The sequence below is a fragment of the Onychomys torridus genome, chromosome 8 (assembly GCF_903995425.1).
Source record: "Onychomys torridus chromosome 8, mOncTor1.1, whole genome shotgun sequence".
Lineage (NCBI taxonomy): Eukaryota > Metazoa > Chordata > Mammalia > Rodentia > Cricetidae > Onychomys > Onychomys torridus.
The window spans coordinates 15,672,151-15,811,579 of record NC_050450.1 but is presented as its reverse complement, the minus strand read 5'-3'; the positions used below and the strand labels follow the sequence as shown (position 1 = coordinate 15,811,579).

At 50.6% G+C, this 139,429-nt stretch overlaps 5 protein-coding genes and 1 pseudogene across 10 annotated transcripts in view; 3 read left to right on the top strand and 3 right to left on the bottom strand.

Moving 5' to 3' along the window:
* Window positions 1-271: 271 nt before the first annotated feature.
* Window positions 272-1,957, bottom strand: LOC118588309 (annotated as a pseudogene).
* A 32,898-nt stretch (window positions 1,958-34,855) lies between these two features.
* Glis2 (GLIS family zinc finger 2) lies at window positions 34,856-62,310 on the top strand. 3 transcript variants are annotated; one of them, XM_036197705.1, is made up of 7 exons: window positions 34,856-34,937; window positions 48,334-48,555; window positions 49,554-49,726; window positions 50,565-50,741; window positions 50,824-50,957; window positions 51,037-51,158; window positions 61,523-62,310. In XM_036197705.1, exons 2-7 carry the CDS (start codon window positions 48,384-48,386, stop codon window positions 62,068-62,070), a joined length of 1,326 nt encoding a protein of 441 aa, XP_036053598.1. In that variant the 5' UTR covers window positions 34,856-34,937; window positions 48,334-48,383; the 3' UTR covers window positions 62,071-62,310. The 3 variants fall into 3 exon arrangements, with proteins under 3 accessions (XP_036053598.1, XP_036053597.1, XP_036053595.1); XM_036197704.1 differs by lacking the exon at window positions 61,523-62,310 and adding an exon at window positions 52,887-57,275 and having other exon boundaries at window positions 51,040-51,158; XM_036197702.1 differs by lacking the exon at window positions 61,523-62,310 and adding an exon at window positions 52,887-57,275.
* On the bottom strand, window positions 55,979-61,890 carry Pam16 (presequence translocase associated motor 16). Of its 2 annotated transcripts, XM_036197708.1 has the most exons (6): window positions 61,767-61,890; window positions 58,578-58,850; window positions 57,595-57,679; window positions 56,688-56,824; window positions 56,344-56,409; window positions 55,979-56,152 (listed from the first exon to the last, which is right to left on the bottom strand). In XM_036197708.1, the coding sequence occupies exons 2-6, from the start codon at window positions 58,584-58,586 to the stop codon at window positions 56,066-56,068; spliced, it is 384 nt and encodes a 127-aa protein (XP_036053601.1). In that variant the 5' UTR covers window positions 58,587-58,850; window positions 61,767-61,890; the 3' UTR covers window positions 55,979-56,065. The 2 variants fall into 2 exon arrangements, with proteins under 2 accessions (XP_036053601.1, XP_036053602.1); XM_036197709.1 differs by lacking the exon at window positions 58,578-58,850 and having other exon boundaries at window positions 61,767-61,888.
* A 1,483-nt stretch (window positions 62,311-63,793) lies between the features above and the next one.
* LOC118589973 (coronin-7) lies at window positions 63,794-121,389 on the bottom strand. 2 transcript variants are annotated; one of them, XM_036197699.1, is made up of 28 exons: window positions 121,215-121,389; window positions 118,522-118,618; window positions 115,434-115,508; window positions 110,451-110,521; window positions 109,823-110,006; window positions 109,115-109,191; window positions 99,803-99,853; window positions 92,915-93,001; window positions 92,391-92,473; window positions 72,441-72,495; window positions 72,041-72,098; window positions 71,812-71,957; window positions 71,644-71,736; window positions 71,354-71,485; window positions 70,595-70,721; window positions 70,121-70,296; window positions 69,537-69,645; window positions 69,343-69,429; window positions 69,120-69,262; window positions 68,942-69,046; window positions 68,580-68,665; window positions 67,352-67,493; window positions 67,178-67,267; window positions 66,160-66,276; window positions 65,792-65,927; window positions 65,101-65,192; window positions 64,523-64,609; window positions 63,794-64,404 (listed from the first exon to the last, which is right to left on the bottom strand). In XM_036197699.1, the coding sequence occupies exons 1-28, from the start codon at window positions 121,272-121,274 to the stop codon at window positions 64,399-64,401; spliced, it is 2,772 nt and encodes a 923-aa protein (XP_036053592.1). In that variant the 5' UTR covers window positions 121,275-121,389; the 3' UTR covers window positions 63,794-64,398. The 2 variants fall into 2 exon arrangements, with proteins under 2 accessions (XP_036053592.1, XP_036053593.1); XM_036197700.1 differs by lacking the exons at window positions 63,794-64,404; window positions 64,523-64,609 and having other exon boundaries at window positions 65,129-65,192; window positions 65,787-65,927.
* Window positions 77,325-87,929, top strand: Vasn (vasorin). The gene is made up of 2 exons (XM_036197701.1): window positions 77,325-77,517; window positions 85,289-87,929. Exon 2 carries the CDS (start codon window positions 85,298-85,300, stop codon window positions 87,317-87,319), a length of 2,022 nt encoding a protein of 673 aa, XP_036053594.1. The 5' UTR covers window positions 77,325-77,517; window positions 85,289-85,297; the 3' UTR covers window positions 87,320-87,929.
* A 3,602-nt stretch (window positions 121,390-124,991) lies between the features above and the next one.
* The window catches only part of Dnaja3 (DnaJ heat shock protein family (Hsp40) member A3), a 24,854-nt gene continuing 10,416 nt past the window's right edge, over window positions 124,992-139,429 (top strand). For both annotated transcript variants that reach the window (XM_036197707.1, XM_036197706.1), the window contains exons 1-7: window positions 124,992-125,270; window positions 127,490-127,623; window positions 129,080-129,163; window positions 133,126-133,326; window positions 135,164-135,316; window positions 137,663-137,810; window positions 138,223-138,287. In XM_036197707.1, coding sequence (XP_036053600.1) covers window positions 125,051-125,270; window positions 127,490-127,623; window positions 129,080-129,163; window positions 133,126-133,326; window positions 135,164-135,316; window positions 137,663-137,810; window positions 138,223-138,287 — 1,005 coding nt within the window. In that variant the 5' untranslated portion in view covers window positions 124,992-125,050. The remainder of the gene's footprint in view (window positions 125,271-127,489; window positions 127,624-129,079; window positions 129,164-133,125; window positions 133,327-135,163; window positions 135,317-137,662; window positions 137,811-138,222; window positions 138,288-139,429) is intronic.

The window sequence follows — 139,429 nt, the reverse complement described above, 5'->3', positions numbered from 1 at the left end:
GCCTAGGAATTACAGAGTGCGAAGGGTACAAATGGCACAAATGGCAAAGGCAGGTGTGCAGGACACCTCGGATGCTGGGGCTGCCCTAGGAAGGAAGACCAAGCGGGAAGGGAGGGAAGGGCGGAGGCAAGCCAAAACAGCAGCGGCCCCTGGGAGCAGGCTGCCAGCGCGGCCCGAAGATCCATTAGAGATCTGGTGGTGGCTGCCAGGTCCTGTCCTGGCTCCTTCACTACCTTACTTTACGGTTTCGCGCGCAGCGAGCTGCAGCTTCTCATTCATGAGTAAGGCGGGGTGGAACTTGCTCCACCGCCAGAGGGCGCTCTCTACTGTTGGGGGGCGTGATGGTCTGGGGAGGGGAGGAGACACTTTAGGGGTGAGCTTCCGTCCTCTAACACGCCCCCACCTTCCGGTCCCAGGCCCTCCCCAGGCTCCTGGAGGGCTTAGCCCCAGGCTCAGGAAGCCCACGCCTGCCTTGGAATGTCCTCACTCCTGCCCAGCGCCAGCCCCATCCGCCTTCCAAGGTTCCACCCAAATCGCGCCTCTTAGTTGAAATACTTCTATTAATAACAATTGTTAGTTATTATTAGGAAACATTGTTATTCGATATTGCCAACATCCAGGACATGTCTAGTTAGTTTTGAGTGCGTGCTTGTCAGTCTTCAGATCAACCTGTTCAACAATTTCTCTGTTTAGATCTCGGATCAGTTAGCATTTAATTCCCAGGGAGACTTAGGATGCAGCACATCCTAGCCGGCTGTGCACTGCACACCTGTAACCCAGCATTCTAGCACTTGCAGACCAAAGATGGATGATGTGCATCCAAGGATAGCTGTAGAGATTGTCTCTAAAAGAGACAGAAGGGAAGGGGAGAAAACAGGAGGGCAGGTGAAATGGCCCCATAGGTAAAGATGTTTGCCGTCAAGTCTGATGACTTATGTTCCAGTCCCAAAACCCCCATGGTACAAGGAGAGAACCAAATCCCACAAGTTGTCCCATGACCTGGACATGTGTGCCATGTCACAGATGAACATACCTAAAAAAATAATTTAAGAAAATTTAAAGCTGGGCGGTGGTGGCCCACGCCTTTAGTCCCAGCACTCGGGAGGCAGAACCAGGCGGATCTCTGTAAATTCAAGGCCAGCCTGGGCTACCAAGTAAGTTCCAGGAAAGGCGCAAAGCTACACAGAGAAACCCTGTCTTGAAAAAACAAAAAATAAGTAAATAAATAAAGGAAGGAAGGAAGGAAAGAAAGAATATAAAAAGGAGGCATCTTTGAATCCTTGGGAACCTTTTTTTTTTTTTAAATGTGTATGAATGTTTCATCTGCAAGTACCTGTGTGCATCTGGTGCCCTATGAGGCCAGAAGAGGGCATTGGAGCCTCTGGAACTGAAGTTGGAGATGGTTGTGAGCACCATATGGGTGCTGGGAATTGAACCCAGATCCTCTGGAAGACCAGCCAGGGCTAACTGCAGTGTCATCTCTGCAGGGCTTAGGGGGGTTTTTGTGGTGTTTGTTTGTTTGTTTGTTTGTGGGGGCAGGTTTTTTTTTTTCACTTGAAAAATGTTAGCATTTAATTAACCTCCCAGGGTGGCACCTCCAACACTCTATCTTCTCTTCTGCTGAAACATTTGGCTTTCACAATGACAGGCTGCTTAGGGAGCTGTCCCTTCCCCATCTCACAGCATCGATGATGAGAGAGGCGCAGCGTTGACCCGTGTCTGCTCACTGACCAGTGTCCACAATGTATCCAGGTTGGCAGTCAGGTAAAAGCTCTGGTTCCTCTTAAGTGGTAATGCCTCATACCAACTTTCCCAAATGATATTTGTTGAGGTTAATTCTGTGGTGATGCATGCCTCCAACATTCCCATGGCCTCCTAGGTGCTTACAGTGTTTACCAATACAGCAGTGGCTCACGTAGCCCTGGAGTTTCTGGGTCTTCCTCGGTCTGGATGGCATGGCGGCGGCAGCGGCGGCGGCGGCAGCAGAAAGGAAAGAGCTGTTTTTGTTTTTTGAAACAGGGTCTCCTATATTCCAGACTGACCTCAAACACCTTCTCCCAAGAGCTGGGATTAATAGGTATGCACCACCCAAGATTTTATATCCTCCACCACCACCTCCCCCACTCTATAATTAGGGCCTTATTTAGACTTTCAAGTACTCCTCTGAAAATGTACCTTCCTGTCACCCTTGATAAGGTGTGACCTAGGTTGATCCAGGTTTGTCTCTCAGAGAAGAGGGACTTTGGTCCCTTCTTTCCAAAAGAAGTGACACGATGGAGGGATAGTCTTTGTGGCAGACCCACAAAGACTCTAATTCTTGGAGTGCTTTGAGATGTCAAAATTTAAAGGCTGACATTCGGATGCTGGAGAGATAGCTTAGCAGTTAAGAGCATTTGCTGATGTGCCAGAGGACCAGAGTTCTGTGCTAGCCCGTCTCAGCTGGCTCACAGCTACCTGTAACTCCACCTGGAGGAAATTTAATGCCCTACTTCTGGCCTCCTCAGGTGCCACACACATGTGCAGATGCACACATACACATAATTAAAAATAAAAAAAATAATGCCAGAAGTCATGGTGGCTCACACTTTAACCCTGGCATTCCAGAAACAGAAGCAGGCTGATCTCTGAGTTTGAGGACAGCTTGAGCTATGTAACAAGTTCCAGGCCAGGCAGCATTACATAGTGAGAATTTGCCTCAAAAAGTGGGGGTCAGGGGAGTGGGTGCTGGAGAGATGGCTCAGTGGTTAAGAGCACTAGCTGCTCCTCCAGAGGACCCAGATTTGATTGAGAGCACCCACAGGGTGGCCCACAACCATCTATAACTCCAGTTCCAGGGGACCCAGTGCCCTCTTCTGGCCTCTTTGGGCACCAGGCATGTACCTGGTACACAGACACATGTGCAGGCAAAACATTCATACACTTAAAAAACAAAAACTTTAAAGATGGCAATATGACTCAGCAGGTAAAAAACATTTGCTGCAAAACTTGTCACCTGATTTCAGTCCCTGGACCCTCTGGGGGATTTCTACACATGCTCACACCATGGTGTATATGTATATTCATACGCACACAATAATACCAATAATAAGGTTTGTAGGGCATAACAGTACAGGTAGATCTCTGCAAGTTTAAGGCCAGCCTGGTCTACACAGCAAGTTCTATGCCAGCCAGAGTTACACAGTGAGACTCTGTCTCAAAAGAACAAAATCTTTAAATATAATAATGAAGTTAAAAAGACAAAAAGAAATTGGATTTGGTAGTGCACACCTTTAATCCCAGCATTTGAGAAGTAGAGAAGGCGGATTTCTGAGTTTGAGACCAGCCTGGTCTACAGAGCAAGTTCCAGGGCAGCCAGGGCTGTTACACAGTGAAACCCTGTCTTGAAAAAAAGAAAAGGCCAGTAGTGGTGGCCCAGCACTCAGGAGGCAGAGCCAGGCAGATCTCTATGAGTTCGAAGCCAGCCTAGTCTACAGAGTGAGATCCAGGACACAGAGAAACCCTGTCTCAAAAAACCAAAAAAAGAAAACCATAGGTGAGGAAAAGTGCATGTGAACTGCACCCAGTAAAGGACTAAAGCTACTTTGGGTGAACATGAGGTCATGCCAGGGATTCAACCCAGGTCTGCACATGCTTAACACTATATTCCCAGTCCACAAAAAACCTTATTTACCAAAGCACGTTTACTAACTCCAGAGATGATGAGAAGTCTAAGGAACCCTGGAAAGCAGTCTCCAAGAGTCCAGGTCATCTTTCCTCAAGCCCAAGCCCAATGATTCTGCCAATGCTGTCACCATCTTCCCAGGACAGACACTGCCCTCACCCAGGCTGCTGGAAAGCTGCTGATGGTACAGAAATGAAGTCACAAAAGCCGGGGCCCAAGCCAGGCGTGGTGGTACACACTTTTTAATCCCAGCTCTCGGAAGGCTGAGGCTGGCAGATATCTGTAAGTTTGAGGCCAGCCTGGTCTACATACTGAGATCCAGGGTAACAAAGTGAGATCCTGTTAAAAAAAACAAGAACAGTGTAGTTAGAGTTTTCCTGCCTGGCCCATAGTCAGGACAAATCTCTCTCACCCGCCAGTCCCACAGTCGCTCAGACCCAAACAAGTAAACACACAGAAACTTACATTGTTTACAAACTGTATGGCTATGGCAGGCTGCTTGTTATCTACCTTTTCTATCTTAAATTAACCCATTTCTGTTAATCTATACTTTGCCACATGGCTTGTGGCTTACCAGTGTCTTTACATGTTGCTTCTCATGGTGGCGACTGGCGGTGTCTCTCTCCAGTCTTCTACATCCTAGAATTCTCTTTCTTCTCTCTTGTCCCACCTATACTTCCTGCCTGGCCATTGGCCAATCAGAACTTTATTTACACAGAGCGAAATCCACAGCACTTCCCCTTTTCTTTTTTTTTTTTTTAAGGAAGGTTTTAACTTTTACATAGTACAATTATATAAAACAATTATCAAGCAAGAATTACAGTTACAATATTAAAGAAGATATCCTATCTACCTTATATTTGTGAGTCTAAGGTTTTATATCTAACTTATCTTGTATCATAACTGAGGAAATTATAACTATCTAGTCTTTAACCACATCAAAGACCTCAGAAGGATATAATATTACCTGAGAACCGGGAGAAGGATGCAAGCAACTTTCGGGAGTCTTGCAGGGTAGACAGAGACAGCTGGCAGCCTGAACAGTCACCTAATGTTCCTTTGTAAAGTTGGGGCATTTGTCTTCAGTCCACAGGGCTAGAGTCTCTCGGTCACTTCTCTCAGTGTCCCGTAGAATGTCTGTCAGTTTCCTCTGTGAAGCAGGAGCCTGAGGACCATTTTGTCAAGCAAAGTTCAGTGGTCACCTTTCTATGGGTCCTGCATGTCCAGTTGATCGAGCAGTCCAGGCAAGAACAGTTTCTTGCCCAAATGGCTATTTTTGCCAAGGTGAAGATAAACTCCATATGAAGTGTCTTCAATGCCCATCCTCCTCTCTGAAGTAAATCGGTGCTGCCAGGAGCAGACATGTCTCACTGTCCAGAAAGTCTAAATTTTAAAAATATTTTAAATGCCATATTCTGAAGGTCTTTGAAGTATTTGAAGATTACCTATCTATCTGAAATATCTCTATGTATACCCAGAAGACTTAACTAACATGGCTATGAGTATGATTATCACAGATGATTAATTATTAATCTATTTTTAGTTATCCATTACAATTTTAAATGAGCTATACAAACATAATACCTTAAACACAAGTAGAAATATATACATAGTATAACAAAATTAACTTTTTTAAGTTTGTATCAATAGACTAAAATCTATACCAATGTAAAACATTTTAAACAAGTTGTTGCTCTTTAGAAGTAAGTTCCTTAAACTACCCTTTTATCCTATTATATCTATATCATATCCCCTTTTCTTCTTTAGAAAGAGATCGTGTTTATAATCAATCTACTTTAAAGAAAAATATTGGTTTTTCTCTGTCCCACACCAGAGGGTTCTTCTGATTTGGGACACAAGAATCTCTTAACCTTTTCTTTTAGCAATATGTCTGGGTTTAGAGAAGGAGTGAGCCAATTCCATCTCCAAAGCCAGCTTGATACTTTTGGGAATGTGGGCGTAGTTTTTCTTACTACTTCCTGCTGTAGGGGGGCGCTGTATCTTATGGGGACACAAAGAAAATTTTAGGATTATGGAGTAGTCCATTAGGGTGAACCTCTGAGCCAGTTGCCTTGAAACCATTCTGGATGTCGGATCATCTGGGCCATTGTGTCATTGGAGACCTTTCAGGTGGTCTTGGCTGATCAAACCTGATGTATCTTAATCTGGAACAAATCTACAGCCTCTGGTTTTCTGTGGAAACAAAAGCAGAGACTCCTTTCCAAAGCAACATATCCTTATATCCAAATTTTGAAGTCAAGGTATCTTTAAAATTTACATATTTGTTTAACTCAACAGCTTTTACGATCAAGTCTTTTTCTGTAGTTAAAAATCCCAAAGACAACATAAACCAGATTCTCTGTGTAATATCCATCTTAGTAAGACTGAAACGCTGCTGTGGCTGCTGGCTCCATCCATCTCAGCTTCCCAACATGGTGGTGGTACAGTTTACTGCCAGCTCTGGGTCTGGAGCCATGTGTACCATCAACTATCAGAAGCACTTCTATCAAAGCAGTGCATAGCCCAGAAACTTTTTTTTTTTTTAACTAGCAAAGGCTAAATCCACCACGCAGCAGAGTAAAGTGCCGCTTGTAGATTCCTCATTCCCGCCACACTGCAGGTCAGACGAACACGCCAGGAACCCGCCATAGTAGCTCAAACCGGCAGGCTGCCGCTAACTTGTGAGAGACAATTAGGAAGCTGTTTTTACCTCTGTCTTAGAAGAATCTTTTTTTTCAGTTTTTAGGTGGAAATTCTTGCCAACACGTTGGGCGCCATTTGTAGTTAGAGTTTTCCTGCCTGGCCCATAGTCAGGACAAATCTCTCTCACCCGCCAGTCCCACAGTCGCTCAGACCCAAACAAGTAAACACACAGAAACTTACATTGTTTACAAACTGTATGGCTGTGGCAGGCTTCTTGTTATCTACCTTTTCTATCTTAAATTAACCCATTTCTGTTAATCTATACTTTGCCACATGGCTAGTGGCTTACCAGTGTCTTTACATGTTGCTTCTCATGGCGGCGGCTGGCGGTGTCTCTCCCCAGTCTTCTACTTCCCAGAATTCTCTTTCTTCTCTCTTGTCCCGCCTATACTTCCTGCCTGGCCACTGGCCACTCAGAACTTTATTTACACAGAGCGATATCCACAGCAGAACAGGGCTGGAGAGATGGCTCAGAGGTTAAGAGCGCTGGCTGCTCTTCCAAAGGTCCTGAGTTCAATTCCCAGCAACCACATGGTGGCTCACAACCATCTGTAATGAGATCTGGTGCTCTTTCCTGGCCTGCAGGCATACATGCATAGTAAAGACATCTTAAAAAATAAAAATAAAAACTACAGTCACACTTGCTGTAGTGGCTTAGGCCTGAAATTTGAGAAGTTGAGGCAGAAAGACTCTGAGTTCAAGGCCAGTCTGTGGTGCAGTGGGAGATCCTGTCTCTAAAAATAGAGTAAACAGCCAGGCGGTGGTGGCGCACGCCTGTAATCCCAGCACTCAGGAGACAGAGGCAGGCGGATCTCTGTGAGTTTGAGGCCAGCCTGGTCTACACAGCGAGATCCAGGACAGCCACCAAAACTACAAAGAGAAACCCTGTCTCCAAAAAAAAAAAAAGAAAGAAAGAAAGAAGAAAAAAAACATAACAGAACAAACAAAAATCCTATTCCTAAGGAAGAGCTTCAGAGCTGCTATGGTTTTCTTTCCAATCTTTTTTTTTCTTTTCTTTTCTTTTCTTTATTTTATTTTTTAAGCTAGGGTTTTTCTGTAGCTTTGGCTGTCCTGAAACTCACTCTGTAGACCAGACTGGCCTCAAACTCACAGAGATCCACCTGCATCTGCCTCCTGAAGGACTAAAGAGCGAGATCCAAGACAGGCACCAAAACTACATAGAGAAACCCTGTCTTGAAAAACCAAATGTATCAGGCCTTAGGATGTACCTCAGGACAGTGCTTATCTAACATGCATGAAGCCCTGGTTTTGATCTCTAGTGCCACACAAACCAATGTCCAAAGGTGCAGACAGGAAAATCAGAAATTCAAGGTCATCCTTTGCTTCAAGGCCTGTCTTAAAAACAAACAAAACCCTATAGCCACATATCAATTATAATAAACGAGCAGCTGTGTGCCAGTGTTATGTGACAAAACTTTCCTCAGGTAGACGCAACACACATCTACCCACCCCAGATAGGGAAGCCCATGACAGACCAAAGTATAGGTACCATGGTCCAGTTTGGTGAGCCAGTGAGTGTTATCGGACTTACAGGAATGTGGGTGAGGGGTCCTTACAGGAACCTGGGTGAGGGGTCCTTACAGGAACCTGGGTGAGGGGGACTCACAGGAACAGAAGTGACTTGAAGACAGACGGATGCATTACCAAGACCCACCCCAGCTCACCACATCCAGGAAACCCAGAGCATGCTGCACAGCCTGCAAACAGTTCAGCAGCTGGGAGAGCGTCTTTCCAAGCGGTTTTGGTCTAAGCCCCTTCCAGGCTGTTGGGCTGATTTCTGCTTCTCTCAGGCAACTGGTCTGGTCTTGAAGAGAGCAGGCAAAAGCACCTTGGCCTGAGTACTGCCATTTTGACTTCAGACTCCATTTTGCCTGTAGGGTGAAGTAAAGTTCAGATTCTCAAGTCCTAGGGGAGCTGAGAACTGACCAACCTCTTCCCTCAACCATCGAAATAGTGGTTAGGCATCTTTAGTGTTTTAGAAACATTGTGGCTGTTCCTCACAACAGAAGAAACAAATGAATCCGATTGGTTGGACTGAAAGGCTTACATTGTATATCCGTTGACAATGACCGAACATTCAAGGAAGCCCCTAATTTCTAAATCCTGAATGGTGAAAATTGTAACTGTAACTTGGCAACAAATGTTTGCAAATTTTATGCTTGTAAACCCCACTTCTGTCCCTGCTAAGAAAGAAACTGCTTAGGAGAAACAAGGCTCCCCAGTCCCTGTCTTGTAAAACCCTGATCAATCAATGACCCGCTTTGCTTATGTTGTGAACTATTAAAATCTTTGAAACCCATGAGTGTTGTTTCTCTCCTTCCTTGTGGAGCATAACCGGCTAGATATAACAGTCTCAAGAGTTTTCATTGCAAGTTTTCTGATCTTCGGAAAGGGATTCTCAGTTTTTATTACTCTGGCAGGGCAGATCATAGTGAATCTGATCAGTTTCAGGAACTTCCTGAAAGTGTTGGGTTTTTTTTTTTTGTTTTTTTGTTTTTGTTTGTTTGTTTTACTCATTTATTATGTTCACAGAAGAGGGTGCCAGATCTCATTACAGATGATTGTGAGCCACCATGTGGGTGCTGGGAATTGAACTCAGGACCTTTGGAAGAGCAGCCAGTGCTCTTAACCTCTGAGCCATCTCTCCAGCACCCCCTGAAACTATTTTGAGTTACTTGTGTTCCTGATTAAGGAGCTTGCCTACAGGGAATGTTTCAATCTAGGATTAAATTATTACACAACAATCAGTACCATAATTAGAGTTTCATCATTTTCATGTGCCAGAAAATATAATTTTTTTTTAATTATGCCACACTTTAGGTCATAAGTGTAGGCCATGTGACTAAGCCAGACTCTGTGTTTGGAGCCTTGGTGGATGAAATCAAAGTGTAGGCCTCTGAGACTTGGGATGCTCCTCCAAGCCCTCTGATTGTTGTTTGCAGAATTCTTCCTTTTGTCTGTAGAGCTGAGGTGCTCACTGTCTCAATGACTTGTCTAGGGACCACTCTTACCTCTTCTCTTCAGGTCCTTGTCCCATGGACCCCTCCATGTAAGCAACATTCCCTCACTGCAACCTCTCTTTTTCTGTGTCTCTGTCTCCACTCTCTTTAAGGTTGGATATTAAGTTGCCCAGGCATTACTCTTGAACTTCTGGACTCACGTGGTCCTCCTCCCTCTCCCCTAGTCACTGGGTCTACAGGTACCCACTCGTGTGCCTACTCAAACCTTCTCTTGCTTGGACTTGATAACGTCCCCATCTCCAAACAGCTGGAGAAAGCCCTGCTCATGGAGGGCTTGCAGACTAGACTAGGTCAAGCCCACCAAATGATTTTTCCAAGATCACCAACCACAGGAGTCAGATTCATAGCTCCACCCACATTGACCCAGGCAATTAAAACAAGATGAGAGGCTAGGTGTGGTAGTACATACCTGGGATACCTGCGAAGCTGAGACAGATGCACCCTGAGTTCTAGGATAACCTGGGCAATATAGGGAGTTTAAGACCAACCTGTACATACCGAGACCCTGTTTCAGAAAAGAAGAAGAAAGAAGAAAAGGAGAAGCAGCCATGAGGGTCACTGGGTATCTTAGGGTTTCTATTGCTGTGAAGAGACACCATGACCACGGCCACTCTTACAAAGGAAGACATTTAATTGGGGTGGCTTCCTTACAGTTCAGAATCTCAGTCCATTGTCATCATGGCAGGACGTAGTAGTGTGCAGGCAGACATGGTGCTGGAGAAGTAGCCCAGTGTCCTACATCTTGGCTTGCAGGAAGTGGTCTAAGACACTGGGCAGTATCTTGAGCATATATGAGACCTCAAAGCCCACCTCCACCCTGACACACTTCCTCCAACAAGGCCACACCTCCTCCAACAAGGCCACACCTCCTCCAACAAGGCCACACCTCCTCCAACAAGGCCACACCTCCTCCAACAAGGCCACACCTCCTCCAACAAGGCCACACCTCCTCCAACAAGGCCACACCTCCTAGTAGTGCCACTCCCTTTGGGGGCCATTTTCTTTCAAACCACCACACTGGGGATCATAGATATTCTGTTACATGTTACACGAAGGGGGACATGAAAAAGAAACAGCAAATTAAGAGACTTTCTAAGGGAATACAGAAAACTGAAGATGGTTCTGTAATGATTAATTTTAATTGTTAATCTGACACAATCTAGAATTACCTGGAAAGGGAGTCTCAGTGAGAAACTATCTAGATCACGTTGGCCAGTAGGTATGTCTGGGTGGCATTGTCTTGATTCCATTAATTGATGTGGGAAGATCCAGTCCCCTAGATAGCATTTGTTGCTGCCCAGGTATCTGAGGGAGACTCAGTTGGGAGATTGTCTTAATCAGATTGGTCTGTCAGCATGTTTGTGGGGGCATTTTCTCAATTGCTAATCGATGTAGGAGGAACCTCTCCACTATGGGCAGTATGTCCCTAGGCAGGCAGATCTGGGCTGTATAGAAAAGCTAGCTGAGGATCTCTGTGCCAGCCTGGTCTACAGAACGAATTCGAGAACAGCCAGAGCTACACAGAGAAACTCTGTCTCAAAAAAGGAAGAAAAAAGAAAAGCCAGCTGAGCATGAAAGAGGGAGTGGACCTGCCATCAGCCTTCCTGTATGGTTCCTGCCTCCTGCCCTGACTTCCCTCAGTGATGGTTTATGACCGGAAGTAGGCACAGAAATTAACCCAAGCTGATTTTGGTCAGGATGTTTGTTACAATGACAGAAAGCAACCAGAACACCCAGGGTAAGAGTAGGCGGCACTATCCCCTGTGTTTGAGTACTAGATTTTATATACATATGATATATGTATATGTTATATATAAAAGAGGATATGAGCTGAATATCGCATGTATGAGTCAATTCAGTTCTCTCTGCTCTGGACTGGGGATGCAGTGATTAGCACTTCACCTTGACTCCTGACTATAACCTAGAATTGTGATCGTAAATGAACCCTTACTCACTCACCTAACTTGCTTTTTTTTTTTTTTTTTTTTTTTTTTTTGGTTTTTCAAGATGGAGTTTCTCTGTATAACAGCCTGGCTGTCTTGGAACTCACTCTGTAGACCAGGCTGGCCTCGAACTCACAGAGATCCTCCTGCCACTGCCTCCTGAGTGCTGGAATTAAAGGCTTGCGCCACCACCACCCAGCCATCTATTTATTCAAAGCAAGAGGAAATGAAACTAAGATTGCACCAGCTGGATTGTCCCTAGCTTCAATGTGACCACTTTTCTTGTACCTATGTGCACTATATAGGGATGGGCATGGACTAGTTAAACCCTGGTATGCTCTGTGGGAAAACAGAGTCTGTTGCAGATAGAGTGGACACCAGCGGAGCCTGGTGGCACATGCCTTTAATCCCAGTACTCGGGAGGCAGAGGTAGGTAGATCTCTGTGAACACAAGGCCCCCTGGACTGCACAGTTAGTTCCAGGAAAGCCGGGGCTCTGTAGAGAGAACCTGTCTCAAAAGCATCAAAATAAAATTTTAAAAGGGACGCCAATTAATGGAGCAAGGATGAGACTTAAAGAATTAAAACATCAATGTCTGAGAAAGGACCCGACGACCTGGGTGGGACAAGGGTCGAATACCCCTGTTGGGATTAGGAGCAAATCCAGTATCCTCAATACCCCAGTCACTGGGCCCAACAAAGCTGGCACCCCAAACCACTAGAGGGCGCCTGGCACACACGCGCTTTGTGGACAACCACCCAGGAGTGTAGGGCAGACCAGAACGTTCATACTGGGGTGGCCCCTCTAGCATCCCCAAAGCCCTTCAGATCCAGGGAGTACCCAGCTTGACTAAAGGCCTTAAAAGCCCTGAGCTCTGTGTATTCACCTCCATCTAACTTTGGTCATAAACCAGACCTTGACACCAGCCACTCATCTGTGTCTCGCCCTCTGCCTTGGTTGACTAATGCCCCTTGTCTCTATCAGCCACACCCTGCCTATGCCTACCCTTCTTTTGAGCATTTAGCCCCTCCCCTTACACTCGGGTCCCTTAGTGATTTCTCCCCTTGGGACAGTCTCTACTTCTCAATGTACCAACACGCAATGCAACCAGGTTCTTGGGCTACAATCACCTGGGAGCAGCCCCTTTATAAACATTCGGTTTATAGCTGCATGCTAGACTGTTTCTGATTCAGTCAGAAACGGCTGTAACTGCTTCTTTCTCAGTAGATTCTCAGGAAGCAGTGGAGCAGTTACAATAGTTAGAATAATTCCACCAGGAGATATTGCATGTAGCCACATGCTTGTAAACGCAGCAAATTTGGGAAGCTGAGGCAAAAAGGTCTTGAGTTCAAGGTCAGCCTGAGCTACCTTAAGATCGTCACACACACACACACACACACACACACACACACACACACACGGAAAAGAAATGCCAAGAGGTAGACTAGGAACCCAAAGCATGTAAATATCAAAGACTTAAAATCAATATCAGTAGCGAAGATGGGGCCATGGGGCCAGTACTGAGGCACCTGACCACCCACCGGCCACCGTGAATGAAGCAGGAAGGTATCTGAGGTTACTAGTCATGTACAAGGAAGTTAGCCAAGGAGCCGGTGGGTGTGGCTGGAGAGGGCCAAGGAGCCCACAGGAAAACAGAAGGGTATGTGTTTTGAGTTCAAAAGAAAGGTAGGGAGCTGAGGCACACAGGAGAGAAATATTGGAGATACTGTTTCCAGTCTCATAGGCACCTGACTGTCCTCTCATGGAGTGGGCAAAGGTAGGGGACACAGTTAGAATACTGAGTCCTTTTTCTCTCTCTCTTTCTTTTTTTTCAGTGCTGAGGAGGGAACCCACAGCTTTGCTCATATTAAGCAAGTGCCTTACCACTGAGTGACAGCCCTGGCCTGTCATGTTCCTTTGGTGACTGGAATAGAATGACCAAAAACTGGTCAGGCTGGAAAGTGACAGCGGCTTCTGTCATGATGAGCCAGCCCTGGTCTTTAAAGTGGGGGAGAGAGCCAGAGAACCGGGCGGCACTTTCCTTGGGGAGGGACAGGCTCAACACCCCAAGGCATCCTGGGAAGCATATGGGTGTGGAGGCTGCAGCGTCTGAGCAACCACCTGTGAACCCAATACTGCTCTGGCCAGTTTTCAGACTTCACCTTTGAAACACATCCCAAGTCCTATACTAGATCCAAGCAACTTGCTGTCCATTGTTAGAGCTGATCAGTGCCAAAGCCAAGGTCCTTTCAGGTTCTTTCAGTGTGCTGTAAGGTACCCTGAAGAACACCTTCCACATTGACTCGTAAACTCAAGGGCTCCAGCCATGGCCAGAGATAGCCAGGTGCCAGAGGAGTGTCCAGCTGGGTGCAGTGAGGAATCTGGAAGGAAAGTCATCACCATGTGTGAAATAAAAGATAAAGTGCAAGGTGACACATAATTTATGTTCTGTAGTCCAAATGTCAAGGTCCTGGAGTTTTGGCCAATGAGGAAGAAGGAGGCAAAGTGAACCACCGAGTGGAGAACTGTGCAAAGGTAACACTGGTATTAGCACGGCTTTGTCCTCACTCTAGCCCTCCAGGCTCTGGGTCCCTGCTGCTTGTTCCTGGAGGAGCTGGCATTGCCACCAGGACATAAAGAGTTAACATCTGCCTGCTGCAGAGGCCAGGCAGAAGCAACAGCAGCAGTAGCCTTGTGCAGCCAGTAACTCAGGAGCTGAAATGTGAGAAGCTGGACGCCAGAGGCTGGCCTGGGAAAGGCTGAGAGCAGAGCTGGAGGAAGAGGGCTTCCCTGGCAGGAGCCAGAACTGGCTGCTCCAGCCTCTTTTCTTTGGCCCCGGCCCTACCACACAGCTGCCCCTCCTGCCTCAAACCAACTTCTCTAGCACCCACTCAGGGCAGTTCAGAGTCATGGCCAGTATCTAACCCTGTTGACCATGGGGCAACAGTTCTACACTGCAGATCTGTAACAGAGGCAATGGGCTGTGGTTCCTCCAAGACTGAAGAGGACAAGGATACCTCAAAGGTTCTGACCTCAGACCCAGCACTGAGGTCCCTGCATATGGTGTGGAACTGAGACAGGGAGATCTCCTGGGCAACCAAACCTCTTGCCACTCAAGAGGAACACCAGGATCGCAGGCCCGGGTGCTGGCATACCTTTGCACAAGGACACTAGACATGAAGCAAGAACCAAGGAGAAGCTCAAGGTGCTAGGCATAGTTGAGCAGTCGTCCCTATTCTCCCAGCTAATCCTGAAGCCAGTCCATGAACAGAGACTGTTGTTTATGACACCAGTTCACCAACAGAAAACAAAGGTTCAGAAACTGAACACCACAGTCAGACAGCTGGCAAAACTTACTTGAAATTGACCTTGTTTGACAGGTGAGCTCATATCACAGGGAAGCACAGGTATTTGTGCTGAATCCGAGAAGGCAAGGAATGGGGGCTGGAGAGGTGGCTCAGAGGTTAAGAGCACTGGCTGCTCTTCCAGAGGTCTTGAGTTCAATTTCCAGCAACTTCATGGTGGCTCACAGCCATTGATAATGGGATCTGATGCCCTCTTCTGGTGTGCAAGTGTACATGAAGACAGACAGAGCACTCATATGTTAAAAAGTAATAATAATAAACATTTTAAAAAGGCAGCAAGGAATGAAACACAGCAGTTCTGAAAGCCAGAAGTGGCCTGATATCTGTCCTTAAGAGCTGAGAACACGGCTGGAGAGATGGCTCAGCATTTAAGAACACTGGCTGCTCTTCCAGAGGACCTGGGTTCAATTCCCAGCACCTACAGGGCAGCTCACAATTATCTATAACTCCAGTTCCAAGGGATCCAATACCCTCACACAGAATATCTGTGGGCAAAACACCACTGCACATTAAATAAATAAATAATTTTTTTATATGAGAGAGGGAGAGAGAGAGAGAGAGAGAGAGAGAGAGAAAGAAAGAAAGAAAGAAAGAAAGAAAGAAAGAAAGAAAGAAAGAAAGAAAGAAGGAAGGAAGGAAAGAACAGACCTGGGACCAAGATGACTCCACACCAAGAAGGACCTCATGTATCCCCTGGGGCAACACATTCTTTAATTTTTATTCTTTTAGACAGGTTCTCACGGATCCCAGGTTGTCCTGAAACTCATTATGTAGCTGAGAATGACCTTGAATTTCTCATCTTCTGTCTCCACTTGGCAACAGTTTAGAGGTGTGGACCCTCACACCCAGTTTGTGCAATGCTGAGGATTGAACCCAAGGTTCTGTGCATGCTAAAAGTTTTTACTCTACCAGCTGAGCCACATCCCCAGCCCTACAGATCACTTCTGAGCAGGTGACAAGCATATATATAGAGATCATAGCTATTTTTGAAGTCTGGGGTTAGCATGGTCCTGTTTGAAAACTCGGGGACATTTGCTGTGGGGTAGCACTCTACCAGTGTTGGAAATGACAGGAAATGTCTTCCTAGGCCTCAAGGCCATCGTGAACCAGACAACCTCAGCTTCAGTGCTTACCTTGCTATGTGACCTGACTCACTCACAATAACATCACTTTCTTCCTTGTCTGTAGAATGCCAGCAGCTATACTGCAAGATGGCTGTGAACCTCTGCCTCCCAAGTGCTGGGATTAGAGGCCTGCACCACCACCACCACCAGGCTGGACAGACAGCTCAGTTAAGAGCACTGGCTGTTCTTTCCAAGGACTTGGGTTCAGTTCCCAGCAAGTGCATGGCAGCTCACTGCCTTCTGTGACTTCAGATCCCCCATTGGATCCAATGCCCTCTTCTGGCCTCCTCGGCATTACATGCATGTGGTGCACATACACATCAAACAAAAGTCAATTTAAAAATTACAAAAAGAAGATTATACACAGCCAGGTGGTAGTGGTGCACACTTTTAATCACATCACTCAGGAGACAGGTAGATCCCTGAGTTCAAGGCCAGCCTGGTCTATTGAGCGAGTTTCAGGATGGCCAGTGCTAACACAAAAAAATCTTATCTTGAAAAACCAAAACCAAAACCAAACCAAACCAAAAACTAAGCTGCAGCCAAAACTCTCTCAGTCCCCAACCTTCCTAGTCTGGTGAAGATTACTTGAATCAGGGTCTCCCTAGACAAGCCCAGCCTGACCTCAGCTTCCAACATAGTGTCATCATTCTCCCTCTCTTGGGGACTGAGCCTAGGAATTCTTGTTTGCTCTCCATTACTCTACCATTGAGCTATCTTTCCAACTCCTGACGCCTTTTAAAGTCGGGCTTTTGCTAAGTTATTCGGGTTGACTTTGAACTCACTGTGGAGCTCAGGAAGCCTTCAACCTGGCTCCTCCTTCCTCAGCTGACAGCGGGTCCTTCTAAGATCTACTTCTTTTTTTGTATCGTGTGTGTGTGTGTGTGTGTGTGTGTGTGTGTGTGTGTGTGTGTGTGTGGCGTGTGTGGCACATACACATGAGTGTGTGGGTGAATGTGCCCATGTGTAGGCCAGAGCAAGATATCAGGTATCTTTTCCTACTAACTTTCACCTCATTGCCTTAAGACAGGCTTTCTCTTTGAATTTGAAGGAAGCTTGAGGTTTTGCCTAGGTTGGCTGGCCATTAAGTATTTGGGATCCATCTGTCTCCGCCCCAGAATGCTGAGGTAACAGGGAACACTCAGCTATGCCCAACGTTATACTTAGGTGCTGGGGATTTGAACTCGGGTCCACATGCACCATATGTTAGTCACCATATGTTAGAGGAACAGAACCCATAGGATAAATGTTAAAAGGAGATTTATTAGATTGGCAGTTCACACACACTACTGTCTGGGTAATCCAACAATGGCGGTGTCTATACTGGAAAGGCCGAGAATCCCATGTTCAATACATGAGGCTGGATGCCTCGGTGGTCCAAACTTGGTGTTAAAAACCTGGAGGATTCGCCAGGTGATGGTGGTGCACACCTTTAATCCCAGCACTTGGGAGGCAGAGCCAGGCGGATCTCTGAGTTTGAGGCCAGCCTGGTCCACAGAGCGAGATCCAAGACAGGCACCAAAACTACACGGAGAAACCCTGTCTCGAAAAACAAAAAACAAAACAAAAAGCCTGGAGGATTCCTGGAGAGCCACTGGTTTTCAGTCCACAGTGGAAGCCTGAAGAAGCCAAGTTCTGGTGTCAGTGAAGGAATGTGGTAGTCATCGACAATGGAACAGATGGGCCCAGACACAACGGCAATGAAGCAAAAAGCTTTTCCCTTACACACCTCCTATGATCTGAACTGCAGTGGAAGACTCCATCCACAGTCAACCTACCTTATCAAACAGTCTCTCACAAGTGTGCGCGTCACTTATCTCTGAGTCGATTCCGGATCAGTTGGCAACCGAGATTAACAATTACACAGAGGAAGGGCTCTCATCCACGGAGCCGTCCTCCAAGTTCCCCTTTCTCCTTTGTTGTGCTTGTTTGCTTTTTGCTTTGCTGGGGATGGAACTCAGGGCTAGGCAAGCTAGAAGTCCAGCTTCCAGGTCAGTGTTTTAAAGATGTATTTATTTGCCCAGCAGTGGTGGTGCAAGCCTTTAATCTCAGCACTCAGGAGACAGGCAGGTGGATCTCTATGAGTTCGCGACCAGCTTGGTCTACAGAGCGAGTTCCAGGACAGCCAGGACTACACAGAGAACCCTGTCTCGAAAAACAACAACAACAAAAGATGTGTATGACATTTGCCTGCATGTATGTATGTGCACCATATGCATTCCTGGTGCCCTCAAAGGTCAGAGGGCACTGGGACCCTTTGGAGCTGGAGTCACAAATGGTTGTGAATGCAGGGACTGAACCATCTCTTAACCATCTCTCCAGGCCCCAGGCCAGTATTTAAAAAGCACTTTAAAAGCTTAGAAAATGTGGCTGTCATAACAATGTCCTCCAATGCCTAGGCAGTTTAAAGAACAGACCAGCTAAACACATAAACAAATATATATATATATATATATATATGAGCCAGGTGATTGTGGTACACACTGGGGAGGCGGAGACAAGCAGAGATCTCTATGAGTTTGAGGCCAGGCTGGTCTACAGAGCGAGTTCCCGCACATCCAGGGCCACACAGAGAAACCCTGTCTCAAAAAACAAAACAAAACAAAAAACAAACAAACAAACAAAAAAAAAAAACCAACAACTAAACAAATAAAATTGATACCCAGAAGAGGAATGAACAGAATGGATCTGGCAGAATGGATCTGGCAAACCCCAAAGAGACTAGTATCTAATGTCCACGCACTGGGGATGTGGCTGAGTGACCAAATGGCTGCTGTGTTGACTGCTCCAGTGTCCCCATTAAGGTCCGTCCGAACAGACAAACTGAACGCAGAGACAGCAATGGCGACAGTATGAAGCACAAGTGTGAATGGTTGTAGAAAGACTTTCCTGAGGAAGGAAGTGAGCACTGGGACTGGGAGGCCGTGGATGGGATGCTGGGATAGGCTAGCACCCTTGCACCTGAAGCATCCAGAGATGTGCCAAGGAAAAGCATTAGCAAAGGTGAAAATCACTGAGGCAGGGGCTGAGAGTACTATTTGTTGGTTTGTTTGTTTTTATTTTTTGTTGTGTTTTGAGACAGGGTCTCTCTGTGTAGCCCTGGCTGTTCTGGAACTCACTCTGTAGACCAGGCTGGCCTCAGACTCACAGTCTACCTCTGTTTCCCAAGTGCTGGGATTAAAGGCGTGTGCTCCCACCTCCCAGCATGAGCACTGCTCTTACAGAGGACCCATCTCAGATGACTCACGACTGCCTGTAACTTCAGTTCTGGGTGATCCAATGCCTTTGGCTTCTTTGGACTCCTGTACTCATGTGTACACACATACCCACAGACATACTCATAATTTAAAATAAAATTTAAAAGATTGATTCCTTTTGTTTTATGTGTATGAGTGTTTTTTCTTCATGTATGTATATGCACCATGTGTATGCCTGGTACCTTTGGAGGTCAAAAGAGGGCATCAGAGCCCCTAGAATTGAACTTAATGAGAGTTGTGAGCCATCCTGTGGGTGCTGGGAACTGACAGGGTCTCTTCAAGGGCAGTAGGTGCTAAGCCTTAGCCAATGAACCATCTCTCCAGCCCCTTAGGGAAAAAAATGTTGCTGAGCTCAGAGACAGCATGCTTCTTCTAACACTTTTCCTACCTTCAGCAAATTCTAGGAGGTGCTCTGCTTCAGGATTTCAAAATAGCAAAACCAGAAAGCCCACTATTTTGTAATTAAAACAGAAATACAAATAAAACAAGACTCAAAAGAAGCTTGTCCTTTTTACTCCTTGAAGCTTAAGACCAGTGGTTCTCAACCTGAGTTGCAACCCTAAGGGGTCGCATATCAGATATTTACATTACAATTCATAACAGTAGCAAAATTAAGATTATGAAGTAAGTAGCAACAAACATAATTTTATGGTTGGGGGTCATCACAACATGAGGGACTGTATTAAGGAGTCGCAACATTAGGAAGGTTGAGAAACATTGCTTTAGACTCCTTACTGGGCATCCAAGAGGTTCCGCTTGGACACTGAGTCTCCTCTTTGGAGAAGTCCCAGGCACTGGAGCATCTTCCCCTTTCTGACCTACCACCAGCCTCAGGTGACTAGGAGGGAAGGCCGAGATGGCCTTCAGCGACCACACATGCACCTGAGGTAGAAGGGGCTTGAGGGCAGCAACTCCCGAGGACCCCAGGTGGAGCCTTGGGTGCAGAAGGGCCCTCCCAAGGGCAGACCCCAGCCTGCAGGCTCTGCAGCTGAAGTGCACAAGCTGTGATGCTCTTCTTCTCCCAGCCATTTCCTGCCCCACTGCTTCCATCAGCTCTCCTCCTGGGGAGTCAGACAATACAAAACTGGTGGGATAGTAAAAAGGAAGCTGAGCTGGGCCTGGTGATGCATGCCATGTGCCACGCCGCCACCTGAAGCATGAGGACCTCAAGATCACGGCCTGTCTGGGCTGCACAGCAAGTCCAAGCCAGCTTAGGCTACTTATTGAGGCCTTGTTTCAGAATAAAAAGTAAAAAGAGGAGTGTGTGGGGTCTGGAGATAGAGCTCGGTTGGTAGAATGCTTGCTGTTGGGAGAATTCCCACTGAGCTACACCTGGTTTGATCCCTAGCGTTAGCACTTAGCTTTAATCTGCCTTTTGTGATTGCCGCCTTCAGTTTTCCGGTACGTTCTATGTGAAGCTTGTCTGAGAGTTTCCTGAAGGTGCAAAGCCTATGCAAATTTGGTTGAGGAAGAGCCTGGAACACTGTAGGCATTCTTCGGCTTAGAATTTGCATTTGGCATTGTCTCTTTGGGGAGGTGCTGGGTACGAAGATTAACTCGGTAAAAGATGTAAATTGAGAACAAAAGGGCCCTTTGCTAAGCTACAGTGGACCAGTCTGTAGAGACGGATCCCCCCTGCAGCTAGGAAAGGCTAAAATCACTCTTGGGGTGCCTCTGTCTCTTGATTCCACGGACCCATGTGAATACTCACACCCGATATACCACAGCTTGCCTAGCAAGCATGAAGGCCTGGGTCTGATCCTGAACACAGCATGAACTGGGTATGACAGCACACACTTACCATCCCAGGCTTCACTTTTCATGGCTGTACAGTGAATTTGAGGCCAGCCTAGGCGACACGAAACCCTGCCTTAATTTTCAAAAGGAGATGGGGGCTAGGGAATACCACTCAGTGGTAGAGTACCTGTCTTTAAGGCACAAGACCCCTGGGTTCAATGTCCAGTATTGAAAAAGAAAAAAAAAAGTAGGGCTAGAAAGATGGTTCGGTGGTTAAGGGAGCTTGCTGCTCTTGCAGAGGACATTAGTTTAGTTCCCAGAACCTACTCTGAGCAATTTACAACTGCCTGTAACTCCAGCTCCAGATCTAATGCCCTCCTCTGGCCTCTTTGGACAACTAGACTTATACATATACACCCCCTCCCATATACATAACTAAAAATTAACTAAAATCTTAGAAAAAAGCATAGGGGCCGGAGAGCTGGCTCTGTAGGTAAGAGCACTGGCTGCTATTGCAGAGGACCCAGGTTCAAGTCTCAGCACTCACACAGCAGTTTAAAACCATCAGTAACTCCATTTCCAGGGGAATCCAACACCTGTCTTCCTAGGACAATCAGCACACATATGATACAAAGACATGCATGCAGACAGAATATCATACACATTAGAAAGATTAAAAAACAACAGAAAGAGGTCTGCCACTGGTGTGCACATGCACTCCAGAACAGAAGCACATCCTTGCAGACTGTATACAATCCAGATGTAAGTCAGGGAGAGAAAGCCGAACATTAGTTTTCACTGTGTTGCCTCTGGCCAAGCATGTGCCAAGAAATCTGGATGCACTGTCTCATTCAATCCTTAAGAGAATCCCAGGAAATATCATGGACAAAGAAAGTGAGCTAAGATCTTAAGTCAGGGACTTAGCTGAAGGCACAGCAGTGTGGTAGAAAAAAAAGCTCATAGTTGGGTACAGTGCTGGGTACAGGCTCCTGTCGCCAGTCCCATGGCAGCACGAACAGATTTGGGTGTCACTCATTGAGGCCCTACTCCACTTCCTTGCTGTCATTCTCGAGGTTTTACCCTAGAGTGACCTTCTGATGCCCACAACAGTCCAATCACCTGCTTGGAGAACCTTTCAGGGATGAGTTAGGGGCTGGCTCAAGCTAAGGAGAGGCCAGCCTGGGATCTTGCTGGCAGCCATTGAAATCTGCAGACCTGGTACATCACGGCCTCCCCTTCAGTAGTGCTGGATTGAGAGCAAAGCAAACTCCAGAAACTAGCCCGTCTCCGGCTCTCCTAATCTCTTGTCCCCTCCCGAGGCTGTCCCAGTAGACTCTAGTGGTAGCTCTGTGGCTGGGACAAGGTCTTTCTCCCATCCCTTGGTGGGGGCCGCAGCCTAGGATTCTTCTTCTAGAGCAGTTCCAGTGTTCTGTTGACCTTCACAGCTCCCATCACTTGCAGAGATCCTTTATCCTCCTGGAATTCAGCTTCCAGATGTCAGATCCAAGGCAGTGGACAGCAACAGAGGCCCATGTTCTCCCCACAAGAGTGAATTAGCCACATTCCGGAGGTGCAAAGGCAGAGGACAGGCCTGAGCAGCCTGGGGCTACAGTCTTCCTCTGCAAACCTGCAGCCTCAATGCCCTCCCTCTTGCCTCTTTGGGTTTGCATTCTGCTGGCACTGGAACACACAGAGAGCCACTGAGCTGTGAGACTCCTTGATCTATTTGTATGACCCATCTCCAACAATGTCAATATACGTGAGCTTGAAGATGTTTTTCAACATGTACTAACTGAGCATCTACTATTCGGAGAACACACTAAACATAAAGTCGTGTGATGCATAGTGTGGACAGTGGGACCTCAACCTGGGTCCTCTGAAAGAGCAATATGTATTCTTACAGAGTTACTTCACCGGCCAATATGAATTTAATTTTAAGGTTTATTTATGTATTTCATGTAGCGTGCTCTGCATGTGAACCTACACACCAGAAGAGGGCATCAGAGCCCATTATGGATGGCTGTGAGCCACCTGTGGGTGCTGAGAATTGAACTCAGGACCTCTGGAAGAGCAGCCGAGGCACTTTTTTAATTTTTGTTTTTGGAGTTAGGGTTTCTCTGTGCAGCCCTGACAGAACTGAAACTCGCTCTGTAGATTAGGCTGGCCTTGAACTCAGAGATCCACCTGCCTCTGCTGGGATTAAAGGTGTGCACCACACCTGACAGCCATGGCTCTGAACTGCTGAGTCATCCCACCAGCCCCCTGAATCATTTTCTTTAGGTTTCAGTGAGACAATTCCTAAGCCGTGGAATGCACACTTTGCAATTGTAACACTGTAGGGGGCCCGTGGTTTTCAGCGCCCTCACAGCATTTGTGTCCACAATCTAGTTTGGAGCATTTTTTCATCATCCCCAAGAGATAGATAGCCTAGACTCCACCTGCAATCCTAGCACTAAAGAGGCAGAGGCAGGATGTTACTTTGAGTCTAACTAATTTAACTAGTTACTTTGAGTGTGACTAATATTAACTAACAATAATTGTGTTAGAATACAATGAAACCAAACTCATATTCTAGGCAGATCTCTTAGTTCGAGGCCAGCCTGGTCTACAGAGTGAGTTCCAGGACAGCCAGGGCTACACAGAGAAACCCTGTCTCAAAACAAAACAGAAACCACCACAAACAAACAAGAAAGTACTGTCTGCTCTTCCAGAGGACTTGGGGTTCAATTCCCCGTACCTACATGGCAGCTGACAACACTCTGCAACTCCAGTTCCAGGAAATCCGATGTCTCCTCAGGCACTGCATTCGGGTGGTACATAGCCACACATGCAGCAAAGTTTCCATATACCCAAAACAAACAAAGCCAAGCCGGGCATGGTGGCCTAGATTTTATGCACGTGTGTTTAATATTTATTATCTTTATGTGTATGGGTGATTTGCCTGCATGTGTGTGACTACTTGAGTTTCAGCTCAGACACGATGTAGAAAGAGAGGTAAAGACTCTGGGGACACGAGGGGTGACGTACTAGGGACTGTTTCCACGGTTTCTGTGTGTGTTTACTTGTGTGGAGGTCAGAGGTCAGCCTCAGGTGTTCTCCAGGTACCATCCACATCTACCTCATTTTATTTTATACATGTATTTATCACATATATGGTGTGCATGTGTGCATACTGTAGCGCGGGTATAGAGATCGGAGAACTGGGTGTGGGACTCAGTTCTCTCCTGCTGCCACTTAGGGTCCAGATACTGAACTCAGACTTTCTGGCTCAGCAGCTAGCACGCTTACCTTACCACCCAGCTGGCCCCATATTGTTTTTTGGTCTTTGATTGGCTAGCCAGCAAGCCCCTGGGACCTGTCTGTCTTTACCTCCCCGGTGTAAAGATTCTAAGTACTGTCATTTTTCGGACTCATCCATCTCACCAACCCTCCCATAGCATACCCCATTCCACTGTTCTCTCCAAGGAGGCCATGACTCCTCTGTGAGCCTTGAACCCCTCAGTGGCTACCAAGGGATCCCTGCCTCCACCATTTCTAGTATTACAATCTTAAAAAAAAAAAAAAATAAAAAAATTAAGCAGGCAGTGGTGGCGCACGCCTTCAACCCCAGCACTCAGGAGGCAGAGGCAGACAGATCTCTTTGGGTTTGAGGCCAGCCTGGGCTACAGAGTGAGTTCTAGGACAACCAGGGCTACACAGAGAAATACTGTCTCAAAACACAACAGCAAAAACTTCTTAATTTGTTTTTATTTTATTGTATGGGTACTATGCCTGCATGTATGTCTGTGTACCACATGCATGCCTGCTACCCTCAGAGGCTAGACGGTGTTAGATCCCCTTAAACTGGAATTGCAGACAGCTGTGAGCTGCCACATAGGTGCTGGGAATCATCCATGTGGATGAAGTTCTTATAAAGACTAGCCAATGGAGTTGGAGATTTAGCTCAGTGGTAGAGCAGCAAGTGCAAGGCCCTGGGTTTGGTACTCAGCTCCGGGGGAGCGGGGGGGGGGGGGGAGAAGCCAAAACTCTTATCCATTTAGCCATCCTTCTAGCCCCTAGTATCCCATTCTTTTTTTAGTTGCCCCCCCCCCCCCTCCGAAGCAGGGTTTCTGTATATAACAGCTCTGGCTATCCTGGAACATGCTTTGTAGACCAGGTTGGCCTCCAGGTTAGTTGGTGTTTTGAGACAGGGTGCTTTGTGGTTTTTGTTTGCTTTTTGTTTGTTTGTTTGTTTTTCCTATGAGTTTCTCTGTGTAGCTTTGGCCATCCTGGAACTTGATCTATAGACCAGGCTGGCCTTGAACTCAGAGATCTGCCTGCCTCTGTCCCTCCCACCCCCATCCAGTGCTGTGACTAACTAAAGGTGTGTGCCATCACTGCCTAGCATGCCTAGTATTCCATTCTGTGTGTGTGTGTGTGTGTGTGTGTGTGTGTGTGTGTGTGTGTGTGCAGGTGCACACATTGGTGTTTTGCCTGCATGTATGTCTGTGTGAGGGTGTTGGATCCTAGAGTTACAGATAGTTGTGAGCTGCCATGTGGGTGCTGGAAACTGAACCCAGGTCCTCTTGAAGAGCAGTCAGTGTTCTTAACCACTGAGCCATCTCTCCAACCCCAAGTATCCCATTCTTGATGCCTACCTAGTCAGTGATGACCCATACAGTGGCTCCAGTAATTCAAAACCTGGGTAAGAGAAAGTGTCCCAAGAGCCCAATATGCCCAGCTAAGACAGAGCCCCAGACCTAACCTGACTAGATGACACTACCAGCTGCCCCCTAAGGGGCCCCTGACCCCACCTCTATCTGTGCCACCCTAAGAAAGGTTGGCTGACTCATTCAGACACAAAAGCCTGGGGACAAGGAGCAGGAACTGAGAATAGAAAGTGTCTTCCTTCCCCTTGGTCATTATGCCTCATCTATCATCTGGTCTACCCTTAGTGTGTTTTGGAGAAAGGGTATTTTTGTTTGTTTGTTTGATTTTTTTTTTTAAAGTATCCTACTTAGGCTCTAGTGTCAAATTTGGACTTGAATACCATCCCTGTCTTTTTAATAGTTGTGTACTCTTGTGAGAATCATAAACCACCTCAGTCTCCTTATCAAATGGGCCTGATAAAGAATTCCATTATTATGATCCTTTCCCGCCAGTATCTCAAGTTTCTTTTCTTTCTTTCTTTCTTTCTTTCTTTCTTTTCTTTCTTTCTTTCTTTCTTTCTTTCTTTTTCTTCCTTTCTTCCTTCCTTCCTTCCTTCCTTCCTTCCTTCTTTTGTTTTGTTTTGTTTTTGTTTTTGGAGACAGGGTTTCTCTGTGTAGCTTTGCACCTTTCCTGGAACTTGCTTTGGAGACCAGGCTGGCCTCAAACTCACAGAGATCCGCCTGCCCCTGCCTCCTGAGTGCTGGGATTAAAGGCGTGTGCCACCACTGCCCGGCATCTCAGGTTTCTTAGAGGTGCCAAGCAGAGGTGTATGTAGCAAGCCAAACTCTTCCAATGGAGGGCTAGCCTGGGCTCCCAAGTTAGCCACATTTCACAGGAGCTCCTAAGGGGCCAGGATAGACAGCTGCACCAAGCTGAGGAAGGGGTGAGCTAGACAAGTCCCTGGATGGGGCACAGCAGGAAATTGCTTCTTTCCTACTTCCCATTGTAAGGGGCTGTCAGCAACGCAGGCCTTTCCCACCCCCATGAGCAGCCAGCACTGAGTCTCAGGTTTTGTAAGGGATTTAACCTCTCCAGGCTGTGAGGGATGTCTGGGTGATGCCATCAGTTCTTCAGCTGGTGGTGTAAGACACAGCCTGCCTGCTGACACTGTCAATGCTTCAAAGCATTCAGCCATACAGGCTCTTCCACCCACACCCTCTACCCTCACCAACTCTACCCTTCCCTATCTCACCCGGTGACCAACCAGCCCCCACTTTTACGACCCAGGGTACTCTTGAGTAGGGAGAAGTGAGAAATACCAGCTAGAGGGAGGTACCTAGTTGACAAGAGGAAAGACAGAAACACAAGATAGCCTCGGGAGGGCCTGGGTCCAAACCCACCAGCCCAGAACTTTATTCCAAAGGGCTTTTTATCACAATGCCCAGGGGAGAAGCAAAGACCTCCCCCTTGTGAGATACAGCCAAATGTTTAGACCCTTCCAAACACCTGATACTCAGGCCCGTGGTCCAATCATTCTCTTTATGCAGACCTGCTGGGCAAAGGCACCAGGAAACCCAGGTCCACCACCACCCTTCTGCCCTCCCTCTCCAAAGCTACTTGTAACTGACTGCCTAGGCTGGAGAGGTGACACACGATTTCCAAACAAAAGCATCTCTCAGAAGAAGACATCCATGATGGCTTAGCATACCCTTGTTCTATGCAGGGTGCCCATTACAGCTGGCTGGTTCATAGAAGCAAAGGTCCTGCCTGCCCATCCTTCACCTCTGGAGGTCAGTCTTGGCCCCCAACCCTAGCAATGAGGGTGGAAAGGAAGGACCAACCCTGAGGATCTCTCTCTGGTCAAGGTCATCCACAGCTGGTCTTCACAATCGTTTCAGATAGTGACAACAGCCATCAGTCTCTGTTCCCAACGCCTATCTGCCAAGCTGGGTGACCTTGACAAAGTATGGTAACCTCCCTGGGCCCGATTTCCTGCAGCTAACAGGAGACCACCCATTTCCAGCTGTCCTGATATATATAACCACTTAACATGTCACCTGCTCAAAACTATGAGCCATTACCATCCTAACTCCATTCTTTTTCTCCACTCCAGCCACACCAGGCAGCATCCTCGACCAAATGCATTCAGATGGCCTGTTCCTCTGCTTCCTTCGGGTGTTTGAGACAGGATTTCTTGTAGCCCACGTTGCCCTCAAAATCGCTATGTAGGCTGAGACTGACCTTGAATCTTGAGGCTCCTGCCTCCACCTTCTAGAGTGACAGGATTGCTGGTACGCACTGCCAAGCCCGGTTTTATGTGGTGCTGGGTACTTGACCACTGAGCTACATCTCTAAGCCCCTTCCTTCAGGTCTTCAGTCGTCTTTTCAGCTACTTTCTCCATTTTATGTCTATTCCTTGTACTCATCAGACAGCCTACAGGTTCGACTTTGTTGAGTGTTTCATTGCAGCTGGTACTAAAGCCCCAGGAAGACAGGCTGTTCTACTTTTCGGTAAAGGAATGCCTACGGCCTCTCCCGCAAGCCTGCCTCCGGAGACTTGGGGGAACCTCGGATAGCGGGACAAAGCTCCGCCACACCTCCCGGCGGCCGCGAGCTCCTCCCCGCGCTAGGCAGTGCGGCACACCGGAGAGGTCACCTCTCGGGCGCGCCGGGCCGGAAGGAGGCCCCGCACAGCGGGAGGGGCGGGGCGTGCAAGGCTAGCCACGCCTCCAGCCGCCCGGTCCCGCGGTGTGGGCAGAGCTGGGGTCCGCTCGCACTTCCGCCCCCAGTCGCCTCATTCATGGTCATCATTATTCATGAAGCGACGGGGGCGGGGCCTGGGATCCCGCCCCGGCCGAGGCTCAGGCCCCAGTGGGGCGCCCCCGGCTTCCGCTCTGGGGAGGGAGTTTCCACTTGGTCACGACTCAAAAATGTGTCGCGGCCGCTCCTCCCTGCCCCAGGGTGTGTCTGTGGGGTCTCCTCCCTGCGAGGGAAGGAGCAGAGGCCGGGGAAAGGACTGCTCCTCTCCCCTGGGAAAGAAAGGAGGGCACCCGCTGCTAGCTCCCTCTTGGTGCCAGTAAATAGATTTTTTCTCTTTTTTCAGGGCATGGGTTGCAAACCCAGTACCTCAAGCATGCTAGGCAAGCGTTCTTTGCCTGAGCTAGACCCTTGGCCACGTGCTTCAAAAGGAGACTATGATAGTTGTGATTTTCTGAGCAGGTGGGGTCCTCGTCAGGCCCTGTGCCTTTTAAACCTCCCAACAAGAAGTCAAGATTTAAATTTAACAACTTCTCCACTATTTCACTGATGTACAGTGTCAGGGCACAAACTCAAGAACTGAGATTTGATGGGATGACACAGCGGACCTGCCAGGTGGCTGGTCTTCTTCTACCACGCCCTTCAGCAACCCAGCAACGGGGCTTTCGACGTGTGAGGGAGAAGTTAAGGCCCAGGGGAACCCAAGTTCCAACGCAGGACAGACTTCTTCGGCAAAATAAAACGCAGGCCCTGGGGACAGCCAGACATTCCAACCACTCTGTCCCTTCAGTGCGCCAGTTCAGTGTAACTGCAGGGTTGCATGTCCATGAAGCCAGACGGCTGAAAGAATGCAGTCAGGGGCTTTTCTAAGGGTGGGGTCGCCAGTATGGATATCCCCACTTACAGTGTTCTTCTGCCCCTGGAGCATCCAGGGCCTAGTCCCAACTTCTGAAACATGAGCGCTTGAGGCTCTGTAGAACGGATCTTCCAGTGTGTCCTCAAACTGCCAGACCTAGCCAGGTTTTAGGAGCGTGTGTCCTGGACATTTTCCCCTTGGCCCTGTAGGCAGGTGCTACTGCGGTGTATAGCCAGGCCCAGGGTGGGCCTTAATTCTTACTCTAGGCCTGCTTTTTCTCCTGGAGAAGGGTGTAAGGAACGACCAGGACCACTTCCAGAATAAACACCCCGCCCATAGGCAGCCCCAGCTCTGCAGGCTCAGGCTCAGCAAGGCCGGCACTACTCAACAGATTGTTGGATTGTTGCTCACTGCTCACAGTGCCCACAGCCCAAGGTTAATAAGTCACCCTGCTCTCATCACTCCCTTTACCCAGCCCTTGCTCACCGTGGGCTGTAGCTTCAAGAGCAATAACGTTACCATTTCTTTCCTATTCTTTTCCAGCCACACTGGAAGCCTTTTCCATGAGCCTCATGGAGCCCCATAAAGGATCCTGCAGACCACGGTCTGGTTCTACAGGTAAGGAGTGAGGCTTGGAAAGCCTGCGTGGGTACAGGCAGCAGTGGTTTGAGACCTGTTTACTCATCCTCAGTCCTATGGTCTCTTCAGCTTTTCAACATAAAGTCTCAAACTTACAGAGATCTACCTGCTTCTGAGTGCTGATATTAAAGGTCCATGTTATCACACCTGGCTTGGCAACATAAGCCAAAAGGCTCATTTTATTTTAGCTCATGTTTATTCGTATTTTCCCTGCTTGTATGCATGTGTACCATGTGCATGCTTGGTGCCTCTAGAACTGGAGTTATGGGTAGTTCTGACCCACCATGTGGGAGTAGAACCCAGAACCTCTGCAAGAGCAACAAGAGCTTTTAGCTGCTGGGCATCTCTTCAGCACCTATTTAATTCTCTGGTTTTGTTATTTTAATATCCTACCAAAGTTTCCCTTCCCTCCCAGTTCTTCCTCCCATCCCCATTTAATTATTATTATTATTTGTTTGTTTTTCAAGACAGGGTTTCTGTGTAGCTTTGTGCCTTTTCCTGGAACTTGCTTTGGAGACCAGGCTGGCCTCAAACTCACAAAGATCCGCCTGCCTCTGCCTCCTGAGTGCTGGCATTAAAGGCATGTGCCACCAACACCCGGCCCATTTAATTATTTTTTAAAAGATTTATTTATTCATTATGCGTACAGTGTTCTGCCTGCATGTGTGCCTGCAGGCCAGAAGAGGACACCAGATCTCATTATAGATGGATGTGAGCCACAATGTAGTTGCTGGGAATGAACTCAGGACCTCTGGAAAAAACAACCAGTGCCCTTAACCTTTGAGCCATCTTTCCAGGCCCCCCCCCCCCCACTACACCACCACATTTAATTCTTTTTTTTTGTTTTTGTTTTTGTTGTTGTTTTTTTGTTTTTCGAGACAGGGTTTCTCTGTGTGGTTTTGGTGCCTGTTCTGGAACTCACTCTGTAGACCAGGCTGGCCTCAAACTCAGATTCTGCTTCCCAAGTGCTGGGATTAAAGGTGCGAGCCACTGCTGCCCAGCACACATTTAATTCTTAAGGTAAGATTTATATATACCAGGCTGGCCCAAAATTATTGTGTTGCCGAAGATGACCTTGAACTCTGATCTTCTTGCCTCTACACCAACTTTTCAATTCTTTTTGGTGGTGCTAGGGCTGGAACTGGGCCTTGCCAATGCTAGGGAAATGCATTACCACTGAGCTCCATCCTTAGTTCAAGACTCATTTCTTTATGTTGTTTTGCATCTTTTACACTTTACCTCAGACCCCAAAAAGACAGAAATCTTTTCTATGCCTCTGGTTTCTTTATAGACCTAACCCCTTGTGTTAATTGAAGAGCCAGAAACTCCTATATTGTACATGGCACTCATGTACGTGATGAGCATGAGCAGCGATGCTTTGGGGGTATGACAGGTCAGAGGTCCCCCTAGAGTGAGTGATCTCCTTAAAGGCATGGGTGGTATTGCCTAGCCCAGAACAGACAACTTCCAACAAACAACAAATTGACCCATAAAAGCTTAATAATCAGCTAGGTATACTATCACAAGCCTTCGATCTCAGCACTCAGGAGGAGAGGCAGGCAGATCTTAAGAGTTTTTCTTTTTTAAAGGATATTTTTTTATGTGCATGTATTTTACCTGCATGTATGTATGTATACCACAAATGCAGGTATGTGTATGTGTCTGGTGACAGTGGGGGTCAGCAGAGGACATCTGATCCCCTGCCACTGAAGTTGCAGATGTTTGTGAGCCACCATGTGGCTGCTGGGAACTAAACCTGGGTCCTCCTGAAGAGCAGAGAGTACTCTTGACTGCTGAGCCATCTCTCCAGACCTCTCCAAGTTCAAGACCAGCCTGGTCTACAAAATGAGTTCAGTTCAGCTAGGGTCACACAGTGAGACCCTGTTTCAAAAAACTAAGTAACAAACAAACAAAAAAAAGATCTTAGTAAGTATCTATTGAATGGATGTGAACTGAAGACATGTTCAATACATGTTTTATTTTTGTTTTTCATTTTTGGCTTTGTATTGTTTTTGGTCGTACTCACAAATGTTGCACCACCTCACTACACCCCAGTTCAATACATGTGTACTAGTAAAGGCTTCGGACACCAAACTCAAATATATCAACCAGTCATTCTTAGAGAGCTTTTACTCCCCCGAAAGGGAAAACTCAGAGCATCGTCAGTGAGTCCAGCCTTGAGGGGGTGGCTACCATCTGCAGGGAAAACTACCTTCCTTTCTGTTCCGGGCACATGGGGAAGAATGCCTGCTCAGAGAGGGCTCTCAGGGAGCGGAGAACCCCCACCAGAGACTTAAGACCAGAGAGGAATGGTCCCCTTTACCCACTGTTTACCATGAAGAATCCCAAGAAAACCCTCTGGTCTCCTACCTTTTCAGATATCTGATGTCCTAGGAGGCAGTGGGTTCAAGTACAGAGTTTGGAATCAAGCCTCAGATCCATTGAGATTGCAACCTGAATTATGCCTCCCACTAGTTTATAAAACTTTGGCTATCACTAGGCGGCGGTGGCACACGCCTTTAATCCCAGGACTCAGGAGGCAGAGGCAGGTGCATCTCGAGTTCCAGTATAGCCAGGGCTACACAGAGAAACCCTGTCTCAAAAGACAAAAACAACAAAAAAACTTTGGCTATGTGAATGTCCTTTTGCCTTGGTTTCTACCTCTGTACAATGAGAATAATGGGCCCACTCTTGAAGTTGTTGAGAACATAGTGAAAATGTATAAAGAAAACGGTACGGAGAAGGAATTGGTCTAGTTGAGGATTGGGGTTTTGAGATGGAATCTTGGCCCCAAAGCCAGCCTTAAAATCCAGGTTCTGATTGCGGCCTGGGCCACCACACCTAGTTTAGCAATCTGCCTTCACTCTTACTGTTTTATTTTGAGACAGCATTGTCCTGTGTAGCCCTGGCTGTCCTGGGACCTGCTATATGAACAGGGCTGGCTTCAAACACTTCGGCCAGGCTTGCCCTTTAACGGTGGTATTAGCCTATATAACGTAAGTGTACCTCCATGTTCCCAGACACTCAGGATTCTGGGTCTGAGTTCTTCCTGGGAGCAAAACGAAGAAAAATAAAGTTTGAAGGGGAAGCTGCTTAGGGCCAAGTCTCTCCCAGCTGGGGTTGTTGGCCTTTTGTCCTACAATTACATAGTGCCTGGTGTCCTACAAGCGCTGGGTACTTTATACTCCCAGCTCCTCAATAAGCATTTTTTTTTCTAAGTTAAGATTTATACTAGCCAGCCCGTTTAGTACTGCCGATGCATCTCAGGACCGCAGTTAGCCCGGCTGAGATACCGCGCTGGGATTAAGCTAAGAGAAAAGCTTGAATCAAAGACGCCGGGAGGGGGCGCTCTGCAGCCCTTCGCCCTGACTCTTGTGATGTCCCGCTAGTGGAAGGATCCTGAGAGTCGGCCCTTAACAGCCCCCTCCTGGAAGCTTTAGGTCCCAGAGCTGGCCTTCCCCAGGTCCATCTGCCAGCTAATGTTTAACCGGGCAGCACTGTGACATTATCTACATATGAGAAATAGGGATGGGGAGAGCAACCTTATCCCTGCTCCTAGTGAACCGTCCTTCCTAAATCCCTTTCATGTACTGAAAGATCATAAGCACCTAATATGTGTCTTCGTTCCAAATGTAAGGAGCACGCATCATGGCTACATAATCAGTTAAGAGTACTGACTACCTGTGCATTTGTTCACCACATCAGGAGCACCAATTATGTGCCTACCTGCGCACCAGATCAGGAGCGTGTGCCAAGGGCAGTGCCTGGTGATGGGGATGCCCTGTGATCAAGACCCACGTCTTGATGTGGCTCTGGCGCAGACCGCGGTATCAAGTGCCGGAATGAAAACAGAATTCCAAACCGGAGTCAGTACTTCACCTAGTGGGGGTGCTGATCTGAAGTGCCTTTTCGTTTCCTGTGCTCAAAGTCTAGCTTCAAATCAGGGCTGTCTTTTTGAACCCAGATTTGTCACCAGACAGAAGACAGGTAAGAAAATCCTAGGCGCGGCGGACTCAGGAATCGCCCAAAGAAAACACTAAAGAACGCAGGCCCGCGCTTCCCAGGAAAAGGTGGAAAACAGCTTAGCTGCCGTGCGCAAGCGTCACTGACTTGCATCCATGTCTCAGTGACCAACTCATTGAACTTACTGACCCCGTGTGGTGAGCCCTGCGGCGCTAGGGCGGGGGGACCCAGGCTGTCTCGGCTGCAAGATACCGGAATCCTGGATTTGTTGGGGCCAGGCCTTGTGCTTATTTCACCAGGAGGGGAACTGAGGCTGAAGACAAGGCAGAGCTGGAATTGCGGAGCGTGGCCTCGAACCTGTCAGAATCAGAAAGGGCCTCTGCCTGCCCATTCCTGGAACTGGGCTGGGCGGGGAAATCAGGGCCTTGTGAGAAGCATTCCTACCGCCTTCCCTGCTGCCCAGGGCTGCGGGGGGCCCTGGCCAAGGTGACCCTGCAGGAGGAGGCGAGGGTCCCCACCCCTCGGCCGCTGCAGCCTCCTCCATCTTCCCGGTCCTTGGGGCTTTTCCTCCGGGCCCGCGCGCCCGCCCCTCTCCCAGGCTTCCCCAGGGGCGGGATATCTCGTTCTTTCCCCCCCACCCCTCCACCCCCGCCTCCCAGGCCACCTCCGGGCCGTGTCCTAGCGCTGCCCTCGGGCCGGGGGCGGGACCGCGGCAGGCGAGGGGGGTGTCGAGGAGAACTCACGCCTCGGCCACGGCGGGGCTCCCTCCCTCCTTCCCGGTGCCCGCTCCCGCTGCTGTCCGCCCTTCCTCCCCTCCCCCGGCCCAGCCGGCCGCCCCCTCCCCCCGACGCGCACGCTCCGCCTGGCAGCTGGCGCCCCGGGCCTGGGGCCGCGGTGGCGAGAGGGGTTTGCAGGGAGGGCGGGAGCGAGTGAGCCGCGAGGGAGGGAGGCCGCCCCCCGCGCCCCTCCTCCTCGCCCTCCTCCACGGCCCACGGTCCCTCCTCCCGCCCCCTCCCTCCTCCTCTCTCCTCCCTCCCTCGCAAAGACATCCCCGCACGGCCGGGCCGCCGCGGCCACCTTCCCTGCCCCGAGCTGCAGATGTGGCGGAGCGGCCGGGCGCCGGGCGGCCGCGCCAGGGGAGCCCGCGCCCCGTGAGCCTAGCGCCCGGGCCCCCGCCCGCCCCGGCCCTCCCCCTCGCCCGTCCCCCGCTGTCCCCCGACCGCCGGAACCCGCAGCCGGAGCCAGTCAGCCCGGCCGCCGAGGTAGGAAGCCCCCCGGGGTCGCGCCCGGAGGACGCGGACCGGGCCGGGGACTTGCCTGCTGTGCGGGGCCGCGGGGCCCGAGGGTCGCCTCCCCCTCCCGGTCCACGCCTCGCCCCGGGCCATTGTGAGCCCTCGCTGAGGCCCCTGCGTTCGCTGGTTTGCGCGCTCCCTCCCTCGCCTGCTCCCTGGCTGGGTCCTTCGATCTCCCAGTCTTTTCTCCTCCCTTCCCTCCTTCTGTCGGGAGGCCCAGCCGAACTGCGGCCGGGCTCGGGGCCGGCGCAAACTTCAGTGGGGAAGTTGGGCGGTCTTGGTGGGGGTGCGCTGCGAGGTGAGAGGGGGGCACCCGGAGCCTGGGCATGAAGTTGTAAGGGGCACCGGGCAGCCCCTTTTGCTCACCGGTGCGCTCAGGTTGCTTGGAAGGTGCCCTCCCTGTCTGGGGAAAGTCTTCTTGCTGCCCTTAGCAAGCCCTGGGAAAGGCAGGGAGTGGGGCGTCCCTTGTTTCAGCACTGGGAGCTGGAGAACTGTGTAGCGTTTGGTCCACTCCTGCGAGGTGGAGGGAAGCAGGTGAGGGACCTGGCAGGATGGGGTGAGGGATTGTATCTTAAGGGTGGGCCTGGAGGAGGGGGCTAGGCAGGTGCATAGATTCCTATGTCTTCCTGCAGGCCCCCTGGGATGGGGCTGGAGTCCAGGCTGGCACCTGGACGCCTTGGCACACTGCCCTGCCCAGTAGGGTACTCAGGCCACAACAGGGCAGCATGCTGCCTGTCTGCCTATCCTGGAGGGCCCACCCAGCCCAGCCAGAGGGTGGCCGGGAAGCACTGGTTACAGGGAGTTGCCCAGCCCTGCCCTGGGGCCTGGGAAGCTGGAAGGGATGCTGGGAGGAGCCCTGGGCCCCCAGCCATCACAGCCCAAGATCTTGGCTCTGGAGGGAATGTTTGACACCAAGGGGGCAGCCAGGCCAGCCAATGGCCCTACCGAGGCCTGAGCTCCCATGGGTCTTCGTCTGGGACAGGGTTAAGGCCTGAGTCTTGGTCGTCTGTGGCAGGTACCCTGCACAGCAGCCTTCCAGCTGTCCTGGCACCCGGGAAGGAAGGTGGGGCTGAACCAGTGGCTGGGGAGACAATTGCTACCTTTGCCAGCTTTCTGAAGCCCCTTGGATTAGGGAGTGTAAAGTGGGGACCACTTCAGTGTGCCCACATCTCCCCAGGCCCCACTCTGGTGGCACAGTACCACAGCTCTCTCATCCCAGCCCACACATCCTTCTCCAGTGACCTCCCTCTCCCCTCCTTTTTTCTTCCCTCTGGGCTCAGGCTGGGCCTCACAGCTGGCCCTGGACTGTACTGGGGGAGGGGCTGCACCTGGGGGGGTCTCCTAGGACACCCCTTGCTGAGCTGCAGTCTAGCCCATTCCTAGCTCAGTGTGTCCTGTGTGCTGCCCATCGTCAAGCAGGAGGCCGTGCCAGCATTGGTTTTGTGGGGTGGGGACCCCTTGGAAGCAGCCCTGGCCCTGTTTTTTTAGTCTTTCCCCCTCCCCCCTCTTTCCGGAGCTACCATTAGTGCTGACCCCCTGACCCCCTATGCCTGCCTGCCCTTCCCTGTCTGTGACCCCTGACCTTTGGTGTTAAATCCCTCCAGCTGGGGCTCTCCGTCCCCAGAGTGACCCTAGCCCTGGCCCCCTGGGGCAACTCTCCGGCTCTTGGCTCTCTCTATACAGGGACACCTGCCAGCCCTCCCTCACAGATGGGGGGGCTGGGAAGCCAGACAATGAGTCACCCCACTTCCAGGCACTACTGCTTTTGGGGTCAGTGGCTTTTGGGGACTTGCTGGAGCCAGGACACAATCTATGTAGGGTGAATGGGAAAAAGCTTCTGGCCAAAACACACTTTTGTGTCTTGGGTTCAAATCTTGGCATAGCCATCAGCTTTTGGGTGTTCTTTGGCCTGGCTCTTCCTCTGTCCGGGCCTCAGTTTCCTCATCTGTAAACTCTAGGGTCAGGCAAGGTGAGCTTTCTGGGTCCTAAGACTAGGTTGGCCTGTCAGTGGGGGCAGGGAGAAAAGATACGTCCAACAAAAGCCAACTCTCAATTATCCGTGGGTGGAGCCAGTATGAATAACTGGATGCCACAGACATCCCAAAACCTCATTTTAAACAATCGTGTAAACCTCGTCCCCACAAAGCTTTTGTTTCTAAAAAGCTCAGCTGCAGAAGGGTAGTCAGCCATTTCTTCTCTAGCCCTCTTTCCTTAGTGGGAGTACCAGTGAGGGGCTAGAGAGTAAACTGGACACCAGGCAGACAGTGGTCTGCCAGGGCCCCTCCTTAGGGCCTGGAGGGAAGCTGGACCTCACCTCTGCGTCTTAGGCTCCCCTCCAAGGCTGGCCCAGCCTTGGCCCTGTGCAGTGGGAGGGTCCACTGGCCACCTAAATTGTTCCAGGGTCTGTGCTGGCTCCGGTGTAAAGAATGTGTTTTTCCTTGCGACATTTTCCCATGCACATTTCCGACTCCCCAGCTGGATTCTCCTGGAATCTGAATTTCCCACTTATGGGAGAGGGTGGTGCCAGTGCTGGGCAGGGTTTGGGGCAATCCCAGGATGAAGGAGGAGGGGTAACAGCTGTGGCTGGGGGACCAGATGTTGAGGCTGGGGCCTGCAGTTCTGCTTTTTGAGAGGCATTTGGGGCTCTTTAGCAGAGAAGGAGGGCTGGGGTGTGCCCGTGCTATGCTCCTGGCTTGATCCCCCAGCTTCATGTGCCTCTCTGCAAGATCTACTGAAGATTCCTGCATCCCAGGGGAAAGTGAGGGGCTGCCCCTGAATCCCTTCTCTGTTCACTTACAGCTCTTATTATAAAGTACTGAGTGGGGAGGCCCTTTTCAAGGATGGGGGGGACCCTGTGGCTGACATGGGTCTGTGCTAAGCAATGAGGGACCCTTTCTTAGCTGTTGCAAGGGTCTCTGGGTCTAGCCAGAGCATTGAGGCTCTCCATCCTGCTTAGAAGCCATCCTTCAGGAGTTGTGGAATACCCCCACCTGAGTTAGAATCCAAGCATGCATATGGAGATTCACCTCTCAGAGGACACCAGAGCCAAGTGACTGGCCAGTCATCGGCTCTGTCTCAGTTCTGGGAGGATGGACTGTAGTCCTCATAAGGCTTGGGACGCAGCTGCTGACCCAGTGTTTTTCTTAGGTGGCTATACTCAGCCCTACCTTGGTGAATTTTAATACAAGTGTGGCCAGGTTGGGAACTGGGCATTTTTAGCAAGCACCTCTACTGCTGATTGGGCAGATTGAACCATTGCTCTGATCTTAGGAACCGGATGGAGCCTGCTGGTGCTAGTGGTCGAGGGGAGTGTTTGCAGGGAAAAGCCTGAATGTCTGCCCCATATCTTCCCCCTTAGCAGAGACATCCCTCCTACTCTGGCTAATAAAAAATGGCAGCAGTCCCCAGGTGGGGTGGGGTGGGACAGCAATGGACCGGTGTTGTTGGGGGATGGGGCGCTAATCCCTCCTGAGTACCCATTGGAAAAATCCAGCCAGCATACATGCTTTCCACTTGCCTGGCCAACTTGACAGAGACTGCGCCCTCACCTCACTTGTTAATTCCAGTTTGATAAAAAGAGGAGACTACTGAGGCTCGGGATGGAAAAGGGCCAGTGTGCATCTAGATCTATGGGAAGGGGCGTGTCAGCCAGTTTCCTAGTCTGGATATAGCTGGGGCCTTTTCCTCTGGCAGCTGGGTGCCCTGAGACCCTTGCTGGCCTGCTGCTCACCCCACCTCTCCATGGGAGAAGTGTGTGTTAGGCCTGGCTCTCCTCCCCATTCCTGCCCTGGAGTGGATGCTCACAGGTCTTCCTAAGAAGGCCTCTAGAAACCTCCTTTATAGCTGGTTGATCTCCTGGGAGTCCAGAGGTCCAGCCTGGGTGACCCTGATGGCATTGCAGCTGGGACACCTTCCTCTAGGCATCTCCAGGCTGGGCAGGCACAGTCCTTGACTGTGGCTGTTCACTCCCCATCCCCCAGATGGGAGGGGAGGCCCTCGTTAGCTGGTGGCTGGGCTGGGAGAGGAATGAGTCTGCTTCAGGAGCAGGGGTTTCCCATCTGCTCCAGATGCCCTTGGTGGGGGATGGGCAAGGGGCTGAAAATCTTCCAGTGCCAGGACCGTTGCGCAGCAAGGGCTCCTCAAGTCCTTTGTCTTGGATGCCTGAGAGGCCAGGTAGTTCCCACCACAGGGAGGGGCTGGGGCCTTCCAGTTGTGAAATGTGTGTGCCTTAGCAGATGGCTAGGAGAGGGCACTCACATCGGGTGGGTGGAAACCCAGCAGAGGGCCCTGGAGGCTGCTGAGCCTCCTGAATCAGCCTGGGTCCCAGGGAGTCTAAGGGACAACAGTCCCTCCCACCAGACAGGGTCTCTATGGTTTCACCATGCTCACCAATCAGCATCTCTTGAAATCTCAGTAGTAAAAAGGGTTTGGGGAGGCTAGTGGGGGAAACTGAGGCTCTGAGAGATTTGGTGACTTGTACTGTGGTCTCTCAGAGTGAGGGGAGAACAGAAGTCATCCTTTTCTGCCTAGCTTACCCACTCAGCTCTACAAAGCAAATCCAGAAGCCAGGGAAGCCTGCAGGCCCTTCTTTACCCTGCCAGACCCAACCTGATCAAGTCTCTGAGGGCCCAGGGTCTGTGGAACCGAGCAGGGTAAGGTATCCTGACATCTGGCACTGTCTGGGCCATGAAATGCCACTTCAACCTGGAACCTGCTCAGTTCCAGTCCTAATTCCCAAGTCTACGCTGTATCCAAGGAAGCCTGTCATCTTTGCCCCCACTGCCCTCTGTATCCGACTGGCATATTCCAGCCTGCCTGGGCTAGTACTCCCTTGAGTCACACTTGTCTTCATTCAGAGTCCACACTGCCATTTACGGGAGCCCCGGCCCCCAGCTGTGATGCCCCTCCTGAGAAGGCTCTTCCTTCCTGTTCAGAAGTCCTTCCCTCCTTCCTGTGTGCTGGGAGCCATATCACAAGGATACCACAGACCCTGGATCAGGTTGGGTCTGGCAGGCCCCTTCTGATGGGCATTTCCTTGTGAGTGAGGATGGATTTGAAGGCTTGTGGGTTTGCTTTGTAGAGCTAGACAGAAAGAGATGACTCTGAGGAAGGGTGAAGAGTAGAGGCCAGCGATTGTACAATGCAGCTACTGGTATGGGCTGCGGTAGGTGGGAGTCCCAGGGGTGAAGCTGAGGAGTTGGGTCCTTTTAGTCCTCTCTGCTGACCAGTAATGGCAATACCATTTCTCCCCTCTCAACCCTTGTTCAAATCTGTACCTGGTCCCAGTGTGTGCCCCAGACAGGAGGAAAAGACTACTGGGTCCTGGGTCCTGCTTCCAACATTGACCTTGGAAGACACTTCCATTTGTAGGTCTTAAGGCACCTGAAACCTACCACCTCACCTGATAATAGACATGCAATTGAATTCACTTACACACTCACTCAACAAACATCCACCCAAGACCAAATGTTTGGGAGAAGTGAAGCTTGGGTGCAACAAAACCATGTGAGGAGACCAGTCTGGGTGTTCTAGGGTGTCCCAGCTCCTAGGTGTCCAGACCACCCCATTTTACAGTGGGGAAGCTAAGACCCAGGGTCTTGCCTTATATCAAATCAAGGCATAACTGCTTTTTCCACCCCATAGCTCAAGGACTTCACCTCTCTGCTCAGTTCATTAAGGGAAGAGGATTGGGCTCTGGGTCAGCAGGAGCAGGGCAAGGGTCTGCTGGTACGAGCTTCCCTTGGGGTGTGTGTGTGTGTGTGTGTGTTGTGTATATAGAGGCCAGAAGCTGATCTTGGGTGTCATTCCTCAGAAGCTGTCCATCTGTTTTTTTGAGATAGCTCTCTGATAGCCCTGGACTCACCTCAACTCGGCTGAGTTCCAGAGATCTGTCTGTCTGCTTTCCCAATATTGGTATTGTAAGTATGGGTCATTGTGCCTGGCCTTTGTCTCATGGCTTCTGAGGCCTGAACTTGGGTGCTTATGCTTACATGGCAAGATTTTACCAACTGAGCTGTCTTGTCTAGTCCTGGTCATCCCCCTTTCCTTCCTCAGTGGGCTCGGAGCTGCCCGGGAGCCCTAGTCCCTCCCCACTTCAGGTCTTTCTTCTTGGAAGGAGACTTCTTATGCCTGGAGAATGCCTGAGGCCGAAGGTCAGGTGGCAGTACCCAGGACTCTGCAAGGGCCAGGCACACTTGGCATGCTTGGGGGTTGGCGACACTGTGGTCTTAGTGATGCATTAGCCAGAACTTGGACCCAGGGCTGTTGTGGCAGGCCTCGTAGCATTGCTGTTGGGCTTGGTGAATCACCTGGCCTTCAGCAGCAGGGTCAAGGTGAACCAAGAGGCTGAGGCTGGAGAGGGTATGTCACAGAGGAGGGGTCAGGGAACTCATAGCTGCAGGGGAGTCTGGGTAGCTGTCCACTTGATAAGTAAGCCTCAGGCTTTTACGGAGGCAAGGATTCTAAGGAGAGGCTAAGGGTAGGAGGCTTGGAGCTGAAGGCGCAGAACAGGCTATGGCTCCCCAGTGCTCCTCAGCTCCTGGTCCAGTCCCTCTGACAGACCTCTTCCTCTGCTGCCTTGACCTATCCTCAGTGACAGCCAGACTTACTGTGGGCTTTTAAGGGGGCATTCCTTTGGTGCTTTGGTGCAACCTTGGGCCAGGAAGACTGCTTTGAATCCTAGCCTCTCGTTGTTTGCAAGCTGTGACCTTGACAGTTTACTTTAACTTGAAGAAGGGAGGATAGCACCTCATTCCTAGGGTGGCAGAATAAACCAGGACAGTACAGGGAGGCTGCTGGCTTGTCCCTGGCCAGGGAGTACTTGGTCCCTTTGTCCCCAGACTTTCTGCTCTTTTTTCCAGTACTAGCATGAAACCCAGGGTCTCCTATACACCAGGCAAGCGCTCTACCCCTGAGCCACGTGTACTTTTTAGAGCAAATGCAGACTTAAGGAAAAGTGAGAAAGAACTCCCCGGAGTGGGAGGGTCTCCATAGGAGGGTCTCTCCTCTTTTTACTTTTTGAGACAGGATCTTATTGTGTTGCCCACACTGGCCTTGGACGCACTCTGTAGTCCAGAATCTGCCTCAGCCTCCCAAGTAGCTGGAAGTATAGGCAGGTGACACCAGCTCTAGCTCCCAGGTTTGTTTGTGTCCTCCCGGCCTTACAGATCTGCCCCCCCCCCCCATGGCCCCCCTGCAGAGCTGTGTACCTCCGACACTGTTTTACCTGCCTCCGTAGCCCAGCGACCTTCAGGTCTTGTTCCATCTGATTTATCCTGGACCCCAGCAGAGAGCCTGGTGTTGGAATGCATAAATGAAGTGGGGAGGGAAGGGCCAAAGTCCAGAGCCTGCCTTCCCCCTCCCGCCCTGGAGTTGGCAGGTGCGCTTGCTCACAGTGGCCTGGTGTCTGCCCCAGGGGAGTGGGAGGAGTGGCCTCAGGTATGGACCTCCCCATGTGTTTATGGGCTTTGCTGGCCTTGGGAAGTAGTTTGCTTGCCTTTGTGGATTGGTCACCCATACCTATCTGGTCCCTGAAGCAGTGGCACCTGCCGTTGAAACCGAGGCTTCAGTGCTGTTGTGCACAGGGGTGACACGTGCTTGCTCACCTACTGCCCATCTGTGGAATACTGGCCGCTACCTGTGCGGCTCAGCACTCCAGTGAGTGCACACGGGCTATCCCCCTCGATGACTTCCCTCCCCAACAGCAGTATAGCGGTTTTGTTTTTTTGTTTTGTGAGACAGGGTGTTACTATGTTGCCCATGCTGACCTGAACGCTGGATTACAGGCCTTTGCCACCACACCTGGTCTGTGCAGTGCTGGAAGCAGAACCCTGCCCTGACGGAGCCTTGTGTATGCCAGGCAAAAGCTCCATCTCCAGTATCCGAATGGTAGTTCTGCCTATGCTTGGCCTCGCTGGGTGTGTGCCCCTGTCTGGCTCCCTGCTGCCCACCCCTCCCAGGGATTTTGGTGGCCTTGCCCAGCCCTGTGTCCTTCCCTTCCAGCCTGGCAGGCGGTGTGGGGGCTGCTTGGCTGGCTTGCCTCTGGCTGAGGCCCAGGTGCAGGCTTGCTCATGGCCCCATACCCCCCCAGCTGGGCAGACAGGAAAATACCAGACATAGTTGTGTAAAGGTGGCCGCAGGCGGGCAGCAGCGGGAGGTGGGGGCCAGGGAAAGGGCCCAGAGTCACCAGAACATTTGGAGGCTTCTTGGCCGGACAGACCTTGCAGCTGGAGGGCCACATGTTTGCTTGAGTGTAGGTGGATGTTGAGGCTCTCAGGCCTTGTCACCTTTCCTGTTGGTGCAGGACAGGGAAGCGCCTCTGGGAGGGCTGATGAGGGGCACACCTGCTGGCTTTTTGTTTCTCTGGGTGACCTTGGGAGACCCACTGTGTGGGTCACCCTCAGCTTGGGGCAGAAATGGGAACCCTTAGGGCTTGTGACTAGCCCCAGTTACCAGCATCTACCATGGGGCAGGCACTAGGCCAAGGCTTGTCCTATAGGATGTCCTGGGATCATTATTGTAGTGCTTGAGTTACCAGCGAGGAAACTGTCTTAGGGAGGCTCAGAGAGTGACAGTGACCTGGTCTGAGGCCACACAGCCAGAGGAGGCTACAGCCAGGTAGTTGGATGCAAGCTTTGCTCTGTGAACTTGCCATAGCCAAATTCTCTACAAACTGTGTGCTCAGATGCTGCTCAGCCAGTCCCCAGTGCCCTCTAGCGAGAAGAGTTTTGATCCAGACTGGTTGTCTGGGGACATTTGAGTTTCTACTGCGGTGGTATATGCAGGCTAGGACTGGCATGGGGCTATACCTAATCATGGGTTTCCAAGGAAGGCAAACCCCAAACCCTTCCAGGAAGTGCCTCTGGCCACTGCACCCACCATCCAGGGCCACTTAGTGCTCAGTCAGGCTCCACATGGAGGGCTCCCTGCTGGAGGGTGCCCCCAACTCTGTGGTCACTCCACAGGACAGTAGAGGTCCAAGGTTCTTCCAAGGGGTACAGGCCAGCCAAAGTTCTGGTCTGGAATGAGATTTTAATGTTTGCGGGTACACAGGAGGGCCAGTCCCTCCTCAGGATTGTCCTTATAGACTAGGGACTTCAGTGGTGACACTTAGAATGAATTTTACTTAAGTGCTTACTGTGTGTCTAACTCTGTTCTGTGTGTTGAATGTTATATCCCACCTTAGGAAAGAAGGGAGGGGAGTCTGGACATGGCAGGAAGCAACCGAGCAGATCATGCTGTCTGACCCGTGTTTGGAACCTTGCCTGCTGCCTGGTTGAGAAGGGGGCCCTGAGAGGGCCTGTTCCTACCATTGCTTCCAGGCTCCCTCACTGGGCGGCCAAGGCGGGTGGAGCTCTTGGCCAGAGCAGGGAGCACAGCGGTTCCCAGGAATGTGGGGTTACGGGCAGTTTGCTTTGGCAGTGTTTCTGCCTCAGCTCTCCCAGCCTTCTGGTGGCCCCCGACCCTGTCATCCCCTCCAGTGCCCACCCACTGCCTGCTCGCTGCCTTTCCTGGTTCTGCACCGAGCTCTGTAAGCCCTCGGGATGAGGAGGTGGTGACCAACCTTAGCAGCCCTGTGACCCCGGGCTGGCCATCTTCCCGAGCCTCCATTTCCGCATCTGTAAAGTGACATGAGGTCACCTGCTGTAACTGATGCTGGCATGTTGTACCATCAGCCACTGGCTGGGGCAATCACTGTGATAGGCACCATGGCTTTGGTCTTGCCACCCATGATTGCAGCCTGGGGTAGGAACTTCCCCCGACCTTCAGAGTCCCAGTCTGTAAGACCAGAGTGCTAAAGTGATGGTCCAGGTCCCCAGATTTGGAGACGCCCACACAGCAGGGACAACTTGGTTTTAACTTTGGTTCAGTAAGACTGTGACGTGTGTGTGTCTTTGTGAGCCCAGACTGACCTTAGCCTTGAATTACTGATCTAATTGTCTCCATTTCCCAAGTGCTGGCATTATAGGCATGTGCCACCATCACTGACTCCATGGAGAGGTGCATCTTGGGCCCTTGTCTGTAAGTTCTAGGCTGGGTTTGCTGTAGTTTACCCAATGGATGGTTTCAAGACTACTCCTGGCGAAATGGGGTGTTCTTCATAGCATTAGCTACACTGCTGTGGGGTAGATGGGCAAGGATACAGTCCCCACCTTGCTGAGGTCCGTGTTCTTACACGTTTGCCAGGGACCAAGGGACTACGTAGCATAGGGATCCCTCCCTCTCTAGCCCCTCAAGTCTCAAGGCTAACCAAATACCCTCCCTTGGGCTCAGAAGGAAGGACGTCATCCTGAGCAGGAGCCTGGTCCCTTCTATTAGCTTGGTGACTTTGAAGCTCGGTTTCCCCAAGAGGGAGGGATGGTGTCAGATAGGTCTATAGGGGCCGGGTGCCCTGCAGGAGCTGCAGCTGGGGGCTGTCTGCGCAGGGTCTGCAGAGGGCGCACAATGGCAGTCATTGTCTTGGCATAGCTGGCGGGGGGGCGGGGGCGCCCGGCCCACCCTCAGGGTGACCCCCGCTCTAGGTTGTGGGAGGGCTGTCCCCACCCCTGCCGCCCCGGTGGTCCCTGCCCAGCCAGCCCCTCTTGCACTGCCTCCCTTACGGCGCCTCCTCCAGCCCACTCTGTTCTAATTAGTTCCTTTTGCAGCTGGAGGAGCCTCGTGGGGCCTGGGCCATGCAACCACCTCGATGTGGGCTCCCCTCTCGGGCCCATGCAGGTAGGTGTGTCGCAGGGTGCACCCAGCCTACGGCGAGTGAGCTCTCCCACAGCTAGAACAGGGTGTGAGGCACTTGACCATCCCGACCAGTAGGGAAACTGAGGCCCTTGTGGTTTCCCCAGCAAGGTCAGGGTTGTAGCAGACTGGTGTGTCCCTGCCACTTAGCACCCGTGAACACCTGACTGGGATAGGTGGGGTCCCTGCCCCTGTGGACTACTAGCTTCTACCTACTGATCTTCAGAACTCTAAAGGCAAGCAGCCAGGTCTTGGCTAGGGAGGCAGCTTCACCTTTTCTGGGTCACAGTCGTGTCCCCCCCCCCCTTCTAAGCATTTAAGTCTGGCTGGTGCTGACAGGCCCGGCTCTGGAGAGGCTGAGCTCCAAAGGCTGTTTAGAAGGGTGGGGGACCTGCCTCTCGCTTGCGCTTTTCACCTAGCTCTGTAACAAAGAGCAAAGCTGAGCCCAGACTGGCTGCTGCTGGCTGGGAATGGGAGAAGGGTGAGGATTTTGAGGTTGGCCAAGGTCATAGGCCATCTGCTCCCTGGGGGGCTGTGGGTAGGAAAAGGAGAGAGACTCATTGGGGCGGTTCCTTCTTCCTTTCCCAGGAGGGGCTGCGGCGCCTGGGCTGAGTTCTGGCTTCCAAAATGAACCCCTACCTCCCAGGGCAGAACCCAGGGACAGGAAGTGAGGGGGTGTCCCTGGAGACTGGGTCCACTGATGGTGGGAGGGCAGTCATTGGAGTCCCCTTTCCTGCTGTGGGTGTTCCACCCAGGGAGATGGGCTCCTGCTGGGGCCTTCTCAGCCCTAGGTGAACACTTCACCCTGAGGTCCTCAGAAGCAGGTGACAGACTAGAGGCTCCTCCCAGGCTCCCTCTGGTGGGAGGACCACGTGAGACAGGAGCAGGTGCCAAAGGCTACTGCTCAGTTGGCACTGTGACGGGCAGTCAGCACTTGGTTCTTCTAGCTCAGGCACCTTGCCAATGATCTTCTTTTCTCCATGGTGGGTGTTGGGGGCAGGGAGGCCTGTGGCCTTGGGCCAGAAGAGGGACTAGGGCCACCAGCCCTTCCTGGCTCCTGAATTCTTAATCAGCATAAATATTTACTTCCTTCCTCCCCTTCCAGGCTCCCAGCATAGAGCAGCTTCAGGGAGGTTGGACTAGGTCTGTGTCTAAAAATAAACAGGTAGAGAGACAGACAGACAGACATAATGGGCTGCAGGTCAAGCAGAGGGCAGCCTTTGCCTAGACAGGCCACCCATCACTGTCACCTGCCCACCTACCTGGGATTGGGACTCCTAAGAGGGTCACCAGCGTGTCAACGAGGGTCTCTAGTCCAGGCCTGGCCTGAGCCTTAACAAGTGCATCCGACAGCTTCAGTGCGGACAAGTTGCAGACCTGAATCTCACAGTCAAGAAGGGTTTCCTGTACTCCAGTGATGCAGCCTTGTGTGCCCAGATCCCATGTAGCCACATGTAGTGGGAGCTGGAGATATGTCCTCACTAGCACTATCTCAGGCCTAGGAAGGGATTACCCTGTGTACCTAGGGAATGCTCTGAAAGTTGGAGCTTGTGGGAAATTAGTAGGAAGCATGTGCAAGCTGGGGTGCAAGCGAGGACCATGTAGGTGAAGCTGCCCTGGAGGAGAGATGGGCTTGGGTACAGCGCTGTCCCCTCTGGCTTGCTCACCCCTGTCAGGGCACTTGGGCAGCTCTGGTTCCACATGGATGCCCACTTTTTGTATTAAATACAGTGGTAAAGTCTCATAGTATGGGTGTCTAGTAAAAAGATTTTGAAGGTGTGACAGTCTGTGAGAACAAAGGCCGGAGAAACAAGTAGGAGGTTTCTTGTGGGTGGAGAGTCTGCTGCTTCTGGAAAGATAAAGTTTGGTGGGGAAGAGCTGGCCTTGTTCTTAGGTCAGGGGAGCTTGTGAGTCCATTTACATATGTGAAGATTACACCAGTGAGGAATTGTGCAAACAGGAGGGATATCACAGAATGAAATTATAAGGATATTATTACCAGCTTTTTCTTTTTAAATAGTATCTACTGTCCTTTGCTGGTCCAACAGACCCTGCAGAGCTGGCCTGACCATAGTCCCCATCTGCCCCCTGGTGGCTTGTGAAGGCCTTACTCTCATGGCCAAGCTTTGCACATCCTGCCAGGGACAGGCCCTCAGCCTGCTTCCCTTGGAGGTGACATGGTTCCCTGCCTTGAACAGGCACTTTTGGCACATGGGTGCTTAATTGGCCCCTGAGGAATGCTACCTACATCTTGGAGGATGCTTGTTGCTCCCTAGCCTGCTTTTAGGTCTCTGAATTCAGACTGGCAGGCTTCCCTATTCTATTTTCCTATTCTATCAGAAGTGACAGTTGGGACTTGGCCAGCTAGTTCCTGGGAGATGTAGCTTTAAGTGTGGCTGTTCTACCGGATTGTAAGTACCGTCACTGGAGTCAGTTTCTAACATTAAATGGAGATCATAAACTTGGCCAGTCCCAAAAGGCCAAGGGACTGGCAGTAGATTCTTGTACTGGGTAGACCTGTGAGCCAGGCCATCCATGGTGTTGTCTCTGCTACTCTGCTTCTTCAAGTTTTAGTGGGTATAGCTGAAGGAGAAACCTACGGTTACAATGTCACTATACAGCCTGTGTCCTTCCCCAGGTTCCTGCCTGAAGACCAGCTGGGTACTCTCTCTGACCCTCCCCATCACCATGCACTCCTTGGACGAGCCGCTTGACCTAAAGCTGAGCATCACCAAGCTCCGGGCGGCGAGAGAGAAGCGGGAAAGGACACTGGGTGTGGTTCGGCATCACGCTTTGCATAGGGAGTTGGGTCTGGTGGATGATAGCCCCACACCTGGTTCCCCAGGCTCCCCCCCACCAGGTACTGTGCTTGAAAGTTCCACCTCCATGCTTGTCCATTCATCCTATGAGACCTGCCCAATTTACTCAGTGGGCATATAAAACTAGCTCCTAGCCGGGTGGTGGTGGCGCACACCTTTAATACCAGCACTCAGGAGTTAAAGGCAGGTGGATCTGTGAGTTTGAGGCCAGCCTGGGCTACAGAGTAAGTTCTAGGAAGGGCACAAAGCTACACAGAGAAACCCTGTCTTGAAAAAACAAAAAACAAAACAAAACAAAACAAAAACCAACCAAAACTAGCTCCAACCAGGACCTGTGGAAGGATCTGGAAAGAGGTGGGGGGGGGGGAGCAGCAGCAAAAGTCCCAGGATTTTCTCTGGACTCTGAGATTGTATGGCTGGTTAAACTGGGCGGTGACTGGGGACAGAGCCAGGCAGATGTGTCTTAAAGATGCTTTGTGCTCCCCCCCAGTGTGGTGGTACTCAACTCATCTGCTGTACCTTCATCTGGACTTAAGGACCAGTTTTACCACGTGCTTGAGATAAATGTCAGCCCATTCCAATTTTCCCACTTTACAGAAAGGAACACTAAGGCAGAACATGACAGGGAGTGAAGTAGTCTTGTGTTCCAGTTCCATGTGTCAGCTAAGTCTCATCCGTAAGATGGGTACTTGTAACTTTGTTTTTTGTTGTTGAGATGGTCTGGTGTAGTCCAGGCTGGCATTGAACTCACTATGTAGCCCAGGATGGCCTTGAATTCTTGATGATCCTTCTGTCTCAGTCTTCTGAGTGTTGTGATTACAGGTATGAACCACCATGCCAGCCCCATTTCCTGTTTCTGACAGCTGGCTCTCCTGGCGAAGGTCAGACAAAATGATGATGTCATGACTGTAACTGTCCTGGCTGCGCTTTGGATATCTGGGGTCCCAGAATAGTTGAAAATGGTGGTAGGGATCCCCAAGTGGTGGGACTTGGTCTGACAGGACTCTAGCTGGTGTCCCTAAAACATGATCTTCTTCAGGTTTCCTGCTGAACCCCAAGTTCCCTGAGAAGGTGGATGGACGCTTTTCCACTGCCCCCCTGGGGGACCTCAGCTTGTCACCACCATCTGGACTGGACTCCCCAAGTGGTAGCAGCTCCCTGTCCCCTGAGCGCCAGGGCAGTGGGGACCTGCCTCCACTGCCTACTGCTGTGGTAAGGAAGGGGAGGTTCTAGAGAGACAGAGGGTGTGTCTGTCGGTTTCCTGGTGCTCCTAGGCAGGTGCCCCCAAATTGGGTAGTTTGAAACAAGAAAAAGGGCTTCTCGTTCCCAGGCTGGTAACCACACCTTTCTCTAGGTGACATCTTCATCAGCTGGCCCTTTCCCCTGGATGTGTATGTCTGTGTCTAGGCCTTCCTCTGTCATAAAGACATAAGATGCTGGATTTAGGGTCACCGTACTGCAGTAGGACCTCACCTTAACTAACTACTCCTGAAAAGACTATTTCCAAACTAGGTCATATACACAGGTGCCTTGGATTAGTACTCAGGGTGTCTTTTGGATTGATATCTTTTTTTTTTTTTGAGACAGGGTCTCTACATAGCCCTTGCTGTCCTGTAACTCCTTATATAGACCAGACTGTCCTTAAACTTACAGAGATCTCCCTGCCTCTGCCTCCCAAGTTCTGGGATAAAAGGTGCGTTACACCTGGCTCTATTGATACAATTTAACACTGTCCACACAGGGGTAAAAGTGAGAGGTCTGGCCTGGCAGTGATGGCACACATCTTTCTTTTAATACCAGCACTTGGGAAGCAGAGGCAGGTGGATCTCTGGGTGACATCCAGGGCTATGCAGAGAACGTCTGTGTGGAAAAACAAAACAAAGTGGCAGCTGTGTGTGTGTGTGTGTGTGTGTGTGTGTGTGTGTGTGTGTGTGTGTCTGTGTGTGTGTGTCTGTGTGTGTCTGTGTGTGTGTGTCTGTGTGTGTGTGTGTGTGTGTCTGTGTGTGTGTCTGGACCTGCCAGTGGGGTACACTAACTTCTTAATCTTTAGGATTTCCAGCCACTTCGCTATTTGGATGGTGTCCCCAGCTCCTTCCAGTTCTTCTTGCCCCTGGGCTCTGGGGGAGCTCTGCACCTACCTGCTTCCTCCTTCCTCACACCCCCAAAGGACAAGTGCCTGTCACCGGAGCTGCCCCTGGCCAAGCAGCTGGTGTGTCGATGGGCCAAGGTGAGTTGGGAGCTGGGAAGAGTAGTGAGGGCTGGGCCAGCACCCTACTTGGGATCAGAACCCTGCCTGCCTGGCCTTACAGTGTAACCAGCTTTTTGAGCTCCTCCAAGACCTGGTTGACCATGTCAATGACCATCATGTCAAGCCGGAACAGGATGCTCGGTACTGCTGCCATTGGGAGGGCTGTGCCCGCCACGGCCGTGGCTTCAATGCCAGGTGAGGGAGCAGGGTGAGGGCAGGAGGGGAGGGGCTGGGTGCCCATTGAGCTGAGTGTGCCCCCGGGCCCTCCCTGGAGCAGGTACAAGATGCTCATCCACATCCGGACTCACACCAATGAGAAGCCTCATCGATGCCCCACCTGCAACAAGAGTTTCTCCCGCCTGGAGAACCTGAAGATTCACAACCGCTCCCACACAGGTAGGTTTCTCATGGAGCTGGGGGCTCCAGGGAAAGGCTGGGAAGAGGGACAAATCTCATTGTTCATACCCTGCTCCCCTTGATTGAGACAGGGTCTTATGTAACCCAGGCTGGTTTCTAACTGTGTAGCCAAGGATGACCATGGGCTCCTAATCTTCCTGCCTTCATCTTCCAAGTGCTGGGACATTAGCTAGGGAGCCCTTATATGGGTATGATCATCTGATACCACCTTAGGGCTGGCAGACTCGGTCTGCCTCTCCTCATTGTGCCCCAAGCCCCACAGAACCGTGCACCTCATTTTAAGTTACTCCATTAAAGAGAGCATGGCTGGGCATGGTAGTGCACACCTTTAATCTCAGTACTTGGGAGGCAAGAGGATCTCTGTGAGTCCGAGGCCTTCCTGGTCTACAGAGCGAGTTCCAGGCCAGCCAGAATTATATGAGACCATGTCTTAAAAAAACCCAAAATTGAAAGAAAAAGGAAATGGGTAAAATTAATTGTAATTATGTGTCCTATGAAACCCAATATATAAATGTGTGTGTGCAGGTTTTGTGTGTGTGTGTGTGTGTGTGTGTGTGTGTGCGCGCGCGTGCGTGCCTGCATGCCTGCATGCATGCATGCGTGTATAGTTATTTTAATATTTTTAAAACGTGTCAGCAAACCTGGGTATGGTGATGAATGTCTGTATTCCCAAATAATTATCTTGAAGGGGCAAAGTTGTTGGGTTTTTTGTTTTGTTTTGTTTTTTTGGTTTTTTGAGACAAGGTCTCTGTGTAGCCTTGGCTGTCCTGGAACTCACTCTGTAGCCCAGGCTGGCCTTGAACTCAGAGATCCACCTGCCTCTGCCTCCGAGTGCTGGGATCAAAGGCGTGCGCCACCACCGTCCTGCAGACTTAGAAGGTCAAGGCTATCTTGACCAACACAGTGAGATCCCATTTCAAAAACAAAACAGTGGGGCTGGAGAGATGGCTCAGCGGTTAAGAGCACTGGCTGCTCTTCCGAGGTCCTGAGTTCAATTCCCAGCAACCACATGGTGGCTTCCAACCACCTGTAGTGAGATCTGGTGCCCTCTTCTGGCCTGTAGGCAGAACATTGTATACGTAATAAATAAATTTTTTTAAAAAAGAAAGAAACAATGACCGAAGCAAAACAGCAGAACATTGAACTCGCTCCTTTCACACAAAGCCTTTGGGATCTAGCCTGTCTTAGCCTCACAGCACACCTCCTTTTGGACCCAGCTTCATTTCAAAGGCTGAGTGGCTACAGGTGGCCCCTGTCCTGGTCAGCATAGTGACTTTGAGATTCAAGCCAGGTAAGGTGGTGCATGCCTTTAATCCCAGCACTCAGGAGGCAGGCAGATCTCTGAATCCAGCCTGGTCTACTGAGCTAGTTCTAGAACAGCCAGGGCTACACAGAGAAACCTGGAACAAGGCCACATGAAAGACTAAGGCAGCACTGTTAGTGCTTATCAGGGGCCAGTTCTGCATGGGCGTATATGTCAAGGTTGAGTTCTGCCCAGTCCTGTTCACAAGGTCTATAGCAAAGGAATCTGATGGGTACACGGCAATTCCACCTGCTGCCCTCAGCTGGGTCAGCCTCATGACGGGTACAGGGATTGTCTCCCAAATCAGTCAGAATGCTTCAGGAGCTTTGGGCCTGGGAGAGGCAAGGGGATAGGTGGAAAGATGTGGCAGAATTGAGACCCCTCAATGCAGCCCACCCCTACAGGTGAGAAGCCCTACGTCTGCCCCTATGAGGGCTGCAACAAGCGTTACTCCAACTCGAGTGACCGATTCAAGCATACCCGTACCCACTACGTAGACAAGCCCTACTACTGCAAGATGCCTGGCTGCCACAAGCGCTACACCGACCCCAGCTCACTGCGCAAGCACATCAAAGCCCACGGCCACTTTGTGTCTCATGAACAGCAGGAGCTCCTGCAGCTACGCCCACCCCCGAAACCACCATTGCCCGCTCCCGACAGTGGCTCCTATGCCAGTGGGGCTCAGATCATCATCCCAAACCCTGCTGCCCTTTTTGGAGGCCCCAGTCTGCCTGGCCTGCCCTTACCCCTGGCTCCTGGCCCCCTTGACCTCAGTGCTCTGGCCTGTGGCAGTGGTGGAGGTGGAAGTGGGGGCATGGGCCCTGGGCTGCCCAGCTCTGTTCTACCCCTCAATCTGGCCAAGAACCCACTGTTGCCCTCACCCTTTGGGGCTAGTGGACTAGGCCTGCCTGTGGTGTCTCTCCTGGGTGGTTCTGCTGGTAGCAAGGCTGAGGGGGAGAAAGGGTCAGTGCCTGCCAGGGTCCTGGGCCTGGAGGACCACAAGACTCCCCTGGAAAGGACGGAGCGCAGCCGCTCCCGGCCAAGCCCTGATGGACTCCCCTTGCTACCGGGCACTGTACTGGACCTGTCCACGGGAAACTCGGCAGCCAGCAGTCCAGAGGCGCTAACTCCTGGCTGGGTGGTCATCCCACCAGGGTCTGTGCTGCTCAAACCAGCTGTGGTAAACTGAACCTGGGTTACCCACCTACCAGCTGTGACAGGCCAGCTACCTGCTGTGGGCTCATCCCCTGACGAACAGAAACTCTTCTGCGAAATAGCAATAATATCCTACTGCTTCAGGGGCCCAAGTGTCTGCTTCCTGGGAGGCTGCAGCCCCAGACATCTGGGTAGCAAGGATGGTGCTAGGTCTTTGGCAGCTTCCTGGCTCCAGAGTGGACTTGGCTTGGACCTGTCCAAGGAGGCCATGCTCTTGGGTGCTAAGGCCTCACTCACCTCCGCTTCCCCAGCCCATAGTTTGGGTGAGGCCTTCCTCTGCCAGTCCTCCAAGGACTCTCAGTTCTGCCTCTTGCTCTGGTGCATTCCTCTCCACGAGCAGTCTGGGCAGGTTGCCACTCCCCCCTGCCTTTCCTGCTTGTCAGCTGTGGAGCCCCCAGTGATCCCCAGCCCATGCTTGGGAACTCCTTAGACCCCTTTCCCTCGGGCCCACCCCTGGAGGGAGAGCAAGACAGACACAGGCCATGGCTAGGCCTGGCACAGGAGGAAGCTGCCTTCCTGCCTACTGCTATGACAAGGTGCTTCCCTGCTTGCTTGGCAGAGAAGCCTGCTGTCAGTGGCCTTCTGCCCGAGTCAGTACTGCCAGAGGGCTGGCCACATGTGTTTCTAAAGAGGAGGGTGGCTGAGCACTCCTTTCCCTTGGGAGTGTGCAGTCAGGTTCAAAGGATCATTGTATGGGTCCGATCTAGCTTGGCTTGGCCTGGCCCTGTTATCCCGCAGAAGTCTGCAAAGCATCAGTCTATACCAGGTGGACTACTAGGCTTGGGAAGCAGCTCCAGGTTTGGGGGTTACAAAGTCATGGAATGCAGGGAAGGGCTGACTCATCAGAAAGGAGCTTTCTAGAAGCCACGAACTTAAGCCCCTGGGTGTGAGGGAGGCAAGGCAGCCAAGCACAGCATTTGGAGGACCAACCGTCCGTCTGCTTGGGAAAAGCTGGCTAGAGAATGGACTGCACATGTGACAAGGTTGCTTCCTCTGACTTTCCAGTCGAGCCCTTTTCTTGGTGGTGCCTCTCCTTGGCCCACAGGCTCTCCCCAAGCCAGCTCCCCCAGGGCCCTGTACTACTCAGAATAAGGTCAGCACTTATGTAGGGCTAGACTAAGCCAAGGACATTGGAGGACTGCTCCACAGCTCCAAAAGGCTGGGTGTGCCAACTCGGGCCTCTTGCTGTCTGTCCTCTGCTGCAGAGCGGCTAAGCCCCTCACCTCCCCGTCCTTAGAACAGAAGCTGCTGGGATGGTAGGGGCCTCAGTAGCTCTGCCTCTTCTGAGCAGCTCTGCCTATTCTTTTTCCCAGACTGCCCTTCTGTTTCAGAAGGGTCACCCAGACCTGACCTGCCCAACTGCTGGGCTTAGGACCCCAGCCCTGACAGGGCTCGGCTGTGCTGGCTCTACCCCTTGAAGGGGCTGTGAGCAAGTTAAGGAGCTGGGCTCCTGTCTTCGGGTCTACCCATGATCCAAGTAACCTCCTGGCTTGTTAGGGCCCTAGGCCTTAAGTCCCTGGCTGGGGGATTGGGTTTCAGACTCAAGCCCAAGAGCAGAGCACGGGCACTGGAAGGGACATTAGCTCAGCATGTGATTCCGTGATAGACCAGGCTTGGAAGGGCCGGTGTACTTGTCAGTCCGCTGCTGCACATCCCAGACATCAGTATTTTAACAGGTTCTAAGTGCCTTTCTATTGTAGCTTGTGTTTTCCTCCTTTTGGCTCCATTGCTGTTAGCATAGAGTTAAAACAAAAAGATAAGCTAATGACTATAACAATATATTCCTCCATGGGAGAGGAAGTTTATAAAGAAACAATAAAAGTGAGTTGCAAAATGGTTTCTGCATAGTAGATGTGCCAGGAACTGGGTCACTTGCTCTATCCTGGTTGTGGGCGTTCCAACTAGACACCTGAAGGCCTGGCCTGGACCTCTCCTCTCAACCTGCCACCGGCTACCTTCACTCTAGAAAGGGTAGGCAGTAAAGGACAGGAGGGTACAAATTATTCTCAACTACAAGGCCTGCTGAGAATGGTTGACACCTGGCCAAAGCTCCTTCCCAGCTATACATGAACATCTTGCCCAAGTCACTGAGCAGTATGCAACCCCAGCTGGAAGTTCTGGGGCCGGGAGTCCTTTATCTTGAGGGAAGGCACAGACAGACCCTTTGGTTTCTTCAGGACCCTGTGGTAGGCCACACCAGAGGAACAAAAACCTTTGTGACGCCTCCCGACTCTTTGACAGCCCCAATAGGCAGGAAGTGAACAAATCTTCTCAAATAGGGGTAGGTGCACTGGAGAAACATGGAAAGGACATTTATTACCAAGCTATAAATTATGAGGCAGTGGGTGGGGTGGGGAGTGGCCGGCAGTCACGTTTTGGGCATCTGCCCTTTCTCTCTGTCTTCCTGGGCTTGTATTCGGAGTTCCTCATCTAGACGTTCCTTCGCACGGACAACCTAGGAGGAGGAGGAAGGTCAGGCTCTGGCAGTCTCTGTCTGAATGGAGGACCTTTCCCCTTCCTGTCCCAGGCCCTAACAACCTCCCTGGAGGACAGCAGACTGCCAAGATTCAAACAACTTAAGGAGCACTCCAAGGTACAAGGGGAAGCCCATGGCTTCCTTTCCTCCTACAGTTAAAGAGCACTCACCTTTGACTGCAAGTAGAAAGAGCCTCCCACGGACTTATCGTTCACCTTAAATAGGTGTTCGTAATTCTGCCAAGATGAGAAGTGGACATTAGTCTCTGGGTGACACTAGGGAAGGCTGACGACAAGAGATGTTAGCGGACCTGACCTCTGTCATGCAGGAAGCTGCTGTGACCAAAGGGTAAGAGAGACAAGTAGCCCTGTGGGGATGGCTCAGCTGCTGCAGCTAGCTGCCATGTCTCTGTACGTTATGTTGCCTGGGGCTTCTCAAGCTCCCGCTGGCTGTGGTCAGGGCTACACCCATCCTCTTCTGTGCAACACCACCCAGGACAGATCAGGGGCCTCACCTTCTGGACCTGCTCAGGATTCAGCTTGGAGATGTTGAGAATCTGCTGGGCCTCTTGAAGGCTGAGGCCAGAGAGGTTGGATGCAGCTGCAGACTGGTGCCCAGCACGACCCCGAGCATCAGCCGCTGCCTGGCTTGCTGTGGACACATTGGTGACTGCTTAGTCCCCTTGGTGGCCCAGAGCTTCCCCTAGGTCTTCTAAGTGACACAAAAGAAACAATTTGCCCAGGAGTAGCTTTTCTTTAGTATGGCCTCTTTTTGGAGGGGAGGGGCAAATAGTCCACACTGAAGGATGGGACAGGGTCAAACTAGGCTCTTGGTCCGCCAGTCTAGACCACAAGATGACTTTGACCCTCTTGCTCCCCTCGTTCTAGGTCCCAGAGGCCTAGCAAATTGGGAGCTTTAAGCTACTTTGGGGACTAGGGGAAGAGCAGCAGTGTTAGAGCCTCCGCAACTGGCCCAGCCAGTGCCCAGACTGTCACAGCAGACCGACCACCCGGGACTGCTTTCCTTTGGTGACATTACAATCAAAAGCCGGCAAACTTTCTCTTAAAGTGCCAGATAATAAACACTTGAACTTTACAGTCAATTAGTCTATGTTGGAATTACTCAGCTCTCCTTCAAAGCAGCCAGAAGATGTGACTCTCTTACTTTATTTACCAAAATGGACTGTCAGAGGGGCCCGTTTGCCCTGGACGCTTGTGCTAACCAGCCCTAACTGAAAACAAACCTTTCCTGTATGTAGGAATGTCTCAAAGTCTGGCACTGCCTCCTATCATGGCAACGTACTCCAGGCCATCTAAACCACAGAATTCTACCCAAAAGAGATCCCTTCATCCACAACTGACAACTCACAGGAAAATCTAAACTGGGCAGGGCTCCCAGAATGAAAAGAGATAGAGGCTTACCTGCAAACTCCTGCCTCAGGGCCCGGGCAAAGGCTCTGCCCACCACCTGCACACCCATCACGATGATCTGGGCCAGGTACTTGGCCTGTGGGCAAAACGGACACCTCAGAAATGTGGGGATGATCTAAGGGCTAACTCTAAATTTCCTTTGGTAGCTCTAAATATATTGGAGTTCCCAGATGGAGATTGGAAAGGCTGTAGGGGGATAAAATTGAGACTGAATTGTGGGAAGAAACTGGCTTGAGAGCCAAGACACAATACAGTCCCAGACTGCCACCAGTTTAATACACTCCAAGGTCACTGATGGCTCTGTGCTTCTGAGACCGTCTGGCCCAGCCTTCACATTGCCAGGGGAAACAGATCCATCCTAACTCTCCCAAGACTTCAAGTCCAATGACTTGGAATCTGTCCATAAATACAGCAACAAAATCACTGAAGGTCTGGGTGTGGTGGTGCATGGCTATAATCCTGGCATTGGGGAGGCCGAGGAAGGGTGACCATGAGCCTGGATCTCATAGTAAACCCTTGTCTCAAAAAAACCAAACAAATGGGAGCCAAGAAGATGGTTTGGCAGGTAAGAGTGCTTGCTCTTGCAACCACAAGGACCCAAGTTCAGATCCCACCATCCATGGCCAGGCATGGTCCTGTCCTGTGTATACCTGTTATCCAAATTTTGAGTGGGGTGGAGAAAAATCCACTAGGGTTTTCTGGCTACCACTTAGCCAGAAAAAAAGTGTTCCAGGTTCAGAGAGAGACCCTGCCTCAAAGGAATAAGGTACCAAGTGATAGCAAAGGAAACCTAAAATCCTCTTACCATGGTGAGTAACATACACACACCATGTAAATGAACAAAAGGGGGTAGGCTCTAAGAGTCTTCTTAGAACGTAATACTCAGTCTACAAAGGGAATTCAGAAAACACCCTAAGGTTTGAACCCAGCAACTGAAGAGTACAGTCACTTGTTAAACTACTGGGTTCACACACCTGTTCCATCAATTCCACACAGGACTCAATCCTGCTCTCAGAGCAGGTTGCACAGCCACTGTCCAAGCAGGGAAGTCATCTCCAGGAGAGCAAGGATACCCAGATCCACTACTAATAAACAGGGGAGCCTCAGTAGGAATAATAAGGAACGGGAGAGAGGTTCTGGGGGAAGACAGTATTTCTCCTAAGCTGGGTCCTAAGGTGCAGGTGGAGCCATGAGAATGAGCCATAAGTGAAGGAGTCTAAGGTCAGACACACCGGGAGCATCCTCGGCTGGAAAAAGACCAGAGGTTGGATTAATGGAGAAACATTAAGATTTCATTGTGAAACAAATGATGTATAAAGAGCATGTATAAAACTAGACCCCATGTCTTTGAAATGATATCAAGAAGCATGCAGAGCACTCCTGGTGAGTGCTCACTGCAAGCTTGTAGCACTCACATGGTGCACCACAGAACTGGACCTGTCCCCCTTGTACTTTCCTGTGGCTAATCTCCGTCAACAAGCACTGACTAAAGCTGTGTACCAGACACTGTGTCAGACACATTATAGTGTTTTGCCATTTCATCCCAAGAACTCAAGGTTTAGTGACTCACTGATGCTCAGGAGAAGGGGTGGGGGAAGCAGGAGTCTGCTTACCCATAGGACCCTACTCCAAAGGGAAGATGATGGCAAGATGACCAGTGTCAGGAACTCGGACTCCAGAACTGGCCTTTCTGGCTTCAATGCCCTGCCCTTCCCTAACAGATCTGATTATGGTGCCCTCAGAGGTAAAAGTATACAAAACACAGTCTTCTCGTAGGAACTAGGAAGCGGGCAGCAGGGGAAAGGAGCAAGAAGGAGCCTGACCTCCACCCGAATTCTACCTCTGCTTCTCACCAGCTGTGTAGCCTTCGACAAAGTAACTTTTCTCAACCACTGCTTTTTAAACCGCAAGATGAAGAGAATGATATATCTCCTTACAGGGGGGATGTGAGGCCCTGGGAGGCGGTATACACAAAACTGAGTGGACAGACAGGAGGGTCCTGGAAACAGCTCAACGGCTGGCTTTGCTCCCAGTCCAGACCCTGCTTGGTGTTAATGACCTGGCAATCAGGCGATGCTCACAGCTGAAGACTTCTGGGGTGCAAAGCTCTGCCAGCTACAGTCCACTTCAAGGGTATTCAAACAACCACCACAAGGCCCCACTAAGAAGCACCCAAACTCTAACTCACCGACAGGCCTCAAGATACCAGGCCAAGAACAGCTAGCTCACAGCTCCCTTCAGGCAGGAGTCACAACCACAGGACCCCAACCCTGAAATCTACCATTAGCAACACACTTCCTTTCCCAACTGGGAAGCAATATGCACAAGAGGACCTCAGACAAGGCTGGTGGGGAGGGGGTCCCCAAATGAGGTGTAAGTCATGGAAGCACACCAGGAAGGGCCCATCTTTTAGGCCTGCGTACAGCATTCCTCCAATACAGAGCAGCAGGCCCCGGGAGTGGGTCGGACTGGCCTGGGACTTGGGCTAGGCCCTGCCTCACAGCTAGGCAGGAGCAAGGCCAGGACTACTACCTGGGGCCACTTGTGACAGTGTTTCTGGGCCCCTAGTGGCCTGCACAGCAGGTGCCCAATTTGAAAGAGCATGACTGTCCATGAGCCAGCACTTTAATCACGCCAGTCTCGACGCCCATCCCTCAGGCTGGGTTTCCAACACCGCCAACGCTGAGTTAAGGGTCTACTGTGCAAATTCAGGCCATCCTCAGCTTGGCACTGGCATCTCCCACCTCTGATCTCAACTCGGTCCTCTGGATTTTCTGCCCCTTACCTTTCCTCTCATTGCGGCTGCACCCTTACTTCTGGTAAGCTCTCATACTTCCTTATGCTTAATGTCTCCACTGCTCTGGGTTCCTTCACTATAAATACACTCCTTCCTATCCAGATACTGTCAAGATTCAACATTGCCAAGGCGTGGTGGTGGCGCATGCCTGTAATCCCAGCACTTGGGAAGCTCGGGCAGGAGGACCCCTAGACTTTGAGGCCAGCCTGAGTTACAAAGCAAGACAATGCCCCAAACCAAAAACCTTTGCACCCTTCAGGGCTTGGCAAAATACGCAATTACCTGACGCCCAGGTGAAGATTTCCTAGGCTCCTCCCACTTATACCTTCCCATAGTACTTTTCTTTTCCTATTTTGGAGGCGTACTGGGGATTGAACCCAAGGCCTCTCCTGTGGTGGGCAAGCGTTAAAACACTGTGCTATATACTCTCAGACCTCTTTACTAAAGTGCGCAGGCTGCCCTGGAACTCATGAAGTCCACACTAGTTCCGACTCCTGATCTTCCTGCCTCAGCCTCCCAAGTGCTGGGTATGCAAGTGTAAGTTGCCATGACTACGTGAGAGAAGTTCAAAGTTAAATGTGGAGAATGCATGGTAAAGACCCAATCCCACAAGGAATCAACACAGGTCCTCATTAGATGTCGGTGATCCAATTACAAGGCAGGAATAATATGATGGCAAATGTGTAGTCTCAGAACATGAACACAACTGGGCCCAAACCAGCCTCTGGCTCTTGTGTGAAAGAAGAGCCTGGCAAAGTCAAATTCTCACAGCTTCAGGTCTTACTGAGGCAGACTGAATGACAATCTACATGAAGCCTCAGCTCCAGGCACCGACGACCGTAAGCAGTTAACTGCCACGTTCCGATTACTCAAGAGCAGGCTCCCCAGCCGGTGTGGCGGCGCACACCTTTAATGCCAGCACTGGAGGCAGAGGCAGGTGGATCTCAGTGAGTTTTAGGCCGGCCTGGCCTATTACTTACGACGTTACAATGAGTAAATAAATAGGCTCCCCCAACCAACCGCTTCCAATCACTCAGGGGCGAACCTCAAGAACCTGCCCTTTAAAGGTAGCGCAGGCGACCTGCAGGGTTTCCCGCACTCAGCCTCCCTGTCTCATTCCAGCTCAGGTCCCAGGTCTACCAATGCCTCGGACGAGCCAACTGTCCAGCGCGGTACCGCCGAGTCCGCCACTCAGGAGCCGGCCGCCCAACAACCACCTCCTCCCACCGCCAGAACGGCTCGCTCGCGCCGAGGCAGGCCTTGGCCGGGGGCTTCCTGCCGGTCCTGGGGGTCCGCGGGCGGATCGCGGCAGCAGGGCTGGAGCCGGCCGCCCGACTCCGACTCGCCCTCCCTTCCCGAGCCTCACCATGGCGGCCGCTGCGCCCCAGGAGCACGGACGCCGCGTCCCGACCCGGGCACCAGCTCGGGGGCCGCCGGTGGGTCACAAGTCAAGGGAGACCGCAGGGCGCGTGCGCCACGACGCGGCGACGCACTTCCAGGGGCGTGGCTCTTGCGGCCCCGTGAACGTAGGCGGAGCCTGCCTCGGGATGGGAGGCCGACTGGGCGAGCTCTGCGCCGCTGCAGACCCTCGGTGGCCTTGGAACTGGTGCATCATTTTCCCGAAATATTTAGGAAGAAGCCGTCATATAAAACGAGCCAAAGTAATGTAGGGATGGACGTCAAATTTTCTGGAATACTTAAGAAAATTAGGTACTTCAAAGTAGGTTTAATTCCAGAGTCCTCCTGCTTGTGCAACTCTTTCCTAGGTACCGGACCGCCCCGTTTCCACCCACCTCAAGGTCAGATCCTGTAATCTAAAGACATCTTCTCAGTGAGGCCCATCAGCTTCCCCTGTTACACGCAGTTCTGCTTTGGAGGGGCTGGGGTGTGCTTTAAACACAATGTTTTATTTTCTGATGGTTCTGGAACCCTTGGGGGGGGGGGGTGTCCGAGATAGGGTTGCTCTGTGTAGCCCTGACTGTCCTGGAACTCTAGACCAGGCTGGCGTTGAACTCAGCGATCAGTCTGCCTCTGCCTCCTTGAGTGCTGGGATTAAAGGCGTGAGCCACCACCGCCCATCTGGTTATGGAATCTTTACATCAAAGATGTGGTGCCAGGTTTGTTTTTATTTAAGCTTCTCTGATTGGCTTGCAGAGTGTTCTCTCTTCCGTCCAAGTCCTCATAAGCTCTTCTTGTGGTCCTCTGTGTGTATGCGTTCCTGACAGTTCTATCAAGACACCCATAATTCACACACCAAACAGTCCCACCGTCACCACCATCTATCTAGTGGAGACCATTTCCACCAGGCAGTCACTTCCCTACTCTGGAAACTACTCATTTGCATTGTGTCTATCGTTTGCTCTGGACATCCCATAGATTCAGAATCAGAACCACATGTGCTCTTTTGTGACTAGTTTATTCCTTCACGCTCCATTTGTTCTACTTTTTCCCGAGTTCTCCTCTTCTACAACAGCAGTTCTCAACCTGTGGGTAGAAACCCCTTTGGCAAACCTCTATCTCCAAAGAATTTACATTGGGATTCATAACAGTAACAAAATTACAGCTATGAAGCAGCAACGAAAATAATTTTATGGGTTAGAATCACCACAACATGAGGAGCTGTATTAAAGAGCATAATTCCTCTATTTTTACTTTCATTACTTATTGCCCTGCCTTCCCACTAGAGTGTGCACTCTCGGCGGGCAGAACACTTATGTCTTTACTCTTAGCTGCCAAGCACCCGGAAGGCTGTCTGACATTCACTGGACACTCACAGTTATTTGGTGAATGGATTTAAGTCAACTTCCTCCAGAGCAGTGTTCTCCACCTTCCCAATGCTTCGGACCCTTTAATACAGTTCCTCATGTTGTGGTGATCCACAACTATAAGATTATTTTGTTCCTACTTTGTAACTGTAATCTTGCTACTGTGTAAACCATAATGTAAACATCTGTGTTTTCCAGTGGTCAGAGTGACCTGTGAAAGGGTCATTCGATGTCCCAGGTTGAGAACCTCTGCTCTGGACCTCTGCCTATCCTTCCTTCCTCTGGCTCTCCGAATCCTCTCCTACCCTGGTACACTGCTGAACTTGCCCCTCATTGGCTCTTGGCTCCTCCAGGCCTTAGTCTCCAGTTTCAAAGAACATAAGCAACTCCTACACAGCCCCTGACACCCTGCTCCCAGGTCAGTTCTCAGTTTCCCATTCTGCTTTCCTGTGTGTGGTCTGGTTCCCTAGGACAAAGCTATAATCAGCTGAAGCTCCATCTTCCCTGTTCACTACAAAGTAAATGTGGCAAAGTAAAACCAGCCTGAAGAAGCTCAGAACCAAAGTTCGCTCGTTCATATTCTGTCGCCTTCTTTTAGACTCCCAGAGACCAGAGCAGCAAAGAGGCAGCCAGCTTAGAAAAGTTTAATTGCTGAAAACATCCAAAGCATGTATAGGCTGGTTGTTGTGGGGTTCACACCACTGTAATGAGGCTGTTAGCTCCATGAGACCCTTCCTCCTGGCCTCTAGCCAAGGGAAGCAGGGCAAATGGTCCCAGGCCCCTGAGGATAAAGCTGCTCCCAACAGCCTGGTGGGGGACCAGCCCCCAATGTCCTTGACTGGAGCTGGAGTAGGCAAGAGAGGTTGGCATGTAGTAATTGAAGACGTTAGGTTAAGCCAGCAGAGGACTAGGAGAGACAAGGATCCAGGGTTGGCCCAGAGACATGCTACTGACATCTGCTGCCCACCCATTGGGGGCACATGCTAAGAGGCGGCTGAAGACAGACAGCTGGCCCCAGAGGGGAGAGGAGCAGAAAGTCCCTGGAGCTGCAGTGGGCCAGCAGCAGTGGAGAGCCTGAGGCCTGCAGGAAACCCAGGGCTCCCGGGCTGGGTGTGCCTGCCAGGGCCAGAGCAGCACTGTCCAGTTTGCAGAGATGTAAGCTGTGGAGGGGCAGCAGCAGGTGGTTCTAGGAGGTGGCAGTGGCAGCTGAGGCCGGGGTGCCTGGTGTGCAGGCTAGTCCTGGGGTGAGGAACCAGGAGGCAGGGGTTAAGAGGGCCTAGGAAGGGAACTGTGTGCACAGTGTTGAGAGGACCAACCTGTGGGCTAAGGAAGCTGGGCGGGTCCAACTGTCACTCACCCACTCGTCTTCGTCCACCCCTTCAAAGGAGTCCTGGGGCAGTGGGTCTTCTAGGTTGCCCAGTTTTGCCACCATGGCATTAAGCAGCTGTGAAGGGAGATGGGGAGGCACTGAGAGAACGCCTCTCTGACCTCAATAACTTAAAACCCTAGTGTTAACACCAGTAATGCTGAAAGAGAGCCATCTCAGTTGGAACCTGGCGAGGTTGATGGGTTCATGGTAAGATGGTAAGAAGGTGTCAGAGACAGGAGACTGCAGTGGGGACAGACACAGGGGCTGCCATCTCAGTGCACCGCCTCCAAGGCTCATCTGCACACCAGGATCACCATGGGCTCGCGTCTCCAGTCTTCCACTTTGGCTGGGCCAGGCCTGGCTACAATGTGTGTGTCCCTCCCTGGCTTCCTATGCCCTGAGGGCGGCAGCAGGTCCCTGGGTGTGGCCCCTCCCCAAAGTCTGGTGTGGAGACAAGTGTGATACACGGCTCATCCTGCCATCTGGTGGGGCTGGTGACCTGGCAGATAACCAAGCACATGGAGGATACTGTTTGCTCAGCACAGCCAACCCTCTCCCATGCCCACCTCTTCCTTTTTCTGTTGGTCCGACTTCTCTTCCAAGTACTGTGCTGAGGACGGGGCTCTTGGGGCAGGGGCCTCCCGGGGGGCTTGGCTCACTAGGGTGGAGCAAGAGTAAGCGTCAAAGAAGGCCCTGTTTACAACCAACCCCCAGGAGATTCTCTGGCATTAACAAGTACCGAAGATCGGTTCACCAGGCCTGCCCAAAGCACCAGGGTATATATTTGTAAGAGTATGTATGTGAGCTGTGCAGTAGCGGCACATTCCTTTAATCCCAGCACTGGGGAGGCAGAGGCAGGAGGACCTCTGTGAGTTTGAGGCCAGCCTGGTTTATAGAGTGAATTCCAGGACAGCTAGAGTCACACAGAGGAGCCCTGTCTCCAAAAAACAAACAAAAAAAGAATAAACATGTTGTGTATGTAATACATGCATGTGTGTGTGTGTGTGTGTGTGTGTGTGTGTGTGTGTGTGTGTATGTGTGTGTGTATGCACGCTAGGATAGAACACAGGCCACAGAACTTGCCCTCCAGGGGTTCATAGACTGGGTCTGGAGACATGTCCAGCCATCCTTAGGTGAGCCAGAGGTGTCTCTCTGTGGCAGCAGAAATGGAGAACTGTACTTGGACCTTCTGCTCCTTCCTCCCACTCCTGTCCAGGTTCCCCCTCTCCCGCTATCTCCCCATTTCCCTTACTCAACCTGGGGTCATGCCAGCAGGCTGCAAACTCAGTAGCTGAGGCTGTCCATTAGCACCCCCCAGCCAGGCTTTGGCATTGAGTACTGGCTCCCAGCTCACAGCTGTGTCCGGGAACACATCATCCTGGAAGAACTCTTTCTGTAGAGGAGAAAGGGGCTATCATGAGACACTGACCAGGGGCCCAGGATACATAAGCCCTGAGACCTGGCCCCACTCACACCAGCAGTCACATGCTTTGCTGAATTTCAGTAGAATATAGAGGTAGATGTTTCCAAAAAGTAGACAGCAGGGAGGTTTGGAAAAGAACCTAAGTCCCTGGGTCCCCGGCCAGCCAAAAAAGGAAGAGATTGAGTCCTTGACACAAACTCACCCTGACTCGGGGCAGCCGGAAAGCAATAGGCTCCAGGGAGGTCTGGCGTAGCCGAAGGCATCGGGCAAACTCCACTTCCCGAATGTCACACTCAGTCTTGGGCAGAAGAACAAAGCCCTAGGAGGAATGAGGAAGTAGACGCTAGAGCCAAGAGCTCCTGGTTGGACACAGGAACGGTCCCCATAGGCTCAGATATTTGAATGCTTGGTCCTTAGATGGTAGAACTATTTGGGAAGGATTCGGTGTGTCACTAGAGATGGGCTTTAAGGTCCCAAACACCCATGCCATTCCGCAGTTAGCTCTCCCTCTCTCTGCCTGCTGCCATGCTCCCTGCCACGGTCGTGGGTTCACCCTCTGACATCATAAGCAAGCCCCCAATTAAACGCTTTCTTTTATAAGTTGCCTTGGTCATAGTGTCTCTTCCCAGCAATTGAACAGAAACCAAGACAGTAGTGGTGTGCTGTCAGTGGGAACAACTAGCTTTTAAGGGGGAAAGACCAGGCATGTAGCATTGGCCTATTTCCACAGAGAACGGAGTCCCACCATGTCCCACTCTAAGAAGTTGAAAGAGATGAAGAGTATGCCACATGCCATTGTGGGACAGATCCGGCATGAGTTTAATTCATGTGCATACCACATTAAGGTAAGCAAGGAACTAAACAATTTGTTTCCTTGGATTTCTTTGTTTGAGGCAGAGTTTCACTACAGCACCCAGGTTGGTCTCAGCTCATGACCCTCCTACCTTAGCCCCCAGAGTGCTGGGATGACAGGTATGTGCCACCATGCCTGGTTCCTATAACAGCCTTATATGGTTTAATTTTTAGTAATGGCTGAATATAAGTCGGCTCTCAAAATTCCTAGATTATTCCAGTCAGCATACCTGCACAGCTCTAGACAGGACCTTGACTCCCTTGACCACCCCCTTGGCTTCTGCACTTCCACACATGGCCACAAGGGGGCACGGGAGCCTTGCAGTCCAACTTGGAGACAGAAAGTTCAGTGGTAAAAGTGACATCACCTTGTGAGGGTCAGATGATGTGAAGCTGTTGCACTCCAAGAAGAAAGGGGCCTCCGGGAGCACCTCATACAAGAACACACGGGTATCACCCTGGGGACAAAGGTGGAGTACGAAAGTGAAGCAGCCAGCTACACTAGGCCCTGCCCCACACCCAGGCAGTCCATTCCAGCCAACCTTGCCAGTGAGAAGCACCAGGCCGGTATCAGGGTCATAGCTTGGAAGCAGGGTGGAGGGAGCCACATCGAGGCCCAACACTGCGGAGGGGCCGTCTGCCAGGGCATCAGCCATATATAACTGCAGCTGGCGTTCACTTCGGCTGTCATAGAGTAAGGGGTAGGGCAGATCCTTAGGGCTGAAGAGGCCTGGGGTAGGCAAAGGTTGCCACAGGGACCCTGCTCCTTTCTGGGCTGGAAAGCCAGCAGTAAAGGAGATGAGTCTAGGCCTTACAAGCTGCCTGGCTGGGGAACCCTGTCCATCCCACTGCTTGGCCTCCACTCGCCTCCCAGTTTGTCCTCTATCCAAGCCTGACCTCGGTGCCTATCCTGGTCTCTGACAGCCTCCTGTCTGCCCTTTCCCCTCACATTATGCTTTGTCTCTCAGCTCCAGCAATCCGGCCTTCCTTCTCAAGCTTGAATGACTCAGTTCACATGATACCTCTTTTTTTTTTTTTTTGAAGACAGGGTAGCTTTGCGTCTTTCCTGGATCTCGCTCTGTAGACCAGGGTAGCCTCGAACTCACAAAGATCCGCCTGGTCTGCCTCCCAAGTGCTGGGATTAAAGGCGTGAGCCACCACCGCCCGGCATACCTCTCTTTAGAGGTCCTCCCCAGTCCATCATCTGAAGTGTCCGTGTGTCCCGTGCCGCCCCCATGGTCTCCCCGGCAGGCTTGGTTCTGTCCCCTGTGCTTTACCTTGTCTTCTGTCTTCATCAGGTATGGGATCCCGGGCCTGGCCTTACCCTCTGAATCCCATTAATACACATTCCCTCCCCAACACTTTCTCCCAACCAACTGCTGACCTGCCTATCTATCTGTCTTTCTAATCACTCACCAAGTCATCTTTTATGATGTTTATCCATCATTCCATACATCTATTTATCTCTATCTCTACCAACCCCTTATTCTTCCACTCTTCATTTAACCACCTATCGTCCAGGAACTGATGGGTGGGAACAGTTTTTGTTGTTTTATTTTGAGACAGGGTTTCTCTGTTATGTAGTCCTGGTTGTCCTTGAACTCCTTATGTAGTCCCCAAATTCACAGAGATCCGTGCTGGGATTTAAAGCATGCTCCATCATGCCTGGCTGTGAGAACAGCTTTGGCAAGCCTGACAGATGTGACCTTGGAGAAAGGGAAATCAGGTATAGCTGACAGAGCCTGGGGATGGTGGTCCCTAAGTCCTCACCTGTCAAAGCCAGATACCAGCAGACAACGACCACCACACACCCAAACAATGCGGGCTCCTCGGCTACCTTCAGGTCCTGGACCTTTCTGTAGAGATACATCACATGAAGCTCAGTCAAAGCCCCCTCCAAATAGATAAAAGGGACACTTTCAGCCCAAAGGTGCTCACTTATAGGGGTACAGGGCTACTCCAGGGCTCATAGGCCTGGACGGAGCCTTTCTCCTCAGCTCCTACATGCTTACTTGCAGGTAAGCATGACCCCAAGATCCCCCCAACCCCCACACCAGGCATATGCACCTGCAGGGTTGTTCAAAGGATTATAAACTTTGCGTTTGTCCCTGTCCCAGCCCACGCATGCTCACCTGTAGGGGTACAGGGCTGCTCCGGGGTTCGTAGACCCGAACATGCCCATCCTTACATACAGTGGCCAGCTGCTGTCCATCTGGACTCCAGGCCAAGCTAAAGATCTGGGGACAGACAAGGACATAAGAGGTGGCCTCACTTTTCATGGCTGGACCTCTGCCTCTGCAGCTACCCTACCTGGTCCTGATGGCCCTGCAGCCTCAGCTGCTCAGCTCCAGCCTGAAGGTCCCAGATGCGAATGGTCAGGTCGTAGGAAGTGGAAGCCAGTATGTCAGCAGCCAGGGGATGGAAGCGCAGAGAGTAGATCTTTTCTGTGTGGCCTGGAAAGGACCAGAAGGTGAAGGCTGAGTCAGTGCCTAGGAAGCCATCACCCCACCTGGCTTTATCAGGGCCCTCTAACCTGTGAGCACAGTCTCAGGTGTGGTGAGAACATTCTTGAGGCCTCCAGGGGGTACCCGCCATAGTCGGATCCGGGCGTCCTCTCCAGCTATGGAAAGAGGAGTGTATCTTCACTGCAGGGCTGGAGATACCTGGCTTCCCTGCCCACTCAGGGCTTGGAACCTTCTCTCAACCCTGGGCACCCAGACTCCTTACCCACAGCAAGACGATGTGGGTCAAAGGGGTCCCAGGCCAGATCCATTACAGCTGTCCCATTCTGCAGTGTGGGCAATGCCATGTCAGGCAGGCGGCCTGGCTTCTGCAGCTGTGGGAGAAACCCCACCCCAAGGCACATCAGAACCAGGCAAGAGAGCAGTTCCAGGAAATCAGGTGCCTGGGCCCCACCTTCTACAACAGAACCACAGATACCCCCACTGCTGGGTGGCCCAACTTGTGCTGAGCCCCAAGTGCCCACTGTGAGGCCCCAGAAAGTGAGGGCGCAGCAGCGTGGAAGGGCGGAAGGGCTTGCGGCTCAGGTTGCTTGGGTTTGAATCCTGCTCCACTCACGAAGCTGTGTGACTAGGTCAGGTCACTACACCTCTCTGAACTTCTTCACTCTCCTCTGAAAAATGGGACAAGAACGGCACCTACCACACGAGACAGCTGGGCTGGTTAGAGGGTATGTTGGGCAGGTGCCTGACACATGGTCTGTGCTCGTTGAGTTGGGGTAGACCCTTAGTGTCCTGTTCTTGCCCACTGTAGGGACCTGGAGGGTAACCCTGGTGGGGCAGGGCTCTTACCTCAAGCACAGCTACCTGGCCGCCACTGCTGAGCAGGGGCACAGCCACACGCAGCCGGTTCACACAGAAGCCATCGCTTTCTCCAGGTGTTGTGAGGCTGAGTCCCTTAAGGTTGGTGATATGGCTGTCTCGGTGGAGGATGGTCCCCTGAGCATGGCGGAATTTAGAACTGGGGCCTAGTGGGTAGTGGGGATACAATCACATGTGAGGACTGCACCTGTGCATCCTGCACCTAGTCTTGGCCACCTGCTACCCTCATCACTGGAAGGAGCCTGGTGTGGGCCCAGGTAGGCCTCTGTGGGGTTGGCATACACAACTTGTCCAATAAAACTTGCCCACGCTCCTCTCCAGCCCGAAAAGCAGTGGTCCTTGCAGCAGGAGCCTGGGTTAGTCTATGGAAGGTCTGTCCCCAGGGTTGGCAGACAGAGGATCGGGCCTAGGAGGACAGACAGGGTCTTGCCCTGAGCAGCTTACCCAGCAGACTCTGAAGTGACCGCTGGCTGGGGCTGGTACCAATGCCACTGGTGCTGGAGAGTGAAGGCCCCAGACTGGATGGCGTGGAGGGTGAGATCAGTGAGCTGGGAGGGGAAGAGAAGCCCTCCTGGAGAGAAGGACCTGGTCAGCCAACAGTCCCTGGGTGTACTAACCAAGTAGAAAGGGGACAGCTGGCCAGTTTCTGGGCCATTGCTGCAGGCTTTTCTGGGCTTCAGGACAATGGGCTGAGCCTGAGCCTGCTGAAACATGAGTCAGGTGGTAGTCAAAAGAAGAGGGCAAGCTTCAGGCCAAGGGGACAGAGGTGGCTACTCTTGCCTCCCAGTTTGTGGGGGACTATGTCAGGAGTTACAGCTGCCAGCATTTCAAGAACAACCCTGCTGTTTTCTGTTTGTTTGCTTGTTTGTTTTTTCAAGACAGGCTTTCTCTGTGTAGCCCTCTGGCTGTCCTAGAACTCACTCTATAATACAGGCTGGCCTCGAACCCTGAGATCCACCTGCCTCTGCCTCCTGAGTGCTTGGATTAAAGGTGTGTACCGCCACTGCCCAGCCAGCCCTGTTCCTTTAACCCCTGCTCTGCTTAGAACACAATGCTAAATTCTTTACTATGCTGCAGCATCCCTCCATCTCTGTTATGACAGCTAAAGAAGACCAGAAAGGCCATCTGGCAGGTGACTAGAACCACTTCACTACCCTACTGTGGTGTCTTATTAGCTGTAGGAGGGGGTGACCTGGTACTTACACTTGGGTCTGTGTCAGCTCTAGGCATCTCTTCAGGCTGGGCCATGTCTGGGGGTGGTTCCATAGTGGGCACCAGGGAAGAAATAAAGCTGGGGTGCGGCTTGTAGGCTGGGTTGAGGCTGACCTTCTGTACCTGTGGGTAGGCAGTCCACTGAGGGAGGCACATGCTGCCAGGTGTGAAGGAGACCCTTGGAGGGGTGGACATGAGGTTGAGAACCAAATGTGATTGATCTCCAGGGACTGCTGGGACCAGGGGATAAGAGGAAGAGTATAAGCCAAGCTTGGCCCTACCTGCTGGTTGTCCCCAGCCCACCAGGCATGGGCATCAGAAGCAGGCACAGAGCCAGCTGTATCAGGAAACAGGTCCTCATGGAACTCCACAGCCTAGTGAGGGACAGGTGGTCAGTTAGTGAAGCCCAAATCTCTAAGTCCCCAGTCCCTTGTCCAGGTCCCTCTCACTTTTCGGGGCACATGGTGGCTGATGGGTATGATGGCTGTGTCACTCAGCTGCAGGACTTGGAGCACCTCACAATTCATGACAGCCAGTGCTCGCCGGGGGACAAGGGCTCCCCCTCGCAGTACATTCTCCAGAATGCATTGGGTCACTGCCAAGGACACCAAAGGGGAGAGTCAGCGAGGGAAGAAAACCAGTGGAGGTGGGGGGGGGGCAGGGAGAGCAGGGACTCACCTGGGCTCAGCGCAGGCTGCTGCGGGGTCACCTCGTAGCAGTACAGCTGGTTCTCACCCTGAAACACACATAGCCTGAGTTCCATCTGATCCAGGCTGTAGACCTGCAGTGGCACCTAGAAGCCTGGATGGTGCTGAGCTGCACCTTTGACGGGCTTTTCCCTCACTTGCTGATTACATTGTGGGGTGAGCACCAAGGATATTATACACCAACATTTATGGCATGCCAACACTGTGGTCTTGTCCTCCTGAGGACCATCTAGAGGTCATATCATCTTGGCTGCCGAGGTGAAGCTGGCACAGGACTGGCCACACTGGTTTCCATTGCTCTTTCGCGGACAGAAGGAAGAAACCAGCACAGAGCCAAGGACAGTGGGTGGGGGGTCCAGCTTTTAGCTCACCTTTCCTGCCAAGACCAATAGCCCAGAGTCTGGATCCAGCAGGGGTATCAGAGACCTGGGGAGAGAGGGCCAGTGGCCAGTAAGTGAGGGCAGGAAGGCTACAGACCTGTGACATCAGATCAGGGACCTAAAAGGTACCAGTAAGCCAGGCGGTGGTGGTACACGCCTTTAATCCCAGTACTCGGGAGGCAGAGCCAGGCGGATCTCTGTGGGTTCAAGGCCAGCCTGGTCTACCAAGTGAGCTCCAGGAAAGGCGCAAAGCTACACAGAGAAACCCTGTCTCGAAAAACAAACAAACAAACAAACAAACAAACAAATAAATTTAAAAGGTACCAGTAACTTGGGCCTTTTGGCTACATCTGGCTGGCTCCCTGGCTCCTCAGTCTCTTCTCCTGGCACTGCCCATATGCTAAGCGCCCTCCCCACCACACCCAGCTGTTCTGCTTCCCGGTGGTGCTTACAATGGCCCTGGGCATTGGGAACTCAGGCCTGACCTCTACCCCACGCACTCAGGAGAAACTAATTCGTATATAATGTCTTACAATGCTTTAGCCAGCCTATGAGACCAGCACAGCCAAGGAGATTAAGAGGGTAGATGCTCCAACCAGGGACCTTCCAACCTCCAGTGCAACCTAGGCACAGTAGGGCCCACTCTAACTACTCCAGAATAGGGTGGTACCATCTACTCCATCACCCTACATCTTAGAGGCTTAGATGGCCCTCCATGCAGACTCCAACTCCCTGTGCCCAGCTGAGCCAGGCAATGAGAGAAGGGTCCCTGAAGCTGCTGGGCTTCCCTGGAATCCCGGAAGCTCCAGCTCAGGCCAGTAGGAAGGACATTCCTGACGTGAGGTCATGGTGGGAAGGAGTGGTATCTGGGAATACAGAGGGTTGGAGTGGGCTGGGAGCCCTGACACTACGCCAGCTTCAGCCCAGGGCCAACTTTTTCACTGGCCATGAACTCCTGTCTCCCTCTCTGGGCCCTGGAGGTCCTTCACATGAAGGTCTCAGGCCCAAGAGCACCACCTTGCAGTGGCCTCGTATTAGGGGAGAAGCATCCAGGAAAAGAGAACTTGAGAGACTTCTTTTTGGTTTGTTTCCTTTTTTTTTTTTTTTTTTTTAAATTCTTGAGACAGGGTTTCTCTGTGTAGCCCTGGCTGTCCTGGAACTCACTCTGTAGACCAGGTTGGCCTCAAACTCAGAGATGCTCCTGCCTCTGCCTCCTGAGAGCTGGGATTAAAGGTGTGCGCCACCACCGCCCGACTGTGAGAGTCTACCACTTGCTCTTGTCTCTGACACACTCCAAGCATAGTTCCATCCCTTTGTGGTCCCACTGTGTCAGCTGTCCAGTCCCTCCTCCCGTGCCTACTAGTGTTCTTCCAGGAGCCTCAGAGTGGGTGGAGAGCTGGGTGGGGCCCCCCAGTGTCTCCACACTTTCTTGGAGGGCCCTAAGTTGGTAACCTGTGAGTAACACAGGCTCTAATTACCTCAGGATGGCAGGGTGAGTTGGCCTCACTGATGCCCTTCTCCACTCGGCCTGACCTGTCTACCACAGCAGAAGGCAGGAAGAGATGAGGTGGTATGTGGCTTAGGGTCACCCTACAAGACTGGGGTTGACATTAGAGCCCCTGCACCTTCCATGTGGCTTTACTCATTCATTCATTTATAATCATTTCTTCATTCCCTTGATGGACTGACCCGTGCTCGGCCTGCTGGCAGAAATTAAGGAGGGTGCTCCGGGCCCCACACTACTCCTCAAGGCAGACAGTCTCATAATTAAACACGTGAAAGAAGGGCTCCCTGGGGTTGTGGACTGGTAGACAGGACACTGGGGAGGGGTGTTTCTTCAATTCCAGTGTTGGAGAGAAGTCAAACACCTCAGGGATAGGGGTCCAGACACGGAGAACGTTATGTGCAAAAGGCTGGTAGCAGGTATTGGAGTAAGGCCTTTGGAGGGATAGCCAAGGCTGCATGTGGTGGCCTGGGCAGTGCAGGTGCTGGCTGAGACTCAAGTAGGCAGAACCAGATGAAACAGGGCTTGGTGAATCAGATCTGCAGCAGGTGCCAAACAATTAGAAGACAGTGACTACTTTCTGTTTGTTTTGTGAAACTGGGGACAGGACTCGGGGCCTTACACATGCTAGGCCCATTGTTCTACCATGCCCAGCAGTGTGGTGTCAGATAAAGAGGGGCAGGAGCAGGATGGGACCAACAGGGCTCACACGGACTACTGAGAAAGGGAAGGTTGGGAAAATTGGGAACCAAAGGAGCATAGGACTGGAGCAGAGTGGGGAGCAATGACCTGGTGGCGGGGCGGGGGGCTCTATGACCTCTGCTGTACTGCACAGGAAAGAACAGGAGAAGAACCCTGTGAATCCCGCTGGGGCACTCTAGTTACCAGCTCTCTAAAACTACTTCCTGAAGGAGGCTGGCTGGGCCTCCCTCATTCTGCCCCTTCAGCTCCTGCCCACTGACTCAGGTGTTGGGTGGCAGGAGCAGGAAGTCACAGAGGGCAGGGATGGCTCCTCTGACAGGTCAGGCCAGTCAGTCCTCCTTGCCCCAGGCACAGCCATCTGGACATCTCTGCTAGGCAGGAGCAGCCTGCTGCCCACTGCTCAGGATGGTCAGGGAAATGGGGTCAGAGCACCCAGAACTAACAGCCAACAGGTGGCACGGGCCTGACTCCAGGCCTTGTGAAGAGAGCCAGGTTGTATCTGGGTCTGGAATGCAGAAGGCACACTGTGACTTGACAGAAGGCCAAATGGGGACAGGGAGATCGCCAGGGCCCTTCCTGCTGCTGTGGGCTCTAGGCTTACCACCTTGAAGGGCTCTCACCTTGACATCAGTCCAGAGTCTACCCCAAATCTAAAGTCAGAGAGGGTCCAAGGCCTGAACTATCCCTAACCAGAAGACAGGAAAATGGTGTCACTCACTAGATGGTGAGAGGTGGCTTTGGTCTGATAATGCCCTAAGCTCTGCCAAGTACCTGTGAAAGGACAGGGGTGGGCTTGCTGCAGGGAAACAACTCTGAATTCCTCTGGTATCCCTTCCATCCATGACCTCAGACAGTGTGGCAATGCCCCTTATCAAAAGCGGTCCAGGTTCCATGGATCTGTCACTGTTACCAAGGCTAGGTCAAAAGTATCCCACACTCTCTTCCTTTGTGGGGGCTCTGAGGGGTGGGATCCGGAGAGCAACAATGACAGGTTAGATAAATTGGGGTACACTGGAGGCTGCCTGAGTTCCGGAGGATGGGGCCTCAAGAGGGTGGTCTATGGTTCATGGGGAGAGGCTTGAGGACAGTTGACTAGAAGTCACATAGCACATATGTGTTCCTGCTGGTACCAGGTATTGAATCTAGGGCCTTATTTATCCTAAGTGCTTTACTACTGAGATATACCCCCAGACTTCTATTTTGAGAAAGGTCTTGTGGAGTTAGTTATTCAGGCTGGCCTTGAATTTGTGATCTTCCTACCTCAGTCTTCAGAGAGCCAGATGACAGAGCTGACTCCAAACACTCAGTGATCAAGGAGCCTAGTGGACATAGGATTTGGGCCTAGGGTAATTGGTGAACCCAAGCCCTGGCCAGAGGGGACAGTGCCACTCAGCCTCAGAAGACTTCCTGTTCAAGACAAGCTAGGACACCCCATTCTAATGTGAAACCACCTGATTTTTCAATTCTGACAATGGCTTCAAAGTTTCAAACCTGCCACACAGACCAAATGAACACCTGGAGTCAGTTCTACACGAGTGGTGTGTGTGTGTGTGTGTGTGTGTGTGTGTGTGTGTGTGTGTGTGTGTGTGTGCTGATGCTCTACACTTACAATACAAACACCCTGCTTAGCTCCTGATAACTAGACCCAGACCACCTTCATTTCTGGTGATGGAGTCCTACAGAGGCCAGAAAAGTCTCCAGCTAATGTGACTCAGCCAAAGGCTGTGGCTACAGGCCAGGCACAAAGGGGGTACAGCAGTGAAATCTGGGAGCTGAGCTGAGTCCCCAAAGGCTCTGAGGCATGATTTCAACCACAAACCATGGAGGGGGAGGGGAGGGGAATGTTCATTTTCCTGGAATCCTACAAGGCAGGGGATTTTTCTGAGCCAGCCCCTGGCACCCCCCCTACCGCTCAATCAAGGGCCACTGTCAACAAACACCTAGGTCCCTCCTATGGTTGAAGTCCCCAGCCCCACCTCCCATCCCAAGCATGTCTTGAAGCTTAACTTCCAGTAACTGTTTGAGCAGACATCTGTTTCTAGGTCTCAGTCTTGCATTTAAAACTGGGAAGGTGACCAGGGATGCTGTCATGAACACAAAGATCCCAAATCCAGCATAAGAGATTTTATGTAAGAGGCTCTTGGAAACACTTTGTGTGGCCTTTCTAGCTTTTGAAATTGGGATTAGCTACCAACAATAGCACATTGAGAGATTACACCTAAAAATCTAGATTTGTATGAAAAATCCTAAGCTTTGGCAGACTGGGCTGGTCATGGGGACTAAGCCCTTACCCCAGCTGGCCTTACTATCCTATCCTAGCCTCTGCTTCTCCAGATCTTCGTTGACCCTAATGATTACCCCTTGAAAATTTATGTCGCTATTTGTTTTTCAATTGAAAAGGAGGAATGTGTCCAATGTCACACAGCAAACTAAGGATTGACTTAAACCAGCCTAATAAAAATCTCTCCTCACTGGGGTTCAGAGGTGTCTAGGTACAGACTAGGCCTGCTCTGAGCAATGACCCGCTCAGCAGAGGTGTGTGTGTGTGTGTGTGTGTGTGTGTGTGTGTTGTGTGTGTGTGTGTGTGTGTGTGTGTGTGTGTGTGTGTGTGTAGGCTCGGCCAAACCCCGCCTCGGCCAATGGGGAGGAGCCCCGCCCTCAGCAGAGATGGTCCCACCCCCCACATCTTAAGGAAAGATCAGCCTCCTACGAGCCAACTTCGGAGCTGGAGCCCAGGGCTGGCAGACGCGGACGCCGCAGCCTCCGGATCCCGGACCCCTCGGGACCGGCCGGAGGCGAAGGACCGAGGCCCCACTGAGGCGGTGGGCCGCACGGCCCGGCTCCCTCGGCCGCCGCCTCCCGGTGAGTGTCTAGGGACGAGGGCGGGGGCGCCTGGCAGGGCTGATCACACTCGCCCTGCACACCAGCACACGCATTCTCCAGTGGGACTGCGATTGGGGGAGCGAAGCGCTAACTCTGGCCTCGGCGGTTACCTGGGCAGGCACGGCCAGTTGTCCCCCGCCCTCCAAGTGGGGCCAGGGGCCTCCCCTGACCCTCGGGAGAGCCAGGGTATGCAGGGCGTGCATTTGTACATGGCTCACCTACCCTTGAGGCTCTGAGTAGACAAAATAAACACCTCCCTCCCTTGCTTCCTCCTCCCACGGCTGGGCCCTCTGGCGTGACCAGCTTTATGAATCAAACCTCTTTTAGGGGGATGACCCGGCCGAAGTCTGGTTACTTTTCCCTCATGAGGTCAGACAGACTGGTGCCCTTGTGCAGACTGGTCGCCTGGGACCCTCTGGGCCTTGTCAACATGGGGCCCACAAATATTCAGGCAGCCCTAGAGAGGGATGGGGGTGGGGAGGCTGATAGGTGTGTCCCCAGGTGAGGGATGGACTTTGACCAGAACCTTCAGTGCTCCAGTGTCAGTATCTTCTCTCTCCCAGTGAAGGGGCCTGGCTTGGGCTGCAAACCCAATGGCCTATAGCCAGTCTAGTCCTTTGTGTCCCTGGGCTCGAAGCTCTGGGGCCAGAAGACTGCTGAGGTCCCCTGTGGCCACTGGCAGGCCAGCTGATTGGTGCCGGCCACACTACCTCACCCCCAGTTAGTTAATGATTACCACACTAGGGTTGCTGACTGCTTCCATTGGCTCCCAGGAGTGGAGCCTGCAGGGTGGGAGAAACCTGAGGGTCTAGAAATCCCCTTGCTTGCTTTATGAATTAATGGTAGGTGAGAGGAAGAGGCACCGAGAGCCTTCTTCCCTGTCTGGGCCAAGAGCCCTTAGGGAAGAGGAGTGGCCAAAATGTAAAAGGTCCCTTCCCCGAGGCTGGATTTTGGGTGCTAGGCAAACAGAGATGTGGGTGGGCTGGAGCCTTGTCAGGGGGTGCGTTGGTATGGGCAGTGAAGGCCAGTATGGACCCAGCTGTTAGCATAGCCCCTTAGAGCTGGGGAAGGCAGGTGGGGGATGGGAGGGCAGTCTCTAGAGTTTACTGTCCTCTCCCAGGGGAATCAGCCCCTGAGGAACTTCTGTAAACAGTGTGTCAGAAGCAGGAAGAGGGCTCTGGTAATGAGCAGCCCAGCTGGACTCCCTCCAGACCATTATCTAGCATCTCCCATCCAGAGAGGAAAGGACCTAGCCAGCCTAGGGAGGGGACGAGCACTGGATGTCCCCAAGCTTTGGAGTTGCACATCGCAACAGCTGCCTGAGATCTGTGGGTGCAGAGTCAGAGAGTATGGGGTGGAGGGCTGGTGTCCCAGGTGTGTGGATGCCACCGTCTGGAAGTGGCATAAGAGAAGGTGAGCTCCCCTAGACTTAGGCTTTCCTGGGCCAGTCCCCTCTGGCAGATAACCCTCAGTTCTCACTTCCATCCTAGATTCCCTAGCCCTGGGTTAGTTGGGCTAAGTCCTAGAGAAGAGCCAGGGTTTTTGTGGCTCCTAAGTGAGCCCTCATGGTGCTACACAGCTTCTAAGAACAGGAAAGTGGGGCTCCAGCTGGCACCAGGAAGCAGTTCCCCCCTCACCACCCCAGGCAGACAGTTCTCTTGGGTAAGTGCCTAAAGTCATTCTTGACCACTGGCAGGTCCTAATCTTGTGTGAAGGGAATCAGCCCTACCTCTCAGAGCTCCCCTTCAGCACCCCTCAGAGCCTCTCCCAGAGCTGTGGAGCCCAAGGCCCTTGTGTTGCCAAGAAAACCAGCTCCCCTCACTGCTGTGGAATTTGTGTGTGTTCTTGGAGAAGGAGGGAGAGGTGTGTGTGAACACACACACTCAGGCACACAGGAGTGTGGCCCAGAGGGTGTGTGTCTGCACGTGACTGCAGCAGGGCCTGTAGGGGTGCTTTGGTGTCTGGCGTGCGCTCGCAGGGGAGGACTGGACCTCCTTCCTTTTATCAGTTTCCACATTCCAGAGTCAGCCAGGGCTGCTTTCTCCAAGCCCTCAGCCTGCTGTCGGCTGGCCGGCCGCAGGCCTCCCCCGCTTTTCCTCATTCCAGTCTCCCTGGGTGTGAGGAGTCTTCAGGCCACCTCAAGTTTGGGGGGATGGGGGAGGCAAGAGGCCAGTTCTTCTTCAGGGTTGGGGACAGACAGACACACACACACACACACACACACACACACACACACACGCCAGCTCCTCCTGGGGAATGCAATAAGGCTCTGGCATTCCTGGAGGCTGCCTGAGAGATCTCATTAAGGAGGGCGCTGGCTTGCACTGAGGGAGCTGGGGTAGGCTGGGAACCTTGTTGGCCCTCAGCCACAGCCACTGGTCACTAGTGACAACTGTGGGGGTAGAATTGTGGTTCAATGACCAGTTCATAGACCCTAGAAGAGGCCTCTTGTACCATACAATGGCTGAGGGTTCATCTAAGATTGCTGAGTGACTTGGAGAACAATGCGTGGTGAATTTGAGTAGGAGAAGACCCCTTCTGAGGTCACTCCCTTCCCATCTCCTGTGCTTGGGAGGCTGGGGGTGGATGGCCTTCTGCAGTGACTAAGGTGTTTTGGTAGATTCGGGGTTAATTGCAGGGTTACAGCTTATTCAATGGGTGCCAAGCCCTGGGCAGGGACAGGGCAGTAGGAGGCCGAGCCTCAGTGGCATCACCTGCCGCGTGCTGACAGTGGCATTCTACTACCTACTTCTGGCTGGGCCACAGGTGTTCTTGCTCTACAAGTGGCCCGGCTCCTAGGTGGCACACCTGGCACCCAAGGGTTCACTTGAGCCAGAGACTGATCTTAGTCACTGATTTATCTGCCCTGGCTGACAGGTCTGACAGCAGCCAGGTCACTCACAGGGCCACTTAAGACACCCACCTTAAGACACTTGGGTGGGGACAGGCCACCCTGGCCACAGATATTCCAAGGCCCAGAATCCTTTCCTGGACAGACACAGCAGTTAAGCTGATGTCCTCACTGTCCTGTTTACGGTTTCCCTAGCTGTGCAGAAGAAGGCCCACCAGAGGACTTTCCTTGGAATAGAGCTGCTTGGATCTCCCCAACAGGAACACTCATTTAACTGACTTTTTAAAAGGATGAACACAGCCCAAAGAGTTGAGGTCTTAAGGGAGCTTCCTAGGTAACCCTAACCTGTGGCTCAAATGCAAAAGCCCTTTGAGTTATAAGCAGAGATGGGAGCCAACAGAGGGCAGGGAGTCGGGGTGAGGTCACAAAGCAGACTGAACAGAACTGGCTTGGGATCCCCTGACTTAATCGCCAGCCTGGGCTATGCCCCTCGCCCCTACTTTCTGTGCAAGAACTTATGATAGAGACCCTCGACCCATCTTCTCTGTTGGGCTAGGATTGCTGTGTTCTAGAGACGGGGAGACAGGATGGACCCAACCAGGGCCCAGAACTGCCTCGGACACGTCAGCGAAACTGGAGCCAGCCATTCTGGCCGCCGGCACAGTCCCGCCTGCGGGAGGAGGTTGTGGGGGTGTTGGCAGCCTCCTAGGGCTGGGCTGCTGCCAGGCCTGGCGAGCAGAGTAGAGCCCATTCAGGCCAGCACCAGGAGGCAGAGGCTGGGAGCCCAGAGCTGAGAGTCAGACCTACAGAGCTTATCTGTAACCACCCTGAAGAAGTGTGCAAAAAGGGGGGGGGGGGATTCTATCTGAATTGTCTCCACCCCACTGGGCACACGGCCTGCCTTAGCCTCAGGGAGATGCACCAGCTCCAGGGCTGATGTGCTCACCAAATGCCTGGGTTCTACCCCACCCACTCTCCCGTCCCTGCCTGACCTCAGGCATGTGTATGGGTGGGTGCCTACAGTGTGTCACACACTTGGGTGTGGAGGGCATTCTGGGCCCTTGAGAGCTAGATGACCAATGCCCTTAGTTGTCCTTACTCACAGAGCCCCTCCTGGGGGTCATGTGCTTCAGGAGGTTGAGCCAAAGGACAGCTTACCCCTATATTCCTTTACAGAACTAAGGACCCCCACCCCCACTTTCCCATTGCCTTGAGAGTGGAGGGATGCCTGGTCATGTGGCCTTGACCTGGGCCCAGGGGTCTCTAATTAGCATGAAGGTGATACAGTGGGTCCTGCTAATGAGGAAACAGGACTCCTGGAGTACAGGTAGCTACCCTTAGTGGCTAATAATGTTCACTGGCCTTTTGGCAAGTGTTTTGGGAAGCAGGTGCTGTGACCAGCTCCAATGGATGCTAAGGTGGTGGGATGTGTGGTCTGGCTCCTAAACATTTCATCCTGGCTCCTAGAGGCTTGAGAGCCATGCCTTCCTGCCTCTGTCTACCAGGCTGTGGTAGAATCAGGCTAATGTAGTGAGGAATCCAGGAGGAGGAGGAGGAGGAGGAGGAGGCCTAACCCTTCATCACTGTTGCCCTTCTGCCCCAGGGCTGCTCTAGAATTCTTCCCACAACTTTTAGCTCCACAAGGATCAGCTATCAAACAAAGGCGGTGTACTGTCAGAGCTACCATAACCAGCTGAAAGAACGGGCGGTAGCAACACTAGTGAAGCCACCCATCCCCACGTGTACATACACCAGGCACTAGGACCCAGATCCAGACAAGCCAAATGTCCTCAGAACTTATTAAAAGAACTCCCTGTTGGAGGCTGGAGAGATGGCTTAGTAGTTGAGAGCACAGACTGCTCTTGGAAGAGGGCCCTGATTTGACTCCCAGCACCCACAAGGTGACTCACAACCGCCTGTAACTCCAGCCTCTTCTGGCCTCCTTAGGTACCGCACATACATACATACAGGCAAAACAACCTTACATACTAAAAAAAAGAAAAGAACTCCCTGTGTAAAATCAGCATCAAGAGCCAGGCGTGGTGGCGCATGCCTTTATAATCCCAGGACTCAGGAGGCAGAGACAGGAGAATCTCTATGAGTTTGAGGCCAGCTGGTCTACAAACAGAGTTCCAGGACAGCCAGGGCTGTTACACAAAGAAAACCTGTCTCAAAAAGCCAAAATAAATAAAAATAAAATCAACATCCAAAAAAGGAAGCCCACAGGGCTGCCCGTGAACAGCTCTGTGGGTGAAAGATAGAACTCAACCAGGAAGGGACTCAGGCTGGGTGTGGTGGCACACCTCTTTACTCCCAGTAGGTGGGAGGTAGAGGCAGGAGCATCTCTGTTAGTTCAAGGCCAGCCTGGTCTACATAGTGAGTTCCAGGACAGCCAGGGCTACATAATAAGTTGCCTTGAAAAACCAACCAACTAATCAACCAACCAACCAAACAAACAAATAATAAATAAGAAAAGGACTCAGGAATGTTTTCGGCAGAATTGGGCCTCAAGTTAGGCCTGTCTCCTGCCTCTCTAAACTGTCTCACCTTTTTCCCAGCATGCTCAGCTTTTGCCCTATCCAGATTCCCTTCAAGGACTGCCCACACTGTTCTCTCCAGCCAATAGACAGTAGCTTGCAAACTGGAATTTTCCAAAGCTCTAGCACCATCTTCTGCCTCAGTCTCCCCTTGCTGGGAGGGTGGAGCCGGGGTCAGACAAAGAAACTTAGTATGATTCTTGGAGGAATGGGAATTGGACCTGTATGGTCTTCTTGGCACAGGACCTGGTCCCTCCTGATTTAACTCCGTTCCCTTGCCTACCAACTTGTATGGGCATTCCCCAGCTTACACCCTGCTGGCCAAGTGGCCATCCCATGATTAGAACAAGTGAGGTGCTAAGTACCCAGCTGCTAACCGAGGCCTCACAGCTTGGACAACTGAATGTAGGACCACCTGTCTGGACCCACAGGGAGACGAATCAACAGAGTGGCCAGGCTAGCCATGTGTAGGGTCTCCTCCTGCCTGACCTTGGCCTGGCCCCACTGAGAAGAGTGATTGAGGAGAAGGCCCCTCGCACCCTACATGGATGCAAGGTGTGGATGGAGGTCATTTTGAAGCCCATATCTGGAAGCCGGGCCAAACCAACCATCCTCCAAGTTAAGAGGGTGGGACAGATCCTGTGGGGTAAAGGAGCTGGGGGTGCAGCTGACAGCGTTTTAGGTCATTAAAGCAGAGCCCCACGGTGCTGGTAGGATCCTCAGGCCCTTATGGTTCTGGTACTTGTCTCAGTTAATTCTTAGTGTGAGCCCCTACCTAAATGCTCCCAACATTGAAGGTAGACAGGGGCCTGTGGGCTTAACCAGGGCAACAAGGCTTTTTCTTTCACTTAGAGCTAGCATAGGGCCCCAGGCATCTAACTCACCTGTCCTGGGACCCAGTCTGTCTTCTTCCCTTTCACATACAAGGGGCCCTTGTGCTTTGGAAAAGGGGAACCCACAGATGGGGTAGTGGTAAAGGCAGGCAGGCAGGCAGGGTGGGTGGGGGTCTTGTTACCTGCTGTGGCCACACGTGGGGAAAGGGAGGCCCCAGCTATAGCACAAAAGGCCGTTGTGTGAGCAGCAGGTGCCTGGAATGGAAGGGAACTGCCAGCCATTAAGCAGGACTGCCTGCCTGGGGACATCCTGGCATCCCACGCAAGGTTCAGGGCTCTGGGACACCCAGGGTGGGGACTGCCTGGGTGTGGCCCTCAGGCTCTCCTAGGAGCCTGAGTGAAATGAGCAAGCTGTTGACCTCTCTCATCCCAGGATAAGAGTAGGAGCCCCACCTTTGATGGGCTAAGACACGGTGCTCTGGAGGGGCAGACACTGTCACACTCAAGCCCTGGGCTCTAGCCCTTTCCCGTCTGTGACTCTGGGGTGACAAAAGAAGCTGCCGTCTAAATTGGCTGCCGAGGGAGCCGAGGCAGCAGTGTGCTGAGCAGGTACGGGCATGTGGGAAGGATGGGCCACTGTCACTTCTGGGGGACAGTGCCGTTCTTCATTCTGAGGGTCTGGCCCAGAGCAGAATCCCCAAGAACTAGCTGAAGAGTTCGCCTGATGTACTGTCACGGGTCACGATATAACACTGTCCCTCACCTGAACCACGGGTTCCTCATCTCCAGTTCATGTTTTGATGATAGGGGCTGAAAAAGAGTTTCAGTTCATCTCGCCACCCTCTCCCCTAGACAAGGACACCTGCCAAGCAAGGGCTGCCAGCCAGCCTCTACCCCCTCCTCTAGGAACCTCATCACTGGCCACATCCTGGCGGCCCACAGCCCCCATCCTGGGCAGGTCTGACAGCACAAGTGGAAAAACACGGATCCCATAGTTTCCATGTGAAGTTTTCCTGCTGCGGTCTCTCCTCACTCAGAGAAGGGCGGGACACAAGAGTGGTCTGCAGCGGCCCCAACAGCCAGCTTCTCTGCTTACGCGCCCGGGCCGACTGCCATCCTGCCTCTCCAGACTCTACAAGGAGGGGCTTCAGGACCCACAATTCTCCTCCTTCCCTGACCATGCAGCCAGCTAGAGGGACTGGTTTCAGCTGGGGCAAGAAGGCCTGGGTTCAGAAAGAGGAAACTGTTGTCACTGGGCTGTCGCCAGTAGCCGATGGTTCTAGTACTAGCTAGCTAGCCTCTCTACATGTATGAGCTTTTTGGATGCTCATTCATGACAACAACATCATAATGATATGATCACATAGAGAAGGATGACAGAGATGGGCCAGAAACTGGCCAGGGGCACTGGGGACCTGACTCACAAGTTCTGGGATCTGCTGCATCTGAGGGTGGGGAGTGGAGACTTCCCCTCTGGCTTTCCTCATGTGGCGGCCCTTAGCCCTGACTCATAAACGCTTTGCTCTTAGGGACAGAAGATGCACTCCAGGAGCCGCCTGCCATCTCTCCTGCTGTTGTTCCTGCTGCTCCCGGAGTCTGGAGTCCAGGGCTGCCCGTCAGGCTGTCAGTGCAACCAGCCACAGACAGTGTTCTGTACTGCCCGCCAGGGAACCACAGTGCCCCGAGACGTACCCCCTGACACAGTGGGCCTGTACATCTTTGAGAACGGCATCACCACACTTGATGTGGGCAGTTTTGCTGGCCTACCAGGCCTGCAGCTCCTGGACTTGTCACAGAACCAGATCACTAGCCTGCCTGGTGGCATCTTTCAGCCACTTGTTAACCTCAGTAACCTGGACCTGACTGCCAACAAACTGCATGAGATCTCCAATGAGACCTTCCGAGGCCTGCGACGCCTTGAGCGCCTCTACCTGGGCAAGAACCGCATTCGCCACATCCAGCCTGGTGCCTTTGATGCCCTGGACCACCTCCTGGAGCTTAAACTGCAGGACAATGAGCTTCGGGTGCTGCCTCCATTGCACCTGCCTCGCCTGCTGCTGCTTGACCTTAGCTACAACAATATCCCAGCCCTGGAATCCGGAGTGCTGGACACTGCCAACGTGGAAGCGTTGAGGTTGGCTGGTCTGGGGCTGCAGCAGCTGGATGAGGGGCTTTTTGGCCGACTGCGTAACCTCCATGACCTGGATGTTTCTGACAACCAGTTGGAGCACATGCCATCTGTGATCCAAGGCCTGCGTGGCCTGACGCGCCTTCGACTAGCTGGCAATACCCGCATTGCCCACTTACGGCCGGAGGACCTGGCTGGCCTGACCACCCTGCAGGAATTGGATGTGAGCAACCTGAGCCTGCAGGCCCTGCCCAGTGACCTCTCGAATCTCTTTCCCCGCCTGCGCCTCCTAGCGGCTGCCCGAAACCCCTTCAATTGCTTGTGTTCCTTGAGCTGGTTTGGGCCATGGGTGCGTGAGAGCCGTGTTGTGCTGGCCAGCCCTGAGGAGACACGCTGTCACTTCCCACCCAAGAATGCTGGCCGACTGCTCCTGGATCTGGATTATGCAGATTTTGGCTGCCCAGCCACCACTACCACAGCCACAGCACCGACTGTAAGGCCTACCATCAGGGTATCCACACCCTCACCTTCTAGCCGAGTTCCCACATGGCCCAGCCTCACAGAACCAACTACCCAGGCCTCCGTCTCACCATCCACTGCCCCACCAACCATGAGGCCTGCTCCTCAGCCCCAGGACTGCCCGGCATCCACCTGCCTGAACGGTGGTACCTGCCGCGTGGGGGCGAGACACCACCTGGAGTGCCTGTGCCCCGAGGGCTTTCTTGGCCTGTACTGTGAGAGACCGGTGGGGCAAGGGATGAAGCCCAGCTCCAAACCAGACACTCCCAGGCCCCCTCGGCCCCTGCCTCTCAGCATTGAGCCAGTGAGCCCCACCTCCCTGCGTGTGGGGCTGCAGCGCTATTTACAGGGTAACACCGTACAGCTCCGGAGCCTCCGCCTCACCTACCGGAACTTGTCCGGCCCTGACAAGCGGCTGGTGACCTTACGGCTGCCTGCTTCACTTGCAGAGTACACAGTCACCCAGCTGCGGCCCAATGCCACCTACTCCATCTGTGTCACACCCTTGGGAGCTGGGCGGGCACCTGAAGGCGAGGAAGCCTGTGGGGAGGCCAGCACGCCCCAGGCTGTCCGCTCCAATCATGCCCCAGTGACCCAGGCCCGCGAGGGCAATCTGCCACTGCTTATCGCGCCGGCCCTGGCTGCCGTACTTCTAGCTGTGCTGGCTGCCGCAGGAGCTGCCTACTGTGTGCGGCGGGGGAGGGCCACGGCTACGGCTGAGGACAAAGGGCAGGTGGGACCAGGGACTGGGCCCCTGGAACTAGAGGGGGTGAAAGCCCCCTTGGAGCCAAGCTCTAGGGCAACAGAGGGAGGTGGAGAGGTCCTGTCAGGTGGTCCTGAATGTGAGGTGCCCCTTATGGGCTACCCAGGGCCCAGCCTTCAGGGGGCCCTCCCTGCTAAGCACTACATCTAAGCCAGGAGAGAGAGAGAGCGAGAGCGCAGCCAGGAGGCCAGGCTTCAGTCACCAGCCTCCTGCTGCCACACAAGCAAGTTCTCAATGCACCCACCACAGGGCATCTGCATGATGGCGCTGTGGGACAGCAGCCCGTCCCTGCCCCCCTCTGAGCTGGATCTCATTTGTGAGCTGCTACAGCCCAGATGAACTGTCATTGCCATCAGTATGTCCAATATAGGTGCCCGCTGTCTTCTGCAGTGTGCAATCCCGGGGTGAGCCCTGCTATGTGCTGGTAACATGGCTAACAGCGTGTTGGGCTCCCCAAGCCATGGAGTCTGGTGACCGGTGAAGGAAGCCCCAGAAGTAGTGGGTGGGGAAGGCACTGTGGCCGTGGCCTCGGCCCCAAAAGTGCAGGAACACTTGAAACTGGAAAGGAAGGTGCTCTGGGCACACATGGATTTGCTTCTATTGTTTTGTCCTTTTTTAAATGTATTTATAAAAGATCTTTTCCCGTTTATGCTGGGAAAGTGTTTTTCAAACTCAGTGACAAGGACTTTGGTTTTTGTAAGACTATTGATGATATGAAGGCCTTTTGTAAGAAAATAAAAAATAAAATGAATCGACTGTCTCTCTGGTTGGGCTTGGGGTACATGAGCTTTGTGTTCTGTGGACACCCATGGTCGCTAGCCACAGGTCAGGCATGGGCTTGGCAGGGCTGCTGCTGAGAGCTCCCCCATTAGAAAGCTCCAACCTTGGGCCCTGACCCATTTTAAGTACCTTCACCTGGGTGAGGCAGAAAATGGACTGGTTAGGGCAACTACCCTAGCTAGTCCCAGTCTTGAGCCAGCAGGAGCCACGGTGCCTGTGTAGAAGGTTGGAAGGGGCTCATAGTAAACACTGGATACAGAGGTACTCCAAGGAAGGTCACATCCTCCTTGTGTGTTCTGAAGGGCAGTCTACCCCTGCCTACAATAGAGATGACAGCCTGGAGCTTCTTCATTCTAGGGCCTAATAATAAAATAATTCTAGGACAGGTGGCTTCCAGACTTTACTGTAGAATCCTAGGCTGGCCAAGTATGTGTGGCCCCGGCTCCTTCCTGGTGTCTACACTGCCTGGCACAAGCCCCGCTGTAAAGAAGGACACTGGTGGGGTTAACATGGATCACCAAGGCAAGAAGTTTGATGGACAAAAAGGGGCGGCCAGAACAGAACATTAGCAGCAAGGACAGGGTCAAAAGACTGTCAAGCTTGCAGATGGTGCCAAATTTGGTGGCCCCGGGGATGTGTCCAGCAATTCTGGAACCCCAGGGAAGGAATATTTTCTAGGAAGACTATGGGCTGTGGGGGCAGCAAGACTACATTCAAGGACAGCTGGAGCCTGGACTGGGTGTGAGTAGCTCTAAAAACTGGTGGCCACACATCATATTTACCTTTACCCTCACTCAGGACTGAGAGAGGACTTGGGCCCTGGGGAGTGGACAGACTCAGCAAAGGCAGAAGCGAGTCCTTCACAGGTCCCAGTGCCAATCAGTGTCCTGTGGGCCATGGCCCTAGTACCAAGACACCCCTGAGGGAAGGAGGAGGCCCAGCGAGGCCTGAGGAACAGGCCCTGTGGTTTGGGGTGTCGATGCCAGCATCCAGTCAGCCTCAGCCACAAGAAGCTCTGGATTCAATTAGTGGCTGCTGAGGGCTCTGGCAGAGGGAGGAGGTGGACGGTGGGGCATGTGGGGCAGTAGGTGGGAGCATAGGGCCTGGGTGGGGCCCCTTTCTGCTGAGGCTGCAGTGGCGGCAGCAGCCCAGGTGGATTTCCTGTAGGCCTGGGTTCTATTAGGACAGCAGGCATGGTGAGGCCTGCCTCTCTCGGCAGCCCCATCAAAGGGGCCTTTGTGGCCCTGTGGGCCTGTGGGCCACTGCTGAAGAGCAGCGACTGCTGAGTCAATGTTTTTGCTGCAAAGCAAACCTGGTCTAGAGGGATGGCAGCAGGGTAGGGTGGGGAGGCCTAGAGAAAGGAAAGAGCCCCTCAGGAAAGGTCTCCAGATCATCCCATCCTTGGTGGGGACCAGGCCAAGATGCAGCCTCCACGGAAGGTAATTCTACCAAAGTCAGGCTAGATGGGTGTGAAGTGTGGGCTCTTCTCATCAGAAGCACTGTTAGAGCTTCATAAACTCACATTCCAAGACTAACAACCTCAGTCGGGTGGCGGTGGCGCACACCTTTAATCCCAACACCCAGGAGGCAGAGCCAAGCAGATCTCTGTGAATTCGAGGCCAGCCTAGTCTACAGAGTGAGTTCCAGGACAGGCACCAAAACTACACAGAGAAACCCTGTCTCGAAAAACAAGAACAAAAAAAGACTAACGACCTCCTTTAGAGGAAAGGCACCCGTGTGAAACAGCAGTAACATCTCACAGTGGCAAGACGGACGGGACCCCACACCTGCTTCCTGGTCTAGAGAGGTGACAAGCCACAGGGAAGGGCTTTCACCCTGTTGCCACCAAGGGTAGGGCTGCAGTTCCCCCCTTTGTGCCATCTTCACAGGAGAAGGACTGGCTTGGCTGGGCAGAACCTTCTGTTGGCTTGCACCTCCTCCCTGTGTTGAACCTGGATCTGGCACACAAGACCTGCTGGAAAGCCCTCTGGGTGGCAGCCTGAGCACGCCACATGGCCTGAGGGTGACCGGCAACATTCTGCTACTCTGCACTGTGGCAAGCATCCTTACAGACTCCAAAACGGCAAGGGGAGGACAGAGATGGGAACCGTGACAAAGGTCCCTGGGAGGGAAGGGAGGGGAAGGGCATGTGCCTGACCCTTGGGTCCTGTGGCTCTTGTGAGCACACACTGTCCTGCCTAAACCAAGATGGAAAATCTGTAACAGAGACATCAAGGGTGGCGAGTAGACACAGCTGCCAACCTCCCCCACGGCTGTGCCCAGAGTTGGCATTCTGTACACTTTCCATCTTCAATCATGGGGTGGGGGGTTCTGCTTTCCAGTATGCCTGCAAGGCCGCGGGGACCTGCCACCTCTCTGAACAGCCTAGATACTGGCATGCATCGATGTCCACCAGCTTTGTGGAGACTGGAGAGTCCTAGCTGCCAAGGGTGTCAGCTTGCCAGGGCGTAGGCCAGGGCTGGGGGACTGAGAGGAGGAATGCACAGGGCTGGACGCCCATCTGGGAGTGATTTGACAAATTCCAGCCCTCCTTGGTCCTTCGAGGCTATTCTTAACTGCTGTAATTACAGGGTCAGCCCTGGCCAGTGGCACCATGGGGTCTGGGCATGGTTAACTCTTCCAGGGGCCATCTTAACGCTAGGCAGGAGATGCCCAGCAGGGGAAAGGGGATACTTAGCATCACTACACTACCATTGAGAGTGGAGTCTGATTGGCTAGAAGTGCTAGGTGAAAAGTACCTGATTGGTGGTGCCCTTCACACCCACAGCAACTCTGCTGGAGGCCTGCAGGGACAGGTCATCTGGCTTGAGTAGGTCTGGAGATAAGGTGCTAAGACAATGCCAGGCCTGGGGACACAAGATAAATGCTAGCTGTGTAGTTCCAAGACCCAGCACCTCTGTCTCCTCCAGAGCAGTGCCGCCCACTCTTGAGACCCAGCCTCTGACCCTGAATATGCCTCAGCTTTGCCTTCCTCATCTATAAAATAGATATTGCCAGCTGGGCGGTGGTGGCGCACGCCTGTAATCCCAGCACTCGGGAGGCAGAGGCAGGCGGATCTCTGTGAGTTTGAGGCCAGCCTGGTCTACAGAGTGAGTTCCAGGAAAGGTGCAAAGCTACACAGAGAAACCCTGTCTTGAAAAACCAAAAAAAAAAAAAAAAAAAAAAAGATATTGCCAAGTCGGGCATGGTGGCGCACACCTTTAATCCCAGTACTTGGAAGGCAGAGACAGGCAGATCTCTGAGTTCTAGGACAGCCAGGGCTATACAGAGAAACCCTGTCTCGAAAAAAACAAACCAACAAAGCCAGCATCTCAGACTCTCCCTGTACATTAAAGGGTAGGATATAGGTCTATCTCTCTGACCACACCTCACCCTCTGAGGGCCTAAAGAATACGACTCCGCCAGCATTCCCTGACCCCTGACATGATGCTCTTGTCTCTGGACCTTTGATAAGCCCTTGTCCCACTGTGATTCAGATTCTTCAGTTCTGATATATTCTAGAACGGATAGGCTGGATGATAGCCAAGGACCTTTCCTGTCTCTAGTCTCCCCAGTCAACCCACCCAGAGGGTTCCCGATCAGCCCTTCCATCAGTCATAGCTAAGCTGCAGAGCAGGGACTGAGTCTCCCTCCTCCCCTACAGCCATGCCTGGCAAAGTCTCTGATCCTCCTGGAGCCTCCATTGCCTTAGCTATTCATGATGGCTGTGCAGATTCAACAGACCGCTTATCCTAAGTGCCAGCTGGCTAGTGACTGGTTTGTATGCCATTACAGACCAAGGAGATCTCTACAAAGAGCTGCTTGGCCTGGCAAGGGATCCCACCAGGCATAGCCATAAACTTTCTTCCACATACTCCTGTGCTATCTAAGAATATTTGTGAAGCAAGTCCCAAGCAAACTTCTTACATAAACCTCAGTGGACTCCAAGCCCACCTGTACCTGCCAACGCACACCTCCAAACATAGCCATCTGCCCCATGAACTCACATTATCACTGCCTACCTTTCTACCACTACCTCAAGTGTCCTTGGGTCCTCAGCTCCATGAAAATATCCACAGCAAAAGCAAGCCCATTCCTGCCACCTGTACCCCAATGACACATTTTCAAAGTCATAGCCCCTACCCTAAATTCAAAAACACACTTGAATGGACCTTTAAACAGTGAAAGGTACCCCATAACTAGGGGCCTACTTTTCTGACAGGGCCCCAAGAGGACAGGACAAGTTCATTCACTGGCCCATTTAAGACTGCCTCAGTATCCCCTGCTGGCAAAGCTAGGGATCCTGGAGTGCTGGGCCCAGGTGCAGCCCAGGTTCAGCATCTGGCACACTTGAGTGATCAGCCAGCGACCATCACCAATGGCCAGTTTGGACACCTTCTAGACTCTTGGCTCCCAGCTCCCAGTATGTCAAAGGTCCTACCCAGGTGAGGTGTCCAGGGTGACGGAGGCCAGGGCGCTGCTGAAGAGGCGGGTGTCCCAGAGCTTTACCTCTCTCTCACGAATCTGGGAGGAAGGCAGAGAAAGGCTCAGAGGAGTCTACCTGCTCCTGGAACCCAGTGTCTGAGGGTGCAGCCTGGCATGGTCACCTGCCTCAGAGCAGCAAGGCATCATGACAGGAGGGAGAGTTTGGGTTTTCGTGTCCCTTTATGAGCCTCTGGGTGGCAAGGGAGAAGGGCTTTTCTCCCCATGGATTCTGGTCCCTCTGGGGCCACCATGGCTCCTGGGGTCAAGCTGAGCTACTGCAAATGGAATCTGCCAGTTTTCTAACGTCCTCAATTCCCTGGGGCCCCGAGACCCAGCTGCACGGCCCGTATATGGACAGGCCTGGAACTGGCTGTCTGCACCCCACCTCCCAGTGGCCTCACCCAACCTTCTTGAAGCAGGCTCCTAAAGGACTAGACAAGTCCCTGGCTGGCACTGCTGTGAATGCTGGAGGAAACACACCTGGTTGAACCCTGTGGATACAAGATGCTCCGGAACGCCTGTCCATGCCAGCCGCGTGTCTCTGTTGTTCTCATGGGCCTGCGTGCTCTGAGGGAGACAAGAGATAGCACTGAGCCATTAGGGCCCCTGTTGGGGATAAGGACCTCCTGAATGGCTGGGAACTGGGACCGGTTGTGCCTACTCGTCAGAGTACCCACAGAGAACAGGAGAGGTCCTGAAGGCCACATGTGCCATAGGAAGAGTCCTGCCTCCACCTCTGAAGGCATCTCTGTACCCAGAGGCCACCAGGCTCAGGTTCATCCTCCCCTCCTCCTCAGAGTGCTGGTGCTCCAGCGCCAGAGGCAGCAGCACTTTCTCACCTGTAGGTGCCCTGAGATGGCTGACAGCTGAGGGTCCTTATTCAAGAGCTGTATGAACTTGGGGAATGCACACCCTCTGCACAGCTCATTCTTCTCACTCATAAACGAGGCTTACAGTGCCCATGCCACCCACTCTTCGGAGCTGCCTGGAGGATCAACCATGAGTGCACAGGGAAGGACCAGGCCTTGAGGAAAGCCCCGTGCAAATCACAGGATTAGAGGGTTACTGCTGCCTGCCGTCACTGCCAGCAGGCCAGAGGAGGGCCTGGAGCCAAGCTCTGGATAACGTCCTGGAGAGGGGAAAGCAGTGCCCCTGCTGGCCCTTCAGGGGTGTTGGAACATCTGACAAACAGGAAGGCTGAGGCTCCCCCACCCCAAAGGAAAAAGAAGTTCACACAGCAGGCAGAGCAAATGGCCCTGTCCCCCTTGGGCCCTGGCAGGAGGGAGTCCAGGGGCCAGAGGAAATGCAAACAGCTCTCTCCCAGTCACCCTGGCCCCTGGAGCCTGAGACAAGGACCCTGTTACCAAAAATAGCTCACCCCAAATGTGGCCAGCCTCCTCCAAACTTCCCACGATCTCCTCCTTGGGAATGAATGAGGCAGGGAAGCAGCTTGGGGAAGCTGGCCCAGGGCCCCCTCCCCAGCACACAGAGGCTGACCCCAGCGTGGGAGACCACTGGAAATGCTCCGCCTGTCCTTCAAGGGGCTTTTCTCACTGTTCCTTTCCCACCCAGCCACAGTGGCACAGGAAATTGGAGTTGGAGCCTGAGAACTTAGGTCCCATACTTCTCTCCCCACGTAAAAGGGGCAGTGGGGTCGGGACAAGGGTCAAGCCATTGGCTGGCCTCTGACACACTACTATGGGTCATCAGTGTCATTTGAGCTGTTCCTCCTTCACCGGTGTGCAGTGTCCCTCCTGAAGGCAGAAGACTGGATGGCTCGTAACTGGTCTACATGTCACTCACTCATTCACATTCAACAAACCCGTGAGGCTCCCGTGGGCCAAGAACTGTGCTAGGAGCCAACAGTGGGGCAGGCCAGGTTTCAAAGAGCAGGAATGGGAGTGAAGTCAAGCATTCTTTCTTTCACAGTGTGAATATGCTGTGCTAGGAGACCAGAGCAGACGAGGCCCCTGAGCCTGTGGGACAGTCCCACATCAGGCCAGCCGGACTGAACAGAGGAACTCCACTGCAGTCACTACCAAGTGCCACAGAGGAGCAAACCAAGGTTAGGAGAGGAAGCCCTGAACCAGACCCACCCTTGTCCCCACTGCCCTGCCCTGGATGAGTTAGTTCGGTGCCTCAGCTTCTTCATCTCTGAAAAGCACAATGACATCTTCCCTGGACAGCTACTGTAAGGAATAGGTGTTAAAATCTGCTAAATGTTCAGCACTGTGCCTGGGTTTTCCTGTTTAATTTTTTTTGGAGGGGAGCAGGGCATGGTTTTCTGAGACAGAGCCATGCCATGTAGTCCAGGTTAGTCTTGAACACTTGCTTTTCTGCCTCAGCCTCCCAAGTGCTGGGTTTATGTGTTTACAGATGTGCACCATCACATCCAGCTGCAAATGTGTATTTTACAAGGTAACAGGGCACAGAATGTAACTAAAGTACCTTTTTGTTTGAGCTAGAATGGAATAATCCATACAGAGCTAGCTCTGCATAGAGACTGGGCCCAAGAAGCAGCAGGTAGGGAGAAGGAAGCAGATCATCTGTGCACCTACCATGGCCAGTAGAGCAATGAGCCACGGGAGCCAAGGAGGTAATTCGGTGCAACATGATCAGTGGTTGGTGTTGGTTCAAACTTTGGGAATCTGACCCCAAGTAGACTATTTTAGACATATTTAAGAACAGCATAATTTGGTGAAAAATTTCCTGGTAATAATCAAATCAATATCGTGTACATAATAAAGTTTAAGACATGACTACATCATAAAGATGGGTTCTAGAGATTGACAAGCTCATGATAAGGGTCTGGGGGAGGATCTGGTGGTCTTAGCCACACAGATAGCTCAAAGGTCATCAGGCTATTAACCACATCCTCTCCCAGACTTCTGGTTGGATAAACAGGTCATGCATCCCTCCCTTTGATGGGACAACTCTGTGTGTTTAACATTCCTGGTTCCCTTAGTGCTTATTTGTGAGCACAGAACCTCTATAGCTCCCATAGGCTTGGGGCGGCTGCCACTGGCAGCTTTCCATGCAGAAATACAGACTAGTGTAGAATGTACCTTGGTCCACATCTTCCATCTTCCCATTCACATATGGAGAAACCAGGGGCCTAGACACAGGAGGCGGTCTGCCTTATTACCTATAATGCAGCTGTGGGATCCTTAAGTCCCTAAGCCTTGTGAGCTAGGACCCATTATCATGAGGAGGTTCTGTGATTCATAGGTGGCAGAGGTGGGACCACCACCAGTCCAGATGCCTCTGGTTTCCAGCAAACTTCCAAGGCTGGCCTAAACTGTAGGGTCATGAAGCATACTGATGCTCATGGAGGTCTTTTCTGCCACTCAGTCCTCTAACAAGTCTCCCCATATCTGGTCTGAAGAAAAGAACGGGAATGGCGGTAGTCCAGCTGCCCCAGCCAAACACAACCAGGGGACAGTGGCATGTTCACATTCCAACTGAGGAGCAGTCACATCCCCCCTCTAATGCCATGGCAACATTCTCAGTGGAGGGCAGGGAACTCTAAACTCTTTTCTAAGGAAAAGGGAACTTCTCCAGGAGGTGTGCAATCTCCTAGGCAACTACAACTACCAGCAGATACCTACAAAGTAAGGGTATAAAATACAGTAGGGGGCCACCCAAGGGTCGCTTGCTCCAAGATCAAGTGCCTAGAGACACAGGCCAAAGTGGAGAGAGGACAACTTTGGAGGCATGTGCAGCCTCTGGTCTCTGAGGACCATGGGGTCCAGATGAGGAGAGGCCCAGAACAGGCAAAGGTAGGATCAGGGTGGTACATTCCACCCCACCCCCACTTTGACTCCTGTTAGACAGGAAGGCGGAACTCAGAGAAAGCACTTTCAGAAGGAGTCTCTCTGAGCTGGCCCCTCAGCTCACACCACCCTGGCCGCCAGCAGTGGTTTTCCTAATAGAAGCCAGGTGTGGGCCAGATGCCCTGGGCGGAAGTTGGGGGGCAGGGCGGGTTGGAGGGCAGCATTCCAGGCTTGCTGCTGCCCCCGCATCGCATACAGCCTCAGAGCCAAACGCAGGCACCATCCCAGCGGCCAGGGGAGCTGCCCACGCTCTTCCCAGAGCTCCTGGCTGAAGCCCCTCCAGCCACATCCTCAACGCCTGCTTGTGCTCTTCCACAGCGTGCAGCCTCTTGGCTAGCAGCCACACCGGCCCCACCTCAGCCTCACTCACAGACCACCTCTGTGGGGTGCTAGGGAGGCCGAGGAGGGGAGGAAAAGGGGGTGGGGAATGGGGGAGAAGGCAAGCTGGAAAGAGGCCACTGCAGAGGGGGTGAAGAAAGAAAACACTCAAGGAGCTGGCTCAGTGTGATGCCTGATGGGCAGGAGGGCAGGTACTTTGTGTACCCCAGAACCCTGGGCAAGGCACCCTGAGAAGGGGCTTCTACCTCACCCTAAAACAGACCTGGTACCTCTTTCTAGGCAGAGGCTTGGGGTCAGAGAAAGCCTATCAGGCAAGGCCTACTGTTCACACCTCATTGACCTGAGATCCAAATGACCCAGTAGGATGAGATCAGCAGCCTTTTCAGGGACCAAGGCCAGAGTGTGGCAAACTGCTCTCAATTCACCCATCTGATGGGCCTCTTTTCAGTCCTCAGCAAGACAGAGTAGAACTAACTATTCAGGTCCAAGAAGTATACTGTACTAAGTGAACAGATTTTTGAGGATGAAGGTACAAGAACCCCAGGCTATCCTTAACTCCCCATGGGGAACCAACCAGTCCTCAAAACAAAGGAAGACTCTCTGGATGGGCCTAAGTCTTTACTAGGGAACAAGACTTTGCACCACACCCTACTAGGAAAAAAGCTTCATCAGCTTCTAGTTCTATTGAGAACTACAAATTCCTGGAGCTGAAGCGATGGCTTAGCTGTTAAGAGCCACTTGTCCAGAGGACCCCACAGGGGTTTGATTCCCAGCATCTACATGGTGGCTTACAACTCTATGTAATTCAAATTCCAGAGGATCTGATACCCTCTTTTTGTCTATAAGGGCAGCAGTGGTGCCACAGACATGCATGCAAAATGCTCATGCCCATAAAATGCAGTGTTATTTCTTAATTCTTTTTTTCAAAAAAAAAAAAAGAAAAAAGAAAAAAAGAAAAAAAGAAAGAAAGAAAAGAAAAAGGAAAAGAAAGAAAGAAATAGAAATCCTGGGGCTAGAGAAGTGGTTCAGGGGTTAAATGTGCATCATGCAGTCCCAGCACTCTGGAGGCAGAGGCAGGCGGATCTCTGAGTTCAAGGCCAGCCTACAGAACAAGTTCCAGGACAGCCAGGGCTATACAGAGAAACCCTGTCTTGAAAAATCAAACAAAAGCCAAACAAAACAAAACAAAAATCTGTATGATGATCTTGCAGAGGACCCAAGTTTCACAGCACCCATGTTAGGCACCTTACAAAAGTCTGTAATTCTAGCTCTAGGGAATCCAATGCCTCTGACCTCTGCAGGCATCTGCACTCACATAACAAACCCTTACCCAGACACGTGTGCAGATACATAATTCAAAAATAATAAAAGTTGGGGATGGAGAGATAGCTCAGTGGTTAAGAACACTGGCTGCTCTTGCAGAGGACCAAGGTTTTTACCCACATGACAGGTCACAACCATTTGTAACCTCCATTCCAAGGGAACACAATGCCCTCTGCTGGCTTCTATGGGCACTACATGCATGAGGGGTACACAAACATGCAAGTAAAATAACTATACATATAAAATAAATATTTTTAAAAGAATAATAAAAATGAATTTTTTTTTAGCTAAGTATCGAACCCAGGGCCTTGCACTTGCTAGGCAAGCGCTCTACCACTGAGCTAAATCCCCAACCCAAAACTGAGTCTTTTTGAAAAAATAAAAGAAATACAAAAAGGATGGTAGTGCACACCTTTAATCCCAGCACTGGAGAGGCAGAAGCAGGTGGATCTCTGTGAGACTAGCCTGGTCTACATAGAGTGTCAGTCAGGGCAACACAGTGAGACTGTCTCAAGAGAGAAAGAGAGCGGGAGCCAGGGAAGAAAGGGGGATGTTACAAGAGATGCTTAGCAGTGAGGAGAGCTTACTGCTCTTCCAGAGGACCTGAGCTGAGATCCAGCTCCCACATCAGGTAGCTCACAACTACCTGCAACTCCAGCTCCAGGGGTCCAATCTCCTGTTCTGTCTTCAGTGAGCACCCATGTAAATATGTGTGTTCCTAGGCTCTCTCTCTCTCTCTCTCTCTCTCTCTCTCTCTCTCTCTCTCTCACACACACACACACACACACACACACACACACACAATGTTAAATAAATCTTGAAGGGGGTAATAGAAATTCACTGGAGAGATGGCTCAGAGGTTAAGAGCACTGGCTGCTCTTCCAGAGGTCCTGAGTTCAATTCCCAGCACCCACACGGTGGCTCACAACCATCTGTAATGAGATCTGGTGCCCTCTTCTGGCATACAGGCAGAACACTGTATACATAATAAATAAATCTTAAAAAAAAAAAAAAAGAAATTCACTGATCTCACTTCCTGCTTAAAACGCTCTAGTGGTTTCCCACAGCCCAGGGGACAGACCCTTTGTAGCCTGCCTCCCCTCTGAACCTTTCAGATGATGTCTAGAGCAAGCTATTGTCTCCCCTTCATATTCTCTCTGATGACTTCTAGAACAAACTCTCCCCACCTGTGGCCATCTGGTTGATTGTAAAACTGAGTCCTTATCTGTAAGCCAGTTTCTCAGGACAGACCCTAAGCTAGGAAAGAGAAGTCCTTAGCAATCATTGAGGACAGGGCCATATGTATGGCTAGCTGCCTGCTGCCTGCAGGGTCTCTGTTAGAGAAATGAATGAATGTCTAGAGGCCCTGTGCCTGCCACCCATTTGGAAGTCATGACTACATAGACTTCAGGTACCTAGTACACAGGTAATAACAAAACACTTACAGTCCCAGGTCTTGCAGGAATGGGAAGTCAGTTCATCCCATGGCCCATTAAAAGATCTGGATATTGGACTGAAGATTCTTTCTGAGTCCTCAGTAGCTGGTCGCTGCTGACCATGCCAGGAAAACACAGCAGGGTTCAAAGGAGGGGAGAAAGCTGAAATCTCAAATTACATTCCTGAAGTCAGGGAATGCCTCTACTGACAGCTTGTGGGCAGCCTGGCTGCGTCCCACCCTGTGATCAAAGCTAGGTGCCTCCCAGGACTCAGAGATCAGGTCTCAGAAAGAGGTCTCAGCATCAACAGCTGTGCTCACCACCAGATCCCTCAAAATGCTGAACTGTGCAGTCCTTGTCCTAGACGACAGGGTTTTTTGTTTGGTTGTTTTTTTTTTTTTTTTTTTTAACCCACCAGCACTAGACACATAACTCACCTGAGAGGCCTTGGTTCTTGCTCTGGGGTCAAAGATCCGTAGCTGCTTGTCCTGAAAAAGAAGGGAGAAAGAACCAATGGATACAATTAAAACCTGAGGGTTTCTGGAGGTTTCTCACACTACAGGCTCTCATCAGTTGGTACCACATTACACAGACTGGCATCACAGACCAGATGTTACTTCCCTAGCTGGGGTCTTCCTTCTTACCAGGAGGGCAGGTCCCTTCCTGCCCAGAGGACTCCCTGTTACCTGCCAGGATCTCACATGCACAACCTCTCCACATCTTTTTTTTCCTCTGAGGCAGGGCTTACATGATGATGATACTTCTGCATTTAAAAACTTAACATTGAAGTTGGACAGATGCTTTAGTTGATAAAGTGTCTGCCATGCAAGCATGAGGACGTGAGTTTAGACCCCAGCACTCACATAAACAGTAGGTGTGTACCTGTAAACCTATCTCTGGGGGTATGGAGATGGAAACAGGAGGATCCTCAAATCTCACTGCTAGCCAGCCTAGCCAAATTAACGAGACCCAGGCTCAATAGAGACAACACTGTTTCAAAAAATACCGTGGGGCAGGGCTGGAGATATGGCTCAGTGGTTAAAAAGCACTTGCTCCTTTACTAGACGACCTGGGTTCATTTTCCAGCACCCACAAGGTGGCTCACAACCATTTATAACTCCAGTCCGTCCAACTAGTCTCCGAGGGCACTATACTAGTATGGTGCAGATATATGCAGGTAGAACACGCATATACACAAAAATTTCAAAAAGTAAAAAAATATACTGTGGGATCAAGTAAGATGGCTCAGCAGGTAACGGTGTCTGCCACCAAGGCTGACAACCTGGGTTTGACCCCTGAAACCCACATGGTGCAAAGAGACAATGGACTCCCACAAGTTGTCTTCTGAGCTCCACACGTGGCACGTGTTCCCCCACCCAAATAGATAAATAGTGACCAAGGAGGACACAACATCAACCGTTGGCTTCCACACACCCTCACGAACAGGATAACACATGCAAACACACAGTAAGGTAGAGAGTGATGGAGGAAGACACCAGAATCAACCTCTGGCCTCCATATGCACACACCCATACAAACACATACATAGAACAGACACACATACAAAAAACCTTCTGTTTAGTTTCAGTAATCCTGACCTTGGTCTACTGAGTGTTTATCGTTGCTGCTGAGACAACGGTCTTGGTGTGTACATATCCCACTCAGGCCTTGAATCTGCAGTAATCCCACTGCTGCCTCAGTACTGGGATTACAGATGTGCACCACCAAGCCCAGATCAAAGAACTGATAAAGAGAAACTAATCTTTCCTAACCATCTTTTCAATGCACTAACGGATCAAGATTACATGAGGGCCAGGATGGAAAAAGACAAAAACCTATACCTGGAATAAAATGCTCATGCCCTATACATAGGTCCTCATTTCTGCAAGATCACCAGTGTGCATATGTGCATGTGTGTGTGCTGTATCTATGCACAAGCATGAGTGCATAGAAATCTGGGTACATGCCTAGTGGTGTAGCTCAATGGCAGAGCCCAGGCCTAGCACACGAGTATACACAAAGCCCTGGGCTCCATCACTAAAAGAAAAAGTAATTCAGAAGAGTTTGTATCCACTATTTGTAGGTTTGGCCATAATAAATTAGGTGAAAGAGGGAGTTGAGGACAATGTAGCCTGGCGTGAGTCTACTATTGTCAAAATAAAACAGATTTCCATTTGAGTGACCATGTTCTTGTACACTTTGGGAGTTTGCTAAGCAAAGGGAAGGACTGAGCTTCGACCGGTGAGTCAATGCTGGGTATGAAGGTTGAGGAAGGGGGCGGGGGCGGGTGGCCAACATTCCCATCTTATATTTTAGCATAGCTCAACTTTGCTTCCATGAGCACAGACACCTATTTTCATATTTTGAAAAATGATACTTAGACTTGCAAACCAAGAACAGTACCATTTGCACCAAAGAACAGAAATGCTCAGTCATAGGTCTTACAAAATACGTATCAACAAAACATGAGGCAAATTAAAACATGCTGATGAAGGAAAACCCCAGATATAAACAAATGGATGGATATTCCATTTCATAGATATGAAGACTTCTTATTGTTGAAATGTCAGTTTGGGGTTGAGGAGATGGCTCAGTGAGTTGTTACTGTAGTCAGCATCTCTAGTACCCTGGGAGAAAACAGGCACAGCAGTGCACATCTGGAATCCAAGCACCAGGAAGTGGAAGCAGAAAGACCTGGGGCTCACTGGTAAACAGTTTAGTCAGCTGGTGAGCTTCAGCTTCACTGAGAGACAGTCTCAGACAATAAGGAGGAGAGGCTGGGCATGGCCGCACACGCCTCTAACCCCAGCGCTCAAACAGGTGGATCTCCATAAAGGCGAGGCTGGCCCAGTCTACATAGTGAGCTCCAGGTCAGCCAAGGCTACATAGTGAGGAGACCCTGTCTAAATAAACACAACAGGGAAGAGGTGGTAATGAGATGGCTCAGCAGATAAAGGCATTTGCCATGTATCCTGATTGGCTATTTTGTTTTGTTTTGGTTTGGTTTTTTGTCAGCTTAACACAAGCAGGAGTTATATGGTAAGAGGAACCTCATTTGAGAAAACTCCCTCATCAGATTTCCTGAAGGTAATTCTATAGGGCATTTTTCTTGATTAATGTTGAAGAGCCCAGCTCACTAGGGGTGGTGTCACCTCTGGGTAGGTGGTCCTGGATGGTACAATAAAGCAGTCAAGGGGCTGGAGAGATGGCTCAGCAGTTAAGAGCACTAGCTGTTCTTCTAGAGGACTCAGGTTCAATTCCTAGCAACTACATGGCAGCTCATAGCTGCCTGTAACTCCAGTTCCAAAGGATCTGACACCATCACACCAATGCACATAAAATAAAGTTAAATAAATAAATACATAAAGAAAAGAAAGAAAGCAGGCTACACAAGTTATGGAGAACAAGCTAGTATATAAGCAACTAAGCAGCAGTCCTCTATGGCTTCTGTTTCAGTTCCTGCCTTGAGTTCCTGCTTTTGACTTCCCTCAGTGATGATCGTGACCTGGAAGTACCTCTTCTCCCCAGGCTGCTTTTGTTTGTCGGTGGTAGTGTATCACAACAGCAGCCCTAACTAAGACACCATGGAAGCCTGGAGATCTGAGTTTGAATCTTGGAACCTATGTAAAGGTAGGAGAAAACCAAATCCATAAAGTTGTCCTCTGACCTACCCAACTCGTATACCATAGCACAAGCACAAAGTAAGTTTTTTTCTGGAAATAGAGTCTATCTACATTAGACCTGGCTGTTCTGGAACTCACTCTGTAGGACCAGGCTGACCTTGAATTCACAGAGATTTCCCTGCCTCTGCCTCCCAGCTGCTGGAATTAAAAACATGCACTACCATGCCTGGTCTTTTTTTTTTTTTAAGTTAAAAACACAGGGGGTAGGACTGAAGAGAAGGCTCAGCAGTTAAGGGCACTTATTGCTGTGGATGAGGACAGGTTCAATTGTCAAGACCTGTAGTTGGATTTTTCTTTGGGCCTCCAGCTCACAAATAACAACATGGAGATTTCTTATTAACTGTGAAAGCTTGGCCTATAGCTTAGGCTTGTTCCTAACTAGCTCTCATAACCCATTTATATTAATCTGTGTTCTATCACATGGCGTTACTTCTCTTCCATCTCGTGTTTCCTCTGTGTTTCCTGGTGTCTCCTGAGTGCCTTGAGTTCTCTTTCTCTTCCCTTCTCTCCCTGAAAATCTCGCCTATACCTCCTGCCTACCAATTGTTCAGCTTTTTTATTATACCAATCACAGCAATACATCATCATACAGTGTACAAATACCCCACAACATTCACCCACATGGTGGTTCACAGCTATCCTTGACTCCAGCTGCAGGGGATCCATTGCTCTTGTCTGACCTTCATGAGCACCAAACATGCACTGGTGCACATACAAATATGCAGGCAAACACTGGTGGAGGCCCATGAACTGTGGTCTAGTGGCTGTGGAGCCCCCATGGGACTGGCTAGGCCCTATGGATACGGAAGATGGTTGTTTGGCTCAAAGTGTTTGGGGGGCACCGAGACAGGGGGATCAGGATCCATCCCTGGTGCATGAGCAGGTTTTTTGGAGCCCAGTGTCTGTAGTGTGACACCTTGTGCAGCGTTGGTGCAGTGGGAAGGGGCTTGGACCTGCCTAGGCTCAGTGTGCTGGGCTCTGCTGATCCCCCATAGGAGACCTTGATTTGGGAGATATGGGGATGCGGGGTGACTTGGGGGTGGGTGGGAGGAGGGAGGAGATGGTATCTGTAGAGTGGTATGTAGAGTGAGTAGACAATTTCTTAATAAAGAAAAATAAAAAAAAAGAAAAAGATAAATAAATAAAGACAAAAAAATAAGTAAAAACAAATCATTTTAGGGGTTGGGGATTTAGCTCAGTGGTAGAGTGCTTGCCTAGCAAGCACAAGGCCCTGGGTTCAATCCTCAGCTCAAAAAAACAAAACAAAACAAAAAAACCAATTCTAAAATAGTCTGTTAATTAAAAATAAAAGTGTGCTAGGAAGAAGGGTGACTCATGCCTATAATCCCAGCATCCAGAAGTGGAGGCAGAGGAGCACCCTGAATTTGATGCCAACTTAGATTACATAATGAGTTACAGGTTAGCTTAAGCTATAGACTGAGACCCTATCTCAAAATATATTTTGAGAGGGCTGGAGAGATGGCTCAGCAGTTAAGAGCACTGGATGCTCTTTCAGAGGACCCAAGTTCAATTCCCAGCACCCACAAGGCTGTTTACAACCATCTGTAACTCCAGTTCCAGGGATCCAAGGGCACCAGGCACCTATGTGATACACAGATACAGACAAAACACCCACATACAAACAAACAAACAAACAAGAAATTTAAAATAAATCAGTCAGAAAATCAGACCAAACATAAGGGAAGCCAAATTAATGATTGCTCTGTGCATGGCCTGAGTCTGGGTACTTGGATGGAACAATGAACAGCCAGCCCCAGTGAGGACAAAGTTCACAGCTAAGGGCTGCACTCTCTAGCCAGAGTTATCACAGAAAAACCTGGAAGAAGCCGGAGTTGAACCTCAAAAGACAAGCACAAGACAAGGTGGAAAGTCACAAGCAGGATGCCAAGACAGGAGCCTGCCGGCCCGTGCTGGGAAGGGGAAAGTCACATAACGAATCGGATAGAGGGCGTGGAGAGGCCATGCGCAATGACAGCTGCAGGAGGCAGAGTGGCTGGAGGCCTGGGAAGCGAGGCCCGCCTAGCGCAGCCAGGGAGGCCCAGGGTTCTTCTGGAAAAGCTAGCCCAATTGTATCTTACTTTCTTCAGGTACAGTCCAGGGCTCCGGCCCTGAGCAGCACTGCCAGGGCCCCTGGGGCCACGTGACATGAGATCAGAGGGGTGGGGGGCAGAGTAAGAGTAAAGCTAGACACAGGACAGACAGGACAATGACAACAAAGGACAGAGAACAACTTGAGATTATGGACAGAGGGAAACAGAAGCAAGAGACATGTGTGGGACAGAAGAGATGGAAAGTCCTAAGATGAAGGGCTAGAGAAATCACTTCTCACTCTGCAGGGTAGGAGCTGCTGAGGAAAGCTGGGGGCCTACATTCAAATGCTAGCCCCACCACTGACCAGCTCTGTGACCTGAGCAAGACTGAGCCCCAATGACAAGGAGGTAGCAGCGGCATCTCTCACAGGGAGGGCACTGGAGTTGGGAGTGCAACATTGTTCTGGGCATGCAACAAGCTTCACAGAGGAGACTGAGCCACTAAATGCAGCAGTTTAAGGCTGGACGCAAATCAGGTTCAGAGTAGGCTAGCCTTGAGGCTGTTCTAGGCCAGGCAAAGGGGCCTAAGTAGGCTGCCAGGAGCTAATAGCTAAGCACACCATCTGTGATGCCCTTTCGCCCTCTAGTGGCCTCTGGTTTCTTTTCTCAGCCACTAGAGGTTAGGGTTAGCTTTGGTGCTGAGAGGCAGAGCCCTTCACCACCAGCAGCAAGACAGATCTGAGAACCGGGTACCTCTGAGGGGAAGTGGCATGCTGTACTGGCCCAATCAAGACAGGTCTGAGAACCGGGTACCTCTGAGGGGAAGTGGCATGCTGTACTGGCCCAATCAAGACAGGTCTGAGAACCGGGTACCTCTGAGGGGAAGTGGCATGCTGTACTGGCCCAATCAAGACAGGTCTGAGAACCGGGTACCTCTGAGGGGAAGTGGCATGCTGTACTGGCCCAATCAAGACAGGTCTGAGAACCGGGTACCTCTGAGGGGAAGTGGCATGCTGTACTGGCCCAATCAAGACAGGTCTGAGAACCGGGTACCTCTGAGGGGAAGTGGCATGCTGTACTGGCCCAATCAAGACAGGTCTGAGAACCGGGTACCTCTGAGGGGAAGTGGCATGCTGTACTGGCCCAATCAAGACAGGTCTGAGAACCGGGTACCTCTGAGGGGAAGTGGCATGCTGTACTGGCCCAATCAAGACAGGTCTGAGAACCGGGTACCTCTGAGGGGAAGTGGCATGCTGTACTGGCCCAATCAAGACAGGTCTGAGAACCGGGTACCTCTGAGGGGAAGTGGCATGCTGTACTGGCCCAATCAAGACAGGTCTGAGAACCGGGTACCTCTGAGGGGAAGTGGCATGCTGTACTGGCCCAATCAAGACAGATCTGAGAACCGGGTACCTCTGAGGGGAAGTGGCATGCTGTACTGGCCCAATCAAGCAACGCCAGCAGCAACTGCATAAAGTCAGAGCTTGGTCCACAACCTCTGGCAAAGAGCGGTTCTGACTCTCTCTACGGAGTGAGCTCTCTTACCGCTCCAACAACACTCTGGGCATCCTATGTAAACCCATGGGCATCTCCACCTAGCCTGTGGTCCTAAGGGGTAGCCTTTTGCTCCCAGTACTGTATTAGTAGGGCTAGTATCACCACCCAGGATTTCAAGACACCTTTCCAGCAAAGGAAGGCAGAAGTGGGCACATAATCAAGGTACCCACTCATCCTAGCATGAGCCAACAGGTGCCAGCCTGGAAGAGATGGTGCATCCCCACAGGTGGCACACCTAAGTCTGGAAAAGCGGGGGAGGAGCAGGGATCACTTTACAAGTTCATAACTTTATTGTGCCACCTGCTTGGGTGGCACAATGTATTTCTTGTCTCGGTGCTTCAGGCTCTGGGTCTAGAGGGGAAATGTCTCTCTGTGGGCAACTAGCATGAATCCCCTGAGCTTGGCTTTCTCCTTCTAACTGCCTTGCAAGATAGGGGCAGGTAGGCTGGAGAGATGGCTCTGGGTTTAAGAGCCCTGGCTGCTCTTCCAAAGGTCCTGGGTTCAATTCCCAGCAACCACATGGTGGTCCATAACCATGTGTAATGAGATTTGCTGCCCTCTTCTGGCCTGCAGGGACATGTGCAGGCAGAACACTGTACACATAATAAATAAATACATCTTTTTTTTTAAAAAAAGACAGCAGCAGGCCAGGCAGTGTCCACACTTACTGGGCTGTTGTTATTCTTTGTCTTTTCTGCCCAGTTCTGGTGGCAAGTGGGGCCCAGAGCAGAGAAAAAGAAGGACTGGATCATCCCATCAGTGAGGTAGGGGCATAGAGGTTTCTCAAAGGAAGGAGAGGCTGGTCTTTACTCAGGGCTGGTTCCCTGACTGTGATACCCATTTTGTCTGTAGCCAGGCCTCATTTTCTAGAATGAAGGCCAAGTCTCCACTCTGGGAAGTATTTCCCAACCTCTAGTGCTAAACCCGAATAAACTAACTAGAGTGTGTCTTGGGGTCATATGACTTTTCAATCTCCGGAGCTCAAGCTGCCAGCATCTGGAACTTACTGAGTAATGAACAATACCAGAAAGGAAACTTGGTAAAGACTGAGCAATGTGCCTAACAAAAAATGGCAGATTGAAGATGAGAACTCAGGAAGTAGGACCTTCAAGTGTACAGAACACAGGCCTGGAGGGACTCAGGGCCTGAAGTCTTCATTGGTCCCTATCTCCGCACTCCCGACTCCCCATTCCTTTTGTTATTTTCTAGGAAAGGATTTTATATAGTCCAGATTGGCCTCAAACTCACAACTTGGTCCAGGCTGGCCTTTAACTCCTGATCTCTCTACCTTATGTTAGGACTACTGGCATGCACTATTATTCCTGGTTGCCATTTTTCATAAGTCTCCTCAGGCCCTGATACCATCAAAAGCATCCCAACTCCAGGGTTCCTACACCCTGGTGCACAGCTGCTCTGGTGACCCTCCGCCTGGGTCCCAGGCCCCACTACTCTTGGCTTCTTCCCTGACTCTGGGCACAAACTGCACTTCCCTTTCCATCCTCTGCTCAACTCTGCTCAGGATCCCATCAGGTCCAGACAAGCTGGGATGTCTCCAAGTACCCCAGCTCGACACACCTCCAACCTCCACGGCAGCGGTACTGCCTGGATCATTCACACAAGGCACTCTCCAACTCTCCTGCGTGCAGGTCTGTCTTGGTGTGGGGCTCCTCTCTTGGTACCCAAGATCCAAACTCACAATCCCCATTCTTCATATCCAATCTGCCACCAAAAGCTCCATGGCCTCCATCTCTACCACCCTGGAACAAGTACGGTCCTCTTACTCATTCCCTGAAGGCAGTCCCAAAACGAAGTGCGGACACTGCCCACCTCAGCCATGTTCTGTCCACACAGAAGCCACAGTACTGTGTCAAATGGAAACTCTGTTCATACACAGGTCACCACCCACCCTCTGGCTTTAACTTTCCTGCCTGCCCACTGCCACTGCAACAACACCAGCACTTACTCCTGAAGGCTTGGCACTGTTTTCAGATGTCCACAGACACATGCTCACTCTGCCATTCCTGCCCGTGGGATGGACACTCTTCTCAGGGTCTTCATCCTTAGCTCTGGCTGAGGTCAAACTCCCATTACCAATCTGATCAGTTCAAAGTACCATGTCTCTTTGAGAGGTGAGTTGTAGCCCTCAACTGCCCACTTATCTGTGTTGTCCTTGAAGCAAGTTGGAAGTTATAGAAAGCAGTTTGGAGAAACCATTCAGGCAGCTGGTACAGCTTTACTGATATACCCGACAAAGCCAAAACCAAACAGACAGACCAGTAGGAGGCAACATGGGACTTTCCTCAAGCCCTTTTAAAGAGCCTCAGGTGGGGCAGAGAGCTCAAAACACCCATCCTGACTCAGGGCTCTTCAGCTCATATTGTAGAGCATACGAGGTGTGAAACCTTCCTGACCATACTAGCCCCACGCTAAGTTTTAAGGCTGCTTGCTGCCTGCTTACCTTGCATGCCGTGCCCAAAAAGGCTCCGTCCCGGCTCCAAACAGCACTCTGTACCAGGTCCTTGTGGGCCTCCAGCTCTGTAGGGAAACAGCCAAGGTCAGGCACCAGGTGATGAGGGCACCAGGGATGTAGAGGTGGTAGGCCTGCCTTGGGGTCACTCGGGAGCCAAATCAGCAGCAGTGATGGTCTTTCGGCCCAGAGGGGCAGGGACAACAGCTCCATCCACACATGCCACAGATGCATGTAGAGGCTTCCTTCCTTAAGCCTGCCCTCATCAGGACATGCCTCTGTTTAATAATCTTCTGAGATCCCCTGCTTCTCAGCCTGGCTCTCCTCTCCGTGCTCACTTCTGCTCACTCTAACACACACCCCACTACGTTACCCTCACCTTAGCTCATCCATATCCCTCCTTTTTCTGCAATTTGGGGGTTTGGAGCACAATAGATGCCAATCGGAAATGGAGAGTGATATATTATTTATTACAAAGCTTTAGAATGTATATTGTATGCCTGTCATACTTTGGTACTTTTTTGTTTTTTTACGTTTCTGGTGATGGAACCCAGGGCCTTAGAAATGCAAGGCAAGCACTCACCACCAAGTTGTACCCCATCCTTGATACATCCCCCCACTACTAAAAACAACAGAGAAGGGAAGGGTTGTCCAGATGGGGGCTGCCAGAGAAGGGCAGCCCCTCCAGAGTGGACGTACCTGTCAGGGGCTGCTGCTTGGCTACATCCCAGACCTTCACGGCCCCGCCAGCCGTGCTCACCAGAACACCATCTGAAGTGGGGTGGAACTGCAGTACTTCCACTGGCAGCTCCTCAGGACCCAGCACCACACCAGGCACAGAGGGAAGGGTGTCTCCGGCACCTGGCAGCCGCCAGAGCTTTATCTGAAAGAAAGACCAAGTCTGTGGTCCAGGCGCTAGGAGCCTCACTGCTCCAGTCAGGCCTGCCCAGAGCTATCCTGGTCCTAGCAAGGAAGTCCTATGCTGAAACAAGGCCAATACAATACAAGTCAAGGCATCTTACCTGTTAGGGCTTGGGAGCCGCATATCCCATCATGGACAGGAGGGAGGGAGCCCAACCAGAGAGGGGAGGGTGTGATCAGAGACCAGCAGGGATGGCCTGAGTCTAGGCATGGCTCTGTAAACCTCTCTAGCCCCACACACCACCCCAGCCTGCTTCCCCTGGGCAGTCATGCATTGTAAGGGCAGATCACAAAAGCAGCCCTGAACAGGCACTTGGGGCCAGCAAGGGCATGAACAGAGGCCAGGGCTCTGACACTCAAGGCTCTCCAGGGGTCAAAAGCAGCTCCTCCAACCAGCCCTACTCACCATCCTGTCAGCTGAACCTGAGGCCAGGAGGAAGTCATCAAATGGAGAGAAGTCCAGGTCAGTGACCAGATCTGTATGGAGGAGCAATCGGATCTGTTGAATGTCCCTTTCAGACCCAGTGAGATCCTTCCAGAGTTTCAGCAGCGACACTTTTGCCCACATTAAGAAGCCACATTCCCTCCGGACACTAGTAGGTCTCTTCCTACAACACATATCTTGGTGAGTCCTTGGGCTGCTGTTTCTGTGCTTTATTGGAGCACAGCTCCCCCATGCATTGGCATGTGTGTGGTCTGTGTTGCTTCCAGCAACAACTGCAGAGTTAAGTAACTTTATTTGGTTGGTCAGTTGGGGTTTTGTTCTTTTTTTTCTTTTTAGTGCTGAGGATCAAACTCAGGGCTTCATGTATGCTAAGCACACTCTACTACTGTGAAGCACCTGCTACCCAGAGTCGAGGAGTTGGGACAGAAACTGTATAGTCTCTGCATCCTGAAACATCCACTGCCAGGCTGGAGAGATGGCTCAGAGGTTAAGAGTACCGGCAGCTCTTCCAGAGGTCCTGAGTTCAATTCTCAGCAACCACATGGTAGCTCACAACCATATAGAATGAGATCTGATTCCCTCTTCTGGGGGGGTAGGAATATATGCAGACAGAACATTGTATACATGATAAATAAATCTCTAAAAAATATATACACACACATATACACTGCCTTAAACTTTACAGAAAATGTCTGATGGCCCTTACTTTGCACATTAACACAGAATCACACAGTGCAGTATGGGGTCATTCAGACCAATGTCTGTTTTTTCAACTTTTATTTTATTTTTTGGTTTTTCGAGACAGGGTTTCTCTGTGTGGCTTTGAGCCTTTCCTGGAACTCGCTTTGTAGTCCAGGCTGGCCTCGAACTCACAGAGATCCACCTGGCTCTACCTCCCAAGTGCTGGGATTAAAGGTGTGCTCCACCACCGCCCAGCACTTTTAATTTTTATTTTTATAGGGTATATAGGTGCTTTGCCAATGGATGTATGTCTGTACACCACTTACATGCCTGATCCCCACAGGGGCCAAAAGATGTCAGGTCCCCTGGAACTGGAATTAGGGAATTTTGTGAACTTCCACATGGGGTGACAGAAACTGAGCCCCAGTTCTCTGGAAGAGCCACAGTGCTCTTAAGTGCTAAGCTGCCTCTCTGATCCCCCGTCTCTGCTTTTTAAAAAATTTTATTATCATTGAATGTGCATGGATGCTTTGCCTACAGTGTATATGTATGTACACCACATGCATACAGCACCTAGAGTCCAGAAGAGGGCATCAGATTCCCCTGGAGTGGAGTTCCAGACAGTGGTGAGCAGCTACATGGATGCTGGGAACTGAACCCGGATCCTCTGCAAGAGCAGCAAGTGCTCTTAGCTGCTGAATCATCTCTCCAGCCTCTCTTTCTTGTGGTTTTTGAGATCGATTTTTGTTATAACATGTAAGAAATCTGTTTTCTAACCCACCCTTCCTTCCTTCCTTCCTTCCTTCCTTCCTTCCTTCCTTCCTTCCTCCCTCCCTCCCTCCCTTCCTTCCTTTCTTTCTTTTTTCAAGATAGTCTTATGTAGCCCAGGCTCACCTCAGACTTGATATATTGTATATATTGTGGGGAATGACCTTGAACTCCTGATTTTCCTGTCTCTTTTTCTCAAATGCTGGAAATAAAAGTATATGCCACCCGATACTTGTTTTTTTTCATCTAATTTTAAGCATTGTTGTGGTTACACATACATATTTTGAATTCATTTATTTTAGTTGGTGTGTGTGTATGAATATACAGGTATGCACATGTCAAGGCAGCATGTGAGGATTAGAGGACGACACTATTGAATAAGTTCACTACTGTCTTTTTGTGAGATCCAATGATCAAACGCATACCATCAAGCCTGCATAAAAGCATCTCTACATATAAGTGCCTCTACCTAGCCGGGCGGTGGTGCAGGCCTTTAATCCCAGCACTCAGGAGGCAGAGGCAGGTGGATCTCTGAGTTCGAGGCCAGCTTGGTCTATTAAGTGAGTTCCAGGATAGCCAGGGCTAAACAGAGAAACCCTGTCTTGGGGGAAAAAAACAAAAAAACCCCACACAAACCAAGTGCTTCTACCTGCTCAACCATCTCCCCAGATCAGCAGTAGTTTTAAATACCCCACAAGGGGCCTGTGAGATGCCTTGGCAGATAAAAGCACTTGCCATTTGGGCCTGATGACCTGAGTCTGAGCCCCAGAACCCACCCATGGTAAAGGAGAAACAACTTCTAAAGGCTGTCTTCTATTCTGACCTCCATACATGCTGTGACACATGTGCACCTCAACACCGCCTCTTGCCTCTCTCTTTCACACACACACACACACACCCACCCCCACCCCCCCCCACCCCCCCCCACACATGTACATAAAGGTTAAGGAGGTACAGGGACAAAAAGTCTGCCCTAGGGATACAAAGTGCCAATGATGGAAGACCCTGGGCACATTAGACCCCGGCTGCTGCCCTGCCTTTGGAGGCTGCCTGCCTCGGTCACCTAGCAGCCAGGGGAGCAATGGTGGTAGTGGGGCTGGCCATGGGACCCGCTGCTGTTCTGACTGAGGGAAGGCAGCACGATGCACACTGACAGGCACAGTTCTGAAGCACGGCTGCAGGAACGAACCTCAGCCCACTCCTTTTAGCTATGCTCTTCTGAGCATGTTTCTTGCCCTTTGTGTCTTGGGGTCCTCATTTTCTAGTTGGGATGGTACTGCAGTACTAACTGCTGGGTTGTGAGAACATGTCAGGGAGGTAGGTCTATGTGTGCAAGGACTCATCCTGTGACTCGATTTTACTACCATATTTCATTCCTTCGTTAGATGCCAGCTGCCTGCTCTTGCCTGATCCTGCTGGCTAGAAACCCAGACCAAAGTCACTGTAAGGGCTGCCTGTCCATGTCCACCCACTCTCCTGGTCTCACCCACCTCCAGGCAAGCAGTAGGGACAGCTGTGGGGCCTCTTGCATTGGTGACGCTGGCTTGTTGTCCCATCTGCAGCCCCATCCTTACCCGCTACCCTCCATATTTTCTCTCTATCCCACACCACCAGCCATGCTTTCCCTTTTGGCTCTGGTTCATCCTATACCACCATATTCCCCTCCCTTGGTAAAAAACTGAGATCCACTCCAGCTGCTTAAGCCAAAAAGAGACTTGTGGGGTGAATCCTGGGAGCCTTCACAATTGGAGGTACAGCTGGATGTGCTACCTTAGGAGGAGCTGGGCTGGGTGGCTGCGGTCCAAGGGTTTTCTGCCTGCTTTCCTGTCAACCTTGAACAGCTTTGGCCATGAGAATAATGTGCAGACCTTTGCTTTAGAATTGGAGTAAAATGATGGCTGCCTAGGACTGCTATGCCAAGATTTCTACTAACCATAAGAGGATCTAGATAAACAGAAATGCTTGGAAACTGGATGCTGGTACATATAACTATCTAAAAAACTGGCAGCCATCTTTACATTCAATTCCAGAAAAATCCAACATCATTTTCTGGCCTCCAAAGGCACTACAATAATGTGGTACATACATGCAGGCAAAACAACCATACACATTAAAACAAAAACAAAACAAAACAAAAAACCCTAACCAAAAATCAATTATCACTTAAAACAAGCACTACATATCCAAATGACACCTCAAAACCTCTTCAAAGTTTGGATTATTGGGCTGGAGAGATGGCTCAGCAGTTAAGAGCACTGGTTATTCTTTCAGAGGACCCAGGTTCAATTCCCAGCACCCACATGGCACTCACTGCCATCTGTAACTTCAACTTCAAGGAATCTGACAACTTCTTCTGGCCTCCTCAGGTACCAGACATGCATGTAGTGCACATATATGCAGGCAAAACACCCATACACATAAAAAATTTGTATAACATTTACATTTGCCAGGTGGCGGTGGCGCACGCTTTTAATCCCAGCACTCAGAAGGCAGAGCCTGGCGGATCTCTGTGAGTTCAAGGCCAGCCTGGGCTACAGAGTGAGATCCAGGACAGGCACCAAAACTATGCAGAGAAACCCTGTCTCGGAAAAAAAAAAAAAAAAAAAAAAAAAAAAAATTTACCTTGGGCTAGATGTGGTGGCACACACCTTTAACTCCAGCACTCAGGAGGCATAGGCAGGGAGATTTCTGAGTTCAAGGCCAGCCTGGTCTACAAAGTGAGTTCCAGGGCAACCAGAGGTACACACAGAAACCCTAACCCACCCCCCTAAAAAAAAAAAAAATTAGATTGGAAAACACCCAGAGGACTCTACATAAATATTGGCTTTTATTATTAATGACCTTAATCATCAACATCATAACTCTGACACTGAGCAGCACCCTCCTCCTTTCAATTCTCCCTTTCCTTATCCTGCCTGAGGACTAAGGATTTATCTTCTTCCTTCACCCCAGGTCTTCAACAAGAGAGATCCAGACCATAGGGTTATAGCTACGGAGACAAAGCCAGCTAGGCCAATGCCTAGAGGACAGCAAATTTCCCCAAAGTGGGCAGGCTGCCAGGCAGGTTGCTGGGGACCCCAGAAGCATCTGCAGCAGACAAAAGCCTTTTGTAATGGCCCATCTCCACCCTGCAGCCTAAGCCCCTGCATGGCTTTTAGCTGCCTGGCTGGGAAGGAGCCTTGGAAATGAGAGCATCCTGCTGGACTCCAGAGAACATAGGGCTAGGAGCCGTATGAATTGTCTGTATCTGTGTGTGTGTGCGCCTGTGTTCTCAGGTAAGATATCTGGAGCCCAGGACTGATACCTCCTTCTCCTGCCATGCTGATGAACTGGAACATCCAGCCTCCCTCCTCCAGGCCAGAATCCCAAACCAGGTGCAGCCTTCTGATCCCACATACATTGCAGAACACATAATGAGGACAAGAAGCCACAGGCAATGGGACCAAGTATGTGTGAACTGCTGGCCCCAGGCTTCCCTGATCAAGCACCACTCACCTGAATGGCAGCCAAGGTAGGCCACGTGCCTCTTGCTCTCTCCATGTCTTTCCTGAGATACGATGCCCAATACACCTATTAAACAAACACAGCGGTTCTGACTTCAAGCTTAACGGGTGCCACTTACCTCCCTTCAAAGGACTTCAAGAGGAGCCCAGACTAAAAACCATGGGACCTCTCAAAGGCCTCTTCCTGACATTGAAGGGACCTACGTACTGAGAGCCGCTGGTAGTGGAAAGTCCATGGAGTATACAGCAGTGACAACTAGAGTTCAGAAGGTCAACCTATCAGAACTAAGGGTTCTGTTAGAGGAAACCATCATGCAAGGTATTATGGAATTACTGCCTTTTCAATGAACTGGCTGTGTCTTGTTGTAAACTTCTTGTGCAATAACGGCTATTATTCTCCCCATTTACCATGCATCTCCATGTTAGTGTACATGTAACCTCACGATTGCATCTCAATCTTGAGCACAACTTTCCCTATACATTTGGGGTAATTGGATAACTGTCCTCAGCTGCGCTTATTTTTCATTAACATCTATCTGGCCAGGGCCATTCTCCAGACAAAAGTATTTCAGCAAAGATACCTTTTTCCAAGAACAAATGCAGAGAAAGAAACATTAGTTCATCTCGCCCACAGATAGAGAAAAGAACCACTAACAATTAAATCCTCAACCCCTTACCTTCACCCCAGGTTATTTACACAAGACCCCAACTTAAGAGATTTTCTGCTCATATTCCTGGGTTGATGTTTTAGCCATTTGCTAGTTACTGGGTGAAGATAGTTACTTCCCACTGACCCAAGGAGATTGCCTACAAGGCCAGGCAGGCAATAGGTGCCAAGCTTCTTTCTTGTGCAAATTAAGTTTTTATTCCTCCTCAGCCAGATACTATTCCTAGATTTTCCTCCTCAGCAATTACTCTGAAAGTGCTTTTATTAACCAAATACTACATGCTCTGACATAGGTTGCTTAGCATATGTCCCCCTCCTTATCAGAAAGCAGCTGTAGCCAGGATGAGCAGGAAAAGCGGTGCCAAAGACAGTTTACTTTCTTGTGACCCCCTAACATTCTACCTAGACATATTTCTAGATTATAGTTTGAGCACATAGATTCCCTAATTGATCTTAGCCTTTAGTTGACCTACCAGAGAACTCCCCTTTGTCACTCTCCTTTTGGGTTGTAATTGGAAGCTGACAATTAATTTCTTTATGTGTGGGTCTTTATCACCTCTCTCTGCGACCCTGAAAACTTCAAGCTCCACATTGCTTTGCCAAAGAATTACTGTGTGGATATATATCCTGGTTCTCTGAGAGCACTAGGGGAATAGAAGTGATGGAGAAGAACAAAGATGAGGATGGAGAAGGAAAGAACTAGGTAGAACGATGAGAGAACAGCAGAGGGACCGGGAGCAGGAGGGACCGGGAGCAGGAGGGACCGGGAGCAGGAGGGGCGGAGAGCAGGAGGGACCGGGAGCAGGAGGGGCGGAGAGCAGGAGGGACCGGGAGCAGGAGGGGCGGAGAGCAGGAGGGACCGGGAGCAGGAGGGACCGGGAGCAGGAGGGGCGGAGAGCAGGAGGGGCCGGGAGCAGGGGGGACCGGGAGCAGGGGGGACCGGGAGCAGGGGGGACCGGGAGCAGGGGGGACCGGGAGCAGGGGGGACCGGGAGCAGGAGGGACCGGGAGCAGGAGGGGCGGAGAGCAGGAGGGACCGGGAGCAGGAGGGGCGGAGAGCAGGAGGGGCCGGGAGCAGGAGGGGCGGAGAGCAGGAGGGACCGGGAGCAGGGGGGACCGGGAGCAGGAGGGGCGGAGAGCAGGAGGGGCCGGGAGCAGGGGGGACCGGGAGCAGGGGGGGCGGAGAGCAGGAGGGGCGGAGAGCAGGAGGGGCGGAGAGCAGGAGGGACCGGGAGCAGGAGGGATCGAGAGGAGCTCAGTAAGAAAGCAGAAAAGAAACTGTGTAGATAGAATCGCCATAGAAGAATGAAGTGAGTGGACTAAAGAACTCAGTGTGCTTAGATTCACTGGATATCCCTCAGATTAGAATCCCCAGCTGGTTGGTAGACTCTTCCGCAGACCCTGGGAGCAAACAATATAGGCTGGACCTAATATTGTTTGCGTTACCTGGGTTCTTCCCCAGCCTAACTATCTGCACTGGGTACAGAACACTGGACAACGAGGTTCTTTTTCTCACGCTAAGATCACACGAGGTCAGCTTTGGGCTGTCAGCTGCTGCTCCTTCCATCTTCACCAGACAAGGAAGCCAGCACCCCAAGCCAGGTGGGGGACCAAGAAAAAAACTGGAGACCAAGTGAGATGGTTCACACCTATAATCCCAGTACCTGGGAGACCGAGGCAGGAGGAATCCTGCGAGTTGGAAGCCAGCTTGGGCTACAATGTGAGTCTCTCTCTGAAAAAACTAAAGAGATGGGAGTGGGTAGGCGTAGAAAGTGGGCGTGGATAGCACTTAGGAACCTTTGGATCCAGTTCTGCTTAAAGTCCCAAGTCAGCCAAAAAGGTATTTATCCTGTGCTTAAATTGGTTTGTTTGTGTTGTCACAAACAGCCAAGGAAGTCCCAACTAACACAGGGTTTTATTTTTTTTTCTGTTTTTTAAAGATTTTTTTTTTTTTTTTTTTTTTTTTTTTTTTTTTTTTTTCTTTGAGACGGGGACTAGGTAGTTCAGGCTAGCTTGCATCTCACAATCTTCCAGACTTGGCCTCCTGGAGCACAGAGATTATAGACGTGCTGCACCACACTTGGCACAGGACTTTTCAGATCTTCATTAGGATTAATCCCAGCCACCCAAGGCCCAAATACAAGGAGGGGAATTGTCTGTGGGGATGGCTGAAAACAGGAGCACTGGTTGATTTCCTGCCTGGCTAGAACAACCACCATGATTTATGTACAAGCACTCACTACGAAAAATCTATCTGACTGCTGCTATATGTGGACCAATGTAGAGGGGTCTAAGGCCTGCCCTCCCTCCAGCCCAGGCAGTTCCAACTCTCCAGTGTGGATGGAGCTTGCCCTTCTTCCTCATCTGTCTATGGTGACAATGTTTGAATCTTCCTCCCATGCTTACTTCCCTACCTGGGCGGTCAGAGTTGAAGGCAATCAAATGACAGCTTGATTTGATGTGGTTCCCGCATGTGGGGGTTGTTCCAGCACGAATGTCACTGATCCAGGCCTGAAAATGAAGAATAAGAAACACGGTTAGTGTCAGTCTCTGCTCGTGCCAAGAGAGGGCCATAATACAGGAAACTCCATCTTGTGTGTGTGTGTGTGTGTGTGTGTGTGTGTGTGTGAATGAATGTGGAGACCAGAGGACAGTATGTGGTGTAATTCCACAGGACCCAATGCACTTCGTTTTGTTTAAAGACAGGGTTTCTCTGGATAGCCCTGGCCATCCTGAAACTCGCCCTGTAGACCAACCAGCCTGGCCTCAAACCCAGAGATCCACTTGCCTCTGCCTCCCAAGTGCTGGGGTTAAAGGCATGTGCCACCACTGTCCAGTCCCATTTTGGTTTTTGAGACAGTGTCTTACTCAGAATATAGAACTCACAAATTCAGGGAGGCTGGTTGACTAGTGAGCTCCAGATGTCCACCTGTCTGTGCAGGTGTTTGGTGACTATAAGCACACATCATCACCTAGGTTCTGGACATTAAATTCATGCCTTTGTGGATGCACAACAAGCAGGTTCCTCAGCCCTAGGGGACTCCACCTTAAAGCTGCACCATCAGAGAAGTATGTCTTTGGATATGGAATTGGATTTTTTGGGGTCTGTCACACTCAGTCCCTTAAAAAAATACCAAATGTTCTTGGAATGACCTAAGTAGCTAAGAGGGTGCTTTTATTTAGCAAATTAGTTCCCTAATAGGGAGGAAGAAGCTGTCAGGAGGAAGTGCATGTGTCTGTGGGGGGAACATTTCAGTTCAGAAATGGAGAAGGTGACAAAGAGACAGGCTAACAGACGATGGGCCTGGCTTCTGCAGATCCTCTGCTGAGGGCTCTCCCAGGGACCCCGGAGAACACTCATGCTCAGCAGGGAGAGGGTAAGACCTGCTTCCTCAGAACATGCTCTTCCTTTAGACAAGTGAAAAGGTAATGATGTGCACACCCCCACCTGTGGGGGAGAGGAAGAGCATTGTCCTGCAATTGAAATCAGCAAGGTCCCCATTTCCTCTGTTGATATCAAAGCACTGTTCTGAGATCCATCTTGCCTCAGTGACAAGGCACCTGCTTTCGCTTGTGCACATCGCCACCTAAATTTCTATTTTATCGTCCATTTCCACCCAGCAGAACATCAGCACTACACATCACTTTGCCCTCCTGATTCATGTTTACTGTACATGACAGGCAATAGCTTTGCAATGGAGAACAGACAGCCTGCTTTCCCACCTCCAATCACATAATTAAGCTCTCCCTGAGGCCCCTAGTTCCATGGGCCTGTCTGTTTAACTTGCTGGATGGAGGTCCACACAGAAAGAAGCCCCTGAAGGTCCCCAGACCCCTGCAGTAGTAATTGCTGCACCCCTAGTAATGGTCTTAATTAAAGTAGAAACACTAAACACGTCCTCTCAAGTTTTCAATGGCTCCACACTGTACTCATAACAAAACCCAACTTCTTCTGCAGGACTGCCCTGTACTCATCCGTCCCCATACTTTGCTTGACTAATGCCCTCTGTCCACCCTGGGTCCACTTTCCATTCCCCGCTGGGGTTTTTAATTACTTCTTACCCTTCTGGCCTCAGTTGAAATCCACCTCCCAGTCAGTGTTCTCCACTGAAGTGGGGTTAACCTCGACCTCAGCACTTTACATCATAGGCCACCCACACACCCCTGTGTGTTCTTTAATGCACTTATATTGTGCTTGCTGGCCATCTTCCTAAGGCTGTTTAGTGCCACAGGGGAGGGGAAATGCCATATGTTCACTACTTTAGCTGGAGAAGCTGGGCAGCACACAGTAAGCCCAGAGAGGATACTGTCCAGAGAGTGAAAATGGACCATGGCTGTCATAATTCGCTTTGGCCTACTGACAGGTCACTAGAGGTCAATTCCTAAGCTCAATTATCCGAAGACATTCCGGGCTTTCCAAATAACCGAGGAGACAGGCCGGGGCAGGCCTGGTCTCTGAAGCATACTCATCAATCATGCTGTCCTTCTCGACACTTCCTTTGGGATTCACCTGCTCTAGCTTCTCCAGGCCCCAACTGCCACCAGTAGCATCACCCTAGTAAGAGAAGAGCTTGCGCCAGCAGAGGAGGAAGAGCCGGCGGAAACCCAAGGGAGGAAGCGTGCCTAGCCAAGGAGGGGCTCCCTCCTCAGATGACACCCTCACTCTCGCTGAGACAAGAAAGGGGTGCATCTCTACACTGCCTGGCCCCAAGCAGAGGCGAACCTAGGCAGCAGGAAAGAGAAGCCCCACTTCTGCAGTTTCCCAGCCTGGCTCCCAGCAAGGCCGACCGGAAGCAGAGGCCTGGAGGTGGCTAGAAGGGCTGCGAGGCCTCCGGGGGTCCCGGGGCAAGGCAAACCAGCCAGGCCTACCGGGATCACCCAACGACCAGGGCGCGTCACTAGATCTCCGGACTCTGTCCTCTAGGCAGTGAAGGGGCGGCCTGGACTCTGGGGCTCAGCTGAAAGGAGCGGTTCCGGGTGGAAAGCTCGGGGCGGGGCGGATAGGGGGTCTTTGCAGCCCAGGGTGTGCAGTGTGCAGGCTCGCACAAGAGGATGGCGGTCATCTGGGACCAGGAGCGAGGGAGCGGGGTCCGCGGTCCGGGCTCACCTCTCGGCGGGACGGCCGGGCCTCCATGTGCCGAAACTTGGACACCTTGAAACGGTTCATGGCGGCTGGGACAGAGTGAGCGCAGCCTCGTCGACTATGGGTGTCAGCTCTCAGGTGCTCGGTAGGAAGCTACCCTGGACGCCCGCAGCCTGCAGCCCCACCCGCCCGCAGTTTGTGGAGGACACGCCCCGACATGCTGCCAGCCAATAGGAGCCGCCTGCGGCCCATCTGGGCACGCCCCCGAATCTCCCTTCTTCCGTACGACTGCGGCTAGCCTCACCTCTCAGCCAATAGCGGCCAATCCGCCCGGAGAAATCACGCCCTGATTGATGCCTGAGGGACCACAGCACCAGTAGGAGGTCATGTGAGCCGCCCCTGTCCTCGTACTTAAGAGACCACTCTTCTCTTGTCCTGGGATTAGATTTGCAGTACTTCTAGTCCCTGAGGCTTTTCAGTGACTTGTGTGCAATCTGTCCCACTATCTACTTCCTCAAGTAGCAGGACAGACAGAATTCACTAGACTAGAAACTGAGGATAAGCAGCTGGCCCCATAAGCGTGTTAATGGTGGAGCAGAATCAAGAAGGCAGATTTTGTCACACTAGGCCTTGCTCGTGTTGGATCAAGAGCTTGCAGCAAATCACTATTTGGAAAGGGCAGGCTGAAGGGATAAGGACTACTAAGAATCCTTTACTGTGAGAATCTTGCGCTCTTTGTTTTTTGTTTTTTTCTAGTCGAGGGTCTCTCTGTGTAGCCCTCCTTGGCTGTCCTGGAACTAGCTCTGTAGATCAGGCTGGCCTCCAACTCAGATCTGCCTGCTTTTGCCTCCTGAGGGCTGGGGTTAGAGGTGTGTGCCACCACTCCTAGGTTTGAGGCCAGCTTGGGCTACATGGTGAGTTTGCAAGACAGCCTAAGCTGCTAACTGAGCCCCATATCAAAAAAGCCAATTAAAAAAAGGGGTGGTGGTGGTAAGCAGGGCTGGGAAGATGGCTCAGTGGGTGGCTGTGCTTGCTCTGCAAACATGAGAATCTGAGTTAGAATTGTTGGATCCTCCGGAATTGGAGTTATGGACAGTTGTGAGCTGTCGAGTGGGTGCTGAGAGTCACACCTGGGTCTTCTGCTAGAACAAGTGCTCTTAACTCTTGAACCATTTACTTTCATTCATGTGTGTATTCCTGCATGTGCACTACCTGTGTGAAGATACCTGTGGAGGTCAGAAGAGGGCACTGCAACCCTTGGAACTAGGTTACAGGTTGTCAAGAGCTGCCTGATCCAGGAATCAAACTCCAAGTCTTCTGGAAAAACAGCAAGAGCTCTTGTCTGCTGATCCATCTCTCTAGCTTGAATACAAGTAATTCTTGCTGGACTCAGTAGTACACATCTGTAGTCTTTGTAATTTTCAAGGGTGGGTGGCAGGATTGCTTGACCCACAAGTTTGAAATTAGCCTGGGCAATATAAGGATAGATGAAGTTGCCATAGGACATACAGCTCAACTGAGATTTGAGTAGGCTGACTTCTCTTCATAGCCTTGGCTGTCCTGGAACTCACTCTGTAGACCAGGCTGGCCTCAAACTCAGAGATCCGCCCACCTCTGCCTCCCAAGTGCTGGGATTAAAGGCGTGTGCCACCACTGTCCCGGCAAACTCATACTAATAATGACTGTGCTGGAGACATTGAAATACATTTGCTGCTGAATGCACTATACAAACTCTCTCCCCCACCTCTCACTCCCTGAACCTTTCCCCTTATTCACTAAAATGTTCTTTGCTCGCCTCACTGATTTCCACTCTCTAGCAAAACTCTCCAACTGTCCTTCATTTTACAATAGCTTGGTGACTATTCTTCACTCGATTGGTGGTTTTTAACCTTTGAGTCTCAGAATCCATTGAGAATTTGGCTGGTGAAGGCTATGGTTATCTACCTAGGGTAACATACATACAAATTTTGTTGATAATACTGGGAGTAGAAAGTGGCATTGTGTGTGTGTGTGTGTGTGTGTGTGTGTGTGTGTGTGTGTGTCTACTCACCATCCTAAACCTTCCTATAATTTGGGAGGGTGGTGAAAATTTAACTTTCACAACTAACCAGGCCCAGTCTATCTTTCTAGCTTTCTCTTCAATTATATACTCTAAATTTTAGGCTTAAGCATCTATTTCTACACCTTCAGATACAACCTTTTAAAGTTGTTTTTGTATAAACTAATGACATGACTGCTCCGTAGTCTGCTGGACTTGGTCATGAGAGGAGCAGGAGTGGGGGCTGAGAAAGACACAGAGGAACAGATAGAAACATTGAAAATAGCTGGGTTATAAAGAGAATGAGTAAGGGGGAGGGGAGGGAAGTCCATGAGCTGGGGGAGTTTAGGGTAGGGGAGGAGATGAGAAGGGTTAGGATGCTAGCCTGGACTCTGAAATGTGTAACAGGTGCTTGTGATACAGAGGAAGCCTGAAGGCCAGATGTGCTTTAGTATGCTAATGGGTACCAAGGATAGCCATTGGTCCCTTCTGCCAATCATAAGAGAAACAACTCCTTTTGGTAGAGGAGAACTGGCTTCACAAGTTCCCGAGGAATGTTGGCTTTATATCTATTCTTATTTTATTATTTTAATCTTGTTTTTGCTTTTGCTTTTGCTTTTTTGAGGGAGGGTTTCCTGTGTAGTCCTGGAACTTGCTCTGTAGACCAGGCTGGCCTTGAACCCAGAGATCTGCCTTTCTCTGCCTCCCAAGCACTGGGATTATAAGTGTGCAGCAGCAGCAGCAGCACCACCGGTCTTGCCGGCTTTTATCTAACCACCAGAAATCCTCTTATGGTCCAGGTTGAGCCCATTTTTGGATATTTGCACTACCTTTTGGAGTTTAGGGAATTGGAGTCTCCTTTGGACCTAACAATTGTTTCTTTTGTTTTCTGACATAAGATCTCCTGTAGCCCAGATTGTATCAAATTTGCTGTGTAGCTGAAAATGATCCTCCTACCTCCATCTCCCAAGTGATGGTATTACAGGTGTGTGCACCATGGCTGGCAGCCTTTGGTGCTCTTGCCACTTGCGATACTCCAGCTGTATTCCATGCCCTGGACATTATGGCTCAGAAAGTTTAACAGTCCAATCCTCCCCCTTCCCCTGCCCCACATGTTTGAGAAACAGATCTAGGACACTGGTGTGCTTATAACTGTGCTCCTTTTGGTAGCACTTATCAGTGTTACTTCGTAAGAAGTCTGTCCCTGTGAAGTCGGTTTGCTCCTCTATAGTGGGTCTGTTGTAACATTATATTCTAGAACATGAATAACAGACAGTAACTGCGTGATACATAACGGGCATTTACAATACTCAGATTCTTGCTACAGGTTTGGAGAAGGCTAACGTACTTAAGATGGAGCTGAATGCTTCAAGTTCCGCTGCGAGGGAATCAGACACAGAAAAACTGCAACTGACAACGCGTGTAGAGGCTTTCTGAGAGAACACGCAATAAGATGTAATTTTCAGGGTCAAGGGAAGGCAGCCGCAAGGTGCAAGCCGGAATCTGCGATACTGACGCCGTGTGGTCTGCTGGGATTTGTAGTTCCTCCTAGGGCCGGGCTCGCAGGAAGATTACAATTACTACACATTTCTCACAAGTAAAATGCAGTATTCAATCGTACAGCACAGAAATTCCAGTACAGGTTAGACATACACGATGACATCCTCAGAGCAAAGCACCTACAGCCGAGGACAACTTTTCCGAGCGGCGTCGCGTACGCAATGCCGGCGCCCTGCGTGCTGCGGCTGCCTCGCCTCCGGAAGAGGCGACCGGCTAAGCGGTCTAGGGACGGTCCGCGCAGGCGCAGTGTCCCCGGGCCAAGATGGCTGCGCGGTGTTCCCCACGCTGGTTGCTAGTGGCGGTGGGGACCCCCCGGCTGCCGGCTGCAGCGGGGAGAGGGGCCCAGCAGCTCCAGAGGGGCGTAGTGACAACATTGACAACATCGGTGGGTCGCAAGCTGAGCGTCTCTGCCTTCGGGCTTTCCGTGGGCGCTCCCGGCCCCCGGGCGCTGCTGACATTGAGACCGGGTGTCCGCCTCACAGGTGAGGGAGGCTGCCAGATCTCGAGTAGCTGCTCCTGGGACTAGAAAGGGCGACTCGCCTCGCTCTGAAGACCAGGGTAGTGGGATGGAGGTGTCTTCCCGATCGAGAGGAATTGCTGGGGACACAGGCATGCAGGAGGCAGAGAGGCCGAGGTGCTGGCTACCCAGAAGCCGTCGAGGGGAAGAGCTGCGTGGAGCCGGAGGTGGTGAAACGCTCCACCTTGTCAACAGTTCACCTCTCTGTCTAGGCCGCTGCTCCCTTGCCCTCTCCCTTCTCTTTTCCTTCACTTTCTAGCATGTAATGGACGAAGCAACTGCCATTCAGTGAGTGCTAGGCACCGAGAGATCTAGGGAGATGCAAGGGCTTGCCCTCGTTTAAGGTCAGAAAGTGTGATGAATTGTCATTTCACAGCTTGCGTCCCTAACATCACATGGTGTAAATGGAGGACATAATCAGCCTTTTAAAAAAATCCTTAAATCAGTGAATGTAATAATGCAGTCTTAACATTTATTGAACACTTACTGTGTATGAAGTATGGTTTCTCAGAGAATATTTAATGTGATATTTCAAAGGCATTGTTACCTTTCTATTCTGTGGAGAAACAGGTTTAGATGTTAAAGAACTTGAAAAAAATTACAAAGTGGAAAGGTGGTAGTCTTGGCATGGCACTTACTTTCCTTATTGGAGGTAATACCAAATCAGTGTGCATTAAGCCTTGACATGCGTTAGCCGTGATCAACAGTCTTGCTCTGTAAAAAACATTTTTAAAGTTATTTATGTATATGTGAATAAAGGCCCGAGGCATCTGACCCCTGGAGTTACAGGCAGTATGAGCTGCTGTTCTTAGGGGCTAGGAACTGAACTTGTGTCCTCTACAAGAGCAATATGTGCGCTTATATGTTGGGCCCTCTCTGTCCCTCGTGATACTTTCTTATACTGTGTTATACCACTGCAGTGAGAGTAAAGGAACCAGGCACTGAGCTTTATTATGTTTGGGGTAGTTCCAGGGATCAGGCTAAAGCCTCATGCATGCCTTTTTTTAAATTATTGCACCTTTGTGTGAGGGAGACATAGAGACCTAGACAGGCTCTACATATTGCTTCTACATGCAAACATAACTAAAGAACTGCAGTCGGCTTTCCTTAATTCAACCCATAGGCTAGGATAGAAAAGACACCCACCTGTGATAGTTACCTGTGGTTGTCTACACGGCTTCATGTAAGTTCTCTGCTGATGGTGCTGAAGCTGCTACAGTTGCCATACTTAAACTTTTGCCACTTAACAGGTCTATCCTCTGGACAGTGGAAGGAATGGGGTTAACCAGCCAGGCAGGTAATATCTTCTCCAGTCTGACTGAAGAAACAATAATAATCTAATAGCTCCTTCTCACTTTATTCTGATCATTCCTGCTTCTTCTCTTCTTTTTATTCCTCAACTTCTTTCTGCATATGTTCCACTTCTCTGGCTGTTTTTATGTTGTTTGTTTGTTTGTTTGTGGGTTTTTGTTGTTGTTGTTGTTTCAAAACAGGGTTTCTCTGTGTAGCCCTGGCTGTCCTGGAACTCACTCTGTAGACCGGGCTGGCCTCGAACTCAGAGATCCGCCTGCCTCTGCCTCCTGAGTGCTGGATTAAAAGTGTGCACCACCACTGCAACTTGGCTATGTTTGTTTGTTCTTGTTGCCATTGTTTGTTTTGTTTTGTTTTGTTTTGCGAGACAGGGTTTCTCTGTGTAGTTTTGGTGCCTGTCCTGGATCTCACTCTGGAGACCAGGCTGGCCTTGAACTCACAGAGACCCGCCTGGCTCTGCCTCCCAAGTGCTGCCTGGCTCGTCCTCGTTGTATTTAATTGAAAACAGTGTCATGTATTCCAGTCTGGTCTAAAACGTTATATGTAGTTCTGATCATCTGTTTCCTTTTCCCTAATGCTAGGATTATGAGCATGTGCTGATCATGAACCAATATGCTGGGTTTATTCAGTGCTGTGACTCAAACTCAGGGCCCTGTGCATGCCTGAAAGCAGTGTACCTACTGAACGATATCCCCAAGCTTTGCCCTCATTTGATGCTCATTGAGTTTGGCCTCTAGTGTGATCAGAAGGGAGCAGACCCTCTATCTGAGGCTTGTTTGTTCTTTCACAGGTATTTCATAGCTGCTCATTTATTTGTCATTTCCTCTTGTTGGACAAATTCCTTACTAACTTACTTTCTTGTTTCATTTCCAGGAACAAAAAGTCTCCCTTTTGCTTGTACTGCCTCCTTCCACACAAGTGCTTCCTTGGCCAAAGATGATTATTACCAGATATTAGGAGTGCCCCGAAATGCCAGCCAGAAAGATATCAAGAAAGCCTATTATCAGGTCTGTACTGGTCTCAGATTTACTGACCAGCCTATAGAAAGATTGCTGGTGATCTTTATATGTGTGTGTCTATTTTATTTTAATTTTAAAAATTGTGTGTATGTGTCTGTTTACGGACATGTACACAAGAATGCATATGTTCACAGAGGGCAAAGGGTGCCAGATGGTGGTGTTGCACACCTTTAATCCCAGCACTCAGAAGGCAGATCTCTTGAATTTGAGGCCAGCCTGGTCTACAGAGTGAGTTTCAGGACAGCCAGGGATACACAGAGAAACCCTCTCTCGAAAAACAAAAACAAAACAGAGGTATTAGATTTCCTTGGGACTATAGTTATAGGCCACTATGAACCATCAGACATATCTGGGAATTGAATTCAGATTTTCTGGAAAAGCAATATGTGCCCTTAGCCACTGAGCCATCTCTTCAGCCCAGGTTACTATTGATCTTGTCTGGTCCTTATTGACTTGGTATTACCCACTCAGGCAGCTCACAAGCAGCTGATCCTGCCTGTGGAGTTATCTGAGAAAGATGCATTTGGTGCACGGTGAATGTGGTATCAGTTAATGCTGCTGTGTTTTTTTTGTTTTTTGTTTTTTAAGATTTATTTACCATGTATACAGTGTTCTGTCTGTCTGTGTGCCTGCATGCCTGGAGAGAATACCAGATCTCATTACAGATGGTTGTGAGCCATCTTGTGATTGCTGGATATTGAACTCAGGACCTTGGAAGAACAGCCAGTGCACTTAATTGCTGAGCCATCTCTCCAGCTCTGCTGGGTTTTTTTTTTGTTGTTGTTGTTTGTTTGTTTGTTTTTGGTTTTTTTGAGATAGTGTTTCCCTGTATAACCCTGGCTGTCCTGGAACTACCTCTATAGACCAGCCTGGGCTCAAACTCATAGAGATCCATCTGCCTCCCAAGTGCTGAGATTAAAGGTATATGCTATCACTGCTTGACTAGTCAACTATTTTTTAAGATTTATTTATTTTTAATTTGTGTGCATGTATATTTACCTTATGTATGTATGTGTACTGCAGGCTTGGTGCCTTCTGAGATCAAAAGAGGGCATCAAATCTCTTGAAACTGGAGTTTCAGACAGTTGTGAGATGCTACATGGGTGCTGGGAACCAAATCCAGTCTTCTGCAAGAGTATTAAGCCGGGAGGTGGTGGCGCATTCCTTTAATCCCAGCACTCAGGAGGCAGAGGCAGGTGGATCTCTGTGAGTTTGAGGCCAGCCTGGTCTACAGAGTGAGTTCCAGGACAGCCAGGGATACAAAAAAAACAAAAAAACAAAAAAACAAAAACAAAAAACCCCTGTATTGAGAAACCAACAACAACAAAAAATAAATATTTTTTTTTTGCTGTCTTACGAGAGACAGATGCTGTAAAGAGGCATAACTGCAGCAAGTTCGTTGCTCCACTTCATATCTATAGTAATTTACTTTCCTCTCCCTTAGCTTGCCAAGAAATACCACCCGGACACAAATAAGGATGATCCCAAAGCCAAGGAGAAGTTTTCCCAACTGGCAGAAGCATACGAGGTAACAGCCTGTCGTGGCACCTGGTCCAGTGCGGTGTACTGTCCCTGCTGAGGTCTTAGGCTAGTTCTGCTAACTTAGAATCTCAATGAAGAAACAAGGCTGGTGAGACCAGTGGGCATATGTACCTGCTGCCAACTGAGGACCTGAGTTCAATCCCCAAGACCCACATGCTGGACAGAGGGAAGCAGCTTGCACAGATTGTCCTCTGATCTCTACCTGAGTGCCATGACAGACACCCACACATGTACACAAAATAAATAGATGTAATTAAAAAAGAAGAGAGACCAGGAATGATGATATAGCTGTAATTCTAGCACTGGTGAGGCTGAGGCAGGAGAATTTCTGCAAATTTAAGGCCAGCCAGGGCTGCACAGCCCTTCTCAATACAAAACAAAACAGGAATAGGATTCATCTGTATCATTGAAGCTCCTCAGGTAATTCATATTGATAGATTATTTATTTTTTGGTTTTTCGAGGCAGGGTTTCTCTCTAGCTTTTGGAGGCTGTCCTGGAACTTGCTTTGTAGACCAGGCTGACCTCGAACTCACAGAGATCCACCTGCCTCTGCCTCCCAAGTGCTGGGATTTACAGGCGTGCGCCACCACCATCTGGCTTATTTATTTATTTTTAAGACAGGGTTTCTCACCGGGCGGTGGTGGCGCACGCCTTTAATCCCAGCACTCAGGAGGCAGAGCCAGGCGGATCTTTGTGAGTTCGAGGCCAGCCTGGTCTCCAAAGGTGCAAAGCTACACAGAGAAACCCTGTCTTGAAAAACCAAAAAAAAAAAAAAAAAAAAAAAAAAAAAAAAAAAAAAAATCTGTATAGCTTTGACTGTCCTAGAATTTGCTCTGTAGACCAGGCTGGCCTCGAACTCAGAGAGATCCACCTGCCTCTGCCTTCAGAGTGGTGGGATTAAAGTTATGCACCACCACCGCCGAGCCTGATAGATGATCTTGAGAAATCCTAATTAGACTGAGTCAGCCTTTATTTGGCAGCAGTTGTTAAAGTAAAAGACCATATCAAAATACAGGGGGAGAAAACCAGGCATTGGTAGCACAGACCTTTAATACCAGCAAAGGCAGAGGCAGGTAGATTTCTGTGAGTTCAAGGCCAGCCTGGGCCACAGAGTGAGATCCAGGAAAGGCATAAAGCAACACAGAGAAACCCTGTCTCGAAAAACCAAAGAGAGAGAGAGAGAGAGAGAGAGAGAGAGAGAGAGAGAGAGAAGGGCTGGAGAGATGGCTCAGAGGTTAAGAGCACTGACTGCTCTTCCAGAGGTTCTGAGTTCAATTCCCAGCAACCATCTGTAATGAGATCTGGTGCCCTCTTCTAGCATGCAGAAATACATGCAAATAGAACACTGTAAACATAATAAATAAATAAATCTTTTTTAAAAAAAAAGAATGCAACATATTTTTGCATCATTAAATATTCCACAGAATACATGAATGTAACACATCTTAAGCTAATTTTTCACAACATTTCCCCCTTTGGTCTTAATAAAAATGAAGAGAGATTTTTGGGTGGCAGCAGCAGTGGCAGCGCACGCCTTTAATCCCAGCACTTGGGAGGCAGAGGCAGGCGGATCTTGTGAGTTCAAGGCCAGCCTGGTCTACCAAGTGAGTTCCAGGAAAGGCACAAAGCTACACAGAGAAACTCTGTCTCGAAAAACCAAAAAAAAAAAAGAATTACTTTTACAATATTCAGTACATTTGTATATAGCAAATTCAGAGAAAATGCTCCATTATTTATCTTACCTTAGTGATTCCAAAGTTTTATACCTAATTTACTTTCTATCATATTTAAGGGAAACTATTACTCAAACTATTTAGTCTTTAACTTCATCAAAGACCCCAGAAGGGTGTAGTATTGCCTAACAGAGACATTTGGCTGCCTAAACAGTCTTCCAAAGTTCCTCTGCAATGTTGGGGCATCCATCTTTGGTTGCAGGCCTAGAATATCTGGTAGACTTTTCAGTGAAGCAGGAAATTTGAAGGACTGTCCCGCCTTGTATTGGCAAAGTTCATCAGTCACTTTCCTCTGTATCCTGCAGAATATCTGACAGACTCTTCTGTGAAGCAGGTGTCTCAACAGTCTTTTACTGGTGTCCTGATTGTCCAGTCTGTATAGCTTACCATCAGCAGTCAAGGCAAAGGCAGTTTTTTTGTCCAAGATTTTTCCTCCTATTATTCTCTCTGTCAGCCCCACCTATCCTTTCTCCTGCCTTGCTATTGGCCGTTCAACTCTTTATTAGACCAATCTGGTGTTTTACATAGGCAAAGTAACTCAGCTTTACAGAGTTAAACAAATGCAACATGAAAGACATGCAGCATGTCTTATTAAACAAATATCCCACAAAATAAATGAATATAACACATCTTAAGCTAATATTCCCCAACAGGGTTTCTCTGTGTAGTCCTGGCTGTCCTGGAACTCACTCTATAGACCACACTGGCCTTGAACTCAGAGAAATCCACCTGCTTCTGCCTCCTGAGTGTTGGAATTAAAAGACATGAGTCACCATGCCAGGCTCATAAAAATTGTTTGTAAAAAAGATCAGTTGCTGAAAAGTCCCACAATGGCACCTATAGGCTGTAGCATCAGAGAAACTGGTAGCTGCTCAATTTAAGAAGCTGGAAGCCTCTGATGGAAGGCCAGTGACAGTAGCCTGGTCTGGGGCTGCAGGCCTGAGTACCTGAGAGTGGCTGAAGCCAGTGTGCATTCAAAGGCTGAAGAAAAGCTGGGCATGGTAGCTTATGACTTCAATTCCAGCAGTTGGGGGGCAGAAGCAGGTGGAGTTCTGTGAGTTCTAGGCCAGCCTGGTCTACATAGGGAGTTCGATAACCAAGGCTACATAGTGAGCTCTTATTTCAAAAAGTCAAAATAGGCAAATAAAAAGTTGGTGAAATAGTCTGATGCATGTGGGTCACACGCCCAAGAAGGGTAAAGTGCTGCCGAGAGTGAGCTGCTTGCTCTGCTCTTCCTTGTTGGGTACTGCTCACGTTCAGGTCTCCCAACACGGTTCCTTAACCTGCGTGCCAGTCCTGGTTTTTTGTTGTTTGTTGGTTAGTTTTGAGACAAGGCTAGTCTCAAACTCAAGGAATTCCTCTGCCTCAGCTTTTCAAGTGCTGTGATAACAGGCAATCTTCACCTTTTCCATTTTTGTCTGGAAACGCCCTCAGAGACATGTCAAGAAGTATGCAGCCAGGTTGGCAGTGCTCAGCTTTAATACCCTCACTTGGGGAGGAAGACTGGTGGATCCCTGAGTTAGAGGCCAGCCTGGACTATAGGAGTATCCATGGCTACACAGAGAAAGAAACCCTGTCTCAAAGGACAAAAGAAGTATGCTTTACCAGTTTTCTACCTTAAACCAGTGAAGTTGGCAGAATTAGCCATCATACCATGAAAGGTATATTTGATGGCTAAGTGTTACTTCCTCTCCCACCCACCCCCACCCCCACCCCTGCTTTTGTTTTTGAGACAGGGTTTCTCTATGTAGCTCTGGCTGTCCTGGAACTCGCCCTGTAGAGCAGCTGGCCTCAAACTCAGAGATCCTCCTGCCTCTGTTTCCTGAGTGCTAGGATTAAAGGTGTGTACCACTACTACCCACCTAATTTTTACATTTTTTTATTTTTCTGTTTTTATGGCTTTGAGGACCAAACCCAAGGCTGTATGCATGCTTAATAAATGCTCTACCACTGAGCTCCAATGTGATTTTTGTTTTTTATTGAAACGGTGTCACCGTGCAGCCCAAACTGTCTTTAAACTCAACTCCCTGCTTTAGCCTTGTGATTGGTGGGATTACAGGCGTTCACTGCCCACCATGCCTGGCTTTTGTAGATGTTTGGCACATAAGACCACTTGGTAAATATGACAGACTGACTTGGCATGAGCTGCTGTCTGAGCTCCTCAGCCTTAGAAGACCCAGAAATGCCTCATTGCTGTGTCATTTTTCATCATAGGTGTTGAGTGATGAAGTAAAGAGGAAGCAGTATGATGCTTACGGCTCTGCTGGCTTTGATCCTGGAGCCAGCAGCTCGGGGCAGAGCTACTGGAGAGGAGGTCCCTCTGTTGACCCTGAGGAGCTGTTCAGAAAGATCTTCGGAGAGTTCTCATCGGCGCCTTTTGGAGATTTCCAGACTGTGTTTGATCAGCCTCAGGAAGTAAGTTTCCATTTCTTTTTTTAAAATAATTTTTGTATTTTTGAGAAAAGGTTTCACATTGTAGCCTTGGCTATCCTGGAACTCACTATGACCAGGTTGACTTTGAACTCACAGAAATCTACCTGCTGCATTAAAGACATGTGCCATCATGCACAGCGTTCCTTATTTTAAATGATCAATTTTTATTTATTTATTTGTTTGTTTTTTCTGTGCGTTGTTTTATCTATGTGAGGGTGTCAGATCTCCTGAATCTAGAGCTACAAACAGTTGTGAGCTGCCATGTGGGTGCTGGGAATTGAACCCAGGTCCTATGGAAGAGCCACCAGTGCTCTTAACCACTGAGCCATCTCTCCAGCCCTATTTATTTATTTATGAGACAAGGTTTCTCTGTGTAGCTTTGGAGCCTTTCCTGGAACTCACTCTGTAGCCCAGGCTGGCCTTGAACTCACAGAGATCCGCCAGGCTCTGCCTCCCAAGTGCTGGGATTAAAGGTGGGTGCCACCAATGGCTGGCTGAATGAACAATTTTTAAGCTAAAGTGAGACACAGGCTTTTAGTTTCTGTTTCTCAGAAAGGCAATGGAATGATTCAGAAGCAGTCATTTGGCAGAAAGCTAGGAATATTTGAAAAATCCTTTAGGTAGTAAAGGATGTGTATGTTGTGACAGCTGTTTAATCATGCAGAGCTGAAGGCCCTCAGAAACCGTAGTAGAGTGATTTATCTAAAACAGTGGTTCTCAACCTGTGGTTCACGACCCCTTTGGGGTTGCATATCAGATATTTACATTATGATTCATAACAACAGCAAAATTACAGTTATGAAGTGGCAATGAAATAATTTTATGGTTGGGGGTCAGCACAACATGAGGAACTGTATTAAAGGGTTGCAGCCTTAGGAAGGTTGAAAATCTGTTACTCTAGGAAAGCTCTGTCCAGCAGGAAGATATTGGGACTCTTTCAGAGCTTTGTCCTAATGAGACATTGTCAGAGTTGTGGAAAGAAGAGAATGATCAAGTTACAATTATGGATCATTCAAGGTTTTTGTTAAGTATTATTCTAGTTTTTATGCTATTGTAAGAAAATATCTGAGACAACTCAAAAGTGGAAAGTGAGGCTGAAGAGTTGGCTCAGCAGTTAACAGCACATGTTGCTCTTGCAGAGGAGGACCTCAATTCAGTTCCTAGCACCCTCATGATGGTGAAAAACTATGTGTAACTCCAATCCAGGGCATCTTACTTCCTCCTCTTCTCCTTGGGCACTAGACACACGTGGTGCATACATGTAGGAAAACAAAAGAATAAAGTGTAAAGGCTTCTTTTGGCTTATGATTTGAATGAATGGTCTCTTGAACCCATTGTTTCAGGGCCTGTGGTAAGGCAGTGTGTTACGTGGAGAGTGAGGGAAAGCTGCTTATCTGATCTAATTGTGAAGGAAAGGAGGGCAGACTGGCAGCCCCAAATCCTTTTTGAGGACACATAAAATCTTGAGTGACATAAAAATCTCCCGCCAACTCTACCTCTTCAAGGTCCCACTACCTCCCCCGTACACTAAGATGGAAATGAAGCCTTGGGCCTTTTCTAGATTTAGGCCAAAGCAAATGCTGCATGCAGGTGTTAATCCCAACTTCAGCTGCTGAGTAAATTTTCACTTAATACGTGTTAAAATCTGTATATGTAAAGCTAGATCAGCTAAGTGAACAGCACCCATTCTTAGCTGGCAGAGTCTACATTACATATGTTTGGTAGATATAGAGTAACTGCAGGCCAGTGCCCTCCTGTCCTGAAACAGCATCACTGCAGTCATTGTAAAGCAGTAACAGGCCACGCCTCACTCTTTTAGTACATCATGGAGTTGACATTCAATCAAGCTGCCAAGGGTGTCAACAAGGAGTTCACTGTGAACATCATGGATACCTGTGAGCGTTGTGACGGCAAGGGGAACGAGCCAGGAACCAAAGTGCAGCATTGCCATTACTGCAGCGGCTCCGGCATGGTAAGGATGCTCTGGGCCCTCCCCACTCCTCTGGGTAATAGTCCCTGTTACCCACCTACCTGTGCTGCCGCAACCATTCTCCCTCTGTGCCAGAGGTCCTTTATTTGGATATTCCTGGGGCTCAGGCTGGGTGCCGTGGCACTGTGTAACTGAGGATGACGCTGAACTTGTAATCCTCCTTTAGCTTCCAAGTGCTGGTTCCACCCTGGTTTGTTTTGGTTTTGTTTTTTGTTCTTTTCTTAGGGAGTGGAGATTAGAGGAAGGAAAGGGTCTTAATCTTTAACTCAGGCATACTACTAGCATTAGACTCTTGAGTACTGGGATTATGAGAATGTGTCATCATGTCTAGTTATAATCCCACCCCATCCCCCATGCACATCTCCACCCCCATCCCCAGACAGGGTTTCTCTGTGTAGCCCTGGCTGTCCTGGAACTCGATTTGTAGACCAGGCTGGCCTTGAACTCAGAGAGATCTGCCTGCCTCTGCCTCTTGAGTGCTGGGACTAAAGGTGTGCGCCACCACCACCTGGCTTGCCTGGTTATAATTTTTAAAGTTTTTTTTTTTTTCCTTTGGAGCTGAAGATTGAACCCAGGGCCTTGCGCTTGCTAGGCAAGTGCTCTACCACTGAGCTAAATCCCCAACCCCAGTATTTTTTATTACTACATTTATTTATTTATTGTATGTGCATATGTGCCATGCCCATATGTATGATTCAAAGAACAATTTGTGAGATTCAGTTTTTTTCCATCATGTGGGACCCAGTGTTTGAACTCAAGTCATTAGCCTTGGTGGCAAGTGCCTTTACCTGCTGAGCCTTCTCCCCAGTCCATTTTATATGTGTTTTGTTATTGTTGTTGTTTGATTGTTTGTTTTGAGATAGGGTTTCTTGGTGTATGCTTGACTGGCTGGTCTCAAAGTCACAGAGATCTGCCTGTCTCCACCTCCAAGTACTGAGATTGGAGGTGTGGGCCACCACTGCCTGACTTTTTTATTTTATTTAATGAGACAGGGTCTGGGTGTGTAGTTCTGGCTGCTCAGAAACTTTCTGTATATACCATACTAGCTTCAATTTCAGAATTTTTCTTCTGTACCATGTATAGGCATTTAGAGTTCTTGGGGCTGTTTCTAGTTGATGAGCATGTTCTTAGCATGCTCAAAGCCCTGAATTCATATTTTGTTCTATTTGAGATAGGGTTTAATTCTAATCTAGGCTGGCTTGGAACTCAGTATAGACCCCAGGCTAACTTTGAACATGAAGCAATCTTTATTTGTCAGCCTCGTTGATGCTGTGAAAGCAAATGTGAGCCATCATGCCCAGCTGAAACCTTGATTCAATCCCAGCACACATATACACCCATGTACATGGGGGATGGCACAGAGAGAGCCAACCACAATGATATATAAGTTCATTTAAAATTTTTGACTTCAGAGCTGGGTGTGGTAATATATACTCCCAGCACTTGGTAGGTGGAGACGGAAACATCAGAAATTCAAGTTTATCCTCTAGTATATAGCAAGTTTGAGGCCAGCCTGGGCCACAGGAGATATTATCCCTCTTCCTCCACCAAAAAAACGAAGTTCAAATTAGCAGTGTGAGCGCCTATACCTGGTTTCTTTCTTTTTAAAATTTTTTTATTTATTATGTATACAGTGTTCTGCCTGCATGTATCCCTGCATGCCAGAAGAGGGTACCAGATCTCATTACAGATGGCTGTGAGCCATCATGTGGTTGCTGGGAATTGAACTCAGGACCTCTGGAAGAGCAGCCAGTGCTCTTATCCATGAGCCATCTCTCTAGCCCTATACCTGTTTTCTTAGGCAGTGTGTTTTGTAGCAGCACATGCACACAAGAAGTCCGTTGTTGCCCCTCCTTCCCTTCACTCCCTTTCTCTCTCACTTAAAATTGAAGATTATTGCTGGGCAGTGTTGGTGCTCACCTTTAATCCCATTGCTCAGGAGGCAGGTGGATCTCTGAGTTCGAGGCCAGCCTGGCCTACAAAGCAAATTCCAGGATAGCCAGAGCTACACACAGAGAAACACTGTCTCAAAAACCAAAACCAAACAAACAAAAAAAGATGATTATTCTTTGAAAGTTTCAGACATGTCTATAATGTATTTTATTCTTATCCACCCTTCTCATTGCGGGTGGGGAGTGAACAGAGTCTCTTGCAACCCAGGCTAGCCTCAAATTTACTATGCAGCTAAGGCTGACCTTGAATTCCTGATCTCCTGCCTCTACCCTCCTTGTAGACCTGTGTCACTTAACCTGGATATAAACACTTAATAAAGCACTTTTAGGTAAAACAGTGTACCCGCATATTCAGCATTTTCCTTCTGCTCCTCAGGAAACTGTCAATACAGGCCCTTTTGTGATGCGGTCCACATGTCGGAGGTGTGGTGGCCGGGGCTCCATCGTCACAGCTCCTTGTGTGGTCTGCAGAGGAGCAGGACAAGCCAAGCAGAAGAAGCGAGTGACAATCCCTGTGCCTGCAGGTGGGCACTGCCCCGAGGTGGGCCAGCTCTGTGGTGTCCTGTGTGCATGATTGCAGAGCTAGACATAAGGAAGGCGTTTGGTGCCCGGGTCAGAGGAGCAGCTAGAATCTGTTGCAGTTTTCCTTTGTACCCGTCATTCTTACAGTATACCCACTCTGCTCCCAGATGGGATGCTGCAGCCTGTCCCAGTTTCCTGTCCTCTGTCTCTTCTGTTCTCATGCAGTGAGGACTAGCCTTAACAGGAGACAAGCTAGGTATATGTGACACCTTTGATAAGTCTGAGGTCAGCCCGAGATACATGGTGAGACCCCATCTCCAAAATAAGACAAGAGTCCTGGTCAACTGGGTTTCCTGGTAGACGTTGCTGTGGGAGCCCCACCGTAACTGCTGTTTGGAACTTTTACTCTCCTAGGGGTTGAAGACGGTCAGACTGTAAGGATGCCTGTGGGAAAACGAGAAATTTTTGTCACATTCAGGGTAGGTGCTTGCCTGTCAGCTTCTGTTGGGTCCTTGTTCTCTTGGAGTGGGGAGCTGAGATTGCTCGTTGTCGTAAGGTTCATGGGCACAGTTGGTACTGTTCAAGTTCAAGGCTGCTCAGGCATGGTTATTGTTTTCATGTCTGGATGCAGAGAATAAAGCTTCCTCACAACACTGACAAGTTAGAAACGTAGCCAAGTGCGGTGGGGGTGCACACCTTTAATCCCAGCACTCGAGAGGAAAGGCAGCAGAGCTCTGAGTTCGAGGCTAGCCTGTCTATACAGAGTGAGTTCCAGGACAGCCAGGGCTGTTCTGTAGGCCAGGCTGGTCTCGAATTCAGAGATCTGTTTGCCTCTGCTTCCTGAGTGCTGGGATTAAAAGTGTGCACCACTGCTGTCCGGCTACTTTGCCTTTTTCTTTATGTGAGATATTTCATTATTTGACTCAAGTACTAGGTATAGTGCACATGCCGGTAATCTTAGCACTTGGGATGTGGAGGTAGGAGGATCTTGAGTTCAAGACCAGCCTAGTCTATATAACAAAACCGTGTTTTTTTTTTTTTTTAATAATTACTTTTAAATATGTGCACGTATATGTGTGTCAGGGGATATGTAATATGTACATGGGTGCAGGTGTTTAAGGAGGCCTGATTCATCAGATTCCCTGAAGCTGGGGTTTATAGGTGGTTATGAGCCACCTGACATGGGTACTGGGAATTGAACTCAGGTCCTCTGGAAGAGCAGTACATACTTTTAACCACTGAGTGAGCTTTCTCTCTAGCCCCTCCCCCCAAAAGGCTGTCTTTAAAAACAAGACTAAAAAAGTAATAAGACTCAGGATGTAGGTAAAGTGCCTTGTGTACACAAAAGCCTGGAGTTCAGTCAATCCACACTGTATAAAACTGGCCATGGTGATGCACACCTGTAATCCCAGCACTTGGGAGGTAGAGGCTGGAGGATCAGAAGTTCAAAGTCATCCTCAGCCTCACAGAGAATTTGAAGCCAGCCTGACTTGATGATCCCCTATCTCAAAATATATCCCCCTCCTCCAAATACTAAAAGTACACCCAGTGGCAAAGCTGGGTGTAGTGACACTTACCTGGAGTCCCACTGCATGCAAGGCTGAGGCATAGGTTACCTAAG

Coding starts and splice junctions, on each gene's coding strand:
- Glis2 (XM_036197702.1), top strand. CDS start 48,384: ATGCACTCCTTGGACGAGCCGCTTGACCTAAAGCTGAGCATCACCAAG. Junction 49,727..50,564: donor CTCCACTGCCTACTGCTGTG/GTAAGGAAGGGG, acceptor CTTAATCTTTAG/GATTTCCAGCCACTTCGCTA. Junction 51,159..52,886: donor TCACAACCGCTCCCACACAG/GTAGGTTTCTCA, acceptor CCACCCCTACAG/GTGAGAAGCCCTACGTCTGC.
- Pam16 (XM_036197708.1), bottom strand. Junction 56,825..57,594: donor CCTGAGGCAGGAGTTTGCAG/GTAAGCCTCTAT, acceptor ATGTGTCCACAG/CAAGCCAGGCAGCGGCTGAT. Junction 56,153..56,343: donor CTTTCTACTTGCAGTCAAAG/GTGAGTGCTCTT, acceptor TCCTCCTCCTAG/GTTGTCCGTGCGAAGGAACG.
- Vasn (XM_036197701.1), top strand. CDS start 85,298: ATGCACTCCAGGAGCCGCCTGCCATCTCTCCTGCTGTTGTTCCTGCTG.
- LOC118589973 (XM_036197699.1), bottom strand. CDS start 121,274: ATGAACCGTTTCAAGGTGTCCAAGTTTCGGCACATGGAGGCCCGGCCG. Junction 115,509..118,521: donor CTTCAACTCTGACCGCCCAG/GTAGGGAAGTAA, acceptor TTTGTTTAATAG/GTGTATTGGGCATCGTATCT. Junction 72,496..92,390: donor ACCCTGGACACCTCACCTGG/GTAGGACCTTTG, acceptor CTCTCTCCCCAG/GTCTCTGATACCCCTGCTGG.